General features: G+C 47.4%; 1 protein-coding gene and 1 non-coding gene across 3 annotated transcripts; one reads left to right on the top strand and one right to left on the bottom strand.

Moving 5' to 3' along the window:
- Nucleotides 1-52,541: 52,541 nt before the first annotated feature.
- Nucleotides 52,542-105,578, bottom strand: TBX5 (T-box transcription factor 5). 2 transcript variants are annotated; one of them, XM_005895581.2, is made up of 9 exons: nucleotides 105,367-105,578; nucleotides 101,228-101,412; nucleotides 99,452-99,546; nucleotides 97,208-97,327; nucleotides 96,206-96,353; nucleotides 92,087-92,239; nucleotides 83,529-83,620; nucleotides 65,215-65,441; nucleotides 52,542-54,092 (listed from the first exon to the last, which is right to left on the bottom strand). In XM_005895581.2, the coding sequence occupies exons 2-9, from the start codon at nucleotides 101,372-101,374 to the stop codon at nucleotides 53,515-53,517; spliced, it is 1,560 nt and encodes a 519-aa protein (XP_005895643.1). In that variant the 5' UTR covers nucleotides 101,375-101,412; nucleotides 105,367-105,578; the 3' UTR covers nucleotides 52,542-53,514. The 2 variants fall into 2 exon arrangements, with proteins under 2 accessions (XP_005895643.1, XP_005895642.1); XM_005895580.2 differs by lacking the exon at nucleotides 105,367-105,578 and adding an exon at nucleotides 103,095-103,662.
- A 21,390-nt stretch (nucleotides 105,579-126,968) lies between these two features.
- Nucleotides 126,969-127,041, top strand: TRNAG-GCC (transfer RNA glycine (anticodon GCC)). The gene has a single exon. It is a non-coding gene; the product is annotated as a tRNA-Gly (tRNA).
- The last annotated feature ends 17,138 nt before the right edge of the window (nucleotides 127,042-144,179 follow it).

Raw genomic sequence — 144,179 nt, forward strand, 5'->3', positions numbered from 1 at the left:
TGTCACAGGACCCCATGGCTGGTCCCTGTTTCAGGAGGGCAACCTGGGGTACAGACCACCCCCCGCCCCAGACCTGTGTGGTATTTCTTTCATGGAATCCTGCCACCAGAATGGTCCTGACGTGTTGATTCTGAGTAACTCAAATTATTTATATAGGCAGGGCCCTGCAAAACATATTTACCCAGGACTCCATATACTCTGGGTACAGCCCTACCTGAGGTTAGAATTTTTTATCACAAATTTTTAATTTTTTATTTATTTTTTTGATTTATTATTTGTGCCGCGGGGCTGGAAGGATCTTAGTTCCCCAACTAGGGACTGAACCAGCCACAGCAGTGAAACCCCCAGGTCCTAACCACTGGGCATCCAGGGAATTCCCTGTGTATTCCTTTCTATATAAAGATAAGTGTCTTTTATAATATTAAATGGGGAAGAGAAATGGGCATTTAAGGGATGGCTTAGGAAATCGTTTCAAAACAAGAACTAAACACATTCAAAGTGAAATAAAGGAGGTGGACTTTGGTAGTGAGAAGTGCAGGATCCTCTGATCTGGTCCAACTCCTTACAGATGGGGAAACTGAGGCCCAGAGGGTGAAGATGAGTTGCCCAGAGATGCCCAGCAGTATCTGGGCTAGATTCTATGCTGGCAGGATGCTTGGACTTGCTGACAAGCACAGTAATTGATTGATAATAAAACCAGTCACCCATGGCCTAAGACGGAGTTTACAACCCTGATGTTAATGGACCCAAGAGAGGCAAAGGGTGCTGGTAACCACTTTCCCCTCATCTCCCGGGGCTAATAGCTTTATGGAGGTCATAAACTACTGAGTATTTCAATGATGAGCGTGACCTCCCTTTGGCCAAATGACCCACCCTGCCTTGATTGACAAGCGGGCCTGGCATTCCTTAGAGATGTAAGGACCAGCCTTCCTCTGGGCTTGTGGTCTGAACCTCAAGACCTCAACCCTCTGGGAATTTCCCAGAGGGCTTTGGGAGTTGTCGGCCCTCGCTTGCCTGTCCTGACTCAAGACAAAAATAGTTCAGACCAGCAGCTTCCGTAGCAACTACAGAGCTCAGTTCAAACTGGATTCTTTGATAATTATCCCTTCATGAACATAGAACAGTCTGGAAACCAAAGGAAAGGCCATTAGTCTCTTCTAATTTGAGGCAATAATTCATTTTCTTAATCATGTTTTCAGCTTATTTTAATAAACATGAAGGCCAGCACCCAAGACAGTCCCCAATGAGCCTTGCTGCCTGAAATGAATGCCCTTCTGTAGGACCCTCCCCCATGAAATAGAGCTGATCTTAGTAACCAGTAAAATGCAGGCAGATCTTGTTTTCTTATACTTTGCAGATATTTCATTTTTTACAGAGTAGCCTGTGGCAACCCCAAGTCAAGCCAGTCCATCGGTGCCATTTTTTCTAACAGCGTCTGCTTATTTCCTGTCTCCATGTCACAGTTTGGTAATCCTTGCACTGTTCTAAATGCTTTCATCATTCACATATTTATTATAGTTATCTGTGATCACTGATCTTTGATGTTACTACTAAGACTCACTGAAGGTTCAGATGATAATAAGCAATTTTTAGTAATGGAGTACTTCTTTCTTTTTTTAAAATATTTGACCTTGCCACACGACATGAGGGATCTTAGTTCCCTGACCAGGGGTTGAGCCTGTGCCCCCTGCGTTGGAAGCATGGAGTCTTAACTACTGGACTGCCAGGGAAATTCCTAGAGTACTTTTTAATTAAGATGTGTGCTTTTTTTTTTTTTTAGATTGCATACTATTGCATACTGAATAGACTTCAGTATCATGTAAACATAACTTTTACATGCACTGGAAAACAAACAAAATTCCTGTGACCTGTTCATCATGGTGATCAGGAACCCAACCCACAATGTCTCTGAGGTCTGTCTGTATTGCTGAATTAACAACCGAAATAAAATTTGCTGAGAAATAAAAAGGTGTGACTTCTCAGGGGAGGTCATAGAAGATACTGCAACTTTCACCTCGCTCCCTCTTTTCGATTGATTCTCTGGGGGAAGCCAGCCACCATGTCATGAGGATGCTCAAGCAGCCACCTGGAAAATCCACATGGCAAGGAACTGAGGCCTCCTGCTGACAGCAAGCACGCCTTGGCAGCCGTGTGAATGAAATGGCCTGGAACTGGATCCTCCAGCTCCAGGCAAGTCTTCAGATGAGTCCACAGTCCCAAGTGACACCCTGACCCTGAGCCAGACCCCTCTGGCTAAGCACCTCCCAGATTTCTGACTCAATAGAGGCTGTATGAGATAATAAATGTTTATTGCTTTAAAGTGCTAAATTGGGGGGTAATTTGTTACATAGCAATTGATAACTAATACAATAAATATCCATTATGTGCCAGGCCCCTGAAATTGATACTAGCATGCAAAAATGAACAAAAGAAATATAGCCTCGACCCTCCCAGGACTTAGAGTTCAGAAGCAAATCTTATGAAGAGGGTGGAGTTAGTCTGGCGGGATGAAGACTGAATGGAAATTTGGATCTGATATCAGTTCAGTAAAAATATGATCTTTTCTAGGAAGGAAAATTGAACAAGTAACTTTCAGTTTATGTTTTTGTATTTTTTAACAAGTATATATTGCTTTTAACCCTGGGGAAAGAAATGGCAACCCACTTCAGTATTCTTGCCTGGAGAATCCCACCGACAGAGGAGCATGGCAGGTTACAGTCAGTGGGGTCGCAAAGAGTCGGACACAACTGAGTGACTTTCACTTCACTTCACGTTGCTTTTAAAGTTATTTCTATCAAGGCATTTTCTCATATATACTTCTCATGAGAATTTAATTGATAGACTTTTTTTTAAGAAAGGCCTCTTGGCGGCATAGATCAAAAAATCATTTAAAATCTGCATATCCTTGATGCCGGAATTCCCATTAAATTCATTTATTACAAAGAAATATGCACAAATGTATGAAAAGAAGGACATGAAAGGATGCTTGCTGCAGTGTTATTCAAGGTGCAAAAAATTACAAATAGCTTGAATGTCAACAATAGCAATTTGGTTAAACTACTACTTCATCACAGGCCATCCATATGTTAAAATCTTACATAACAATCAAAATCAATGAGGTAGCTCTCCATTTATTTTCAAGGAAATATATCCTGACTTAATGCTGAGTAAGAGAGACAGGTTACACAACAGTATATATTGTATAAGCCCATTTTAATAAAAAGCATATACACTTATGAATGAAATTATTGGAAAGCTAAACCACAACTCATTAATGATGTTATGTCTAGGTAGAGGGATTATCCACACATATATTTTCTTATTTCTTTTGGCTTGTCTGTGCCCTTTTATTTTTATTTTAAAAACACAGATTACTTCAGGAATATATAGGGTTCCAAATATGCTTTCATTAAAGCCCCCTGAATTCTCATTAATGCTGCTCACCTTTACTTCTTAGGCTGTTGGTCTTGCTCTGATTCTCTATGACAGACCAGCCCCCAGGTTCTGACCTGCTTCTCCTCTTTGCCTTGACCAAGTTCTGGGGATGGGATAGAGTCCTACATCCTCAAACCAAATAGAGAACACAGATTTCCCTCAGGGTGCCCTAAGCCACCCTGACCACTTCCCGCAGAGAAGACCCATCTCCCCAGAGCGCCCCTGACTTGTGGGTTAACTCTGCGCAAGTAGCTCCCATCTCTGGCTCCAAGGGCGGAGGGAGCCCAGGAGAATGATTTACTGCCCACGCAGGAAGCAGGCCAATGGCGTTCCCCACTCGGGATGGCCCTTGAGGGATTTGTGGCTCCAGCCTAGAAGCTATTCAAAGACCATAAACTGACTTAAGCGATCAGGAATTTTATCCAATTGAAACAAAAGCCGGAGGGAAGGACCCTCTACCTTCAAACTTGGCCCAGGTCCGTCTTGCTGTAGGCTGGCATCCTCTGGTACCCCAAGTAAGAGACGTCCATGTGGATCATTTCCATCTCTCAAGTTCACAATCTAGCTCAGAGGATCTTTTCCCTATTCCTGTGACTGGTATGACCCCAACCAACATTTCAGAGGTTTTTCCCACCTTCCATCTCACGTTCCTTTAAATGATTCCATTCATCCATTTGCCAACAAGATGTCTGCAGTAACACACTGCATCCTGAACTTCATTCTGAAGACAAGCAGGTGTTCATCTGTTCTTTCCAAAATATTGGGTGCTTTGTACAGGATGAAGGTGGGGCTCACCCTGGACCAAGCACTGGATATGGAACCATGAATAAGCCCACCTGGTTCTACAGTTGTGAGGTTCACCTTCCAGGCAGGGCAGAGATGCTTAACAAATGAATAAATAAGGAAGACGATTTCTTTGTATTTATCTTTTTTTAAAAAATCTGTTGGTCACATTGCACAACATGTGGGATCTTAGTTCCCCGACTAGGGATTGAACCTATGACCTCTGCATTGTCAGTGTGGAGTCTTAACCCCTGGAACACCAGGCAAGTCCCAGGAAGACAAATTCTGATGGGAGGAAATAGAATAAGTGAGAGGAAATAGACTCACAAGTTGGAGAATAACTGAGCCTTCGAACCACGTCAGGGAAGTCTTTTCTGAGGAGTAACATTTGAGTCAAGATCTAAATAAAACTAGAAAATCAGGGACCAGGAGAATCTTTCACAACTACCGTAGCTCAGTGGCCAACTTGGGGTGGTCCCGTTCAGCCCCACTCAGGAACAGGCTGTGGGAGCTTTCTGGTCCTCTTGATGACCACCCATCTCAGTGACGTTTAGAGCCCCAACCTTCACCTGCGGTACCCTCCACTGCCTGGGATAATGGAGGGAGAGGTTGTTCAGAGGAGAAAGTCATTCTGTGACCCAGCAAATCTCAGGGTCCCGTGGACAGATGCTCAGCATAAGGTATGCTGGCTGTGGTTGAGAGGAGGTCCGAGCCAGACTTTGCCAGGAAGAATAGCCCATGCAGTCCCCAGCACTCACTGAAGTAGAGATGGACAATTTCGTGCTGCTCAGATCCTACTTGGCCTATAGATGCAACTTCAGGAGGAGATTAATCCAGCCCCTTGGATCTGTTCAACTTCTTCATCCTGTGAACTCCCTTTAGCTCTTTCTCTTTTCAAATCTTCTCCATTTTCCCCCTCCCTCCCAGCCTGGACATCCTTTTTCTAACTCAGGGGGATGAAAGCATACTATTATTCACAGTAAATACCAAATATACAATCCAGGACCTGCGTCACAGGATGTAGGATTTTGAATTTCAAAAACCAAGATGAGGCTCAATTTTGGTTTTGTTTCTGTCTCAACTTTTCCCCGAGGCAATGGACATCCAGAACCATGCTCAAATTGTGGGTAGGGAGTGACCAGAAGGGGGAGTAGGCACAATCTGAAACATGAAGGTAGCAAAATACCAAAAAATATTCTACTTCATGGTTTTTTTAAGACTTTTTTTTTTTAATGTGGGCCATTTATGAAGTCTTTATTGAACTTGTTACAATGTTTCCATTTTATGTTTTGGTTTTGTGGGGCTGAGAGGTATATGGGATCTCAGCTCCCTGACCAGGGATCGAACCTGCACCCTCTGCGTTGGAAGGCCAAGTCTTGGCCACTGGACCACCATGGAGGTTTCTCACTTTGCTTTTTGTTTTAAAAATATTACTCTACCACAAGTAGAGAGCATCTTACAAGGCACAGAGCTCCGGACTAGAAACACCACAGTTACAAGGACCAGGCTCTGCCCTTTCATGAGTCCAGGGAAAAAGGATGAAGAAGGAAGCAGATCGAAGAAGCTGTCCGAGGTAGGATGGGAGATGGGTAGAAGAGGGTTCCAGCAGTGACTCGAATTTGACAGTCCCGGTCAGCACAGGGGGGCGCTCCAGAGCAGAGACAGCTGGGTAAAAATGGCCAGGCCTCAGGGCATCTGTCACAGGCATCTGCTGGGGCTGCAGAGGTGGCCTCAGCTGAGAGCCACGGAGGATCCTGAAGGTGCTGCAGTGGAAGGCTGTGGGCTACCAAGCTCTGTGCCTCGGAACAGGGAGCTCTCTGGAAAAGAAAATCTGAACCCAGCACACTGTGATCCCACACCCTAAAGAGGGCAATTAAGTGGTACTAAAGAGATCCAATAAAGCAGAAATAGACGTTTTTCTGGTTTATTGACTATGCCAAAGCCTTTGACTGTGTGGATCACAATAAACTGTGGGAAATTCTGAAAGAGATGGAAATACCAGACCACCTGACCTGCCTCTTGAGAAACCTATATGCAGGTCGGGAAGCAACAGTTAGAACTGGACATGGAACAACAGACTGGTTCCAAATAGGAAAAGGAGTACGTCGAGGCTGTATATTGTCACCCTGCTTATTTAACTTCTATGCAGAGTACGTCATGAGAAACGCTGGGCTGGAAGAATCACAAGCTGGAATCAAGATAGCCGGGAGAAATATCAATAACCTCAGATATGCAGATGACACCACCCTTATGGCAGAAAGTGAAAAGGAACTAAAAAGCCTCTTGATGAGAGTGAAAGAGGAGAGTGAAAAAACATTCAGAAAACTAAGATCATGGCATCTGGTCCCATCACTTCATGGGAAATAGATGGGGAAACAGTGGAAACAGCGTCAGACTTTATTTTTGGGGGCTCCAAAATCACTGCAGATGGTGACTGCAGCCAGGAAATTAAAAGACGCTTACTCCTTGGAAGGAAAGTTATGACCAACCTAGATAGCATATTCAAAAGCAGAGACATTACTTTACCAACAAAGGTCCATCTAGTCAAGGCTATGGTTATTCCAGTCGTCATGTATGGATGTGAGAGTTGGACTGTGAAGAAAACTGAGCGCCGAAGAATTGATGCTTTTGAACTGTGGTGTTGGAGAAGACTCTTGAGAGTCCCTTGGACTGCAAGGAGATCCAACCAGTCCATTCTAAAGGAGATCAGTCCTAGCTGTTCATTGGCAGGACTGACACTGAAGCTGAAACTCCAATACTTTGGCCACCTCATGCAAAGAGTTGACTCACTGGAAAAGACTCTGATGCTGGGAGGGATTGGGGGCAGGAGGAGAAGGGGACAACAGAGGATGAGATGGCTGGATGGCATCACCGACTCGATGGACATGACTTTGAGTAAGTTCCTGGAGTTGGTGATGGAGAGGGAGGCCTGGCGTGCTGCAAAGAGTTGGACATGACTGAGCGACTGAACTGAACTGAAAGAGATCCAAAGAGAATCAAATCATCTGACATTTGAGGCTGATAGCATCTCTGGCCAGGAAAATCTAAGCAGAGACCTGAAGGTACAACAAAAGTATAAGAATTATGTAGCTTAGCGGTTAAGAGCATAGCATTTGGCGCTCCACTGGCCTAGCTCAAATCCTGGATCTGCCACCTATGATCGGAGTGGGGTGGGTTGGTTATTTCAGCTTTCTCTTTAGCATAACTAGAATAATCATAGTACCAACCAGATAGCTCTACTGCAAGGATTTAAAAAGTTAATATTTCAGAAACCACTAAGAAAACACCTGGCCAGAAAACAGTATTAGGTAAGTGTTGGTAAATTTCCAGGTGGGAAGAAAAAAAAATGAGGAGAAACAGCACCTCAGGCAAAGGACACAGCTTGAATAACGATCCGAAAGACAAAAGCAGAACAGCACAGACTGTAACCCACATCCACGAGCTGTATTCAGCCAAGTATCCCGTTAACCAAAACTCAAGCAGTATTTATTTTTCAGGCATCCATTGACATTCTTTGGTCTTGCCAAACAGCCCACCAGAACATACCAGGTGCTGTGCTGTACTTAGTCGCTCAGTTGTATCTGAATCTTTCTGGCCTCATGAACTGTAGCCCACCAGGCTCCTCTGTCGATGGGGATTCTCCAGGCAAGAATACTGGAGTGGGTTTCCATGCCCTCCTCCAGGGGATCCTCCCAACCCAGGGATCGAACCCAGGTCTCCCACACTGCAAGCAGACTCTTTACCAGCTAAGCCACCTATCCCTTCTCCAGGCGATCTTCCCAACCCAGGAATGAAGCCAGGGTCTCCTGCCGACCAGGTGATTTTTCTCTAAAATTCATCCAGATCTTAACCGAGATGGACTCAAAGCTGAATCACAGCTAATGCTGCTCTGACCACATCCCTCTCTAGTTAAAGCTGCCATTTCTTTCCAAACAACAGACAGCAACACACATTCTTGCTGCCACCCACAAGAAAAGTGGGGGTGGCTTCTGCGACGCCCACCCCTTCCTCGTGCAGGACTCAGATTCTCTTCCTCTGTTTCTGATCCCTACGAAGTTGAGGCCTGTCCAAGCCGGTGGCTCGTTCATCAGCCCCATTCAGCCCTGCACTCTGAGGACCCCGCCCACTCCTGCCTGCCTCTTTCGCCAGCCCATATGGAATGAGTTGCTCCATTTTTACTCCTTATCAGAGATAGAAATACTTCCCTCCCATGTCTTGGTGGAGTTTTTCTGTGTTTGGGAGCTGGACAGATGCTTAACTCTTATAATTCCAAAGTGCTGCTGGGTGCTGGTTCCCAGGCCAAAGTCCTTGGGTTCACAATCTCTCAAATCTCAAGAGGGGAAGGGAGGGGAGCCCTGGAAGGGAGGGGCATGTCAGGAGGATGCTGGACTTGCAAATAATTCATGCTTCGAGGAATTCAGTTACCTCCTTCTGTAACTTTATTATTATTATTTTTTACTTTAGAGGGCCACTGTATACCCGGATTGAACCCTGGGCCCAGCAATAAGAGGACAGAGTCCTAACCACTGGACCACCACGCAGTTCCCTCCTTCTGTAACTTTAGAAAGAGGTCCCTGAAGTAATTCCTCCTTCGCCTCGTTAATCTCGAACCTGCCACCTCTAGGATGGCAATGATAACAACCAGCATGCTTTGGGTGCTTGCTATGGCCACGTGGAATCTTTCTAGAAACTCACTGAAATAGATCTGTTACTATTGTCCCCATTTTGCAGATGAAGCTCAGAGAGGTAAAGTAACTTGCCCGGGGCCACACAGCTAATAAGCGGCAAAGCTGACCCATCTGACCACAGGTAGAGTCTCCATCCATCATACTCCAGGCCTACAGAGGAACATAAATGCTGAGGCCCTCTGTGATCTGGGACCATCTCTTCACTCTACCCATCGTATTTTACAGATTCTCTAACTTAGGTGGGAATATGTGAGAGACCTCATGGAGAAACAGGCCAGGGGTTCTGTGGCACACCCATCAACTCTTACAAAAGGTGGATTTGAGGCTTGATTATCCATAAACGAAGAGCAAATACAGTTTTGCAGCTAAGACCCTGGAGAGTCATGTGGAGCTGAGTTTGAATCCTGATGCCGCCCTTTACCGATAAGCTGTGTGATCAAGAAGACATTCCCTCCCCTCTCTGAGCTTCAGTTGTCTCCGCTGCACAATGGAGTAACAATAAAATCTACCCAAAAGGGCCATTGTGGAGATGATTTGAGATAATAAAGATGAAGCACAAAGCCTGGTCCATGATCTAAGTCCTTAGGACAGCAAGGAGATCAAACCAGTCAATCATACAGGAAATCAACCCTGAATATTCATTAGAAGGACTGGTGCTGAAGCTGAAGCTCCAAAACTTTGGCCACCAGATGTGAAGAGCCGACTCGTTGGAAAAGACCCTGATGCTGGCAAAGATTGAAGGCAGGAGGAGAAGGGGACGGCAGAGGATGAGATGGTTGGATGGCATCACTGACTCGATGGACATGAGTTTAAGCAGATTCAAGGAGATAGCGAAGGACAGGAAAACCTGGTGTGCTGTAGTCCATGGGGTCAAAAAGAGTCGGACACAACTTATCAACTGAACAACTACAACAAAACATTAACTATCATTGTATTGATACAAATAATAAATGTTGTAGGTTGATTTAACCCTCAAGACATCCAACAAGTATTTGTGGTACAATCCCCACGTGCAGTGCAAGGGACTGTCAGTGATGCAAAGGAGAATCAGCTCTCAAAGGAACTTGATACGGGAAACAAAAGTTTGATTTGTGACAAGGTCAAGGGCAATTTCAGTTATGAAATAGTTCTGAAAGTGAAGTTTTCTCGTCACAGGTAGCCTACTGTACTCTACTTATGTGTTTAGGGATCTGTCTCCTATACAGCTTTATGAGCTGCCTGAGGATGGCTTTTGAGCACACCATGGCTCTGCAATATGCTGTCAGTTCTCTCTCTGAAATATACCCCTTATCCATCTATTTCTCGGGCTTTTCTATGACCTGAGCCACTCTCTCCTCACTTGCCTGGGTGACTACAATAGGCTCCTAGGTGGTCTCCCAGACACTCCCCTGTTCCCTCCTATGATCCAGTGTGTTAGTCACTCAGTCATGTCTGACTCTTTGCGACCCCATGGACTGTAGCCCTCCCAGGCTCCTCTGTCCATGGAATTCTCCAGGCAAGAATATTTGAGTAGGTTACCATGCCCTTCTCCAGGGCATCTTCCCAACCCAGGGATTGAACCTAGATCTCCTGCATTGCAGGCAGATTCTTTACCGTCTGAGCCACCAGGGGAGCCCAGAATCATGTTAAATGTACAAATCTCATTCTTTCACCCCTCTATTTCAATCCCAGTGGCTTCCCTTTGCATTAAGAAGATAATCTAACCTCCTTACTCTGGCCATAGGAACCCCACATAGTCAGGTCTCTGCCCACCTCTCTAACATCATCTCCTGACCTCTCAGCCCTGTTCCAATCTGCTGCTATTTTTTTGTTAAAGAGCCTCTTTGTTTATTTATGTTTGGTTGCACGGGGTCTCTGTTGTTATGAGCAGGCCTTCTCTACTTGCGGTGAGCCGGGGCTACTCTTTGTTGCAGTACACCAGCTTCTCATTGCAGTGGTGTCTCTTATGGCAGAGCAGGGGCAGGCACGCAGGCTTCAGTAGCTGCGGCACATGAGCTTAGTTGTTCCATGGCAAGGGAGATCTTTCCAAATGAGGGATCAGACCCATGTCTCCCGCATCGGCAGGTGGGCTCCAACCACTGGACCACCAGGAAGTCCCACCTTCTGCCTTGTATGCCATGACTCAAAGCTTAACAAGTTCATGGCTACCTCAGGGCCTTTGCACTTGCTGTTCCTCTGCCTGGGACATGCGTCTCCCCAGACTTTCTTATCTTTATGTCTTAGCTCAAGGGTCAGCTCCTCAGAGAGATCTTGTCTGATGATCATTTCCAGCCTGGCACCCCCATCTTCACTTTGTATCATATTACTCTATTGTGTCCTTACCTTGCCCTTTTATTGATGTGTTTGTTCTCTGCCCTGCCCCTAAACCCAAACATAAGTGAATGTTTTGGAACCTAAGTTCCATGAGGGCAGGGGCCTTTCTGTTCTGTTCACCACTGAATCCCCAGAGCCTAGTCCTGTCCCTGGCCCACAGTAGGACCATGAAGTATTTGTTGAATGAAATAATGGATGGAGGATTGGGAGCTCCTTGAAAACAGAGACTATCTACTCATCTCCTTCAGATCCAAAAAACCCAAAACAGAGCCTAGCGTCCAGTAGGAGCCAAGTTAGGGTACATCCCTCCCTTTAAGAACACAGAGTAAAGTTACACAGATTACTTCTGCTCATGCTCTATAAGCCAGGGCTTAAGTCACATAGCCACAAGTAACTGCAAAGGAATCTGGGAAATGTATTTTTATGCTGAGAAGCTGTGTGTCCAGCTAAAGATTCTATTACCATCACGAAATGTGTGCATGCTCAGTCACTCAGTCGTGTCTGACTCTTTGCAACTCTTTGGACTGTAGCCAGCCCGGCTCCTCTGCCCATGGGATTTTCCAGGTAAGAATACTGGAGTGGGTTGCCGCTTCCTCCTCCAGGGGATCTTCCTGACTCAGGGATTGAAACTGTGTCTCCTTCATTGATGGGAGAGTCTTACCGCTGAGCCATAGGGGAAGCCCCATCATGAAGTGGAGAAATCAAATAATCAAGACTCTCTGCCAGAAATAGCAATCATTTTAAAAAAAAGCAATTTTAATAATAATAACTTACATTCACTGAGTGTTCACTCTGGTCTTTGAATCTTTACAACCACCTTTTGAGATAGATTCCAGTATCCCCATTCTACAGAAGAGAAAACTGAGGCTCAGAGAAGTACATGTGACTTCCACACAGCTGCTAAGTGCTGAAACCAGGACTGGACTGATTTGCTAAAAAAGAAGAGCCCGGCTGTTTGTGACTGAAAGAGATGGAACATTATTACCCTCTAAGCCTTGGGGAGCCAGTGAAGACTTAAAACCAGGTAGGTAAACGCATAATAACAGGGCCTGATCTCATTTAAACTTCAGTACTACTTATATCCACATTTTGGCTACATCTGTTTTGTTCACTACTCAATCTCCAATGCCAAATGACATCTGGCATGAAGAGATGCTCTATAGACATTTGTTGATGGTTGAAAAATTGCATTTGCAATTAAATTACTTTACGAGTCATTATAGTTTAATGTCTGTCTCTCTCACTTGACTGCAAACTCCGTTTCGGAATTCCATTTAGCGCAGGGCATGAGTCATCGTCAAGTTGTATATTGTTTCTCCAGTTCTAGCTCACAGTCTGGAACATAGTAAGCACTGGCTAAATGCTTGTTGAATGAATGAGAGATCATCCTTGTCACAGAGAATGGAGAGGTTTGGAAGAACCTCTTTAAAATACTGTCCAGGGACCCATCCTTTTCTCAAATTGGAAACAAAATGAAAAACAAGGAAGACAGCTGCCAACAATTGATGAGGCCCCTGTCTCACAGGCTCCAACTTCATTCTGGAGAGAACTGTCTGGTGAGGCTACAAAGATGGTGAGGTCTCCTGGGTATCAAAGGATGCTGTGTGGCTTTTGAAACCAAACAATCTGTTTTGATGAGTTGGGTGCAAATGAATCAAAATCACGGGAACTAAAATCCCTTGGAACACAAAATGGCTTTGGAATGAGAAAGGACTGCAAAGTCTGGGTCCTGGAAACAAATGGATTTTTAAACTTTAAGGTTCGTTCCAGAACTGACCGCAGGCACTTTCTGGTAAGTAGTTGGGATTGGTTTTGTTTGTTTTTGTTTTTTGCAACATGGAGTAAGCCACAGGTTAGTGCTTTTGCATCTGGAAAAAACTCCTCCTTAGCTAACTTTTAGTAGCAATTAGATCACCATTGAAGCCTTGGGGATAAAACACCCTTCGAAGGAGCAAGTCAAACCAGGAAGCCAGGAAGACAAAAACCCTGTGCTTGGCCAAATAAAGCTTTAGAACGGGTTTTTATGACTCTCTCAGTCTGAGAAGTGCTTACTTCTTAATGCTGTGCTGTGGTCAGTTGCTCAGTTGTGTCTGACTCTTTGCGACGCCATGGACTGAAGCCTGCCAGGCTCCTCTGGCAGCAAGAGTACTGGAGTAGGTTGCCATGTTCAGTTCCGTTCAGTCGCTTAGTCGTGTCCGACTCTTTGCGACCCCATGAATCGCAGCACACCAGGCCTCCCTGTCCATCACCAACTCCCGGAGTTCACCCAAACTCACATCCATCGAGTCAGTGATGCCATCCAGCCATCTCATCCTCTGTCGTCCCCTTCTCCTCCTGCCCCCAATCCCTCCCAGCATCAGTCTTTTCCAATGAGTCAACTCTTCGCATGAGGTGGCCAAAGTACTGGAGTTTCAGCTTTAGCATCATTCCTTCCAAAGAAATCCTAGGCCTGATCTCCTTCAGAATGGACTGGTTGGATCTCCTTGCCATGAGAGTACTGAAAATCAGTACAGCGACCATTGTCATCAATGGTCAACCACTCACACCCTCACTCTGCAGTATTCCAGCTATAAGGAATCATTCTTTTTTGTTTATAAGAAATTACAGTCATTCTTTCGTGTAATAAAATATCCCCAGGGACCCCATGCTCTTACCTGTGCATCTGGTTCAGCCTTTCTTCTAAATAAATAGAAAAAGAACAGCTGTAGAATTTTCATCCTCTGCAGCTCCTCTAATATACTCTCTTCCCTCCACGCTTGCTTTCTTCCATTTCCTTGAATCCAGGAAGCTTGTTCTTGCCCTGAACCCTCAGCACCCACTGTTCTCTCTGCCACCAGTGCTCTTCCTTCCAGTTTTGCCCAAAGGCTGAGACTTCTTCAGATTCAACCCACATGTCCCTTTTCCCAGAGAAGACCCCACTCTGATGTATTCCCTCATCACATTCACCGATGTTTGTAATGAAATCGTTCTCCTTTTGGACTTGTGGACACAGCAGAGGAAGGAGAGGGTGGGACAAGTTGAGAGAGTGGCATTGACGTATATACACTACCATGTGTAAACAGACAGCTAGTGGGAAGCTGCTCTTCAGCACAGGAAGCTCAGCTCAGTGCTCCGTGATGACCTAGAGGGGTGGAACGGGGGGTGGGAGGGAGGCTAAAGAGGGAGGAGATATATGTATATTTATAGCTAATTCATGTTGTACAGCAGAAACTAACACAACATTGTAAAGCAATTATATTCCAATAAAAAAAGAAATAGTTCCCCTGTTTTGCTTATTTAACATTGCACTTCTCTGTCTATAAGCTCCTTGGGGAAGGGGCTTGTATGTGTTTATTCATCCTTATAGACCCCCCTCTACTCAGCCACTCATCTTCCATTTACAAGCCCAGACTCTGCCAGCCAGAGAGGCTGGAATCCCAAGCCTTCAGAGGAAGAGACCGAGACTGAGGCAGTGCTAATAGAGTCAAGAGCCATCCATCACTCTCCCACCTGTGACAACTGGATGGATTAATAATCCTGGTTGGCCAGAAAACAACTGGTAGACCCATCTGGCCCCAAGCTTTTCCCCTGCTTATGAATTCCTGCAGTGGCACGGACTGGGGTTTGTCCACCTCATCCTTCAAGCCTCGCTCAAACCCCACCTCCTTTATGACGCCTTTCCTTCTCTTCCCAGGATGAAGTGTTTGCTCCCACCTCAGATTTCCCAGAGTAAATCCTGTCCACTCCCAGCATTTGGCCATGACTCCTGCACAGGCATGGACTGACCCTTCCAATCTTGTCTGGAACTCTTACTTAAACTTCTTTCTGTTTAACTTTTCAATATCCGCGCTTTCTTTTACCTTCTCACATTCGCTCATCCTCTGCCTGAGAGGTGGATGATAAACTGTACAGAATAATATTTTTGTCTCGCTCCCCGCCACAGTCTGTTCTCCATATAGTGGTCAGCAACCTGACCTACAACATATCCCATCCCACCTCTCTTCTACAAAAAACCTTCGCTGGCTGTCCTCTCACTCAGAGTAAAATCCAGAGTCCTAACAGTGATTCTCAGCCTCTACAGCACCTGCTATCTCTAAGACCTGTACAGCTGATCTTTCTCCCTTGGCTCCCACCATTCACTCCACTCACTCTAAGACCACTGACCTCTGCCCTTCGTCCAGCAGGAAAATCATGCTCCTACCCCAAGGCCTTTGCACTTGCTGTATGCTTGGCCTAGAATGCTCTGCCTGGGATATCTGCGCGGCTCATCCACTTAAATCATTCAGGTCTTTGCTGAATCTACCTTCCCAGACGAACTGACCTGGGCTGCGCTCTTCACTCTGTTTCCTTACTCTGCTCTACTCTCTGTTCCCGATAACTACAGAGTTCTTATGGACGTATTTGTCTCCTTGCTGTGGAAGAGAAAGAGAACAAACACTGGGAAAAAATCAGTAGTTTAACCACAGATATTATTCAAAGAAAACTGAGGTGCTGCTATCTAAAGGAGATGGTGGGCATCCAGATCAACACAGTTCACTAAAAACACCTCTACTATTTTCAAGGTGGGCTTCCCTCATAGCTCAGTTGGTGAAGAATCTGCCTGCAATGCAGGAGACTGGGTTCAATCCCTGGGTTGGGAAGATCCCCCTGGAGGAGGAAATGGCAACCCACTCCAGTATTCTTGCCTGGAGAATCCCATGGACAGAGTACATGTTCAAGGTACACTGAGCTTGTAGTTTCATGTGGGTCACCTTTGGTATTAAATTAAGGAAGGAAGGAAACTGCCGCAGACAGAAGGTTTGTGTCCCCTACAAGATTATAGGGCTCCCCAGTGAATACAAGCTCCTCTCCCACTTGTTCAGGTTTTGGTGGGACTGTCAGTCGAGGTGCCGTGGGCTTTCTGGTCAACCAGTGGCCAGGTGACCCAAGCTAAGGCCATGAGAACCTCTCTTAATGAGGGCCAGGAAAACATTTAGAGCTGATTTATCTCAAAGGTTGTATCCTAAGGAGACTCTCCTAGTAGTTTCTGCTCCCTAGAGATCAGAAACCTTGTGCTTTCTATTTGTGTGGATCCTGGTGGCTCAGATAGTAAAGAATCTGCCTGCAGTGCAGGAGACCTGGGTTCAATCCCTGGGTTGCAAAGATCCTCTGGCAAAGGGAATGGTTACACACTCCAGTACTCTTGGCTGGAGAATTCCATGGACAGAAGAGCCTGGCAGTCTATAGTCAGTGGGATCACAAAGAGTAGGACACGACTGAGCAACTAACACTTACACTTGTTAGGTGAGCCAATGTGGGTTGTGAAAGAATTCACAGAAGTATTAACAAGGGAAGAAAAGAATTTTTATTCACTTTCCAAGGGAGTAAAGGGGCCAAACACATAGAGTGGGTCTTCCATTGAGTTAAAAAGGAGAAGGTGAAGGAAAAAGGGGGTGTGTTCATATCTACACTGGTTCCCAGAAGTAGCTGGGCTGGCTGCACGTCTCTGTAAGATGTGGTTTTTCTGAGAATCTGTAACTTCTTGTCTTCAGTAATTTTCCAGGCCTTGGGTGTCAGAAAGAGACTTGATAGTGACCCTTGACAGGCGCTACACTATTTTGAACAATGTTAGATGGATTTACACTCTTGTTTCATTTCACTTTCAAATCACAGGAATAACCTGTGTCCTTGTCATACACTGTTCAAGTTAGCCTGAGTCATTGAGTCCTTGCTGCTGCTAAGTCACTTCAGTCATGTCCGACTCTGTGCGACCCCACAGATGGCAGCCCACCAGGCTGCCCGGTCCCTGAGTTTCTCCAGGCAAGAACACTGGAGTGGGTTGCCACTGCCTTCTCCAATGCATGGAAGTGAAAAGTGAAAGTGAAGTCACTCAGTCGTGTCCGACTCTTCACGACCTCATGGACTGAAGCCTACCAGGCTCCTCCGCCCATGGGATTTTCCAGGCAAGAATACTGGAATGGGGTGCCTTCTCCTTGAGTGGTCTCTAAATACTCATTCATTTGACAGCATTCAAGTTCCTGTTGCCGAGTCTCAACGTTCATTGGTCAGTCACTAGTCTGTAAGACAAAGGGACCTCCTCAGGCAGTTCAGGAGAAAGGATTTAGTATAGGTCACTAGCGACAGAAATATTGGAAGAACTAAAAGGGCAAACAAAGCCTAGGAGACAACTCAGCTTAGCGAAAAAAAGTAGGGAGTCACTAACATCTGAGACGGGAGACGGGAGGGACCAAGGAAGGAAGGGGCGTTACCAGAACCTGGGAGCTAGGGCTGGCCATGCAGGGAGTTAGGACGTGGAGAGACATCGAGAAAGCTGGAACCACGTAGGAGACACAATCACTGCTGGAGTCACCATTAGGCACAGTGCTGCTGCGTCACTTCAGTCGTGTCCGACTCTGTGCGACCCCATGGACTGCAGCCTACCAGGCTCTTCCGTCCATGGGATTTTCCAGGCAAGAGTACTGGAGTGGGTTGCCATTGCCTTCTCCTTAGGCACAGTAAAGTCCCTCATATCAGAGAAAGCATGGAGTGTGGGAACATCTTAGCATCTCCCATGGGCCCATCCTCCAACCCGGCCACGTCCCCCACTGGAGGCTCATTCCCATTGGCTGAACCTAACCAGAAGCAAAGGACACTGGGAATTGTAGTTCGCAGCCACCAGCTGGCCATCTTTCCACCCTGTTGGATTCCAACAGGGCAGTTGAAGGGACACACTCAGATGGAGAAACAAGCACATTCTGCCACTGGACTGCCCAACCCTGCCCTCCACCAGAAAGTCGCCCTGTAGCCCTTTTCATTCTGAGCCATTGGCCTGGCCACCGCTCCCCCTTCCACTCCCTTAAAGTCCAGTGGGCCGGCTGATAATCAAAAGACCTGGCTTTGGCTGTGTACTCAACGACTGAAGGTGACTCAACTCTGAGCTCAGGGCAGTGCCAGCACAGCAGAAACTGAGCCCTTCCTTGTCTAGATTTTGATGAATTCTCCAACAGTTGCTTCTACCCTCAGAATGAAAAAATAATGTTTGTGCAGCCCGGCCCATTAGCGCGTGCTTCCCTGGTGACGGCGCCCCTCCGCCTCTCTGCCGCAGGGCCTCCCTTTCTGAGTTCCAGCCAGAGCTCTTGCTAACATGCTCTCTGAAAGTCATTTTTGGACCCAAAGTGAGGAAGTGGGGCCAAAGCTCACTTTGTGGAAAGATTTTATTTCCATCTGAGTCCACTTCAAGGAACAGCAAGGGATTAGTTTTGTTAGCTTTTTTACCTCCAAAAATCCTGCCAGGCCTTTTCCCAAGCAGATTTATGGAATTGCTGGGCAATCACGTTTCAAACTATGGAGACCAGCAGCCCTTTCTTCGGAGATGTCTCCAAATTGGCTGGCATCACTAAATATAGGCTAAATGAGAAACACTCAGCAGGCTTGGCTCCTGACAGTCTATTCTAAGGCAGTTTACCGAACTTGGTGCCATCCCACAGGGGGCCAGTGAATTCCCTAGAATCCCCTAGATGCCAGGTGAACTGAAGACAATGCGAAGAACTCATTCAACCTCAGGTAATAAGAAGAAGGTTCAACACTGGTAAGGAAACTGACATGGAGGAAAGCAGTGGTTCCCTGACTTCAATATGCACTCAGTCCCCTGGGGATCCTGTTAAAATGCAGATTTAGATGCGGCTGGTCTGGAGTGATGTCTGATACTCTGCATCTCTAACCAGCTCCCAAGTGATGCTGCTGCCGGTGGTTCAGGAACCTCACTTTGAATAGCAAAGGCCTAGACTCTGGTATCGGAGAAGGCAATGGCACCTCACTCCAGTATTCTTGCCTGGAAAATCCAATGGACAGAGGAGCCTGGTGGGCTGCAATCCATGGGGTCGCTAAGAGTTGGCCATGACTGAGCGACTTCACTTTGACTTTTCACTTTTATGTATTGGAGAAGGAAATGGCAACCCACTCCAATGTTCTTGCCTGGAGAATCCCAGGGACGGGGAGCCTGGTGGGCTGCCGTCTATGGGGTCACACAGAGTCGGACACGACTGAAGTGACTTGGCAGCAGTAGCAGCAGCAGACTCTGGTATGGGCTTCCCTGGTGGCTCAGACGGTAAAGAATCTGCCTGCAATGCGGGAGACCCAGGTTTGATCCTTGGATCAGGAAGTTCACTTGGAGAAGGCAATGGCAACCCACTCCAGTATTCTTGTCTGGGAAATCACATGGACAGAGGAGCCTGGTGGGGTACAGTCCATGGGGTTGCAAAGAGTTGGACACAACTAAAGTGACTTAGCATGCAGACTGTGGTATACAAAGTAGAGTGTCTAGAATAATTCTTTGGGACTTCAGGGAAATATCAGAACTTCTATTTATATTCATTTTTTAGCTCATCCTTCTTATTTCTAATTTTTGCATATACTTAGAATATTTATAATATGGTAACTAATATTACTGGAGTTTCAGCTTTAACATCATTCCTTCCAAAGAACACCCAGGGCTGATCTCCTTTAGAATGGACTGGTTGGATCTCCTTGCAGTCCAAGGGACTCTCAAGAGTCTTCTCCAATACCACAGTTCAAAAGCATCAATTCTTCGGTGCTCAGCTTTCTTCACAGTCCAACTCTCACATCCATACATGACCACTGGAAAAACCATAGGCTTGACTAGATGGACCTTTGTTGGCAAAGTAATGTCTCTGCTTTTGAATATGCTGTCTAGGTTGGTCATAACTTTCCTTCCAAGGAGTAAGCTGGGAGGGATTGGGGGCAGGAGGAAAAGGGGACGACAGAGAATGAGATGGCTGGATGGCATCACCAACTCGATGGACGTGAGTTTGAGTGGACTCTGGGAGTTGGTGATGGACAGGGAGGCCTGGCATGCTGCAATTCATGGGGTCACAAAGAGTCGGACACGACTGAGTGACTGAACTGAACTAATATTACATGAATCTATTGTATACAGATAAGTATGAATATAATCCATCCTCAATATTTTAGACTGGTAAGAATGCATAATTTTAAAAGTTTGAAGATGCCTGGTCAGGTCCACAAAGAGTATACTTCTTTGAACATTTGGAGGAAACCTTTATAATGTAAGAACACCTCCTCCAAGCTGACCATTAGTTTTTCCTCTAGTCCCAGACCACCTTTATATGAAAGGGAACTAATCAATGAGCACCTATTATATACCAGACATTGCGCTGAGTGTTTTGCTCCTTTACTCTGTGAGGTAAATCATGAACACCCACTTAACAGATGGAGAGACTGAGGTACAGATAGGGAAAGGAACTTACTTCAGTTTCCTCATCTGGTAGAGCATCTGACTTAAATGTTGGATTCAAGCAGAGAAAACATGAGCTAAGGAAATAATGCCGTGGTCCCCAGTTAGTCATTGCTAAGAAAGGCTGCTAGGATGTCTGAAATCATGGTGTCTTAGCTTTTACCTGTTTCTTGTCTCATTCCAACTAAACAGCTGGTATGCCCTGTCTTTTATACATGGATGGCAGCTTCTCAGAGGCAAATTCCCAGAATGCAAAATGCAGTCGTGCTGGGAATCTCCTGGTAGTCCAGTAGTTAGAGCTCTGTGCTTCCACTGCAGGGCACATGGGTTCAATCCTGTTCAGGGAACTAAGATCCCATATGCTATACGGTGTGGCAGCGGGGAGGGCAGAGGGTGGGGGGGAGCGGGGGGGAAGCAGCCACGCAGTGAGCTTTATGTACTTTCTCATCTGTGTCTCGAGGCTTGGGAGAAATTAAAGTTATATGCAATCTGTGCTCAACCTCCAGTTCTTCTTCTTGCCTATTTTCTTTTAGAAATAAACTCCCTCCTTCCCCTAAGAGCTAACTCTAGGACAGACACTGAGCTCAAGTTTTTATGTTATTGTTGTTGATTAGTCACTTAAGTTGTGTCTGATTCTTTGTGACTCCATGAACTGCAGCATGCCAGGCTTCCCTGTCCTTTACCATCATCCAAAGTTTGCTCAGACTCATGTCCATTGAGTCAATGATGCCATCCAACCATCTCATTCTCTATTGCCCCCGTCCCCTCTTACCCTCAATCTTTCCCAGCATCTCCACAGGTGACGAAACAAGTGTTCTGGCTTCCCCGGGCCCTGGTAAAGTTTTCTTTGGAACCCATCAGAGTGTGAAGTTTGGGGAAACCAGTGGAGCCAAGGTGCCTAAAGCTGGTGTGGTTCTTTTTAAGTCATAAGTCAAAAAGAGCCTTGAGCAGAAACGTTCTCACCTGCCAGAAAATTGAATTTGGTTGCCTTCCCCTGCCAAGGATACCCAGAAGCCATCTGGGACCTCTCCAGATGTGGAGAAGTGTGTGTGTGTGTGTGTGAGTGTGTGTGAATATAAGTGTGTGTGAGGGTGTATGTGACAGTGTGTGAACATGTTTGAGGGTATATGTGAGGTGTGTGTGAGTGCGTGTGAATAGAAGTGTGTGTGAGGGTGGTTGAGACAGTGTGTGAACATGTTTGAGGGTATATATGGTGTGTGTGTGTGTGTGTGTGAGGACATGTGGAGTGTGAGTGCTTATTCGGGTTTAAATATGAGCGTGTTGAAGGGTTACCGTTCACAGTTGGGGGCAGAAAAGATGCCAGAATGCTTGTGAGCACTTCAGAGATGCTGTTGGTCTCCAATGAGCACTAGAACATCTGAGAATATCCTAATGTATGCAGAGCTAGAAATGACAACTATGGTCATGGTTATATTTTTTAGATGACTTTTTTAAAAGTATTTATTTATTCGGTGTGCGAGGGCTTAGCTGTGGCATGTGAAATCTTTTAGTTATAGCATTCAAACTCTTAGTAGCGGCACGTGGGACCTAGTTCCCTGACCAGGGATCGAACCCAGGCCCCCTACATTGGGAGCTCAGAGTCTCAGCCGCTGAACCACCGGGGAGGTCCATGGTTATCTTTATACTCAAACCAGAGACAAGATAGCATCATCCTTAGTGTGAACACCAGCACTGGAGCTGGATGACCCTGGGTTCAGATCCCAGCTCTTTTACTTCCTGAGCTGCATGGTCTTGGGTAGGTCCCTTCACCTGGGCTTTGAATGGACATAAGACCTACTTCACTGGTTGTTGTGGAGATTACGTAAGGTCATATGCACAAAGTGCCCTATGGGGTGCCTGGCAGGTAGTAAATGCTCCTTGCATGAAGATTCTTAAAATAATAATAATAAACCTGGGCACAGGTAAGAGTAGAAAAGGTGCTAAATAGTAAGGGAAGGAAGAGTAAGGGCTCAGGATCCACTTGCCAGAGTTAACCATGTGGCCACGTCTTAAGTCAGTGGGACAGGAAGCATACCCCTGACACAGTAAACCATGGCAAGGGTGCTGTGCTTAGTCACTCAGTCATGTCCGGCTCTTTGTGACCCCATGGACTGTAGCCCACCAGGTTCCTCTGTCCGTGGGGATTCTTCAGGCAGGAGTACTGGAGTACGTTGCCATGCCCTTCTCCACGGGATCTTCCCAACCCCGGGATCGAACCCAGGTCTCCCACATTGCAGGCAGATTCTTTACTGTCTGAGCCACCAGGTAAGCCCTGGTGGGGGAAAGGGTGGGTGGCAAGGGTGGGGGAAAAAAGAAAGGCTACTAAACAAATAACCTATAACCATTGTCTGTAGGTACTACCTCCCTTAATTCTCATGATAGCTGCATGTGATTATATCATTTGATAGGTTTAAAAAAAAAAAGACAAAAAGTGAAGCTCAGAGGTTAGCAGTTTGACTAAACCTTGACTAAAGAAATTTCACTGGACTTCATTGTTCCTTAATTTCACGTTTCCTTTAGTCCTCCTGCCACGTTTGCACATATTTATTTTTCATGCAAAGAAATGTTTTATGATGCTTCCTCCCAGAAGCTCACCTATAAGCCCACAGCATTTATGTAAATACTTACATGATTAATATTACATGAGCCCTGTTCCTAATTTACTACAAAATCCAAGCTTGTCATCTTCAGAGCTGTGTCTCCTATAAGTAGAAAATTCCACTCAGCAATGAAACAAGTAAATATGAATTTATGTATGTAGTAGATACCGTGGGAAGTCCGCTCTCAGCCCACACCCTTTTTCTGCAAGCTGATGACTTCCTAGAGCAAGAATTTGCAACTCTCCACCCAATAGCTTCCCCTGCCTTAGCTCATAGGGTAGACCAGAAGTCCAGGAGTATCCCTCAGATAATGACAGGCTGGAGTTGGAAGCTGCATGTGCCAGGTTCTTGTCCATCTGGAGAAATTACTCCAAAGCAAGTTCTCTATCACTTCTCAGAGATCCCCAGCAGGACTGAGCCTCAGTTTTCCCCAGCAGTAATCTGTTCATTAATGCATTTATACTGACCGCTTTCCTTCAAATTTTTCTACACCCTTACTGGTGCTTTCTGGAATCACCGCCCCCCCCCCGCTAAAGCAAAACAAAACAAAATACAAATTACTGGCACTCAGATCTTTCTTTATCCGAAGGTCTACTTTGGGGCATCTCCACCTAAGTCAACAGATGAATGGTTGGATGGCATCAATGACTCAATAGACACGAGTTTGAACAAACCCAGGAGATAGTGAAGGACTGTGAAGCCTGGCATGCTGCAGTCCACCGGGTCGCAAAAAGTGGGACACAACTGAGCAACTGAACAACAACAACAAAAAAATGTATTTGGCATTCTCCATCTACTTGCTAACGGCTTGCATTTTTTCATTTGTTTATTGCAAAATATTATTACATTTCCCAGAAAGGGATTACTGAGGCCCTGTTGCAAGCTCTTGATACTGTCAAGAGAAAACTGCACCTTCCAGGACACTGTTCCAGGATACCAGGTTGATTTATTCAATATGGAAACAAGAGAGAGAGAGGAAGCCACGGGGAAGAGAGTCCAGAACTCTAGCCACAGGGAAAGCTCCTGAACAACTGCTGGGCTCATGCTTCCTTCCGTTTCTGGCTCAGCTGGGTTTGGGAACATCATCCTTCAGAGCTCTAAAAACTAGACTAAGCACAACCCAGGCGAGGGCCCGCTGTCAGGAAATTCCTGGTTCTGCGACTGGGAGGGCGCTCGTGCTTGTTTAGGTTGCTTATCTGCTGGCCCCGTGTTCACCTCTTCCATGGTTCCCCCGACGCCCTTGCCTTCCACGGCGTCACCACCGACTTCAAAGGCTTCTCCACCCTTGGAAGTGACTCTTGGGTGCGTGGGTGGCGGGAAGAGAGAGAGGAAGCGAGACTGCAGCCACTGGCGGCTTGGCAAGAGAGGAAGGCTATTGCAGAGGCCAGAACTGCTCCATCCTGCAAGGGGGCCAAGACGTCAGGGTAAGTTAAGCAAGCACCACCTACCTCCCACCCCTGCCACAAGGCCAGGCCTCCCTTTCCTCCGGGTAGGTCTTGACACTCTGAATTCATCATCCTGACCTGGCAATTTGATAGCTGGAGGGGAAAGTGGGCTTTGAAAACAGCCAACCAGGCTCGAATTAGAATCTAGGGCTCAACAGAGAATAACTTCTCTAGGACTCATCGGGATCATCCATAAAATGGGAAATGACCGTATGGGCTTCCCTGGTGATCCAGGGGGTAAGACTCCTCCTTAAAATGCAGGGGACGTTGATTTGATCCCTAGTCCAGGAAGATCCTACATGTGGCGGAGCAACTAAGCCCCGTGCACCACAGCTACTGAGCCTGCGCTCTGGAGCCCACGAGCCACAGCTACTGAGCCCACGCGCAGCAACTGCTGAAGCCCGCAGGCCCTAAGTCTGTGCTCCATAACAAGAGAAGCCGCCACAGTGAGAAGCCCACGCACTGCAACTAGAGTAGCCCCAGCTCCCTGCAGCTAGAGAAAATCCACGCACAGCAACAAAGACCCAGCACAGCCATAAATAAGGAAATAAATATGTTTTTTTAAAAAACCTTGGCAACGACTCTCTTTCTTGCCTGATGTTTTGAAGGGCCAAATGAGAAAATGAAAATCATCCAGGGCTGATGACAGCCTAGCACATAGTAGGTGCTTCCTAATTGCCGAACTGCATTGCTGCTCCTGTTATTACTACCTCCCCAAAAGGCCCTTGGCTGATTTCCCTTACTAAGCTTAATTCCATTTTTATGTTTTCCTCTCCTTTCCTTGCAAACCAGAATAAGTCATTCATCTTGCTCCCCTCCCAAATCCTTCCTTGCTCGAATATTCTCCTGGGGTTTTCTTAGAGCTACCACCTGGAATTATCCCAGTGGCCCTTATGTGAGGCAATAAGATCTCTCTTTATGAAAAAGACAGCCCCAGAAAAAAAACAGCGGAAGCATTCTAGATGGGCCTCAGTCAGCCCAGAACAATATCCCCTCTATTGAGACTGTGTCGTAAATATCTTACTTGCTTATCCTAGACTAGAAAGTCGTCTCCCAGGCCAAGAGATTGCTTTTTTCCCCCATTTATTTATGGGGAAGACTTTTAAAACCTCACTCTTTGGGTCTGTAAAGCCTGTTATTGACATGGAAGATGGGAAGGTTCAACTAAGTTACCTTATTACTCAGTGCCTCAGTTTCCTCATCTGAAAATCTGGCATGTTACTATTACTGTTACTATTTCTGAGCACTAATCATAAGACAATTAAGAACCATTAATAATTCTAGTAAGAGTAACAGTTCTCAGTTACGGAGGATTTTCTGTGTTCCAGGGAACTGTGCTAAGTATTTTGCTTCATTCATGTCCAACCATCCTCTGATTTGGAAGGTATTGTTAGCATCCCCATTTCTCAGATGAGGAAACAGGTTCAGACAGGTCACATAAACCTAATCAAAGTTATGTAGTAGTAAGAGCTGGAGTCCCTTGGACTGCAAGGAGATCCAACCAGTCAATCCTAAAGGAAATCAGTCCTGAATATTCACTGGAAGAACTGATGCTAAAGCTGAAGCTCCAATACTTTGGCCACCTGATGCCAACAGCCAACTCATTGGGAAAGACCCTGATGCTGGGAAAGATTGAAGGCAAAATAAGAAGGGGACAGCTGAGGATGAAATGGTTTAGATAGCATCACCAACTCAGTGGACATGAATCTGAGAAAACTCCTGGAGATAGTGAAGGACAGGGGAGCCTGGCGTTCTGCAGTTCATGTGTGCTGCAGTTCATGGGGTCGCAAAGAGTAGAACACAGCTTAGCGACTGAACAACAACAAAGAGCTAGAGCCAGGACTTTAACCTAAGTCAGTGAGACTCAAACCCTTAATCACCCCCAACAAGCCACCATGCAGCACTGTTGCCATAGTGACCAAGGATCCAATAAGAAAACCCATAGAACATCAACAGCACCATTGGGTGGGATGGGGTTTGTCTTTCCTTCTATTATTTTTATTATAAGATCAGCTTACCCTAGTAACTACCAGCGCCTGCAGCCCAAACAGGCGGTAACCAGGGGTCACTGTGTGTTATCATCAGCCTCACCCAAGAAATAATAATACAACATCTGCACCTTTCCATGACCTCCCAGTCCCTTGGAGCTATGAGCAAGCTCATTCCTCTATAAAAAGAGAGAAGCCAAATTCATTTTAAAGCAGCTGTCTTCATTATCTGGAGGCAAGGAAAAGCTTACAGTAGTCCCCTCGGCATCTGGCCCAGTTTTTCTGTTCCTCTGTGAACAACCCCAGAGTGGGTAACTGCTGAGCGAATTCTCTGAAGCCCAGTGGAAGGTAGACACAGGCCCACTCCAGCCTTGGTTTCATGTCCCCCAAGGTCCGCTGAGCAGCTATAGGCTGACCTCTGGAAGAACCTGCAGACAGAGGTTCAAATACACAGCTGGAAAGAGCTCCCTGGGGCCCAGATTAGACAGATCCAATGCTTTTGATTCCCACTGACTTAGGTTCAAATCCTGGTTCCAGCTTTTACTACTGCATAATCTTGATGAGGTTTTTTACAACCTGTCTGAAACTCAAGTTTCCTCATCAGAGAAATGGGGATGCTAACGGGGGTGCTCTGCAAGTCAGAGAGTTGGAGGTGAATGAAGCAAGTTGCCAAGTGCTCTTGGGCTAAGTCAATAAAATTTCTCCCCTTAGTGTGCTCAGCTTGAGACTAGAAGCCTGATTCCTTCATCTTTCTCTCCTACAAGGAGACTGGCCCTTCACACGGTTGCCTTCTTCTCAAGCGTCAAATATGAACCTGGTTGCCACCTCCTCTGAGAAGCCTTCCCTGATTACCTGACCTAAAGGAGACTCCCCCGGGTGTCTATTACATCACCCAGTTTATTTCCATTTCACCATGAGAAATTACCTTTTTTGTTTAGTTGTCTGATGGCTTATTGCCAGTGTCCAATAGAGTAAAAGCCACAAGAGGGCAGGTTCCTTTTCTGTCTCATTGACTTCCATGTTTCCAGAATCTAGAACAACACTTGGCTTGTAAACAAGATTTGTTGAATGAATGAATTCAACAAACAAAAAACTGCCTAAATGAGAGATGGGAGATGAGCACTTGTTGCCATTAAGCTGGTGAAGGCAAAGAAAAATTGACAGACCAGCTGTTCTGTGAGTTTCCAGAACCTTCCTTGCTTCCTTACATCCCATCCCTGGCCCTTTTCTCTAACTCTCTGGGATGGTCAGTCCTGCAGACGCTGAGCTTTCGGGAACAAGGGCCATTGTTTCCTTTGACTTTTTTTTAAATTTATATATATATATATATAGTAGATTTACAATGTTGTTAGTTTCAGGTATACAACAAAGTGATTCAGTTGGTTGATGGTGGTGGTGGTTTAGTCGCTAAGTTGTGTTCAACCCTTGAAACCCCATGGACTGTAGCCCTCCAGGCCCCTCTGTCCATTGGATTTCCCAGGCAAGAATATTGGAGTGGGTTGTCCTTTCTTTCTTCAGGGGATCTTCCCAACTCAGGGATCAAACTCATGTCTCCTGCCCTGACAAGTGGATTCTTCACTGCTGAGCCACCAGGGAGCCCTAGTGATTCAGTTAAGCATACATACATATTTTTTTTTCAGATTCTTTTCCTTTATAGTTATTACAAAATATTGAGTGTAGTTCCCTGTGCTATACAGTAGGTTCTTGTTGGTTATCTATTTTATATATGGTGATGGTGGTGTTTAGTCACTAAGTTGCGTCTGACCCTTTGAGACCCCATGGACTGTACCCCACCAGGCTTCTTTGTCCATGGGATTTCCCAGGCAAGAATACAGGAGTGGGTTGCCATCTCCTCGTCCAGGGATCTTCCTGATCTAGGATCAAATCTGCGTCTCCTGAATTGGCGGGCGGATTCTTTACTGCTGAGCCACCAGGGAAATCTGATTTTATATATAGTAGAGCATATATGATCATCCTTTTGGCTTCAGTCCTTAATGCCATCACAAGGCCGGGCACCTCATGGGGTGAGAGCAGGGCTGGCACAACAGACTTTCTGGGTTTAAATCCCATTTCCTCATGCCCTGGAGGCCCTGACTTTCTAGCCTGGAATAAGCAAGTAAGATATTTGACTATCTATTCATGCTCTCTAAAGCTCAGCTCTAGTCACAACCCTCTGGAATTTTTTCCTGGATCATTCCAGAAAGTGATTCACCGATCACTCTTTCCAGAGCCACCTCCAGTCCCCATTGTACTGACTCCATGAAGAGTCCTTATCAGATTATAGTTTCATCCATTTGTTTATTTAAACCTCTCCTCTACTGGTCTATAAAGATATATACAATGCAGCTTTCCAGAAGACTATCCTCTAGACAATAGGAATTAAATATGGATTTATCCAGGCTCACTTCTCCCACTGGCTGATAGGAGCTTGGCCAAGTCATGCAAAATCTGCTAAAGGAAGCTGTACATCTGTGGAGACGCAAGAGCCTATCTCTTTCAATGGTAACAATGTGTCTGTAAACACTTTCTTGTGTGTGCCCTTTGTTGTTCTTATTTAGTCACTAAGTTGTAACTAAGTCACCAGGCTCCTCTGTCCACGGAATTTCCCAGGCAAGAATCCTAGAGTGGGTTGTCATTTCCTTTCCAGGAGGATCTTCCCGACCCAGGGATCGAAATTGTATCTCCTGCAATGCAGGTGGATACTTTCCCACTGAGCCACCTTAGCCATATTTGGTGTAAATATTATCAGTAGTCATTATTTTATGCCTCATTTGTTGAGTTCATGCTGTGTACCAGCTCTGGAGATGAGCACCTTACCTAGATCATCATCATAATTCCATATGATATTAAGAGGTAGCTATTACTTATTTCATAGGTGAGTGAGCCTAGACTCTCTCAGAGAGGTCAAGTAACTTTCTCAAGTTTACATAGCTCAAGTGGAGCCAGGGCTCTACTTATGTCTAAGACCCTTGACCTTAAGCATTAAACTAGTATTATGCTATATTCTTGCAAGTGAGACAAGCAAAAAAAACCTTCTCCTCCCCAGATGGGTACTTGAGGTATAGACAATCACTAGGAAATTCACAAGAAGTCACTAATTTGCCCAAAAGGGCCTAAGGATCAGCTAAGCTCCTGGAAGAGAATATTCTTATTGATTCAGAAAAAGAGAACGAGGTTCAGAGGGCAGCAAGCCCACAGAACACGCAGTCTTCCAGAGATGCCTGGCTTCAGACATGTGTGTGAATTAAGCACTTGGCACCGTGTAGACACTGGATGGACGTGAGCTGAAGCGATGCATGCCAGCAAGTGCGGAGGGCTCCTGACAGATGTGATATTTCACTCGGGACCATTCATCCACATGATGAATGTCAGGCAGCCAGGCTGAGCCCCGGGTCCCACCAAAACCAGCAGCCCTGGGAAAAGCGCTCAGCATCCCACAGCCCGCTCTGCATGGCTTGGGAGCTGGCTCTCTCAACAGTGACTGGCCCTCCCCCTCCCTCCACTGCGAGCTCCACCGTGGAACGTTATCAAGTGTTTCCTGACCCAGCAGTAAGTACCTAACACCGCCTGTACTCACCCTGCCCACCCCCTGCCCGCGCACCTTGGCTACAATATCCCCTCGTCATAAATCACACAGCCATATTAACTGTCTCTCAATCAATCTCTTCCAGGTGTGGGTTCAGACAGTCTCTCAAGGCGAGTGTCTCTCCCCTTGAGGCTTAGGCGCTAAGATCCCCTTCGTCTGGGAATAGTTTAAAGCCAGATCGCTTTTCTTCCTTCCCAGGGTCTCTTGGTTCAGACCTGAGGCCCTCAGGATCCACAGACACCACAGAGAGCCTCAAGAAACCTGGGAGAAGGTCAAATCAACTCAGAAGGCATGAGACACTGATCCTTATCAATGCCCAAAGGCTTGGTAAATATGGGCCATTTGATTTTTTTTTTTTCCACCAGCAAATATTCTACATAGGGAGTCTAAAGTTTAGAGCTTGAAGGATAAAGGGATGGGCCTTCCAAACACAATTGTTAATATTAGCTAGTTTGAGAGAGTTCACGTTTCCCATGGTCTGCTTCCTTTTGGGACACACAGATGGGTGTGGCAGAGATAATGCTGTGTGTTCAGAAGATGCCATGTCAATCTTTTATTTCCCAGGATCCCCTGTTAGGTTGAAGACATGTGACTAAGTCCCAGCCAATGGGAGGGAGGTACCGCTGGCAGGTTCAGTCATGACACTTCCTGTGCTTTTATAATCTTCTGCTGTTTCTGTGATCACCCAGGAGAGACCATATATTTAAGATGGAAAGAGGACTTCCCTGGTGGTCCAGTGGTTAAGAATCCGCCTTCCAATGCAGAGGATGCCGGTTTGAGCCCAGATCTGGGAACTAAGATCCCACAAGTCTTGGGGCAGTGAAGCCCATGCATCACAACTAGAGAGAAGCCCTTGAATTGCAATGAGGAGCCTGTGGGTGGCAACTAAGACCCAACACAGCCAAACAAATAAGTAAATGCTAAAAAAAAAAAAAAAAAAGAAGAAGAAGAAAGGAGCCTGGATCCCTGAATCACCACTCAAAGAATGACCAAAGATGCCCGACCCATATTAGACTCTGATGAAAGTGAGAGTATTAAGCCACTGAGTTTGGAGGGTTTGTTATTGCAGCATTATTACTTAGCCTACCCTGACTAATGCAATTCGATTTAGAAAAGTCTATTAACTTTCAAAATATGAGTGCAACCCACTTACATATCACCTTCCCTAACTCATCTTTACTTGTAAATGCCACCGATGCTGTGATTAGCAGGAAACCTGGAGGGAAAGAACATGAACTACTGGGATTATACCCAGGGAATTGCAAGTCAGGCTCTCGGTTTGTTCCACAATTAGACTTTAATTCCATCAGGGAATAAATGATAAAACTACTCCAATATATGGACTTCCTAGACATGAGTTAGAATGTGATTTAATTACATACTAATGTGTGGATCTAGTCAAGGCTTAGTTTTCACCTCCTCATTTGTAAATAGGGTTGCTTGTAGCACATCTTGTTGGCTGTGTGCTGTTGTGGTTGCTGTGTCTATGCCCCCCTCTTCAAGACTCTCCACTGGAAAGATTGCAAGCTGATAGCCCTCAGCTGTCAGAAATTGCCTTGTCATGGGACTTCCCTGGCGGTCCAGTGGTTAAGACTTCATCTTCCAATGAGGAGGATGTGGGTTCGATTCCTGGTTGCGGGGGCTAAGATCCCTCGTTCCTTGCAGCCAAAAAAAATCAAAACATAAACAACAGAAGCAATATTGTAACAAATTCAATAAAGACTGCGAAAATGGTCCATATTTTTTAAAAAATTGCCTCATCAGCAGAAAGTTATCTCATCCAAGGTCATAACCCCTTCCTGGGACAGTCCACATCCAATGACAAGTCCGTGGAGAAACAGAAACACCTGACACCCTTTACCCAACTGAGGACAACTCTGAAGAGCCATCTCAGCTTCAGAGTTTGTGGTGGACAAATTATAAGATGGTTTTCTCATCATTTCTGCCCCCTGGATCCTCACTTTCTCATATAATCCTCTCTCCATGAGCATGGGTAGAACATAGAACTTGCTTCTAGCAATAGAACGTAGCAAAGGTGCCATAAATGTCACTTGTGCGATTATATCACATGAGATTGCAATGTCCATCTCACTAGCAGACTCACTGCCTTGCTGGCTTGAATGAAGCAAGTGGCCATGGTGGCAGGGCTGGGGGGTGGTGGGGCTCACACAGCCAAGAGCCAAAAGTGTCCTCCTGCCAACAGCCAACAAGAAACTGAAGCCCTCTGTCCTATGACCTGCAAGAAACCAAATTCTGCCAGCAGCCTCGAGACCTTAGAAATAGATCCTTCCCCAGTTGAGCCTTGAGATGAGACCCAACCCTGTTTGGCATCTTGATTGCAATCAGTTAAGAGACCTTGAATCAGAGGACAAGTGAAGTTGTGCGTGGACTCCTGGTCCACAGAAATGGTGAGATACTAAATGTGAGTTACATTAAGCTGCTAAGTTTGTATGAACAAAAGGTTCCCTGTGGGGTCGGCTAAAACCTTCATTAAGACAGCATCACAGCCCAACCCCTCTTTCTGCCCACCTTGCTTCCTCTCCTTCCTTTCCTCAACTGTCAATACCAAGAGCTCTCCCTCATAAAACTCTTGCACACTAATCCTCATCTCAGGTTCGCTTCTGAGAATCCCACTTGTGACATCTATTCAATACCCATGTGTTTCCTTTTCTACTTTATTGACAAATCTGGATTTTGTTGACCTGATATTCCTCCAAGGGATCCTACACTTCCAATGCATCCCACACTTCCAATGCATCCCCTGCATTAGAAGGGGAGGCAGACCTCAGCCCCTGGGCTACATCCTGGTTAGACTAAGCCTATTATGAAAACCCCATTCTTCTTGCTTTTAGGAAGAGCTTCTTGAGCCAATTTTGACCAATGAGGTTTGAGGTGTGGGCCAGGGCTTCTAGGAAATAGACTTGAGAAGGATAGACCCTCTTCTGCTTACCCTGGACATTGTTAAGTCATTGTAGAAACTGTAAATCTTGCAGTCAGCTGGCACCCACGCAAAGAGCTGATCAGAAGGCTTAGGAGGAACTCCTCTGGCAGACTAGTGGTTAAGACTCCAAATGCCAATGCAGGGTGTGTGGGTTCAATCTCTGGTTGGGGAACTAAGATCTCACATACCACAGAGTACAGCCAAAATTAAACAAACAAAAGCAAAAACTCAGGGCAGCAGAGCAAGACAATGGAAGAAGCTAGATCCTTGCTTGGATTGACATCACCGAGTTAATCAGCCCTGGTGCTGCCCTGACTTGAGACTGCGATGAAACAGTACAGGTTTTCTTTAGGCCTGCCTAATGCATTCTAACTAAATCAGTTTAGGTTGCCACTTCATAGGGTGGATTAGAGAGTTGAATTAAATTAATGGTGTGAGAGCCATGGGAATATACCTCGAAGAGTCCCAACTACAAGGAGAGTAATTGGCCAAGGGTTCCAGTTGCCGCGCTTTGAAACCCATCGCCAGGTGTGCACCAAAGTCACCTTGTCCTCGGGCTGCTTCTCCAAGGACTGAGCACAATGAGATTCTAAGGCAGGTGTGTTCCCAGGAGAAGTGGGATTCCTCTGAAGGGTGATCTTCATTCACAGACTCCTCGTTGACTTTATGGAACCTCACTGGATGCCTGGACGAATGTATATCTACCTAGGTGGATGGCTGACAACTTCCTTCCTTACTGCCTGATGTCTTTACACCCAGATCTAATGTCTCTCAAATCCTGGCCCATTGGCATAAGCTAACACGTGTGATTGTTTTAAAGACTTTTTATTTTCCCAATGTCAATGGCAACAAGAAACTTGAGACATTTCTGACTTCTTCCCTGATGTACCTGACGTCTCTGTACATGGGAAATGGAGTGAAAATGTACATTTCCTGAATGTTCTTATTATTCACTGAGACCTTCTCATGGAAGGAATGTGGACAAACAAGAGCACCAGGCTGGGATTTCTTAGGTTTCCATTTGGCCTTCAGCTCTGCTAGCGGTTTTCTCTGTGACCTGCACCACCCCCTCCCCATCTCTGAGCATTGTTTTCTGCTCTGTCCATGACGAGAATTGAATGAGATTATCTCTGAGGCTCTTATCTTTCCTATCAAGCTCTGTCATTCACGATATGTTTAGCTGCAAATAACAGACAAATAGAGCTTCCCAGGTGGCTCAGTGGGTAAAGAACCTGCCCGCAATGCAGGAGATGCAGGAGACACGGGTTTGATCCGTGGGCCAGGAAGATCCCTTGGAAGAAAGCATGGCAACCCACTCTGGTATTCTTGCCTGGAAAATCCCATGGATAGAGGAGACTGAAGGCAATGGCACCCCACTCCGGTACTCTTGCCTGGAAAATCCCATGGTCGGAGGAGCCTGGTGGGCTGCAGTCCATGGGGTTGCTAGGAGTCAGACATGACTGAGCGACTTCACTTTCACTTTTCACTTTCATGCATTGGAGAAGGAAATGGCAACCCACTCCAGTGTTCTTGCCTGGAGAATCCTAGGGATGGGGGAGCCTAGTGGGCTGCCGTCTATGGGGTCACACAGAGTCGGACACGACTAAAGTGACTTAGCATCAGCAGCAGCAGAGGAGCCTGACGGGCCACAGCCCACAGGGTCACAAGGAGTCAGAAACAACTAAAGCAACTGAGCGTGTATGCATGCAGCGGACAAATAAAGCATGATGTCATTAAAATGTATTGTGTATTATGACGTCACATAACAGGAAATCTGAAGGTAAAAGTTTCCATAGCTGTTGCAGCTGCTCAATAATTTTATCAAATTATTTCAGTTCTTTCTCTTCACCATATTTGATGTGCTGGCTTTCAGTCTCATCCCTTTGGTCTCATGGTCACATGATAGCTGCCAGAGCACCAAATATCACACATCATTCCAGTGTCCAGATCAGAGAAGAATGGGTCAACCACAAGGTGTTCCTTTTAAAGAGAAGGAAAATTTTTCCTAGAATCACCCCCAACAGGATCCCTCCTTGATTCTTTGGTCAGGACTGAATCACTGGCCACTTCTTACCACAAAGGAAGCTGGGGAAACTAGTACTTGAGCAAAAAAAAAAAAAAAAAAAAAGTGGGATTGCCATGGGCATTTTGCTGCCTTGATCAGGGTAAGGAAAAAAAGCAAGGAACTGACTGTCTGCTTGAGAGGCCTCAAAGGTGGGTATCCGGTCATCCATACCCCAATCTACTCAGAGAGACAAGGCAGCCAGGCATGAAACAATTTGAGGCCACATGTAGGCACATATCAGAAAACGGGCAAAAACAGAACACCTGAGTGGCTGAATGTGTGTGGGTATTCTGGCAGGGGTATGGGGGCGGTTGGCAGGGGGCGTCAGGGGTGGCAGTTGGAAGGGAAGGAGCAGGAGGAAAAAGGACGGGTGAAGGGTACCCTCCTTCTGTAACCACCTCTGCATTACTGTACTGAAATGCCCCACGCCCCTCCTCACTACAGCCAGAGCGAACTTGTCACAAATCTCCCTGGCTGGAAACCCTGGCATGTTTCTCCATGTTCTAAAGAGTAAAGACCAAATTTGTTACTGCCATTGCCAAGGCCCCCTGTGACCTGGCCCCTGCTAGTTCCCTAAAATTGTCCATCTCTCTTGCCTTCAGGCCCCCTTACTCCAGCCACACTGAATTTTTCTTCCTGTTCCACGAATTAAGTTCAGTCCCACCTCAGGACCTTTGCACACGCTGTTGTTCCCTCTGCCTAGAGAATCACTTCCCCTACTTTTGTTAGCTAACTCCTACTTCTGGAGAAGGAAATGGCAACGCATTCCAGTACTCTTGCCTGGAGAATTCCACGGACAGGGGAGTCTGGTTGTCTATAGTCCATGGGGTGGCAAGAGTTGGACTCGACTGAGCAACGACACATCAACAACTCCTCCTCAGCTTTCAGATGGAACAAATACTTCCTCAGCGCAGCTTTTGCTCCAGTCCCCACACTGTGACATAAATCAACCTCTTCCCCATGTGGTTAATCTGAGTCTGCCTAACTTTTCCACCTCCCAGCACACACACACTTGTCTTTTAGCTCCAAGAGGGCAGACATGGTGTCCACATTACTTAAAACATTATCCCAAAAGCATAATGGAGTGAGGAGCTAAACTACATGTGTTTAAATCTCAGCTATTCCACATATCAGCTGTGTGACCCTGAGCAAGTTCCTTAACCTCTCTGTGCCTCCAAATATTTCTTCATGTATACAAGGATAAGAATAAACTCTGCTTCATAAGATTGTCTTAAAGACTAAATGAGTTCATGTACATTAAAAGCTGAGCATGGCGCCTGGCATATTATGTGTTAAGTATTGTATTATATAAGTGTTGTTACTAGCATCACTGGAAACGTGGATCCCCAGTACCCACCTATGTACTAGCTGGTACATAGTGCACAAAAAATACTTGTTAAGGAGAGAAATGAATGTTTTTCCATCTCCCTAAGTGAAGTGAGCCTGCCAGTCTCCTTTGTCTAGGGAATTCTCCAAGCAAGAATACTGGAGTAGGTTGTCATGCCCTCCTGCAGGGGATCTTCCCAACCCAGGGATGGAACCCAGATCGCTTGCCTTGCAGGCGGATTCTTTACCATCTGAGCCACCAAGGAAGCCCTCGCCTCTCTAAGGGCAGAGATAATTATATGCCTTTTCATTTCTTTATCTTCATCACTTGGCACTGGACCGGGCACATAGTAAGTGTGCAAGTTGTCCCTGCTGCCTCAGGCTGCTGGTTCAAACCCTTCCCGTCTTCCTTCTCAAATTGAGGAGAGGATTTTCAGCTCCTTGTGGTGGGACAGCCTCCCCAGCCCCCTCTCATCTCACCACTTTACCCAGAGATGCAGAACAGCTTTGATCACTGACAGGAGCCTTCTAGGAAGAAAGAGAAAGAGAGAAATCTGGCAATTTAAGCTCTCTGGACGTGACACTTATTAATAAAATGAGTGGCTGTCAGCCTCTGCTCCAATCTGCTGTCCATTCTCAGGAGGCTCTGGGCAGCCACAAAGCTGAGAGTATAGCAAAAGGGAGCCAGGGAGAAGCCACTGCCTCCAGATACAAATGCATAAATAAGCTCAGGCCACAAAAATATCAGACCTCACTGGATTTCGATGATTTTAAGTGACCATAAACCCAAGTTTCTCCTCTGATTTCCTATTGTAATGAAGTTTTACTCCTACAATCATGAATACATTCTCCTTCTTTAAAAAAATTAACCTGGTAGGTCAGTTCACGTGGACCCTACCCTCATCTTAGTCCATTCGGCATGTCCCAGGAGCAATCCTGGAACTGCATTTCGTGATGTTTGTATCTTTCTAGAACCCATGTGATGCTTTACATACCCACACACTGGTGCTGGTGGTAGTTTAGTCACTAAGTCATGTCCAACTCTTGCAACCCCGTGGACTATAGCCTGGCTCCTCTGTCCATGGGATTTTTCCAGGCAAGAATACTGGAGCGGATTGCATTTCCTTCTCCAGGGGATCTTCCCAAGCCAGGCTCCTTTGTCCATGGGGTTCTCCAGGCACACTGGCTGCCTTATTTTGTATGTGGCGTAGTCCCTAAGTCACGTCTGATTCTTGACACCCCAAGGACTATAGCCTGGCTCCTCTGCCCATGGGATTTTCCAGGCAAGAATACTGGAGTGGATTGCATTTCCTTCTCCAGGGGACGTCCCAAGCCAGGAATCGAACTTGGGTCTCCTTCACTGCAGGTGAATTTTTTACTGACTGAGCCACTCCTTTATTTTGCCTGTGTATGTATTATTGATATGGAGACTTTTCCAGTGGGATAGGTTGATTTGTTGTGTTTTGTTTTCTGAATGGCACCACCTTGAACCTATGATTCTCCACTTGTTTTGTTTTTCTTTTCATTCAGTGATGTGTCTGGGAATCTTGCCATAGAGGTGCATACATGTCAACCTCATTCTTTTTCACTGTCACATAGCACTTCTAAACGTAGAGAGGGCCCAGTTTATTAAACACTAACTGCATGGTAAAATATCAAGGTGTTTGTGTGTGTTGGTGAGTAGGGAAGGGGGCGTCCTTTCTAATATGAATGCCCAGGCCCATCCCTGGGCAAATGGAATGAAAGTGCTGAAGACAGGATCTAGGTATCAGAATATTACAACTCCAGCAATTTTAACTTGCAGTCAAAGTCAAGATTGATTCATTTGTCTAGTCCCCTGTTCATGCATATTTAAGCTATTTCCAAGTCGTTGCTGATTTAAAACAAAAAGAAAAAAAGCCTGCTGGCACTTTGTACATTCCCCCTTATGCACTGGTGCTGGTATTTCTCTAGGGCAGGGTTCCTCCACATGGTTGACATTTGAGGGTGGGCAGTTCTTGGCTGGGGGGCAGGGGCGTCTGTCCTGGGCACTGTAGGATGTTGAGCTGCATCCCTAGCCCCGGCCCACTAGACGCCGAGGACACCCCCCAACACACATATCACTCCAGTCAAACATGTCTCCAGACATTGCTAAATATCCCTCGAGGAGCCAGATTGCCCCTGGCTGAGAACAACTTCTCTGGAGTGGGGGCCCCAAAGGAACATGGCTGGATTTTACAGGACATGTACACTTTTTTCTTAGAGTCCACATGGCTCGAAAATTCCTGCACTAATTCATCATTTCTCATTTCCCAGGAATATCCTGCTGGCCAACATCCTGTCCCCTCATCTCTGCGAGTCTGGACTTAGAATTTGGGCTTGAACCCTGAGCATCTTTCACTTCACACTGCCTTCTGCTGAAGCCCAGGGATCCTATCATGTCTGGAAGACAATTCCAGAGTCTAGAATATGAGCCCAGAAGTTTGGAGTCAAAGAGACTATAAAACAAGGGTGAGAAGGAACTGATGTCTTTGTATCTCTCCTTCCTTCCTTCCTTCCTTTCTCCTTCCCGCCCTTCTTTCCTGTCTTTCTCTTTCTCCGTCTCTTCCACCCTCCTCCTCTGTCTTTCTTTCTCCTCCTCTGTCTTTCTTTCTTCTGTTTCTTTCTCTCCATTCCTTCCTTCCTTCCTTTCTTTTTTCCTTTTCTCTTTTAAGGTCATTCTGCTGAGGGGAGGGGAGGACAGTCCGCTCATTCCTTCCCCCCAGCTCAAATTTCCAGCGCGTCCTTTCAGGCTTCTGAAGATCACGGTGGTTGTCCCAGTGGCTCTCTGAGTTTTCTAGGTGATGAAAAGAGTCGACAAGAGGGAGGAAGACATGGTAAGCGGTCCTAAGAAACAAAGAAGCTTCCCAGAGTCTGTGTGCATGTATGCTTGTGTGTGTGCGCACACGTGTGCGTGTGTGCATGTATGTGTGTGCACGCATGCGCGTGTGAGCAAAAATTAAATTCACAGGCTGGGAAGGAAGAGGAGGGGGAGATGCAACAGACCCAGCCGGTCGTGTCTCTTTAAGCAAGATAAGCGGCCGGCCCCATCCATCTCTTTGACACTATCAGCCTGTTGTCTAAAGTACTTACAGCTCGCTCCTTGAGAGGAGTCCTAACTGGGCGATGCTGGGGGAGGGGAGCAAGTGAGCGAGGCACCCTGGGGGCCCAACTTCCCCAAAGAGTACCACACAGTTTGCGAGGTGGGGGAGAGGTCACCCCACCCCACCCCCCACCCCAGGCCAGGCCTGTTTTTAGCTCAGCCCTGAGTGCTAGGGAGATGGTCCCGCCCTGGCTCTCTACCTGGGGCCCCGTTCCCAGGGGAACCACTTGAAACTGAAACTTGTCTTTCTTAAGTGGCTGGGGGAGAGTGTGAAACCCAGGAAAGAGAGAGTGAGCAAAAGAGAAAGGCCTTCTGCAGCTGTTCAAAGGGACCTCGGCCATCCCGCCCCAGGATGCTGTAACAACTCGCCATGGCTCTTACTACTCTAGGAGGTGGGGGCCTACCTACGATTCTCCCCATCTCAGAGATAAGGAAACCAGGCTCAGAGAGGTTAAGTAACTCATCGAGGGTCACACAGCTGCTCAGAGGTGTCGGGGGAATTTGAACCTGGATTTCTCTCCATTCCAAAGTTGACTTCTTACCTCTCTAACCAGGGTATTTCTTGCAACTCCTCTGTTATGAGAAATCATAACCATGAAGGATTTGTTCTCTATTCACTCAACAAATACTTTCATTGCCTCCGTGTCAGGTTGTGCTGTGTGCTGGCGATAAAGACTTGACCCTGGGGGCGGGGGGAGGAATCGGGAGGTTGGGATTGACATATATGCACTGCTGTGTATGAAATGGCTCTCCAAGTGGCTCAGTAGTAAAGAATCCACCTGCCAATGCAGGAGACTCAGTAGACTCGGGTTCAGTCTGTGGGTTAGGAAGATTCCCTGGACTGGGAGATGACAATCTGCTCCAGTATTCTTGCCTGGAAAATGCTATGGACAGAGGAACCATGAACCATGTATAAAATAGGTAACTAATGAGAAATGACTATATAACACAGGGCATTACATGTGTGCTCAGTCGTGTCCGACTCTTAGCGACCTCATGAACTGTAGCTGGCCAGGCTCCTCCGACCATGGGATTCTCCAGGCAAGAATACTGGAGGGGGTTGCCATTTCCTCCTTCAGGGAGGAAATCTTCCTGACCCAGGGATCGAACCCACATCTCTTATGTCTCCTGCATTGGCAGGCAGATTCTTTGCCACTACCACAGCCTGGGAAGCCCCATAATATAGGAAATTCTACCCAGTGCTCTGTGGCAACCTAAATGAGAAGGAAATCCAAAAATAAAAGGATATATGTATACATATAGCTGATTCACTTTGCTATACAACAGAATCTAACACGTTGTAAGGCAACTATACTCCAACTAAAAAAAAAAAAAAAGACTTGACCCCAACTTACTGATTTCTACAATATAGCCCTCAAAATTAAGCCACACCCACAGAGACCTTAGGAAACAGATTTTATCATTTCAGCCTCTCTGCCACTTAACTTTGTCAAATTGTGATTTGTAGGTTCTGTGGCTCATCCAGGGAACCTGAGAGAGACAGTCCTATGATATTCTCTTGTAGCTCATTTGGTAAATAATCTGCCTGCAGTGCAAGAGACCCGGGTTTGATCCCTGGGTCAGCAAGATCTCCTGGAGAAGGAAATGGGAACTCACTCCAGTATTTTTGCCCAAAGAATCCCATGGACAGAGGAGCCTGGTGGGCTACAGTCCATGGGGTCTCAAGAGTCGGACACAACTTGGCGACTAAACCAACCAACATAATATTTGCTATTGGGCTTCATTAATCTTAATGCATCCTCAAGAAAATCACCAAAACAAATTACACAGCATTACATCATCTTTACAAGAACCCAAGGGAAAACTCCCTCCTGGTTTTTAGCAAACACCTCGATTTGTCTTTTATGAACTCTGCGGGCTCCTATAACTAACTACAGTTCTCTCCCTGTTTTGGCATTTGGAAGCCCGTAGCCAAATCTATTTCTATTAACTGCATGGGATGTTCCAGTTCCAAAAGCTGAAAAGCAAAATATCTTAAAACTTAGTGATGTAAAACAACCCTTACCAATGCTCTTGGATGCTGTGGGTCAGTGATTGAGCCAGGGGACAGCATGGGGCAATCAGTCAAATGACCTGAAGGCTCTTTACTCACATGTCTGGGGCTGGATGCTGGCTGTGGACTGCAGGCTTCAGCTTTGCTCCATATGGGCTGCTCCTCAGGGATGTCTCCCACTGAGGTCGTTTGGGCTTCCTCACAGCATGGCAGCTGAGTTTCAAGAGTGAGTGTCCCAGTGCAGGGGCAAGTTAGGGGAAAACCGTATCGCCTTTTATAACCTAGCCTTGGGAGGTCTTCCGGCTCAAGAGGTCATCACTTGTTCCCCCTAGCTGGGGCCTGGCCTGTATTTAGCTCAGCCTGGGTACTGGGGAGCATTTTTCCACTACTGTCACCATATTCTATTTGCCAGAAGTAAGTCCAGCCCATAATCAAGGGGAGGATCAGATTCCATCTCTTGATGGGAGAGAAGCATCACGGCCCTGGAAGACAGTATGGGACAAAAAAATATCGCCATGGCCACCTTTGGAAAACACAGTTTGCCACACACATCCAAATGGAATTCACTGATGTGTGCAGATCACTCTTGGTTTTATTATTTTATCGATTGCTATTTTCTCCTTCAGGGGATCTTCCTGACCCAGTGATCGAACCCATACCTCTTATGTCTCCTGCATTGGCAGGCAGATTCTTTGCCACTACCACCACTTGGGAAGCCCCATAACATGGGAAATTCTACCCAATGCTCTGTGGTGACCTAAATGAGAAGGAAATCCAAACATAGAAGGAGCACATGTATACACAGTCAAAGATGCTTTTTTATATATAATTTTATTTATTTACTAATTTACTTCCGGCTGTGCTGGGTCTTTGTTGCTGCGTGGGCCTTCTCTAGGCGTGGGCCACGCTTTGTTGCAGTGTGTGGTATTCTCATTGCGGTGTCTTACTCTTGTTGCAGAGCACAGGCTCTCGGTGCGTGGGCTTCCGTAGTTGTAGCTCATGGGCTCAGGAGTTGTGGCTTCCAGGCTCTAGCGCACAGGCTCAGTAATTGTGGTGCATGGGCTTAGCTGCTCTATGGCATGTGGGATCTTCCTGGATCAGGGATTGAACCGGTGTCTCTTGCACTGGCAGGCAGATTCGTTAGCCAGCAGGGAAGCCCAGTCCAAGATTCTTGATGGAAACAGGCAGGAGACAGACAGTGTCTGTCATCAGTGCCAGTTTCTGAGTATTTGTTGCATGCTGAGAGCCATGCAAATAGGTCCTTCATTCTGCCTTCGCTGCTTTTATTCACAAACATCCTCTTATCAACATTTCACAAGCAGAGGGACTTCCCTGGTGGTCCAGTGGTTGGGAGTCTGCCTCGCAGTGCGCAGTGCGGGGAAACTGGTTTGATCCCTGAGTGGGAGGCTAGGATCCCACTAATCCGCGGGGTAACTGGGCCCCCCACACGGCCACGAAAGATCTAGAGTGCTGCAACTAAGACCCAGTGCGGCCAAATAAATATCTTAAAAAATATTTTACAAGTAGAGAAACCAGAGCACAGGAAATGGAAGATGTTTACCAGATTTGGCATTGTGGAGAAGTGCCAGAGGTGGGGTTCCCTTCTGGGCAGCTTGATCGGTGGTCTCATGTAGTCACCCCACCCCACATGCCTCCATTCTTTAGCTTTGAACCTCATTCCAAGCAAGATCCTGAGATAATACTGGGACATGAAGGTTCTGCAGGATTCATCTGTCTCCTCCCCGAAATGTCTCCTCTGACCACCAAGTCACCAAGTGTTCTTTTTTTAAAACATGGTCTTTTTTTTTTTAATTTGTTTGACTGCTCCAGGTCTTAGATGTGGCATTCAGGATCTAGTTCTCTGTGTGCGTGTGTGCTAAGTGGCTTCAGTCGTGTCCGTCTCTGTGCGACCCTCTGGTCTGTAGCACCCCCAGGCTCCTCTGTCCATGGAACTCTCCAGACAAGAATACTGGAGTGGGTTGCCATGCCCTCCTCCGGGGGATCTTCCCCACCCAGAGATCAAACCCAAGTCTTTTATGTCTCCTGCATTGGCAGGCGGGTTCTTTACCACTAGTGCCATCTGGGAAGCCCATCTAGTTCCCTGAGCAGGGGTCAAACCCAAGCCTCTGCATTGGGAGTGCGGAGTCTTAACCACTAGACCCCTGGGAAGTACCCCCCAAGGTGTTCTTAAGTGCAACTTTCTCTAAGAAGTAAAAAAGTTTCATTGACTTTCATGTATATATCAAGATTAACATTCTCTCCAAGTTAGATCAGCCAGCCTGTTGCGAACTGGGGGATTTGACAGGAAGTTTCTGAGCACCCACTTCTTGCCAGGCCCTGAGCTAACCCTCAGGAACACAGGCACAGGACGGACATGTAATGTCACACTGGACTGAGATCCACTGGAGGGCGGGGACTATGCTATTTTGGCTTTGCAGTGAGTATAAGTGTCCAACATTGCGGATGGAGGAAGTAGAAGTGTTTGTCTATTTCAGCTATGAAAACCTGGGCGAGTGACAGATCCTCTGAGTCTCTATTTGCTCACCTGTAAAATGGGGACCAAAATGATCCCTGCACACTTCCCAGGTCCATTTTGGGGATCTTTTGTAGATCTCCCTTTTAGCCTTGACTTCTAAAACACTCAACAGTAGGGACTTCCCTGGTGGTCCAGTGGTTTAAGACTCTTTGGCTCTTCCAGTGAAGGGGGTGCAGGTTCAATCCCTGGTCAGGGAACTAAGGTCTTGAACGCTGCATGCACGATACAGCCAAAATGTAAAGAAATTAAAAAACAAAAACAAAAAATACTCAATAGCAAGTGTGGAGCCTAGGCATAATAATCACATAAAATGCTTGAAAAAAAGTGAAAGCGTTAGTCACTCAGCTGTGTCCAACTCTTTGAGACCCCAGGCTTCTCAGTCCATGGGATTCTCCAGGCAAGAATACTGGAGTGGGTAGCCATTCCCTTCTCCAGGGGATCTTCCCAACCCAGGGATCGAACACGGGTATCCCACATTGCAGGCAGGTTCTTTACCATTTGAGCCACCAGAGTGCTTAGCATGTAATAAATCCTCAATAATCAGAGCTGTGAAGCACTCTGGAGCCTAAACTCCAAGCTTAACTGAAGTTGATAAGGAGAGGAAAAAAGAGACTGGGTGAAATGAGCCTCCTCTCTTTCCCACCTCTGGAAGTGACAGCCTCAATATAATGCAATGAAAGTTGGTGAGGTGGGGTGGGGGGCAGGCAAAGCTGGGGAGATGGCCTGATGTTTAAAAAACAAATGGAAACCTAAAACTCTTTATAAACTCTTAATCCACCAAACCAAAGTTTTGGGCCACATGTCGGAGTTAGTCTACATTGACTGAACAAAATGCTGTCCATGGCTTGGAGCTGGCAACTTCATTGGGGTGTATCTGGTTGAGGGTATCAGAGGAGAGGTTAAAGTGGAAGCCTGTTTGAAGGACACAAGCAATTAGCTCAACTGAGTAGCTGTTGCTTTACCTCTCTCTGCCCACTTAGCCTTGATCGCTTATTTTGATTTTTCCATGTAGGATGTGGCTGGTGAGTCAGGAAGAAAGGAGTGCTTTCGTTATTTGCCCTTTGCTAAGTTCTTGGAAATATCAAGAATACTTGGCCCTCAAGACAAACCCCAGCTCTGGGCCTAAAAGCTCAGTCCAGATATGTTATATATTTATTCAAGGCAGCAATTGGCCAGGAAACGACTATAAAACACACATTTTGAATAAAAGAGGGAGATTTATGGTGCATTTTCGAATCTGAGTCATATCTCCCTGCCTCCCCCAGGCCTGGAGCCCTTAATCACTAACATACCCCCAGCTTGTACATTCGGTGGGCACAGAATTGCTTCCTTCTGGTCCTGTCCCAGTTAAAGATGTGATGGGGATCGTGCTACTTCATCTGACAGTCAGTAAATGAATTGCCAATTCATTCTGAACGGAGATGGGGGCTGGTTTTTTCCTCGGGAAGCAAAAAAAAAAAAAAAAAAAAGTGAGGTCTTTTCATACATATCTTTGATCAGTCGGGACTTGACAAATTATTTTCCTAGGAATTTCTCTATCCTTAATGCCACAGGGGAAAAAAATGGATTTACTCAAAAAGAATAGCTTTTATGTTTCAGAAATTAGAGCAATGTAAAAGCTTTTCTTAGGTTCCTTTATGTATCTCTCTGCCTCTTTCTCTCTCTCCCCTTCTTTTTCTGCAAATGTTTTTTTTTTCCCCCCAGGAAAAGAAGGCAGATACCAGATAGATTTGGGAAACGCCACTGGCAATAGCTAAGCTTTTGGCTAGCTATTTCAATTGCATGAAAGTAACAGAAATGAGGCTAACTCCCTGAATACAACTGGTATTAAGAAAGCAAAGTCAAATCTTGTGCCCCAAGTTTCCCTTCTGTACCTGTTTTTTGTTGTGGGTTTTTTTTTTTTTTTTTCTCCTCTGGACTCCTGTTTTAGGGACAAACTTCAACCTTAAGAATACCTGAATTGTGTTTCAACTATCTCATGCTCATGGTTTAAACATTCACTTACCTGACGGCAGAAGGCTATTTCTATACCAAGGTTTTTATCCACTATGGTACAATCTTTAAAAAAAGTGTTGAAAACATCAGTGGTACAGGGCCGCCATGGACAGTTGGGCAGGCTGTGCACTGCACTACTTCAAGTGGGCCCCATTTGGCCAGACTATCAATGTGAATGACCTGCTATGAGGGCTGGGCTCTGCTCAGTCTCTATAAGTGGGGGTGGCAGCTTTCAAAAGGATTCACATTACCGAAGGGAAGCCTGGAGAGTCGTAATTATAATAAAGGGACAATCTGGGGGATGTAGGTGGAAGGAACTCAAAAAGGGTTTTATAAGGGACTAAACTGAATGTGCACTAGTGCTCTTGGTCTGTTTATTTCTCCACTCAAGATTCTCTCTTGGAGAGGGAAGAAAGAGGTGCAATAGGCCTTTCTGGGTCGCGTGCTCCCACCCTCTTGTCTAAGAAGAGGAAAGCTCTAAATTAACAGTGTTACTCTCCTAGTGCAGGTTTCCTCCAAGAAGACCCTAAAACAAGGATTTGGGTGCAGTGGTCTACTTGAATGGAGTGAGATTCGAGATAAGAAAGGGAAAGAAACCAGTTAGGGGTGTGGTAACAAGCAGGTCGAGCTTCCCAGGGGGTGCAGTGGTAAAGAATTCGCCTGCTAGAATTCTCCTGCAAGAGATGCAGGAGACCTGGACTTGATCCTCAGGTCAAGAAGATCACCTGCAGAAGGAAATGGCAACTCACTCCAGTATTCTTGCCTGGAAAATCCCATGGACAGAAGAGCCTGGTGGGCCACAGTCTATGGGGTCACAAATAGTCAGACACGGCTGAGCGACTAAACAACAGCAGGTCACCTTTGTGAGCAAGTGGGACTCAGTCCCCCTAGGGATCCCATAAGAGACTGTAAAACAAACCCAAAGTGGTCCCATCAAAGGGACAGAAAGCTGAGATATTTACAAGGTAGTACTCTGGTCCTTCATTACTTTTCCCTGGCCAAGCACATGCCTAAGGCTAGAGAAAGATGTCAAAAACAGAGAGACTCAGATACAGGAAGCTAGACCATCCACCCAATCTGCAAGTGACCCAGAGGATGGACCCAGGAGACAGAGCTGGGCACTGACCCAGCCATTTGCTGTGCCCACCAAGACTACACACAATGCGAATGATATAAACCCTCCCAAAGATTCAGGGTGCAATCTCCAAAAGAAGGAAGAACAGATGCAGGGAGGTCACAAAATACCAAATACCCATCACACAAGGAATCTAGAACAAATGCAGTTTGTCTGGGTGTTGGCCCCATCTCTGCCATTAAGTAGCCTCTTGGCCTTGGGCAAGTCACTGCCTCCACCCTGGAGACACTCAGACCTTCATTTCCTCTTCTCTAAAGATCAGCAGAGTATGAACATCTGACATTTCCAGGGACCTAAACCTCAGGATTAGAAATGGGGCTTCCTGGAAAAGAATCTGAAAGAATAAATATATATAAACTGAATCACGTTGGTATACACCTGAAACAGCACAACATTGTAAATCAAATTCAATTAAAAATACATAGATAAGGGACTTCTTTAGTGGTCTAGTTTGTGCGCTTGTGTGTATGTATGTATGTGTATATGTGTGTATATATGTGTATATGTGTTTTTGTCTTTTGTGTGCGTGCTTGTGTCTTTGTATATGTGTATATCTGTGTGTTCATGTGTGTGTGCACATGTGTGTACGTATGTATGTGTATATGTATGTATATGTGTGTATATGTGTTTTTGTCTTTTGTGTGCATGCTTGTGTCTTTGTATATGTGTATATCTGTGTGTTCATATGTGTGTGCACACGTGTGTACATATGTATGTGTATATGTATGTATATGTGTGTATATGTGTTTTTGTCTTTTGTGTGCATGCTTGTGTCCTTGTATATGTGTATAACTGTGTGTTCATGTGTGTGTGTGCACATGTGTGTATGTATGTATGTGTATATGTGTGTATATATGTGTATATGTGTTTTGTCTTTTGTGTGCGTGCTTGTGTCCTTGTATATGTGTATATCTGTGTGTTCATGTGTGTGTGTGTGCACATGTGTATGTATGTGTATATGTGTGTATATATGTGTATATGTGTTTTGTCTTTTGTGTGTGTGCTTGTGTCTTTGTATATGTGTATATCTGTGTGTTCATGTGTGTGTGTGCACATGTGTGTATGTATGTATGTGTATATGTATGTATATGTGTGTATATGTGTTTTTGTCTTTTGTGTGCGTGCTTGTGTCCTTGTATATGTGTATATCTGTGTGTTCATGTGTGTGTGTGCACATGTGTGCTTGTGTCTGTGTGTGTGCGTGCTTGTGTGTATTCATTAACAAGAGACCAGTTCTCTCAGGACAATAGTTTGACCCAATAAGAGCACCAAGCCTCCAAAATTCAACCCCAAAAAATGGAGCCAGAGAAATATCCAGATGCCTCCTCGTTTCTGCCAAGGAGAACATCCCACACTCAGCAGGCAGCCGTCTTGGACTGGTACCCAGCTCTGTCACTGCCCACTGTCACCCCTTACAGAATCTCCATCTCTTTATTCTCAAAGCAGATACTGGTAACTCACCTTCCTCACAAATTCCATTTGGTCAATGGCCAAAAAATAAATGTGATTTTGTTTCACTAATTCTATTCCTAATTATAAAGATAATTCATCTTCATCTCAAAAAATAGAAAATATCCAAATACACAGAGAAACTTTAAACACCCACAGTTCTCATCAGCACCAACAATTCTCATCACTGTTATTATTGCGTTCTACATCCTGGTTTTTCTCCTCTGAGCATGATGAATGCAGATGTAGTTAATAAAACTGAGGTGCTGGTGGGCATGCTACTTGTGACCCATTCTTTCAGTCACAATGGGTATTGAGCATCTCCTTCAAGTTGTCTTCATAAATGTGTTTCTTAATGGAAAAGCAGTATTGCACTGTCTGCTTGGACATTAATTTATTTACCCCAACTCCAGTTGTCTCCAGTTTTGTATGATTAAAGAAATCATAATGAGATGGCTGGATGGCATCACCGACTTGATGGATGTGAGTTTGGGTGAACTCCGGAGTTGGTGATGGACAAGGAGGCCTGGCGTGCTGCGATTCATGGGGTCGCAAAGAGTCGGACACGACTGAGTGGAACTGAACTGAACTGAATGAACATCCCAGAAAATAAATATTTGAGCACACCCCAGATTATGACCTTCGGACCAATTCCTTAAAACAGAGTTTTCCAGTTAAATGATTAGCACATTTTTAAGGCTTTTGACTATTTTGCTAAACTCTCCTCCCAAACGGTTTATCTATCTTCATTCCAGCCAGGAGTCTATGAAATTTCCTATTTTCTCATTAGCATCATCATCATTATTATTATTATTTGGCTATGGCAGGTGGTTTGTGGGATCTTAGTTCCCTGACCAGGGATTGAACACAGGCCCTCAGCAGTGAAAGCTCCATGTCCTAACCACTGGACCACCAGGAAATTTCCTGTATTGTTATAATTATTATTAAAATGTGCATTCGCTAAGTCAATGAATAAAAAGTTATATGTAACTTGCATTTCATGGATCAAAGTCTTTCTTTATTAAGCATGTACTGAGATAGGGACTTAACTGGACATGTCCAGAGATAATTATCTCAAACCTCACAAAAGTCCTTTGAAGCAGGTAAAAGAGGTCCTTTTCGTGACCAAGGAAGCCAAGGCTTGGACAGACTTAGGTTCCATGCTGAGCTCTGCCACACTGTTGTGAGTGCTCCCAAGCTCTCTGGGCTCATACTAATGGTCAGAGTCTCTGATGGCTCTGGTGCTCCTCTGCCTCATAACTTTAATTCCCACACTTGAGTGCTCAGTGTTGGACAAGGAAGCCAGAAGGATGCTGTACTGTTTCTCTCCCAAGTACAAAGAAGCCCACCAGCTCACAAATCCTGTCTGTCCTCTGCAGCTATGGTGAGAAACTGGAAAAGACCTTACACCATCAGTAGGTCTTCGACAGATAGGAGTATCTTTCACACAGGTTGGGACTCCAACACATGCTTGTTGAACAAATGAATAAAGGTAGACTCGGTGATTACTATCCATTCATGAACCTGTAGCTCATTCCTCCACCCCCATTTCTGCCTCAGGACCTTTGCACAAGCTGTTCCCACTGCCTGAAAGGTTTCCTTCCCAACTTTTCATGTGGCTAATTCCTGCTCATCATTCAGCGTTCAAAACCCAGGTTAGGACTCCATGTTTTATTTCTTTATGACATTACGCACACTGCTTTCATAGTTCTCCCTGCCTTTGCAATTACTCATTAAGAAGACAATTACCTAAGGGCTGTTTCTCTCAGTAAAGCCATAAACTCCAGGCTGACACAACCTCTATGACCTTGTTCATCACTGTGTCCTCCATGCTTACCCCTTGTCCAGTCCAGAGCAAGCATCCACGAAAGATATTACAGAAATATAGTCATTTGTGTTGTGTCTTTTTAAATTTTTAAATATTTTTTTTAATGTGGACCATTTTAAAAGTCTTTCTTTAATTTGTTACAGTATGCTTCTGTTTTATCCTTTGGTTTTTTGGCCATGAGGCATGTGGGATCTTAGCTCCTCAACCAAGGATCAAACCTACATCCCCTGCCTTGGAAGGCAAAGTCTTAACCCCTGGATCACCAGGGAAGTCCCCAGTGTTGTGTCTTTTGACATCTAAACAATGATAAGACTACATGAATCTTTGGATATGACATCCTTAAACCTACCAATTTAGTATAAAGGTCCTTTATTACCACTGTTTGGAACCCGAAGAGGTCAGTTAGCTTCTGTTATGAAGGACAGTGTCCCCTTTTTGATTTATGAAGCTTGGACATATTTTTAATGACTCTCCAAAGAAGCGACTGTTTGAGTGCTGGAGATAGGAGTGTTAACTCAGTATTCTTGTGATGCTCTTGAGAAAGACTAAGACTGCTTATCTTGTGTAGTTGGTTAATTAGTTGGGAAGGTAAGTTTTTCAAATCCCCTTTATTAACTCATGAGAGTAAATATCTAGAGTACAGTCAGAACTTCTCCAGTAAAACTTAACTCATTCATTCTCTGTGGGGACAGGAAGGCCATTGACCTAGTTTCTCCATCGTACTTGAGAGAAGCTGAATTGTCATCTCTTTATAATTAATTCACACTTCCTGGGAGTTCTCTGCTAGGAAAGGTCCAGGGGGACCCGATTAAATGAATAATTTGGAATCAACAAGCCAGTTGTTCTTGTTTTAAGGCAATGTGACACATTTGATGGTTCTAGATCATTTGAAAGGTATGGGCACCAAAATTATAAAAATAGAAAAAAAAATGGCAGCACTAAACTCGTTACAGGTTTGCTGCTCTGTTTTGCCCTCTAAGTGTCAGGACAAACTCATACATCCTAAATCTGTGGGCTTTGAGTAAATATCCACAGAAGGTTCAGAAAGTTACCTGAATTGGGGACCTCTGAAACAAGTCATTGCAATAAATTAACTCAAAGAAAGAAATCTTTCAGAAAACCAAGTATTATTAGGTATGGCCAATATCATTTTTTTTTACCAGTTAGGATTCCTGATTTTTCTTTTCCAGTGCCGACTCAAATTCAGTTAAAACAAATATCTCCATTCCAGAAGTCTAAGTCAGTGGATAAACACATTCAGCTCCATCATGCTTGAATACAGGATTCCAAACACCCCTGAGAACAGCTGGAGAAAGCAGATGGGGTGAAAAATTCACCTGCCAGACAACTTCTGTTTCCTCCACTGAATCTCCTCTCAATTCAGTCCATTGAAAGAACACAGGGGGAAAAAATGGGTGTTCAAGTCCCTTGTACTTTTTAAAGCACATGGTATTTATTAGGCATTAACTGGCACACAAATATACGAAACGAGTACTTAATTCTCATCCCACCCCGCCCTTAGCAACATAAAAAGACATAATCGCAGAAAGACACTGAATGACAAACAGACTCACACACTCTTACGTACTTGAACATACGCAGTCTCACATATTACCCTGTTCTCTTTATTAGGGTCAGTTTAAAAAAAAAAACACAATAACTTTTTTTAATCATGAAAGCAAAGCACATTTGAAAGGGAAGGAAAAATGCAAACTTGGTTTTGAGTATCAATAAAATTAAAAGCTTTTGGCCAGCTCCCATGCTGGATTCCGTTTCAGGTTATTACTTAATTAGAACTCCTATTTATAAATAAATAGTACCAGTAAAATATTACATCTGAAGAACCCTGCAATAACGTTTTACTTACACACTTTCTTTTAATACCATTTTCTGCTTTCAGTAACCACAGTTTAGGGTCTGCATTTGCTGCTGGTGTGATGTCTTTGGAGAACGCGCCTCAGTGAATAAGTCTGGCTTCTTCTTTAGGGATGGTGGTGGTGCTTTTGTATCCAGTTTGGGTCATCGGCGGCGGTGATGGAGGTTTGGAAGCTGGGGGCTGGCTTTGTTGGTTTTTTTTTTTGGTTATCAGGACGAATATTTATTTTGGCTTTTTCACAACGCTTGTCAGCACAGAGCTTGCGCCTTCCTTATCACAGTTCTGCCCGCATGTAAACCGGGGCTTTTTAAGTTTTTCAAAGCGAGATTTCCGGTTGGGAAGGTATAGGCCACGTTTCAGCGGGCGGGAAGGACGCGGAGACGGGAGGGCCGAGTGAGATAGGACGCCAGATGGAGTCGGGCGTTATCCTGACCCCACTGGTGGGCAGGAGGCAAACCTGGGCTCCGTGAGGATGGGGAAGGGAGGCCAAGATCAGAGAGAAGCTGGGGCGCAGGGAAGCTTGGCAGAAACATCCCTGGCAGAGGTAGGTAATTTCTTAGTCAAGAGGGAGGGTGGCCAATTTAGGTTTGGGGGGTTGGAGGAGTATTTGAGGGGAACCCCACAAGTACATATCTTGAAACATACTTGCCTCAGACCTCCCCCAAATAAGGGACTGGGTCCCATTAAGAAAATTGAAAGAAAAAAAAATATATTATTATTTATTATATAACAACGTCAACATTAACACCAAGACAGGGAAGGACTCCAACTACGCATGAGGATCAAACACTCCAGGAGGCAGGACTTTCTGGAGTCCAAAAGAAGAAATCAGGGAGGGCGTCCTGGAGGTGGTGTGATTGTGGCCGGTCGAGGAGGGTGGTGGTCGTGGAGGGGGGCGGGGGAGGGTGGGGACTCATCTCTTCTTGTCGTTTTTTAGTTTTGAGACAAAACAAAGTCACATTTTTTGAATTGTGGTTTCAAGCGACTGATTACATCAGTGTCGGGGTGGGGGGTGTGGGGGCAGGGGCAGTTCTCAAGTGCAGACGTGAATGCAGGGTGAAATGAGACATCTCTTCCGTGGGGTTCTCCCTGTGGCTGTCTCTCTCTCCCACTCTCTCCCCTCCCTCTGGAAATGGCAGCAGAGGAGCAGGCCTGGCCTTAGCTGTTGTCATTCCACTCTGGAACCATGCCGACTCCGTGCACGGCGGAGTGGTACTGATGCGGGGACAGGGTCCTTGGTACACCGTGAGAGTACAGAAACTCCGACGCCTGAAGGCTGCCTGGGGACTGGAGGCCAGTCTGAGGCCCGCACTGCCTGACCACAGGCTGGTGGGCCACGGAGGTCTGGTGCTGGAACATTCCCTCTCCGAGCTGCGGGGAGCCGTGGTTGGCCATGCTGGCCAGCCGGGGGACCAGGGGCCCCGAGGTGAAGTGGGCGGAGAAGTGCTGATAGGGTAGCCTGTCCATGGGCTGCACGGTGGTGACCGTGCAGCTGCTGTATGAGGACATACTGGGCCAGGCGTTGCAGCTAATGTCCTCCAGGCTGGGCACGGGCTCGCTGGGGGGCGCGGAGCTGGCGTACATGCAGGCCTGCCGCTGGGCTGACTCTGTCCGGTAGGAGGCACCCAGGCCCTGCTGCTGGGGGTAGCCAGAGCGGTAGAAGGGGTCCTCCTCGCTAGGTGATGTCTCCATGTAGGGCTTCTTATAGGGATGGTCTGTGCTGGAACATTCTTCATCTGTGGGAAGACAGGACGACAGACACCCATGAGGCCAGGGACCAGCCACCCCACAGCTCAAGGCTGAGACAGCCATTTGGCCCAAGGATGGAAGGATTAAGTCTGGAAGATGATTAGCTCCAACCTCCGTTCTGATCATTAAGGGGATGGCCTGTCACGGCTAAGACTTTGGGCTACGGAGCCCTAAGCAAACAGTTTGACCTTTCCGAGCCCAGTTTCTTTTTTAAAAAATAAATTTCAGTGTATTCCCTCAGTAGAACATTAATGCAATTGTTATAGAAGATGCTTTGTATAGTTTCTAGTAAGCTGGGGAGATTGAGCTCAGCTTCTTCACCTATAAAATGGAAAGAGTCATAACGGCACTAGAAAGGGAAGCTCTAATGAAATAGGAAAATATAGCTTAAGTACTTAGTCCAGAGCTTGGTACAAGGAAACGTTCAATAAATGACAATTATTATTATTCTCTTCCTCCCCAGCATGTAAATTTCAGGAAGGCAACATATGGTCTGGAACACCCACCACTATCTTCCCAGAACCTGGGGCTTATACCTAATAACAATAACAACAGCATCAACCATAACAATAAAAACACTACAGGGCTTACTGTCTGTCACCGTTCTGAGTACTCTTCATGAGGTCACCCATTTAATCTCAACAACCCCATGAGGTGTGTTTTCTTAGTATCCTCATCTTACAGACGAGAGAAAGGAGACACACAGAGGTTGAGAAACCTGCCTGATGCACCATGGTGACCTGCATAGGAAGTCCAAAAAGGAGGGGATACATGCATATGTGAGGCCGATTCGTTTTGCTGTACAGGAGAAACTAGCATGGCGTTGTAAAGTGACTGTAAGGAGAAGGGGATGACAGGAGATGAGATGGCTGGATGGCATCACCGATTCGATGGACATGAATCTGAGCCAACTCCGGGAGATAGCGAAGGACAGGGGAGCCTGGTGTGCTCAGTCCACGGAGTCGCAAAGAGTCAGACATGACTGAGTGACTGAACGACAACAATAATAAAAAAATCTTGCCCATGGTCCTCTATGGCTGATAAACAGCGGAGTTGGGATTAGCATCCTAGGAATCTGATGATAAAATCCCTGCTCTTCAATCCATGCTAGACATTAAGACATGCAGCAGATACTTCTGGAATGGATGGAACAGTGAGTGGACAGACGGATTCATGGATGGAAACTGGAATGAATCCCCAAACCCCTTCCTGACATCTCATGTGAACAAGGAAGGGCCTAGTTAGGATCGGTGGAGTTGGTAATGGACACGGTAATTGGTACAGTACAATTACTGTGTCACCGTTTCCTCGCCAAGCAAGTCACTTCCCTCCTGTGGGCACTAATTAATCCCTAAGAGAGAGCAATGGATAGAGAGTTCTGTCTCTGAAAGAGGGTCTCCCTTAACTACTTTGGGGTCACCGACCCCCTTGGGTTCTAACAAAAGTGTTGGGCTCTCTCCTAGGAAAAAAACACTGAAGGACAACATTTTGAGAACTGTAGGCATAGACAAAAGCAATGCATACAACTTCAAGGGGCTCAAAGACTCCCTAAGATGCAGACCTCAGTTAAAAAACCTAGACATGCATGAGCCTGACTCTGGCCCTTTTACTTAATATCGGTGGGATACTACCAAGGTATCTGCCATCTCTGGGACTCCTTTTTACCATCTTCGAATCAGAGTCAGCAATACTTACCTCACTGCGCAACTCAGGCATAATAGTATCGAGCATGGAAATCTCCTGTATCCATCACCCAGGGCAGCTCGTGTTGCCAGGGTAACACCACCTGTGTCCTGGCAGACCCCCTCCGTAATAACACACCTCCAGGTGTTTCCTTCAGGGGAAGCAGTCCTAGGGAGTTTCTACTGAGGCATAAACCTCACACGGATTCATTCCTTGGCTGGGATTTTACTCCCCAAGCTGGAGATTTTTCTTTCCTCACTTCCGATCTCTTTCTAATGAACAACACCAAGAAATATGCCGATAATAATTGAGAACTAGACTTAGAAAACAGAGTCTTTTCCCAGCTGTGCTGTCAAATGGTGATACGGTCTGGGTAAGCCACTCTATCTTTCATGCCTAAACTTTACAATAAAAGAACATACTTGCCTCTTAAAAAAAAAAAAAGTCTATATAAAAAAAAGGAAATATGCCATGTTTGGGGTGTGAAGAAAAGTGAAACCCTGGGACACTCCCACACCTGTGAGCACAATGATGGTTGATGGCAGGACATAGGACTAAATAAGGAAGGAAATAAGAGCTAGAATTTATTGAACACCTACTAAGTGACCTAACTCCAATCTCACCGTCATTCCTCGAGGTGGCTGTTCTCATTCTCGGCTCTAAGAGGCAGAAACCAAAGCTCAGAGAAGTGACCTGCTCAAGGCCATGCAGCTGGGAAGGAGTGGAAGCTGAAATCAAAGACATGACTAATTCACTTTGCCGACCGCACCTTGCCTCCAGCTCTCTAGATTTCTCCTATCCAATGCCACTCCTTCAGCCTCCCAACAAATACTGACTTAGCCCTCACCAAGCCCCTACCAGGCGCTGGTCAACTGCTGCGGTCCTGCTCAGAGCACATCCTTGGCTCCTCTCCATCCTTCCCCATCCAGGGGCAAGGGAACGAGGGCAGGACCTACAAGAGCAGGAGGCTGACACTGTGATGAGCAGGTAGTCCTTAGGGGTAAATCTTCAAGTCAGTCTTCTCCCCCCAGTAAGTCCCACGGCTTAGCACTGGACTATAAGCCAAGAGCCCATGCCAACTAGGGTAGCTTGGATGTGGGTTCCACCCAACACCTCCACTCTCATCATTCTCCAGGTGATACCCCCAGGTACCTCCGAAATCTCCCCCCAAACGTGTATCTTCACATCTAGGTTTTACCCATCTAATAGCAAGTGCTTATTTTCAGCTAAACTTTCTGGGACACATCTGGGACCCATAGGATACTCAAACACTGGTCCCCAAAAATTGAAAAATGCAATCATCTTTCCTCCAGGTGTTCTAGCTATATGATGCCAACCATCCAGATGTTTGAAGACATCCAGATGAGCAAGGGTCCATATTTTTCACTTTTCAACCCAGTATTTTGGGGGCATCTTAAGGACACTGCTACACACCATTTATTTATTTATTTTTGTCCTGGCCACCTCCTCCTTCAATTCCTTCCCTCCATTCTTCCTTCCCTCCACCCCTCAGATCCATAAATCTGAATGTTTCCATTGTTGCTGGAATAATAACCTTTGGGTTTTCCATTTAACCAGGGTGTTCCCCTTTTCAATAATAGAAAGTACAGCTGCAGGGTACCCTTGGCAAGAGAAAAAAAAAGGCAAACTAACCAGTCCCAAGTTTCTGATCCCCTTCCAGATTGGTTACAAGTAAAACAAGGAAGGATAATATGAAAAAGGCCAGAGCCACATTTTTGAAAATCGTAAAATTACACATTCCAAGGCTTAATACTCCAAAGATCTGATGCAGAGTCCTAAGAAAAACTTGATGCTGGGTTATTGACGGAAACAGGACTTAAGCATTCTCCAGTTTCTCTTGATCCTCATCATACTCTAACAAAATTCCAAAGCTAGGATCAAAACTTCACACTGGTCACGATAAATGCTTGGGATGTAATCTCTGTGTTTATTTTTGTGATGGCTTGGTTTCTATCTTTTTATTGGAAGCCTGATAACTGATCAACAGCAAATACATCTGTCCCAGGCGAGTCCTGCTTATCTTCCACAGTTGAGGGAATGGGCTGCAGTCAAAGGTCAAGTCCTTGATGAGATGAGTCCACAGCTTGCTTTCAGAAAGCTGTATATGGGTGGTCAATTACACTTCAAATGTCCAAAACCCAGCTGAGTCCCTTGGATAACAGTAAAGCTCTTCCTGATTCTTACCACCGATCACCACACCACATCGTGAAAAACCCTAGTGCCTGGCATGTTTCCGGATGTTGTTGATTCTGGATAAAATGGCTTTAATGATGAAGCCAGGATACAGATTTTAGGGCACTGAGTTATGTCTCTTGACTCACTGGATACATAACCTTGGGCAAACCCCTAGACCTTCAAATCTCAGATCTTGTTTGTATTATACACAGGGTGCTAATGTGCTAAGTCACTTCAGTCGTGTCCAACTCTTTGAGACCTCATGGACTGTAGCCCACCAGGCTCCTCTGTCTGTGGGATTCTCTAGGCAAGAATACTGAAGTGGGGTGCCATTCCCTTCTCCAGGGGATCTTCCCAACCCAGGGATCAAATCTGAGTCTCCTGAGGCTCCTGTATCAAAGGCAGATTCTTTACCACTGAGCAGTCAGGGAAACCCATTATACATGAAGATGATAGATAAATTTCATGTAGGAATTGAGATAATAATAGTGCAGTCTAGTTTCTATTTTCCTTGTATTTAAACTAAGTATTCCAATCTTATCTGTCCAAGTAATACAATTCTACTCTCTTTCCCCTCTTGGAAGACTGGATAGACGGCTCTGTGAAGGTCGTCCAATACTGGAAGGTATTTGGGTGAACTCCAGAGCTAGGAAACTCATAAAGCTAATTTCAAATCTCTGATCCCATTGAGCAAAGATTTTCACCATTGCCAAACAGGTCACTTCCCTTGCTGATGGAGTTCATTCAGATGAAAGATTGTGGGGGAGTCTTCACAGATAAAGACACTGGAGGCAGAGAGATGAAATGCCACTCCTTAGCCGAGTGACCTTTGCCAAGTCAGAAGTAGAACTCTAATTCAGGCCTTATGACTCTGAACAGTGCTCTTTCTGATAGATGGCCCCAGCCTTCCAGCCTTCAAGAAACCCACTGTGTTCAGAGACTATGAACAGGTGGTAACCTTGATTCTTTGGATGGATGAATGAATGGATGGATGGATGGATAGATGGATGGACAGATGGATGGACAGATAGATAGATGGAACGACAGATGGATGAATAGATGGATGGGTAGATGAATAGATGGATGGGTGGATAGATGGATGGATGGGTGGATGGATGGATGGACAGATGAATGGATAGATGGATGGACAGATAGATAGATGGAAGGACAGATGGATGAATGGATGGGTAGGTGGATGAACAGATGTATGGATGGACAGACAGATGGATAGATAGTTGGATGGATGGATGGATTGGTATGTATGTGTTTGTCCCCATGGTGTTAGCTCTTAACCTTAAAGTAAAAAGAACTTGGATGGTACTGTGGGAAGACTGGGAATCAAAGACTCCAGTTCAAATCTCAGTGAGTCACTATCCAAAGCCATGGGATGTACTGACTTGCTTGCTATCAGTCTCCCCCAGTGAGAATACAAGCTTCCTGGGAATAGAGACCTTTGCCATCTCTCTCCCCTTATCTTCAGCATACAGCACAGTGCCCGGTATAAAGTGTGCCATTAATATTTATTTGATGACTGCAGCCTGGATTGGCCACTCATCAGCCATATAACCTTGGGAATCTATCCCAAGCTCTTATTCCTCTATTTGCCTCCTATTTGCCACAGGGGTGGAAGGCATCTCCTGTGACTCAAAGACTACAGGGAGACTCCAGTGAAGGAAAGGGTGTGGGGTTGCTCTAAAAACCAAGGAGGCTGAGGAAATGCAAAGCCCTTAACGGTACCCAATTTCACTCCCCTTTCCTTCTCAGTATCCAGTGCAATAACTGGCTTTGCTAAAACCTTTATTTGGGTCGCCTCTGGTTTCCAGTGCTTGGGGAGGGCTGTCAGGGTGGGAAGGAGAGAGAAAGACAGACAAGTGGTCTCCCAGGCCCGGGTGAACTGGATGTGATTGAGTGGCGTTGATAAAACACTTTCCCAGCTTTTTTAGCTCCTCCCATCAGGAGAGATAGTTTGGAGACAGCTGGGTCCAAACACAAGGGGCCCCCCGGCTGGCCTGGTCCTTTGACATTTCACTGGGGCTGCCTCCTGGGCCGGTTGGAAAGGAGACAGACAATGAGGGGAAGTCAGATAGTGGGGCAGGCAGGGGCCGGGGTGGGAGAGAAGCCACCCATGGAGTTATCACTTAACGGGAGTCCCAAACTGGAAGGAAACCTCGGCTGATTCCTTATCGCTTTACAATGGAGGCTGATGATGAATTGCTTTTTGTCGTCTCCGAGGCAGGCAGGCAGGACAGATGGAGCTTGGCTGGAATGTTCTCTGTCCCTAGGAGCTGTCTTTTCTGGGTAGAGCGAGGCAAGAGGGGCAGAGGTTTCTGCAAAGGTAAAATGAGCCCTGCACCCCAAGTGCACAGACCTCAGAATGAATCAGGGGGCGGAGCTGCTTACTCGCTGGGTGACTCTGTGCCAGTTATTCCATCTCTCTGAGCCTCAGGGTCCACATCTGTCAAAGAGGGGGCAATCCTTCACCTTGTTATCTGCAACCAGTCGCAACGTCCTGACTCCTCTGACATCTCCAGCTCTTCTCCACACTCCTTGGTCTGAGCCATCACCATCTCACACACCTTGGAGCCTATGAACCATCCCTGGCATCAGTTCAATCACAGCAAAGGGACTGGCTCAAAACAAAACCAAAATCACATCCCTCATGGATTCAAGCCCCTGCAAAGGCCACCCGTCAGTGTTAAAGATAAAGATAAAGATAAAGATAAAGATAAAAATAAAATCCGAACCCTTCAAAGTGGCTCACAAGGGCTAGCATTGTGCTGGTCCTGCCTTCCTCAGCAGCCTTCTCTCCCATCACTCTTCCCTGTTCTGTCTTCAAACCATGCTGGCCTTATGTCCACTCCCCCAGTGAGAGGGGCCTCCCCATTTTCCAAGGGTCTGCTCTTCTCTATGCCTAGACACCTACTTGGCTCCCCAATCTCATATATGACACCCACTCTCCATAGACCTCAGCTGAAATTCTTCCCTGACACCCCACTCTAGTCCAATAATCCACTTGGCTGTTTTTTCTTTAATAACTTTTTAAAAACACTTATTTATTTGGCTGTGTCCGATCTTTGTTACAGCATGATGCCCAGATTCGGCTGCCCCGTGGCATACAGGATCTCAGTTTCCCAACCAGGGATTGAACTCACGTCCCCTGCATTGGAAGTGTGGATTCTCAACCACTGGGCCACCAGGGAAGTCCCCCACTTTGCTTTCTGTTAGCACTTTGTGTATCTCCATAGCATTGGATTTCCACTGCCATCAAACAAGTCAGTAACAAGTCATAGTAATGTCTGAACTGCTTGAAACGGTGTGCGTTTCCCAAAGTCAGGGCAGCTGTGAGCTCACCTTCAGTAGAGGACTTATAGGTACCAGGTTCTCAAGTGCATCACCGGGATTATCTCATTTCATCTCATGACAACCCTGCAGCGTAAGCGCTACTGTCCTCCCCTATTCTGCAGAAAAGCTGGCTGAGGCTCAGAAAGCTGAAGCAAGTTACCCACCATCATGCTGCTGGGAAGTATCAGCTGCTGGGGGAGACTGCAGTGGACCAGCCACCAACTCCAGCTTTCCTGGGGGCCACCTCAAGTCGATTCCAAGCTCACGCAAGGATCCCAGCAAAGCACCACGTGCAGGACAACCACTCCCATCACCCAAAGAGGTTCACAGCCTTGCATTCAAAGCCTTCCTCCTGTATCCTCCAGGAGTGCATTTCCAAGGATGCTGCTATCAATATCGAACCTAAAACAGCACCCTGATTCTTTGTAACTAGGTCTGGCATCAATTTAATTGAAAGAACTCTTTAATTCAAACCTGTGAGCTCTTCATCAGCAAATAGGACCCAATCTCAAGAGCAGATCTCTAGTGGGACGATGAAATTTGGAGACTGCAGCTCATAAGCAAAGGTAATGGAGACAGGTACGGTGATGGTTCACAGTCCAGGCAGAGTCTGCAGGCCAGGCGTGGGTTCAAACTCTGCCTTTAAGAACCATCAGTTCGGACTTCCCTGGTGGTCCAGAGGTTGAGAGTCTGCCTGCCAATGCAGGGGTCACAGGTTCGATCCCTGGTCTGGGAAGATTCCACATGCCGCAGGGCAACTGAGCCTGTGCTCTACAGCCTGGGAGCCACAACCACTGAGCCCACATGCTGCATATACGGAAACCCGCGCTCCCTAGAGCCTGTGCTCCCCAACAAGAGAAGCCACTGCAATGAGAAGCCCAAGCGCCGCAGCTAGAGAGCAGCCCACACGCAGCAACGAAGACCCAATGCAGCCAAAATAAATAAGTAAATAAAAATAAATAAAATATTTTTTAAAGTAGCTTTAAAAAAAAGAACATCAATGAAGTAAGTCAGAAAGAAAAACACTAATACAGTATATTAACGCATATATATGGAATTTAGAAAGATGGTAACCATCACCCTATATGCTAGACCACAAAAGAGACACAGATATAAAGAACAGACTTTTGGACTCTGTGGGAGAAAGCAAGGGTGGGATGATTTGAGAGAATAGCATTGAAACATGTATATTACCATATGTGAAATAGATCACCAGTCCAAGCTCGATGCATGAAACAGGGCGCTCAAAGCCAGTGCACTGGGACAACCCTGAGGGATGGGGTGGGGAGGGAGGTGGGTGGGGGTTCAGGATGGGGACACATGTACACCCATGGCTGATTCATGTCAATGTATGGCAAAAACCACTACAATATTGTAAAGTAATTAGCCTCCAATTAAAATAAATTAATTAATTAAAAGAAAAAAAAACAACTATCAGCTCACAATTTTCCCTCGGGTTCCCTATTTGTAAAATGGGTTTATATAACAGTGCCTACTTAATAATGTTCCTGAAAAGGTTGTAGCCTGGAACCTCGGCAGGGCTCCCTGAAATATAATATGAAACAGCATCTCTGCACCGGGATCTATGCTCTACAGGACATTCTTAACCCCTGATTGTGCCTGAAGAGGCATATTGCAGGCATCTGGGCTCCAGCCCATCCAGCAGCGGGCGTGCTGGGAGTCGGGCCAGGGGGTCTGAGGGGCTGATGCTGCTCAGGCCTTCCAGATCCAAGAGTCTGGATGGGCTTCAGGTAAGTCTGGAAAGCCTGGTCTCACCGGGTCAGCTCCCCAGCCCCATGTTTGGACCCATGACAGCTCTTCCCTCTTTCAAAACGTGACTTTGGTAAATGTCAAATAGCCAAACTGTGTTCCTTTTCTCAGGTCAAAAAAGAAGGTCCAGGCACCACTGGACTTTGAAAGGCGTCGTGTTGGCTGATGGGGCTTTGAGATCCAACAGGGAGCACTCTGATGATGGGACCATGGACCGTCTGGAGCAAAACAGAGCTGGTTTATTAAGTCAACCTAGCGCTGATTTCATAGCCTCCTCACACCAAGCCAAGGAGACAGGTCCAATTGTGGGCTGCAATCTACAGAGGTCTGTTGTGAGGATTAGAGGCACTGACTAAGTAACTTTCCCCTAATCATAAACATGTGAAAATGGCAAAGGTCAGATTTATCTCACTAGTCTGACTCTGAAAATCACAGGTGTAGGCAGGAGGTTGCACAGTCCCCTCCCCTTATGTCTGTCTTCCCAAACCTTCACCTAAATGAGCAGCCGTCTCTTTACTTCCTCCTGGGATTCACTTCGCTGCCACCCATGGGGTGCTCACCAAGCACCAACTGCTTTCAGGAGCTTAGCACCATTTACAAAGTGAGAAACTGATGCCCGGAGAGGCTAGGACACCTGCCTGAGCTCATCCAGGAAGTTGGTGGCAGAGTTGAGACTCGAATCTGTTTCCCTGGCCCCACTGCCCAGACACCTGCCTGAGCTCATCCAGGAAGTGGGTGGCAGAGTTGAGACTCGAATCTGTTTCCCTGGCCCCACTGCCCACATCCACACCTTCGATTCTGCCTTGGAAAATGTGCCACCCGAAATTTCCTGCCTTAACTTCCCCTCTGGACTCAGATAGCTTAGGAAGAAGTCATCCATTTCTCATTAGGCAAAGGAAATGATGAGATGTCTCAGACAACAGCCTAGGAGATTTAAAGAGGGGATGCACAGGAGGCAAAATCTATCATGATTTTCTTTTCTCCCTCTCTTTTTTTTTTGGTATTGATCTGGAAAAGAAAGAAGAGCTCAGAATTCACTTGGGAAAAACCTTGCCCAAGGACTAAATAGCACATCAAATTCCAAGGAGGTTCCCTGGAGTGTAAGTTATAGGCTTATAATACAACCAAGACTCTGAAAGCATACTCCCTGACTACCCTTGAAAACATAAACTTGGCTTTATCCTTTTGGGGTAATATTTCCTTTCAGCAGCTAAAAAGAATGAGGCTGTTCTAGGGTCATGAAAAGACATCTACAGTGTATGCTACTGTAGAGCACAGGGAGCTCTACACAATATTATGTAACAACCTAAATAGGAAAAGAATTTAAAAAAGAATCAAAACATGTATATGTATGACTGATTCACTCTACTGTACACCTTAAACCAACACAACATTGTTCATTAACCATGAAAGTGAAAATCGTTCAGTTGTGTCCGACTCTGCGATCCCATGGACTATACAGTCCATGGAATTCTCAGGCCAGAATATTGGAGTGTGTAGCCTTTCCCTCCTCCAGGGGATCTTCTCAAATGAGGAACTGAACCCAGGTCTCTCACACTGCAGGCAGATTCTTTACCAGCTGAGTCACCAGGGAAGCCTAAGAATACTGGAGTGGGTAGCCTATCCCTTCTCCAGCAGATCTTCTCGACCCAGGAATTGAAGCCTGGTCTCCCGCACTGCAGGTGGATTCTTTACCAGCTGAGCTACCAGGGAAGCCCTTTCATTAACTATATTCCTATATAAAATAAAAAGTTAAAAAAATACAATATATTCTAAAATTTTAAGAAATACAAGTTGCAAAATAGGTACAGTATGATATCAACAATTAAAAGTAAAAGCAAAACTCTGTATTTGTGTGTACGTGCAAGTGTAAATAAATAAATGCGTCTGAACATTTCAAATAAGCTTTCCTCAAGGAAGGGGCTAGAACCTGGCAGAGATGTGTCAAAGGAATCTTTTGCTGTACCAGAATGGTTTGACTCTTTTACATTCTCTCAGTCTCTCAGTGCACTGCTTACATTTTAAAAATAAATACACATGTAGTTAGGTGGATTTCCTTTCTTCAAGGGAAAGAAGAAGAAAAGAAAGTGGCCAGGTGGGCAGCACAGTCGCACTCACCTTTCCTCTTGGTGCAATGGTAAATTTGGCTGTGCTCCTGGGGCAGCGGGTACGGGTTGGGTGGGGGCAGGAGGTCCTGGGAGGGGCCAGACACGCCATTCTCACACTGGTACTGGGACCCCAAGTTGGATGAGGCAGACAGAGCTCGAGGCTCACTACTGAAAGGACTGTGGTTGGAGGCCACTTTCTGTCTCACTGTGCTCCTGGGAACCACAGGATATTCTTTACTGAAAGAGAGAAGATACAAAATGACATCGATCAGTGGCATGATAGAGATCTTTTCATTGTCTGAACCACAGGGTCAAAGAATCCACTGGGAAAATAACCACAGAATAAGAAACAAAGGGATCTTTGATGAATGGAGAGATACGGTTATGCTCAAGTGCATCCTATGTCATGGACATATACGTTTGGTCACCATCTTTTCATGTCTTACACATTAGGCAAGTTGGTTCACGAACAGCTCTATACATATGCCAAAAGGTAAATGAGCACCCCCAGTTCAGAATTCCTCCTAAAAATCAACAAAGACATGTCAGTTGAAATATTCACCCTATTCTAGATGTCTTTGCATTCCCTAATTCAAATGCTAAAGAGCTGAGAAGTCACTAAGACTTAACTTCTTGGTCTCCATCTTTAAAATGGGGCTGTGGTCTTTCCCTAACATTAATCAAGAATGGCAGCTGACCATCTAGGGTAGTCACAGAAAAATCCAGGTCACCCCAATCTGAAGAGTTTGCTGCCTGTGCCTTAGAATTTCCTTTTGAGTTGCTGTACTTATTGCCTCTGAAAATACTTCACCTCTCTGTCCCTTGGTTCCCCACCTGTAAAAAAGGGATAATAAACAAAATCTAGGTTCAAAGGATTGTTGAGAGAAGAAATGAGTTAATACATGTGAAAGCCTTACAGTGGCATTTGTCACAACAAATGACAGCCGTCAGCAGGACTGTCACAGTTTTGGAGACACAGTGTGGGGGAGGGGGGCAGGAAGAGGAAAAGAAAGAGGACAGAGAAGATAGAGAACAGAGCCTGGGATCTAAGGAGAGGCAGGTCCAGAGTCGGGTCTCATCTCCACCACTGGACCACAGCCTTTCTAAACCTCAGTGTACAATGCCATATGGACCACAGCCTTTCTAAACCTCAGCATACAATGCCATATGGACAGCCTCTACCAAGGCGCTCAAAATCTGGTCCCTCATACTCTCTTTTTCATTATTTTTATTTATTCATCTACCGGCTGTGCCGGGTCTTCGTTGCTGCATGGGCTTTCCCTAGCTGCAGCGAGCGGGGACTACTCTTTGGTTACGGTGCACGGGCTTCTCTGGCTGCAGAGGATGGGCTCCAGGTGCGTGGGCTTCAGTAGTTGTGGCACATGGGCTTAGCTGCTCCACGGCATGTCGGATTCTCCCAGACCAGGGATCAAACCCGTGTCTCCTGCATTGGCAGGTGGATTCTTCACCACTGGACCACCAGGGAAACTCCTGGTCCCTCACACTTTTATGATAGGTCCCCCCACATTCCCTTCCCTTTAGCTTTCAGGTATTCCTATTTTGTCTTCATAAGAGCTCAGGCAATTCAACAGAAACCTGCCCTGGAAAGGAGGAAAGTGGAGCTGAGTATCACCAAGAGCCCCAAAGGAAACCAGGTGAGTGAAGGAGGGACTGAGTGAGAATTTGCAGAGAAGCTCAAAGGTAAAAGGAATAACTGACAGAAATGTCCAGGGTGTTAAAGAAGAGAAGAGTCCAACCCATAACGTTCTCACATCCACTAAGAGAAGAGGGCTGCCAGTGTTTGGGATCAGAAAGGATATCTTGCTCAGGACAGTAACTAGTACAGCGTGGATAAGGTGATCAGCCCATCTTTTCTGGAAAGCAATATGATATCACTCTTTGTTTTTTTTGTTTTTTTTTTGGCCATACCACGCAACTTGCAGGATCTTAGTTCCCAGACCAGGGATTCAACCCAGGGCCATGGGAGTGAAATCACTGAGTTCTAACCATCTGATCACCAGGGAATTCCTGATGGCGTTCATTTTTGAAATTTTTAATAAGGTGGACCAAGCAATCCCATTACTATGGATTTTCCTAAGAAGGTAAGTATGAGGATTTTTCTCCACTGCATGGTCTATGAAAGTGCAAGTATTCACTTGTTTGGTCACGTCTGACTCTTTGTGACCCCATGGACTGCAGCCTGTCCAGGCTCCTCTGCCCACTGTATTCTCCGGGCAAGAAGACTGGAGTGGGTTGCCATTTCCTTCTCCAGAACAAAGGGAAGAAACTGGAAACAGTCTAAATGTCCTCATTAATGGCTGAGTCAACTCTGACAGAGCTAGATGGTGGAATATTCATGCAACCTTTGAAAATAATGAGAAGTCTGTTTATGAATAAATTCATAAATCTGTGCAAGATAAACGAAGTCAAAGAGGTAGGATATAACATGGTCCCTCCAGAAGCTGGGGTTATGGGAGAACTTTTAGATCAACTTATTACTTTTATGCAGGCTTTCCTCGTGGCTCAGTGGTAAAGAACCCACCTGCCAATGCAGGAGACTCGGGTTCCATCCCTGGGTCGGGAAGACTCCCTGGAGAAGGAAATGGCAACCCATCCCAGTATTCTTGCCTAGGAAATCCCTGGACAGAGAAGCCTGGCGGGTTACAGTCCATAGCGTTGTAAAAGAGTTGGACACGACTGAGCTACTAAACGTTACTTTTTGCACATCTGCATTGTTTGATTCTTTTTACAGTGAGCATTTATGAGGTTTCTGGAGAAAGAAATGGCAACCCACTCCAGTATTGTTGCCTGGAGAATCCCACGGACGAGGAGCCTGGCAGGCTACAGTCCATGGGGTCACAAGAGTCAGACATGACTTAGTGACTAAACCACCACCACCATTTATGAAGTTTAGATGAATATTTCCGTGTTGAAAATAATAATTATTACTAATTGTTAATAGAATACTATATAAACTATTAATATAATTTTAATCACAGCAGAGCAGGAGGACTAGTCTAGGAGGGATACACGCAAGATAAAAGAAGTGCTTGCAGTCTCCTGGACGACAACGTGTGACCCTCCAGGTTCTCCATTCATCCTCCCACGTCCCCCACCCTCCACACCACCTCGGGCAACAAAAGGCAATGGAAACAGAGGTGAAATTCACAGGGGAAGATCTTCCTTGGTTGGAAAGCAAAATGAAAATGAAGTAGAAGATATTCAAAGCTTCCCCCACATTTCTCCCAAGAGAGGTCCCTGGGAGTGAGGAGGACAGAAAAGGATTTGAATCTGATCTTGTCATCTGTGGATCCAGAAAAGCTGCTACTTCTGGGGAAATGTCCCTTCTAATTTTTTTTTAACATTTAAAAAAAGTGCTTCCTTGTCCTTTTTTTTTTTTTTTTTTTTTTGCCCCGCAGCATGTGGGATCTTAGTTCCCCAACCAGGGATCGAAGTTGTGCCCCCTGCAATGGGAGCACAGGATCTTAACCACTGGACCACCAGGAAAGTCCTGAAATGTCCATTTTTCACGCAATACCTTCCGTTGGGTCCTCCACCCCACTGAGCCTGTAGCACTCCTGGTCCAATATCCTTGCCAACTCAGTGAGATAGGATAAAGCAGGTCACCTAGCTAAGCGTCACCTGCAAAATGGGGAAATAAAGAGATGATCTGAAGAAACCACAGCAGCCAGCCCTGAGTCCCCCAGACACCTTCCCTTCCCTGATAACCCACTCACTGAACTCTGATTTTTATTTGAGTATCTAAGAATCAGGGTATAGTGGGAAGAAAAAAGATATTAGATTCAGGCAAAAGTGCATTCTGTATCAGACCTACCATCTTAACAGCTGTGTGATCTTAGACAAGACAGTCCATCTCTCTGAGCATCAGTTATCTCTCAAGATCGTTGAAATTATCCAATAACATACTCTAGAAAATGTCTGGCACATAGTAGAAGCTGTCATGACCGCCGTTACAAGATGACTCGCGCTTCCAGCTCATAAAATTTCTCGGGAGGGAGCCGTGCCATAAGCCTGTCTCCTGAACATGGAGGTCTCAACTTTGGGGAAAAACTCATGGGTGTAAACTTGGATTTTCAAGATGATGTCTTTATTTTCAGTAATCCTGAATTGGAATTCAGTATCTCTTTCTGTAACGGGTGTCGGCATCAAGCCACAGTTGAGTTAGCAGCCCTAGCGACTGTCATCAACAGAAACAAAATAACTTCCCATCTTGCTGCAGCTGTACAGGTCTCCAGATACCACTTACGCTCATGATGACTTCAAAATTACAGTTATTTTCAATCTGCTACTAGGTCCCCATTACTTAAGACATTTATGAAGTGCATATGTTACTATGTCGCCATTTAGAAAAGAGTTTGATCACTCTGTGTTAATATAATGGGCTTCCTTGGCAATCAATGCATCTTATTTTACACATTTAATCAGATTCTTCTGAGATGGGATCCCTGAGCTTCCCCAGACTGCCAGAGGAGCCCAGGGCCCCACCCAGGATAAGAATCCCTCTGTAGAAGATATACGAATCAGGAAATCCTGAACTTAGCTATGATGTTTGCTGTGAACCAACCATTCTTCACCTTACTCCATTTTTAAATGAATTATTTGCCTAAATGAGCTTTGCCTTACGCCGAGTAATAACAGCCATGACATTAAAGGGTTTGTGGTGCAAGGTCCTCTAATGCAATTAAAATAAAAACACTTACCTATTTGAAATGTTTAAAAGTACACCTGAAATTATACCACGTACAAAGAGCACAACGCTTAGCACATTTTGAAGGACGCTGCATTCACCCCCTTCATCCTCTCTGTGACCCTCTGAAGTGGGGACTGCTCTTATCCCCATTTTACAGATTAGAAAACCGAGGCCCAGGGAGATGAAATAACTTGCCCAGGGTCCCAGAGCTAGAAAGAGACACCACCAGAATTCTAACCCAACTGTCTCCAAGTTACTTCTAGATAATTTCCTACTGACCTCTTTCCATTTTTAAAACATAATATGCTTTTAGGGGTGCAGGGGTTTGGAGCCTAAGACTCCTCTCTCATTTCACCCACCTCTCAGGGGTGTGACAATCTCCCACTCTGGGCCCCTGCCTTTGTTTGTCATCACAAACCACGTCAGAGTGACCAGACGGGACAACAGAGTGTCTGCCAAGTTTCCGTGAGGATACAGACACACTCATGACACCCTGGGGTTTCCTAGCCCAGCCTTCCTGTGGACTGTGTCATTTCAGAACCAAAGCTGGAGCCATACTGAGCAGCTCCACTGCTCAGACTCTCCCCCTGGGGCCAGGAGGCTGAAAGGAATGAAGTTAGCTTTATAGTTCTCGCTTGGCAGCTGAAGCTACGTAATGGAAAAAAAAAAGAAGAAGAAGAAAAATCATTATAATAATAAAACAAAAAAGTTGCAAATCTTGCTAGCAATTCAATTTAAATCTTGCTTAGTTCGAGTAGTAGGCTGTCAGAGATCCAATAGGGAAGGAGAAGTCTCTTTTTAGTTTGATATTCTTAATGGGGATGGTTTTTTTTTTTTAATTAAAGAAAATAACTCTTAAAAAATGTTGGCTGAGGGAATTTACAAGAGAATGTATCAATGGACTCCGTGGAATTCTCCCTTCCGGCACTGCCAGATTGCAAAATTACCCTCTGGAAAAGCCAAATCCTGTTTTTGATTACTAATACTCACAGAAGTGGGAAAGGCATATTATCTCAATAACCACTTGTCCCTCTCAGTATGTTTCTCTCTCAGGAGCTTGAAACATCAGCCCCACCATCAACCACGCATGTCTCCCCTGGTGTCTGCAATACAACATCCCCAAATCCACCTGGCAGGTGTCAAAATTGAGGCATAGAAGAGTGGAGTGACTTCTCAGTCAGGATAGAGTAACAGAGGCAAAGAGAAGAAAAGGGTCCCAATAAACACCATTTGGGATCATTTCTCTTTTTCTGACCATGCCACGTGGCTTGTGGGATCTTAGTTCCCCAACCAGGGATTGAACCCGGGTCCTCAACAGTGAAAGCACAGAGTCCTAACCACTGGACCACCAGGAAATTCCCAGGATCATTTTTCCTGGGCTCATCAATGCACGAATCAAAGGAACTCGTGAGTAGCAACACAGCAAAAGCCTCTAAAGTCCCCATGAGGAGAAGATGACCTATTTTCCTCTACATCATTCAAGTGTACAGGCAGCATCATTCAAGAATACAGGCAGCAGAGAATTAAAAGGACAGTTGAAAAGCCCTCATGGGTCTGGGAAGAGAATAGCAACTGGGGGCTATTGTTTTCACCAACATCATCATTATCAGCATGACCATTCTCACCATCACCACTACCTTCCTCATCCTCATCTTCCTCCCTATCATTTACATTGTTTTTTTGTGCATCCTACTGTTCCAGCCATGGCTGTTGTTTTTTAATCACTCAGTCACGTCTGACTCTCTTGCAACCCTATGGACTGTAATCCACCAGGCTCCTCTGTCCATGGGGATTCTCCAGGCAAGAATACTGGAGTGGCTTGCCATTCCCTTCTCCAGGGGCTCTTCCCAACCCAGGGATCAAACACAGGTCTCCTGCATTGCAGGCGGATTCTTTACCACTGAGTCATGGGGGCAGCTCTCCAGCCACTGCAGTGGTTGACTTATATGCTTTCCCTCATTTGATCCTGGCAAGAATCCCATTTCATCCGTATGATGACATTTACTTTAGAGACAAAGAAAAGAAATGAGACTCAGAGAGGTCCCAGAACACCTAGCTAAGAAGAGGTAAAGCTGAGCTGCACCCGGGGTCAGTGCTATTCCAAAACTTTTCCCAACTTACACTTGATAATAGGCAATCGTTGCCTTCCCATCACTGCTAGGGCAACACGACACTTCTGTCACACAGAGCATCTTTGAGGGTACTAGAGTTAGGTATTGGTTTTATCAGGTAACATCAACCTCTACCGATCCAACTGTCCATCATTCCTGCTTTACCAAAAGTCAAATCCCACTGCACTGGCTGACACAGACACGATCTGCCCAGCCTGGACACAGGGACCCGACAACCCCAGTTTACCCTGGGTACTAGGGCCACCAACCAGCTTCTCCCAGCTCCACCACTCTCTCACATTCTGTTCCACGTGAGCGGATGCAATGAATGACGCCATTGTCGCCGGCTCTGGGTTGTAAAACGTTACAAGGGAATATTGAAATCCACAGCCAAACGGCATCGCAGCCGGCCGCCAGCTAACGAAAGGCCCCGAGAATGTTTTCCACTGCAGCCGACTGAATTGGCCTTTTCACGGGAGCAGGTGGCAGGGGTGCTGGGGTGCTGAGGAGGGGGTGAGTTTCTGTTGTTGTTTTCCCCTGGCGATGCTTACTCAGTTTCTGGCAGCCTTTCTCCAACCACTAAAGCAGTGCACAAGGGCAAGGCTGGAGACTGTAAAATCTGTTCTTGCAAGCAAATTCCTCCTCTCACAAGCACTTTAATCTGCGATCAGAATGAAAAGAGGACACCCCCCACATCCCACAAGAGCCTTCCCGATTTATTAACTTTCTGATACGCTTGGGGAAATGATTCCGATCTAACGTGTATGGACCCTCAAGGGATGGGGGCAGTTCACCCCAAGCGGGATTTTAGCTCAGCAAATAATAATCACTCCCATCATTCTCATCTACAAAGTGCTTCGCAACCATTTTATGACTCAGGTCTCACCCCACCAGGGAGGTGGAGAAAAGCACTGTGAATTCTAGCTGCTCCATCTCACTGGGCAGACTAGGGGGACACGAAGAAGTGACATGAATTCCCACCATTGATTCTAACAGGGCTGTCTGATGTGAGCAGCACCAAGAATCTCAAAGGTTGGGACTTCCCTGGCGGTCCAGTGATTAAGACTCTGAGCTTCCATTTCAAGGGGCATGGGTTCAATCCCCGGTCAGGGAACTAAGATCCCGCATGCCATACGGCGTGACCAAGAAAAAAGAAAGAAACTCAAAGACAACACCCTCGCTGGCCAAGAGCACCCAGCATCATGACGACTTTGGTGGGCGACCTTGGGGTTCCCATAGTAAATCTCTGCATAACTTCATATTAGGGTGCTCATTTTGAGTTGTGACTCTGAAGTCAGGTTGTACAGATGTGCCTGCCTTTGATGGTACACAGCCGCCAATTTGGCCACTGCGGGGCTGGCTAAGTTCTTCCCTTCTCTGAGCCTCAGTCTCTTGTCTATAAAATGGGAATAGTCAGAATCATCCCCTTTTTGGGTGGTCAAACGATACAATGCTTGGAAAGGCTTAGCATATATTGGAGACACATTGCTCCATAAACCCCAGCTTATACACCACGTGATTATATTTTGAAGCAAACATTCTTACCTTGCAAAGGCTTCACCTGATTTATGAATTCCACTCCCCATGCCATCCCAAATACCAGAGCATTAGAGCTTGTCAGTTTTTCTAAGGATAAGTCCATACTTGCATCTGCTACTCAAAAGGGGTCCCAGGATCTCTAGTTCTCCCCAGGAGAAAAAAGCCTTATGCAAAGGGTAAATAGTATATGGTTTCCTTTATATAAAATTCTATAACAGACAAACCTGACAGTTTTTTAAAAAATCACAATATTAATTGTTTCTGGTGGGGAGGTAGAAGAGGAATAACCGGGAAGGGGCATGAGGGAACTCTCTGGGTGAAGGAATGTTTTATATTATGATAAGGACTTGGGTTTCACAGGTATATGCATTTGTCAAGAAGTGAATGGTGTACTTAAGATCTGTACATTTCACGGTATGTAGACTTTACCTGAAACAGAATCATGAACAAAAATTGAATCCGTGTTAATGGCATGTCTACTGAAGTATACAAGGATGAAAGGTACTCACAAATGCAACTGAGTGTGAAATACATCCAAAAAAATGGGGAAGGGGAGGGATGCTCAAGAGGGAGGTGATATATGTATAATTATGGCCAGTTTGCATTGCTGTATGGCAGAAACCAACACAAACAACGTAAAGCAGTTTTATTCCAATTAAAAAGTAAATTTATGGAGAAGGAAACGGAAACCCACTCTAGTATTCATGCCTGGAAAATCCCACGGACGGAGGAGCCTGGTGGGCTACAATCCATGGGGTCGCAAAGAGTCGGACATGACTGAGCGACTTGTGTGTTTTTGAAGCTCAAAGGGATATGGGCCACTGAAAAGGATATAAACCAGGGCAGAATTTCTTAAAGAAGTAACAGATTAGTTAGTTACAACATCAAGATAAATGGAATTGAAAGAGAGATGCTACCAAGAGAGTTGGGCAGTACTGCTTAAATAACGCTCAAGAGTTTCTGTTCTTAAATTGTTGCCTCTTGAGAGAAGATGAGCAGCGCTGGGCCCACTCAGCTCTGCCTTTTTTGTTCCCCACTTTGGTTGTGTTGTTACTTTCGGAATTGCACTTTTTTCACCTTGCCATAGTAGCTGCCAAAGTGTGTTTTTATAAACATGGGGTTCTAGAGCCTGGCTTCCTGCAGCAGAGGAAAGAAAGAAATGCGTGTTGTACAAAATAAGTGTGTTCATATGTTTAATAAAATAGTTCTATTATTGAGAAAAAAAAATAAGATAGAAATTTAAAAAAATAAGATGGTAGATGGATGGATGGATGGACTGGTGAAAAGGTAGATTGGTGGATGGATAAATGTATGTATGCATTGATGGATGAAAAGATAAATAGATGGATTGGTGGATGGAGAGATACATCAGTGGACAGATGTGTGATAGAGCAAATATATAGCAAAATATTAATTACAGAACCAAATCAGTGGGTATATGGGTGGTCTCCATGCAATTCTTCCATGTTTTCTATATGTCTTACATTTTTCATAATACAACATTGGACACACTCTCGGGATTTCCAATGTTCAGCCAAAGTTGGCCACCAAGTAGAGAAACGGGTTCCTTTTTATAAAATAGCCCAGCCCATGAGCTCCGTTTCCAGAAGGTAAGGTCACACATTATTTTCTGCACGTCTTTGCTCATTTTGTAGGGCCAAGAAATTATCCAGGTCTGACCAGGGGACCCCTCCATCAAATAACTTGATAAAGGACAGTTTTGTACCTTCTCCCGAGAGCCACTGATTCAGAACCTCTAAGGGTGAGACCCAGAAACCTGCTTTTTTCACCAGCCTCCCCACCCCCAGCTAATTGTGATGTCTGCCAAAAGTTTGAGAAACAACGCTTACGGGCGATTTACCCTCAGACACTGTCCCTGAAGAGCAGGTTCACTGGGGGAGCAGAGAGCTGGGTGTGGGGCTGCAGATGAATGATGGACAACCAGGACCAAGGTGAGACCTCTCGGAACAAACCTCCACTTACAACTTAGGCTGGCTTGGCCTCCCAAACATAAAGAGCCTTCTTGTTTTACATAAATTCACACTTTCCTGGGAGAAGCCACAGGCATAGCCAAAAGTACAGCAAGGAGTGAGGAGTTAATGTCACCTCCAGAACGTTCGCTGTCCTGGAGATCAGATCTCATTAACTGGACATCCCCATGGGTTTCCCTGGTGGCTCAGACAGTAAAGAACCTGCCTGCCAATGCAGGAGACATCAGAGACCCAAGTTCGATCCCTGAGTTGGAAAGATCCCCTGGAGGAGGGCATGGCAACCCATTCCAGTATTCCTGCCTAGAGAATCCCCATGGACAGAGGAGCCTGGCAGGCTATAGTCCATGGGGTCGCAAAGAGTCAGACACGACTGAGTGACTAAGCACATCAGCTTTAACCACAAGCATGAGAATACAAGAGCGCTGAGCCTTCTTTTTGAAAAATAACCATTTGAAGTTAGGAGCTGAATAGTCATTTAAAATTAGGAAGGCAGGGATGGGGGCGGGGGGTGGTTGCTGGAAAAGAAGGGATGGCTCCAGTGCAAGGATTTTAACCTTTTTTAAAAAGGTTTAAAAAATTTTTTTTAATATTTGTTTATTTATTTGGCTGTGCCAGGTCTTAGTTGCAGTACTCGGGATCTAGTTTCCCAACCAGGGATCAAACTCCGGCCCCCTGCACTGGGATCACAGGATCTTAGCCCCTGGGCCACCAGGGAAAGTCCTGGATTTTAAGCTTTTAAGGATCCCAGACCCTATAAATTCCTCAAAATTGCTTGACATTTTGTCTTCTATTTATATATTGTGAGTTTTTCAGAGTTCTTGCTTTAATTGGATTTTCCAAAGGGGTCTTAGATAAGGTGGATGAGGAGGAGGTGACCTACCCTGCAGAGTCAGGGGACAATGGTCTGTTTCTTAAGTGGGTGGACAGAGATGCCCCCAGCCGGGAGCTGACAAAACCTATTTGCTCTACCTGGGACAACCTGGACTCCTGGCTCTCCTATCTGCTCTCAGGTTGCTGTTCTTTTCCAGTCGCTCAGTCGTGTCCAACTCTTTGTGACCCCATGGACTGCAGCACACCAGGCTTCCCTGTCCTTCACTATCTCCCAGAGTTTGCTCAAACTCATGTCCATTGAGTCGATGATGCTATCCAAGCATCTCATCCTCTGTCGCCCCCTTCTCCTCCTGCCCTCAATCTTTCCCAGCATAAGGGTCTTTTCCAATGAGTCGGCTCTTCACATCAGGTGGCCAAAATATTGGAACTTTGGTATCAGTCTTTACAGGCTAACCAGAGACTCCAGGGACCCCGGCTCTGGAGATTACTTCCTGCCAAGGCATTGGCAGTCCACGAGAAGACTGAGGAAGAGACAACCTCAATTCTCCCATGAAGAGCTCTGAAGCTGCCACCGCTGGGCGCTGCCAGTCTCCCCATCATGCTCCACAAATGCTTGTATGCCAGAAAGGCCAGGCATGAGTCACAGCCACACTGTGTGAATTAAAGCAAGCAGTGCCCAAGGAAGCACTTTGCTGCTGCCTGTTCCTATTCTGAGGTTTGTCTTTACAGAAAGACCAGGTGTAGCCTGCCGGGGCAGACAGGTGATTCCTTCTATCGTGAAGATGCTCACTGCCAGGTATCTGCACCTTTACTGGGTGTCAACCTGGCCTCAGACTTCAAGAGGGAATGGATCCCATCTCCTCCTGACATGATCCAGGGTCACTCCAGCCCAGAGATAGTGTCAGGCGTTCCTAGGCAAGCTGGGGCAGTGTTAAATCACCCAGGCACACTCTCTGGCTTCCTTCTGTCTAGAGGGAGGATCCCTGGCTCTCCTGGAATCTGAGCCCATTAGTGAGTCTTGTTCAACGAACAGCAAGTAGCAGAAGAGATGCAACAGGCTCCCAAGGTGTAGTAAGCAAAGGCCCTCTCAAGATTGTCCAAGGACAGTTCGCCACCATGGAGGGAGTCCATGCTGGATGGGCCACATGCACACGCTCCAGGGGACCACCCAGATGGGCTCCCAGCCAAAAGCCAGCGTTAACTGCAGTCTTGGGGGTGTGCCATCTTGAACACCCAGCCTTGTCTGGCCGTCAGATACCTGCAGCCGTCCCCACCAAAACCTGACAGCAATCACACCTGTCCAGAGGCATCCTTCCCAACCCCCAAACCCTGAGCTAAACCCAAGTGCCTCCCTGGGGATTTCTGGCTTCTCTTTGGGCACAGTGACAACGAGCGATGCCTGGCTTTTCCGCCCTAAGCAGCATTTAGGGAGCATTCCTGAGCGGGAGTAGGTTGTTAAGTGGACAAAATCTGGAGCACTGTGATGGTCTCTGAGCTCCTCATGGGAGGACCGAGGCTGCTTGTACGTCCTCCCCTTTGCGTGGGCGCAGAGGTGTTGGAAGCGAAGTGCTGGAGCTCTGGCTGTCCTGGATTCAGAGTCTCATGCAGCGATAATGAGCCAGCTCAGAGCCCAGGGTTTCGCAGCTAGTAGATGGGAAATTTAGGAATGGAATCATTCATTGCATAGCAATAGTAATTAGGACACCCATATTACCTCACCTCATCCATGCAACAGCCCCGGAGGTAGGTGCTATAATTATCTTCCTTTTACAGATGAGGAGATAGAGCTAGGGGAGCCCCAGGGCTCATCAGTGTGCTAGCCAGGACCCCAGCTCGAGAGCCTGCTTTAGCATCAGTGAACCCTGCCCCTCGGTGCATGGATTCACCTTTGCATCCTCAGGACCTGGCACAGAGTAAGCCCTGAAAGAATGGGTGTCCGCTGAAGAAGAAAGCAACAGATCCAAAACTGAATAAATAAATGAGTCTCTGGGAGGGGGGTTCAGGATGGGAGACATATGTACACGCATGGCTGATTCACGTCAATGTATGGCAAAAACCACTACAATATTGTAATTAGCCTCCAATTAAAATAAATTAATTTAAAAAAATAAAAACAAATGAGTCTCCAGGCTGCAGTTTTCTTTTTTGCAAAAGCAGGAAGGTTAAACCAGACGCTGCCTCCCAGGGTCCCTTCTACCACTAGAATCCCACGCTTCTAGGGACACTGTTCCCTGTCACAGTGCCACGGCAGCTGACTTTCAGAGATCTTTAGAGTCTGATGCCTCCTCCAGAGCCCCAGACGGGTAGATCCCTGCGCACTCCTCTGATCCAACCCAGAAAGCCCTTCCTCTCAACAGATTCAAATCCCATTCACCAGGACTTCCCTGGTGGTCCACTGGTTAAGAATCCACCTTCCAATGCAGGAGACGTGGGTTCGATTCCTGGGAGGGGAACTAAGATCCCCACATGTCTCGGAGCAACTAAGCCTGAGCACCTCAACCAGAGGGAAGCCTGCATGCCGCAATGAAGATCCTATGTGCAGCAACTAAGACCTGGCATAGCTGAAAATAAAATAGAGTTTAAAAATTAAAAAACAAGAGCTAGCAAAAAGAAAAAATCCCATTCATCCCACAAAACCTGACTCCCATCCTCTCGATAAAAGCACCTCCCTGCACTCAGTGGCCCCTGTCCTTGGCCCCACCGGGACCTTTGACTCCCAGGAAGTTCTCATTCAGCTTTGACAGTGAAGTGCCCACGCTTTCTCACTAGGGTGAGCATTTAGGTGCATCTCCCGAATTTCTGTGATTTGCATATCACCTTGACAACGTTGGCCAAATCTTCATATCACCTCTTCTGCTATTTAGTTCATGGGAAGATCCCCTGGAGAAGGAAATGGCAATCCACACCAGTATTCTTGCCTGGAAAATTCCATGGGCAGAGGAGCCTGGCAGGCTACAGTCCATGGGGTCACAAAGAATATTTTCTCTAAACAACCAGCCTTAGCTTGCCTTCCCTTCTCCCTCCCTCCTTCTTTCTTTTCCTTCTTCCCTTCCTTCCTTCAAACTTAGTCTTGAGGACTTCCCAGGCGGTCCAGGGGTTAAGATTCTGTGTTTTGTGGGCATGAGTTCAACCCCTGGTCACAAAACCAAGATCCCAAATGCAGTGCAGCACAGCCAAAGAAATAAGTCAATAAAAGAGAACTTAGTCTTATTCTAAACAATATTGTCTATGAAATCAGCCTGATGTGCCTGGTATCTGTGGGCACGCTCTAAAGTCATCTCATTTGTCACCAGGGGAGGGGGCCCTGCAAATTGGGAAATATTGGTTTTTTAGGATAAGATGTTTTTAAGCCACAGATTAACCTTTCCAAATAACCTTGGCACATATTTTAATCAGTCGGCTAGAGACAGGATTTGCAAAATGATTTTATTTTCTTCTTTCTGCTTTCCCTTCACTCTCCCATTTTCAGAATAAGTAGTTATCGCTTCTGTAACTAGAAACCATACATAAACGTTGGAAAATAACTAAGATACTCTCCGCATGTTCCAAACACAGATTGCTGGGTGAAGAGAGGGGAGGAGGGTACGTGCCCAGACACTTGCCAAGCTAATCCAAAAGTTATTTACGTGGGATCACGGCAGAGTTAAGGTTCAGCCCTCCATCACCCCACCCCTCTCCCTCCCTCCGTTCCGATTGTTGGAATTAGAGGAAATTTCATTCCTCCCGCTTTGCTGCCTGAGCCAGCTGTCACCGGGTGTGTGGGGGACAGGAAACAGGATTACAAGATCAACAGTGAGCCCGCCGTTCCAGCCAGGCTGTTATCAGAGCCGTCTCCGGAGAGCCATCTTCCCCACTTGTCACTACCAACTGTGACCTGGGAGTTGGGACCACAGCCCAGACTCAATTCTGAACAAGGGCAAAACTAGGAGTAATGAGGAGTTCTCCCTGACTCGGATCATATTTTAGAGCATGGACTAGGAACCAAGCACCCTTCAGGCACTCTCTCACATAGATCTTACAAGAACTCCCGAAAGGGGAAGCTATCTTTATTTATGCCCATTTTACAGATGAGGATACTGAGGCCCCCTGCAGTAACATCACTTGCCCGAGGTCACGGGCTGATACACGCAGAGCAAGGACTGAACCCAGGTTTGTCTGACTCCAAACCTTACTGGAGCCTCTCTGCTTTGCTCCTTCTCCCCGCCAGGGGACAGGTCCAGAGAACTGGGTGGATGACCCTGTCCACTCTCCCAGCCTGGAGAGTGGTCAGTCCAACTCTCTTTGTTTCACAATGCAACTCCTCACACAGCCACAAAGACACACGTGTCTGTGAGGCTGAGAGTTTCAATCCAACATGTCAATCCCTGACCTCTTACTGAGGACCAATTACCTTTCCTTCCTTCCAACTCCAGGTGCCTAGGTGGGAAGAAGCCCACAGCCAATGTGCAATAACCCTAAGGAGTAGTTAGGGCAGAGTTCAGACCTAAGCAGAGTCCTGTGCCTAAATAGCTCACCAGGCACGTGGTTCAGAGCTGTAGGAAGAGACTCCAGGATTGCTGACATGCGAACTCTCAAACACCTGTCCATCCCCCACTGTCTCTGCTTCCATGCCCATCATCTGTCCAACCAGCTTCCAAAGTGTGGCGCCCAGCCTGACACAGAAAACCAGTGAGGGCTCCTAGGAATAGACACACCCGGACCAGGCAGTCTGTGGCCAGAAGCAGCTCCCTGGAGGAAGGCACAGCTACAAGGAGAAATAGTTACAAGGAGGCTTTAGTGATGGGCAGGAGATGGAAGGGGAGGGGGGAAAGATGGAGCTTAGTTAACCAACCGTGGTGTTCACGGGGCCAAAAACAATAGATAGAAGACAGATTTGGAGCCACTCCTTCAGCCTGATTGAAAGGGAGAGGGGACACCGGAAGGAACAGAGCTAGGGGGCGTGGCCAGGCCCGATGGGAAGGGCGTGGCCAGGCCAGATGGGAAGGGCGTGGTCAAACACACCAAGGCGTCTGGACCTGACACAGAGGGCAATAGGAGTGTTTGAGGCTGTGAAGAAATGTGTCTTATTTGTGCTGTACAAAGATGTCTTTGGGCTTCCCTGGGTAGCTCAGCTGGTAAAGAATCCCCTGCAATGCAGGAGACCCCGGTTCCATTCCTGGGTCAGGAAGATCCCTTGGAGAAGGAAATGGCAACCCACTCCAGTGTTCTTGACTGGAAAATTCCATGGACAGAGGAGCCTGGTGGGCTAGAGTCCATGGGGTCACAAAGAGTTGGACACGACTGAGCAACCAAGCACAGGGACAAGATGTCTTTGGCAGCTGCCTGGAACATGTCTGGGAGGGGAACAGAGCTGGTGTCAGGCCTAAAGAGGTTAGAGGCTGTGGCAGGTGAGGCTGCTGGTGGAAAGGCAGCCTAGATGGAGAAAGGAGGTGAACTGTGAGACATGATAAGAAGGTAGCACCTCTGAGACCAGATGACCGGGTAAAATTGAGGGGGCTACTTGCAATACCTTAAACCCATAATCCCACCTGCCCTGGACCTGATGGAAAGGGGGGAAGAAGTAGGGGATGGAAAAAGCCCTTCAGTCCCCAGCTGCACAGCCTGGACCCCTACCTGCAGGATGACCAAGATGAGACTGTCCATCAGTGGCTAAGCTGCCATGATGACAAGATGACCATCAGGACAGGATGGGGTTTAGACACCATATAAACAACACGTGGGTCCCTGAGCCAACAGCTGAAAATAGTTTGACCTCTTTCACCTTCAAGCGATGTTTGTTATCAACTTTTCCACCGACCACAGGCTAAATTCAACTCCAACTTCCAAGTGAAGACACGTAAAGCTAAAAATGTTTCTAAATAATAATTTAAGGACTTCGTTATTTTCACCACATAAAGCATCTTACAAGTCCACCATCATGAAGGAAATCAGTTATTAATACAGGAATTCATATGAGTCTGGTGTACCTGTTCGACCTGAAGATAATGACATACTTATTTTTTAAAAGCATGCAAAATTAGATCTGCTAAGCCCACTATCTGAAAAAGATTTCTACAGCATGTTATTTCCAAACCCAACGTTTAAACCACAAAGCTCTGGGACCTTTCTCTCCCTCTTCTTCTTGGGTCTCTTGTCCTCCTTTGAATGAGTACATGTGTCCATCTGCCCAACTCTCCCTTTTCGGGTTTTCCAGAAAGGATAAGGCTAAGCTTCCTAAATGACCTCATTTTATTTTGAAATGCTAAACCCACCAAAATGGAAAGAAAAAAACAACATTTCTTGGTCAAAAGGAACAAAATGCATCTTGAATTCTCTTGCCATATGGTAAGTTATTTTGGAACTCTACCAAGAGAATATTCGACAAAATTGGCAATGCTTGTACAATCGTTTCAAATCAGACCGAATTCCCACTATGTCCATTTGCCAGAGCCCCTCCTATTCATCATATCAGCGACCAAGACCACAGGATATGTAAAAAGACCAAACAATTTTTATCACCAGCTTCTAATCCACCATCCCCGCCCCACGCCTGGGAGGCCGCGTGGTGTCAAGTCTGTATATCACCCCACGGAAATCAAGCCATTAACTCCCCTTTCATTTACCAAGAGCTGTTGCCAAAAGAAAATCATTCATCGGCGGTGACTTATGGGAAGAAAGAGAGAGAGGACTTCACTAGAGAGGAAGACAGCAGAGAAAGAGGAGAAAATTGTAGCTTTTGCTCCGTGGGCAGATGCAAATGGTCAAGTCCCCTCATACACAGTCTTCCCCAAATCTACACGCTCCAGAGCGTCTGATAGAGGAGACCACATGGAGGGTTTGGTTTACGCCATAAAAATCCCGCCTACAACACAGAAGCTGCAGGAGACACAGGTTCAACCCCTGGGTCAGGAAGATCCCTTGGAGGAGGGCACAGCAACCCACGCCAGTATTCTTGCCTGGAGAGTCCCATGGACAGAGAAGCCTGGTGGGCGACAGTGAAAGGCTTATCAGAAAGTGGGATTCCAGAGGCTCATTCTCGTTTCTCTCGATTGCAACAAGGCCCCATTTCTCTGTGCCTGGTCTTCCGGGGCTGCTGGCTCACCTGGGCTATTGAAGGGCAAGGGATGCAGAGAGCGGGGAGCCAAGGATCACACTTTCTTACCTTTGCATTCTCGACATTCTGTGTAGCTCCATGTCATCGCTGCCCCGGAATCCTTTGGCGAAGGGATTATTCTCAATCTTTAACTGGGTGATCTGTACGAAGCAGAGAGAGAGAGTTCCGTGTTCACTTGGTTGCTATAAAACCGCCTGGTGACCCAGCTAATGATAAGTGTCATGGAAACACAGTCTCTGGCAACCCAAAGAAGCAAATTAAGCCCGTCATGTCAACAGGACCCATCACTGCATTCAAAATGAGGCTCTGAAAAATGTCCTAGATCAGACTGTCTATAAAAGGGGGGACAAAAACCTGGTTTCAGTTTGCCCACTAATTGGAGTCATACTCTGCATCATTCCAGCCGGATTGGCATTTTTGTCTCAATCATAGCATTTTGTGTTTCAAACACAATGCAGACCTCAACACTTGGTCCTCCACCCCCTTGGAAAATTGTACCATGTTGACACGATGTCAGTTTCCTGCAGCGTGGCAATCTCCATTGGGAAGGACTTGATTATTGCTCTCAAAATCCTATTATACCTCATTTCACATTCATTTCATAGTTTTCACAGAGTTTGCTAGTTCCAGTGAAAAGGAGGGTGTCTAATTAAATAAAGACCAACATATAGAATTATAATATATACAAGAGCTACCTAACAGCTCCAAACCTCTTTAATTATATAAGGAAGAAAGAATCCTCTTCTGGGAAATTTTTGTTGCCATGTCTAAAACTCAGTGATAGAACGGGGTCTTTTGGTTCAAGGTCCATCACACATATTCTTGAAATCATCAACATATTCTGTTAGCATGAATGTATAGTAGCAGATCTAGGTAAAAGAGTACATCCCTATGAAGTTTGCCAGAAGTATGTCCCAAAAACTGTGTGTGAATTGAATTTTTATATATCAGATCACTTTACAGACACCAAGGCAGTGTTCATCAGAGGTCATTCAAAAATCACTTCATCATTATTATACCTATATAGTCTTGGTCTACTAATCTGCTTAATATTTTTATTAAACCAAACCACTTTTTTTACTTCTTAGTATTTTGTTTGTTGTTGTTTAGTCACTAAGTCGTGTCCGACTCTTTTGCAACCCCAAGGACTGTAGCCCACCAGGCTCCTCTGCCCATGGGATTTTCTCAGACAAGAATACTAGAGTGGGTTGTCATTTCTTTCTCCAGGGATCAAACCCACATCTCTTGCATTGACAGATGGATTCTTTACCACTGAGCCACCAGGGAAGCCCAGTATTCTGTTTATTTTCAATTTAACTACTGAATTATAATTACTGATTAAAATTTAAGGTAGTCATAATTATGTTCTGTTTTTACTATTTTTTATTTATTCTTTCATAGTTTTGGTCTTACTTGGATTGATTATTTATATTTGTATTATTTCATTGTTCTTCCTCTACTGGCTTCTTAATGATCCTCTTCTTTTAAAACTTTTTATTTTGTATTTGAATATCGCCAATTAACAGTGTTGTGGTCATTTCAGGTGACCAGAGAAGGCACTCAGCCATAAAATATACATGTGTCCATTCTCCCCCAGGCTCCCCTTCCATCCAGGCTGCCATGTAACATTGAGCAGAGCTCCCTGTGCTATACAGTAGGTCCCTGTTGGTTATCCATTTAAATAGACCACTGTGGACGTGTCCAAAATCAAACACTTTTTATGTAAATCTATTTTATAAATATACTATATCACTTTTCTATATGTCAAAGTGGAAACACTTGCAAGTCAATACAAAGATAACAAGTGTATCAAATTCTCTCTACTGGTACCCCTAGAAAGTTCCACACTGAAGGCCAGCCTTCCCTTTGTTGCAAAGGAAAATCCGACACTTTTACGGAAGTATTTAACATAAACCAGTACCGAGGTAAGTCTCCCTTTCTGTAGTAGATGAATAGAAAGATAGTTAGAACAAGAACAGATTTTTTTCCTATGGTTCCATCATCTACAGATCCGCACAGAGCCATCTTTTCTACCCCCCAGTAGCATCTTTACAGACTTCGAGAAACCAAGAAGTTGCTTTGAGAAACTAGGCATAATTAATGAATGTACAGATTTGTCCATTTGGGGGCAAGAACATTCTGTTTTCTGCTAGACATGGTCTTACAGCATTTCCTTCTAACCCCAGGACTCTGTCATGAATATAAAATTACTATATATGAGTCTGTGTGCTCACAATAAAAATATATATAAACTTAACATTTTTTAAATGTTATGTGATTCCAACTATGACATTTTGGAAAAGGCAAAACTAGGGAAACAGCAAAAAGAGTAGCAGTTGCCAGGGGTTAGGAGGAAGGGGAAAATGAACAAGAGACGCATAGAGGATTTTTAGGGCAATGAAATGATTTCTGTGGGATACATCACGGTGAAGACGTGTCATTACACATTTGTCTAAACCCACAGAATCTAGAGAATTCCCTGGTGGCCCAGGGGTTAGGACTTGGAGCTTCCACTGCAGGGGACACAGGTGTGATCCCTGGTCAGGGAAGTAAGGTCCCATGAGTTGCATGGCACAACCGAAAAAAAAAAAAACCCACAATCTATAACACCAAGAGTGAGCTCGAAGGCAAACTACAGACCCTGGGTGATGATGCGTCCATGCAGGTTCATCAGTGGTATCATGTGTCCCACTCTGAGGTTGGGGGTGGGGGGTGCTGTTAGTAGGGGAGGTTGTACATGGTTGGGGGAAGCGGACAGAGGTTATACAAGGCTCTGCTTCCCACTCAGCTTTACTATGAACCTGAAACTGTTCCAAAAAAATAAAATCAACTTTAAAACTTTTAAACTACGCGTGGGGATGTCTATGTATACACGTTCCCTTCTCCTTCCTTTTTTTTTTAACATGGTAACCCATTCCTACAACTTTCTGACTTCAAATCAACTCTTCAGAGTATATAGAAACATCTGTAAAACCTCTCTGGAAAACAGAAGAGACTGGCACAACACTGTAAATCAACTTTATCTCAATAAAAAAATTTTTTTTTTAAATACAAAGTCTTTTTGGATAACAATCTTGAACATGTGCACTCCTCAACTCAGCCCCATCACCTAGCGGGGCTTTCTTTCTCACACCAGTTTTATGACAGCAAAATGCAACCATAAAAACATAAAGCATTTTTAATGGTGAGGGGTAGGAGGGAGAGATTCTCAAAATGTTGAGTAAAAATTAGATCATTTTTAAAAAGGGTGGAGGGAACCCTTATCCCGATTTTTATGCCCCTCACCCACCCATCGGAGACAGAAGCCAGCTCCTGAAAATACTGAGAACAATAAGACAATCGGGGTGGGGCAACTGGGCTGAATTAATGCCTATTCCATGACATCGCTATTCCACACAAAAAAATTACTCAGAGCAAAAAAAAGAAAAGGGTGGGTTTTGGTATTTTATCAGCAAAATCTTTTACTCAAAAAAAACTTCTGCTCGAAGTAAGCTTAGGTGCAGGTGAAAATGCCTATCTTATTTCATACTAGTCCTCTCATTTACCATAACCCTGTCTATGAAATCCCTTGCACCTCAAACAGAATTCAAACAGAAAAAGAATTCTTGTTCTTATACCATACCTCCCAAAAATATGCTGTCAGAGATGCGCACAATTGGTGAGACATACACGGAGATGTGTGGATCTTACCTATCTACCTTGCTCTGTAGATTTGAGGATAGATGGCTATGGTTGCAAGAATTACCCCTGAGAAATCTTAACATGTAAGCTTAGGGGCCGGTGAAAATGTCTATCTTATTTCATACTAGTCCCCTCATTTACCATAACTCTGTCTATGAAATTCCCTTCCTAACGTGGAGCTAGTCACTCACAGGCACAAATACACCTGGATGTCTGAGTTCTACCCAAAGGCTCCACTGAAACTGATTTCCATGCGTCATACAAACGTACTCCCTCCAAAATCAGCATAAAACCGGATATCCGGGGGAGGGGCCTGATGGGGAGAAAAACAAATATAAATGCCAGGTCCAACCACTGAGACAGAGGTTGTAAAAATTAATGAGAATAATTGTTGTGAATTCTCGCTTTTGGGGAAAAAAAAATAAAAAAAAAACCCTCGCGAGGGCCAAAAATCTTAATTATGTCTCTCTATTAGGGGTTCATTTCCTGGTCCTGACCAGAGAGCTCATACCTCATAAATACAGGCTCCATACACAATGATTTAAACAGGAGGAAAATGCCTTTTAATGGCAAAGTAAGTTAATATTGAAGGGAGAGACACGCTTGCATACAAAGCCATTGTTGCCTAAGCGGGGAAATGAAATGCCCATGTGACCTTTTTTTTAACACCTAAATATTTCTAGGGATTGCCCTGGGAGCTGCTGACAACTGCGGCACAAACCTTACAAAAACCTGTTTCACAGAGTGAGCGTCGCTGGGGAAGATTCGAGTGTTTAAATATCTTTTTCAAGCTGTCAACCATCTGGGGAAATAACCCCCAAATCCAGCTTGGGATCACAGCTGGGCTCAGGAAATATGCTGTGTCATTAGGAACCCCATGGTATACAGGTGTGTGATGGCAGTGTAACAAATGAAGCCTGCCACATACCTGCCTCCACCTGGTACCTGCATGCAAAGAGCAGTCTGGAGGCACTAAGCCCTTTGGGACAAAACTTGGTGGCTCGCATTTTTCCAACTGACTCAATGGACATGCATTTGAGCAAACTCCAGGGGCTAGTGAAGGACAGAGGAGCCTGGCATGCTGCAGTCCATGGGGTTGCAAAGAGTCGGACAGGACTTTGCCATTGAACAACCACATTATTCCAAACTGTCCTGGCAATTCAATCACATAGACTGCTTTTCTTTCCAAAGCATAATGCCAGGCAAACTGTCCTTGGACTGACAGAACAATCAGGAAATGAACCAATTAGACCACAAAGTAGTTGTAGTTGTGTTTCAACCACAGTAATAAGAGCTTATTTAAAAATCTCAGCTTTTCAGATTCTAAAATAGGATAGGCAAAGAGATTTCCAGAACCTGTGTTTTGGATGGAGTTGCCCTGTTACTGTTAACTGATCAGTTATGAAGTCGATCATGACTCATCACTAACAACCTGTGCTGACTCTTTACCCGGGCTCTGCATGATTACACGTTTCATGGATTAGCTTATTTTAATCCCCACCATGATAATAACCAAAAAAAAAAAAAAAAAAATCTCTTCTTATTCCCATTTTACAGATGGGGAAAACTGAGTTAAATAATTTGCCCAAGTCAGATAGATTTGAACCCAAGCATCTACCGCCAGATTGTGACACTAACACACGAGGATGAGGAACAGCCCAGGTGGCTTTTACCCACAAAGCCAAGAGTCTCAACACCCTATCCAGGTGGGACAATAAAGTGACAAAACAGAGCCCACAAATCACAGTCAACCCAACTGCCCCACTTATTTAAGTCACACATCATATATCCACGTGGGGCATGTCTGCAGGGGCCTGAATGCAACTGGAAAAATACACTGCTTTAGACTTCCTCCTGACAAAGAAAATAGGTGTTATTGGTACTTGATAACTCAAAAGTGGGGAAAACCTCATGCAGGAGAGAGTGCTTGAAAGTCATCTCCTTGAGCGCTTGAAATCCTTCTTATGGATGCCAGGCTGGCTCAAAAAAACAAAAACAAACAAACAAAAAACCCTGTATGTACAGCTCAGCCTGGCTTCTTGGCTCAACCAATGAAGAAAATCAGTAATTCCTGTGTGATCCTCAAATACACCTATATTCATCACTCAGCTGATCACGGTCCTTATTTCATGACATTAAGTCAAAGTGTGATGCTGTACACCTGAAACTCATACAGTACATGTGTCAATTATATCCCAATAAAACTGGAAGAAAAAACCAGCGGAAAAAAAAAAAAAAAACCAACACACATATATTCAAATGCATCTTTGGGAACTCACGTTTTGGGACCCATGAGCATTTAGATACACAATCTCCTAGATTGTGTTCAAAACTTACATGTACACACCCCATTGGACAGGCACTCCACACACATAGATGAGCAAATATGTGCATTGAAGAAGACCTTTAAATAAATAAAATCTAAAGGGTGTTGAGTGTGTTCACAAGTAACTACAGTGACAGTTTCATGGACATACACATATGCCAAATAGCTAATTGAATACTTCAAATAGTGTGGTTTATCATATGACAGTTACGCATCAACAAAGCTATAAACAGAGAAAGATTGTGTGGTCCCCCAAATCTACCCATTCCTGAGGAATCCCTAAGATCTTTGCTATTAATATATAAAGCTTGGGGATTTCTCCCAAAGGACCTGAACACTCATGTGTTTCTTTACCAGGCCGCTTTCATATGTCTATCACTTCCTGTCCCCTCTCTCTGGATGAACCTGGGTTTTCCTGGCAGGAAAAAAAAAGATTCAACATATTTTTGGGCCCTGTGTCAAGACTAGGAAGCTCTAAGCACGCACACACACACACACATACACACATATATACACACACACATACACATATGGGGAACTGAGCCTTCTGGTTGCTATTTTTTTTCATTTTTTTCCCCTGTAGCCATCACCACAAAGTTAAACATAGGTTTACAGCAGCCATAGAGGAAACAGGTTTCTAGCAGCCAGACTCAAATTAGCCTGAAACAGCATAGCAACTTTCAGGGCACTTGACCCTACCGTTTTTTTTCTCTTATTGGTTAAAGTGGGTAGAAATTTTTTTAAAATAATAACATAAAAAGTTCTTCTTTTGCTTTAAAAAGTAATCACATTTAGCGGATAGGAGGGAGTGCGTTTTCTGCTGAAAGGAAGCTTGCCAAGGCCTGGGATCCCAAACAGGCCGTGTGGCCTGCAAGGGACCATCCATCACAGCTTGGCTTGGTCACTGACAATCTGAATTTGGAGATTACCCACAGCATTTCGTAACTGCCCTGGCTTCCTTGGGGGTGGGGATTAGCCAACACACAGCCTGCATGAAATGACCTTCAAGGGGTGACTGGAGGCTTTAGGGTGCTAAGCCCATCTCTCACTGTAACCTGGCCTCTCCAGCCTGGCTCCACAGCCTCTGCAGCCTCCCCCCACCCCACTTTTCTCTTGCAGATGGGGGAGGGGTGGGCGCTGTAGAGGGGGAGGGCACCCTAGCTCCCTGTCCACCTCCGTAAGTCATCCACATGACCCGCCCTCACTGATCTCATGTGGACCCCCTCACCACTTTCCCCTCCCACAGCCCCTAACCCCAAATCACTTCACAATATTCCTAAGAGTCTACCACCCTGGAGCGGGGCAGCGATGCCTCCCCAGCCCCTATATTTTGCCTTTCCCACTTCCAGATCTTTCCATATCGAGGTTTAGGAATCATTCAGTCCTGCCCTCCCCACGCCAATAATATCCAGGCCAATAAGATGAATCCATGGGCACTGGTGGCTCAGACGGTAAAGCGTCTGCCTGCAGTGCGGGAGACCCGAGTTTGATCCCTGGGTCGGGAAGATCCCCTGGAGAAGGAAATGGCAACCCACTCCAGTATTCTTGCCTGGAAAATCCCATGGACTGAGGAGCTTGGTTGGCTACTGTCCATGGGGTCGCAAAGAGTCGGACACGACCGAGTGACTTCACTATCACTATCTCTATGGGCACTTGGGTTTCTAAAGAACAGACATGAACCACGACAAGTCAAGATGAGCCCTTTCTCCCAAGCAAGATCTCTACCCCCTGACCTGCAGTTAGGGAGGCATCTTATTCTAGCATCACTGTCAAGCTTTGAAGGACCAAACTGGGGCCTGAATTTCAAACAGTGTGGGGTTCTGCCGGTGACACAAGCCATCTGCAACATCCCACCTCTACACAACACTGCAGCCACCAGAAACAATGAGCTGGCCTTGTGCACATCTCCCCACACCAGGCTGTGTCCTGGCAGGATCTTATTTAAGTCCCCAGAACGTCAATCCAGGCAGCTGGTGACACAAGTTTCTCAGTTTTTGCTTTTCTTTTAGCAATGCTAGTCTTGCTTGAGTATGTACTTTGGGGTCAGTCATTACCGAAACAAGTAAGAAAGCATCTGGGAAGGTCCAAGCTCAAGGTTTCCAGCAACTCAGCCACCTCCCCCGATGGGAGCTGAAATGCATCCAAAAGGCAAGAGTAGAGGAGGAAAGGACACCGACACCCCCCCCCCACAGAAAAGGTGGCCCCAGGCAGGGTGGCACCAGGTTCCCCACCCAAGGGCACCGAGCCCGTCAGTGAGGGGACCTTTCTTTTCACTGATCTTTCCACCACTGCAGGCGGATGACTTCTTGTTGCATTTGAGGATAAGTGTTGATACCAGGTGGTCAGCTATGGTTTGACAATTTCCATTTAGTGTGTGGGAGTATGGTTTTCATGCCAAGCCTGTGAATACAGTACAAACAGCTGCGATCCTTAGGCTGCAGCTCTGTTCCTGCCTCAGCCCCCTGGACAGAAGTTGGTGCCCACTGTAGGGTGGAATAAAGGTGTCCAGAAGGCTTAAGGTTTTAGCAGAAGCCCCCTGCGGATTCATGCAAACAAGCAGGTGACCCCAGGCCTGCTGGTTCCTGGGTCCTGGGCTTACCTTGTGGTTCTGGTAGGAAGTCACCGCAATAAACGCCGTCTCAGGAAAGACATGAGTACAGAACGCGGTGTTTTTTGAGCCAAATCCATTATTTTCATCTGCTTTCACGATGTGTAATCTTGGCTGGTATTTGTGCATGGAATTTAGAATAATCTAAAAATAATAAAGAAAATGAGATGGTAAGAAAAATCAAACCCCCTTTGTTTCCATAAAACCCCACTCTCCACCCCAAAGTTACATTCCTTATATAGACTCTCAAAAAAAGGTCTGATTTTTTTTCACTCCTGTTTTTGAAAAGAAGCCAGTGATTTCATTAAAAAGAAACATTTCAAAAATGACAATTTCCATCTGAAAAAGCCACAGTAATATTCCAGGAATCTACCGAAAGCACACGGGGTAGTAAATCAGAATTCTTAATAAAGTTTGCTTAATAAATTAACTCTCTACATAGGGCACTTCCCGCCCCCTCCATGCGAGTGAAGCAAGTTTGGGGAATTGGTGCCCCCAAGGAAGTCTGGGCAGTAATTTTTGAATGAAAGGAGTGCAGAAACAAATAAACATACATACAAATAACCACCCCTTCTCTGCCCCCCCTCCCCAAAAAAAAGTTCAAAGAGATGCAGAAGAAGAGACCAAGCATTTGCAGAACTGGAGGAAAAATCACCGGCTTGGTCCTTTGTTTGGATAATGTGCAAAGGGGAGTCAATGAAGACGAGAGGAAAGTGGTGGGGGAGGGTGTGAGATGGGGGGAGAAACAGCCCCGCCTAACACCAAACAGGGGCCTGGGTGGCCTCAAGAGTCCCTTCCTCCAATTTTACATTTCAGGATCCACCACTGGAATTATCTCCAGACTTGGCCCTAAACAGAACTGGGGCATCCTACTTGGTGGGCAATATTTTTCTCCTTCCTTTCTACCTTCTCCATGTTTGGGGAGGGGGTCTCAGGGACCAGTGGGGTCTCCCTGTTGCCGCTGTACTATGATTACAACCACCACAGTAAAGACCAAGAGGGGTCTGCAGGCACCACTCTCTCTCTCTGGAGCAGGACCAACCAGAGAAGACGAGCATCCTCACGAATAAAACCGAATGTGTTATCTGGTTGACGCCTTGCAGTTTGCAGCCGCCGGGAGGCTGGTAACGCTAATGTTTGTCAAAACGTTCTAGAGCTATACCCACCGAATGTGCTAACCGCCGCGTTTCCTGAGCTGAAAAATCTGGCCTGGTTTTTCCCCAGGATCGCGACACTGAGCGGCAGAGGGAGTCTCAGTGTCTTTGATTATTTGCATGGATGACCCTGGGGCAGGGTGCTTGGGCCAACCCTTGAGATCGGCCTGGAGGAGCGGGAGGGGAGCGCGGCCCGACCCAGCCGGGGGAGGGGCGCAAAAAGCTCTGGACCCCGCGGCTTCCCGACCCCCGGGCCGCGAGGCTCTAATCTCCGGCCGCCGCGGCCCGGCTGCCTCCCCGGCCGATAGCGACGCCGGGCCGGGCGGCGTGGCGACAGAGAGACGCAGCGGGGCCCCGCGGGCCGCCGCAGCCCCCGGCCGGCGCGGCCATCGTCCCGGCTTAGCCAAATTGCTTTGACGGCCGGGGACAGTGTGGAGACATCAGCGCGAGGGCGATCTAATGGCCCTTAATTTCATTAGGGCGGCTTTGGATTCCGAGTCCGGAGTTTAGGGTGGGAATGCGTGGCCGCTGGGGAGTCCCGAGCCGCTCCTCCTCGGGCGCAGAAAGACCTGCAACTCACATGGGCGCCGGGCGCGGGGCTGTGCGCGCGCCTTCCCTAGGGGTCTACCCCAGCGCGACCCCAAAGGCACACCCAAGTCCCCAGAGGGAAAGCTAAGGAGCCCAGACCAAGGATTCACGGAGGCCCCCCACCAACGGCTCCTAGCCTCCAGAAGGATGCGGTCCCGGGAAGATGCAGGCAGGTCCTTTACAAAATGGTCCTCTCTCTGTTGTTTAACGTAAAGCCTAGCTTCAGCATGCTTTCCCAAACCTAACAGCCCACGCGCCAACTCCCACGCAAGCTGGAGAGTACACCTGGCTTGGATGCACCACTAGCTGGACCCTGCCGGCAAAATACCCGGTTTAAACGCAAAGGAGGTCCCAGTATTTTGCCCAGAAAATACCCACTCTGCCCCTTTGCAATCTCTTCCTACAGCGTAGAAAGGGAATGAATCTTCTTCCTTCTCTCTGCTCTGCCAGAGTGGCCAGTCCGGTCTCACACCAACCCCGTGTACAGCGGAACTGAAAGCATCAGTGAAGAACCTGTGGTCCCCTTCCACCACTGGACCCTGTGGGCTCAGGGTATTAGCCCTAAGGCCTCAGGAACCTGATTTTTCATTTGAACCTTCACAAACCTTCCTCCCTCCTGACCAAATGCATCTGCACCCAGGCCCCTCAGGTCCCCAAACTGGGGATCATGTGTTTGTTGATCTTCTCTCTAAACAGAGTGGCAGGACCTGGATCGCTTCTGGAATTAGACCTAGCCTCACATCCTCCTTCCCCAATACAAGCTGTGTGACCTTAGGCAGGTCATCTCCCCTCCCGCGAGCTCCCAGTTATAAATGCTTTATTTCCATCCTCTTCTCTAAGCTGCTCTGAGGGTCAAATGCCCTGAGATGGGACCACCTCAGGGTGGTTCCACCCCCGACTCGTTTGGTGGAATCAGCAAACTAAAGTTTCTGAACTCTGAATTCAAAGATTGTGTTCTGTCCTGGTAATCATGTCCAATGAAGAGATTTAGGGATGTTTCCCCCAAAATCCATGTTCTGTTGGTTTTTCTTTGGGGAACAGAGAATGATATCCTATAGAGAATCTGCTGCTGCTACTGCTAAGTCACTTCAGTCGTGTCCGACTCTGTGTGACCCCATAGACGGCAGCCCACCAGGCTCCCCGGTCCCTGGGATTCTCCAGGCAAGAACACTAGATCTCTAGGAGCTACATATTCTCTTGGAAGGCAGGAGACTACACCCGCAATATCTTGCAGTTTCAGGGGGTTCCCCCGGCCCCTGTCTCTTAGGGTCAATCCAGATTCCAGGTGTAAGAGCCTGATCTGGGCTTGCCCACTCTGGGCATGGTGGGAGGAGAGGGAAAAGCTGGAAACTGGAACAAACAGATAAACCCAAGAGTGTCAAGCTCAAAGGGGCTTGGGTACCAGAGTTCGCCTCTGGGGGGGTTGGTCTCCCCATCTATAAAACAGGAAGCAGAGGGCCTAGGGTCTCCCTTTCATCTAGATCATCCCAATGATAAGAGGATTTGGAAGGAGGTAGGTAAGGCATCGGCTTCCCTGGTGGCTCAGTGGTAAAGAATCCACCAGCCAATTCAGGAGATGTTGGTTCCATCCCTGGGCTGGGAATATCTCCTGGAGAAGGAAATGGCAATCCATTCCAGTATTCTTGCCTGGGAAATCCCATGGCTAGAGGAGCCTGTCGGGCTACAGTCTGTGGGTTCGCAAAGGGCTGAATACAACTTAGCGTCTGAACAACAACAACAAAAGGTAAGGTATAAGGCTCCCACTGTGGTCCAGCCTTTGTGATCTGTGCCGAGTACCCACCGAGCTAGAGGGCCCATGTTTTCTGCAGGACTGCAACCAGTCCCTAATCACAGATGGGGCTGAACGAACAGGAATTCCAGGCCCGGAATGAACAGCTTTAGTCACCCACAACCCCTGTCCCTCAGCAAAAGCAGGTTGGCTGGATGCTGGCATCAGAGATGCAGGGTGAGCCCCAAGCCAGGAGAACCAAGGGACTCAATCACCAGCCAGCCGGGAAAGACACACTCCAGAGTGTGGATTAATGGACAACAGGAAGGATTGCCAGGGGCAGATGCCTGAGCAGGAGAGAGGGGGAGAAAGCCAGGAAGAATTAGAAGGTGTGAGAAATAAGAGAAAAGGAAAGAGAGATGAAAAAGAGGCAAGGAAAGGGAAAAGAAAGAAGGCCAGGCCAAAAAGGTAGAGGGAGAAAGAGGCCAAGGCGTTGAGATGGAGCAAAGAAAGAAGCATGGGTGGGCACAAGGAGCCAGGAAGAGAGAGAAAGTTCTGGAAAAGAGGGAGAGGAGGGGGAAGGTAAGAAAGAGAGGTGTGGACCTGCTGATACAAGAAAGGACCGCGGGAGGTACTCACATGCCCAAATGGGTCCAGGTGGTTGTTGGTGAGCTTGAGTTTCTGGAAGGAGACGAGCTGCCGCATCCAATGCGCCCCCGTGGCCGGCGAGTCCGGGTGCACGTAGAGGCGGCCCGGCATGGCGGGTTCCGCTTTGCCCGTCACAGACCTAGACCAAGGAGAGGCGCCACCCGCCTAGACTTAGCGCACCGCGGTGCCGGCTGCTTCGCGAGCCGGGCGACGGCTGCTGAATACGAGACAGATCTGGAAACGGCCTGACCCTCAGGTCTTGCTCGGGAACCTACAATGCCAGATGCCCAGAAAGCCTAGAGCCGGTGTCCAAGTGAGCGTTCCCCCCGCCCCACACTCGACCAACTGACTGGCTCCTTCGCCTTCCACCTAATTCCTTCCCCAGCACCAAGGGCTCCATCTCGCAGCATCTCTCTGCCCACGAACAACTGGCGCATTCTGGAAAGCTTGGATGTGCACAAAAGTCTCGGGGAAAAAAAAAAATCCTTGCGGGCTTTCCAAAGGGGCTTCGTCTTCAAGCCTCTGCACTCTTGGCAGCTGGGAGAGCAAAGTACCCAAAGAATGAACCTCTCCTCTCCTGCCTGTTTAACTCAAATACCCCGAATGGATTTTGCAATTTCATAAAACAGGCATGTTCAAAGCAGGTAACTCATAAAAAAAAAAAAAATAACTGTTAATGGTTTATGCCCCCTAGAAATAGCTCCAACGCTTGGGAACAATACCCTGTGTAAAGATCCACAAACCCTCCAGTCCAGCAACAGACAGCGGCACTTTACTTCCTCTGAGCCTCAGTTTTCCCATCTATAAAATGGGAGCTACTGGCTGCTCTATCTTTTTTTCAGGGTGAGGTCAGGAGGATGCAGAGCCGTGGGCAGCAAAAACCTCTAGCACACAGTAGGAGCTCAAAACAACGTTTATTGGTTCGGTGGGGAGAGGGAAGTTGGGTTTGCACGGTCCACCCCACCCTTCCCACCCTGCTACTGTGTTGCCTACCATTTATTATCTGCGAACTTGTATCTGTGGTCGTCCGCGGGAACGATGTCCATGAGAAGAATGTACTTCGTTTTGGGATTCAGGCCGGTCACCTTCACTTTGTAACTGGGAAACATCCGCCTAGAAGGGGCGGAGGCGGAGAGACAGAGACAGGGAATTAATCCAAATATTCTGAAGATCGCATCCACAAATTTTTATGCAAAGAATCGACGTATCTTTTAAGAAACGGAGGAGATACAGTGGCCCCTGCTCCGCACTTGCCAAGATCCAGCCCAGGTTTCCCTCCAAGTTATGGGGAGGAGAAAGGTCCGGAGCTGAGCAAGCAAGCTGGGACTACACCTATCTACCGGAGGAAATAGAAACCAGGAGGAGAGAGCTTCTAGAGACTAGTTTCAAACAGGGCCAAAAAGGGACCCCGCATTTCGATTCTTGCTAAATGCTCCTTTCAGAGCCAGACACCTATTTTCTTATTCGGGGGCAGGGAAATGCTTATTAGGTTTAAGGGCGGAAAAAAGTGGCCTGCTTCGCCCAGCCAGGTGCTTTGGCCCTTCTGCGCAGAGCTGCCCGTCACGTGAGCACCCAGGTGGGTGCGCCCTGGGACTGCCGGCGCGTGGGTGCCCACACAAGGTGCATCCTGGCCCCAGTCCTCTGCCTCCAGGGTATGGCTCAGCGCGTGACCTCTGACACGAATCTCGACCAGGAATTCATTCATAAATGTTTCACCGCTTCTCCAAGGCGCTGGAACTCTAACATGGAGAGTCTAAACGTTTTGCCCCTCCGCGAAGAAATTTGGTTTTGGAAGAAGCTGATCCCTGCGCGAGATCGGGTGCTTGGAAGGAGGTTCCGCAGCCCCGAATGCGCCGTGGCCGCTCCCTCTCCGCGTCCAGGCGCACTCCCGGGTCTCCATCCCGCCTCCGATGGAGGCCGCCCCGAAAGCCTTCCCAAGGCCGATCGGGATTCAAGAACCAGTGGCTGGAACCTGGCTCGCCAAGGGATGGCGGGAATCGGTGAGGGAGCCCTCTCCCTCGGGCCTTAGAGCCTCGCCTCACAGTGTTTATCTGCCCGAGGGAGCGAGCCTGGAGGCGGAGGCGCAGAAGGCTTCGCAGGCCTTTTATAGTTAAATCCCGTCGGCTCAGGCTGGGGAGGGGGAAAGGAGGCCCCGGCCGCTCTTTCCTTCCTCGGCGGCGGAATGGGAAGAGGACTTGAGTTCTTTGGTATAAACAGAACGCGCCTCCTAGTTCACTGGGGCCGAGCAGGGGAGCAGACATTGTTTAATTTCAAATAATAATAAATGTCACTGTTGTCAGTTTATTGCGGGGGGCTTGGGCTGGAGAAGCGGTGGGCGTCTGGAGAGGCGGCTCCATCCGCCCCCTTCACACACTCGGTGGCTCGGGCCTACCGGCTCCTCGGCTTCACACGCAGGCCGGGGCTTTCTGCCCCTTAAGGACGAGGAGGGCCAGTCCAGCATTGCTAGGGCCGCGGCGGGGTGCTCCCAGCGCCGGGACGCACGCCCGCGCGCACCCAGACGCTGGGACACCGAGCAGCACGACCCTCCTACCCCCTCCCCCAGAAGTCTCGCATTTCTAGCTAAAACTCTGCGAGCTTTTAAGAGGAACTCTGGGGGTGAGTGTCTTGACGAAACTGCCGTGTTTATCGGTGTCTGTATATAGAGCCCGGCCGAGCCCCGGTTCAGTTTCAAAGGCTTCGCCTCTTTCTATAAACAATGAAAGAGGTAGCGAACACACTCAACGATTCCGAGGTTTGGCGATCGGGTGCGACCCTGGAACCGCTCCAAGGTCAGGGAGAATGGGAAGGAGGGTCTGGGCGAGGAATCAAGTCTGAGATCCCATGAAACCCAAAGCCCCCCTCTCATCTTTGTGTGTCTCGGCACCTTTCTGTTTTCCCGTGGGCTCTCCCATCTCATCTCTTCTTTCTCTCATTACTGATCCATCCAGAGAGCATGGCCTCCCAAGCTCTGGGTCTTCTTATATAGGAGGTGGAAGAAATGCCCAGTTTCAAGAATCAAATCTTTTAGGTACTTTATTTCTCTTACACTGATGGCGATCTCTGGGGGAATTCGCTATGCCTCTTTAACCACAATAGAGTCAAACAAAATATATTCATATTCCATCTCTGTCTCTCTCCTCTCTTTGTTTCTATTCCCTCCTTTTTCTGATCTCCCACATCTTTCTTCATCTCTACCACAAGCTCCCTCCACCTCCTCCACAGAGGAGACCATCTCACCTGCCAGCCTTGGTTATGATCATTTCTGTGCCCACTTCGTGGAATTTCAGCCACAGTTCTCTTTCATGAAGAAACACCTTGATCCCTTCCATGCCCTATAGGAGGAGAGAAAAGTCACACAGAGAAGACCTGGAGACAATGAGCCTTCCCTCCCCACACACCCTGAAAACACAGAGTTTTCTCCTCCTTCCCCTTCAAGCCAGTGGGCTTATAGGCTGAACCACTGCCCCCAGTCCCCAGCACTGTCTGGGCTCTGGAGCAGCCCCTGCCCAGGAATTTGTGTGTGTGTGCTCTGTCCAGGAAGGTCTTAACCCCATGGTGCAGATCTGTCTCATTCTAATGCCACCAACATAAGGCTAGAGGAAAAAAAAAAACCCCAACCATCAGGGCATTCCAGAATGTGCATGGGGAGGATGGGGCTGAGGGGAAAAAAAAAAGAACCAATTACACTTTAGCCAAGAGGCAGCTAAAAGAAAAAGGAAAAGGAAAAAAAAAGCCTCAATCTCGAAAAACTCACTCAGGATATTCCAATGTAGGCACCCAGATGTCCACACAAAAACACAGATGTGAGAATACTGTATATGTGTGTGTTTAATCTCCCTATGGTGGTGCATATGTAGACATAGGTGAAATTTAAATTTTTTAATGTTTATATATTATAATAGGTTGCCACAGTCCCAAACAAAACTTAATTATCAAATCTCAAATATCTCTATGAATATGCCTCCTAGGCCCTCCTCCCATCCAGCTTCATTCACTTCAAACTGTTTTGATTCTGGGCACAGCGATTTAACATCCCTGGTATCAACTACAAGTTTTACAAAACTGATGCATATATATATATACATACATATGTCTTCATTTTGCAATAACTTGGAAACGTCTAATAGGTAGATTTGTTTTTTCCTGGAAGAAAACCTCTTAAGTTTCTGAAAATGCGTGCCCTCTGCGACGCTACAAATATAGGGGCATATTCCTGAGATGGGAAGGGCAGAGGAGAGAGGCGATGGAAAAGCCAAGAACGCCATCGAAATCCCAAAGAAGGGTTTCAGCTACGTGCAAGTATCTCTCCAGGTCAAGACAACCACTTCCAGCCCTCTGACACCCTATTTAAAAATCATCAAGGTCTACAGAGGACGCCTTGAGCGCCCAGGGCGCCCGGGTGAAGGGCGCAGAGAGAGAGGCGAGGCTTCACGCTCGGCTGGGGCCCAGCTTTCAGCCAGGCGAGCCCGCGGCTCCCCGCGCCCTCCCCTCCCAGCCCTGCGCGCTCCCCGCCTGCCGGCCCGGGCCTCGCCAGTTCTCCAGGCCCCGGACGCCAGACAAACGATGCGGCGCGCGGGGCTGGGGCGGCGACGCGGAGGAGGCAGGCGGAGGCGAAGGCTAAGGCAGATCTGAAGAGGGGTCAAGCCATCGCTCATGCCGGCCTGAAGCGGCCGCTGACCCGGCCCTTAATGAGGCGTTCAGACCGAGTTTACACCTCGTGCAGCAGGAAAGGAAGGATCTGGACCCTTGTTCGCTGGCTCCAAAGAGCCGGATCTTTATGACTCTCCTAACCACTTCCACTGATTCAAAAATCCTATGGCCATAAAAATAGTCGTCACAATACAGCGGATAGAAATACACTGGCATTTGGGGAGGCATGGCAGAGAAGGGTGGAATTGAATGGGGATAAAAAGAAAAAGGGTAATTATGGGCATTGCCCCCGCTTCCTCCTCCGCCTCAACCCCTGAAAAGAGGGGCTTTGGCTTCTGCAAAGGGCCCCGAGGCCCTTCTTACCTGCTGGGTGAAAGCCGCCTGCGGGGACGACGGGGACTTGCTGGGGGCCCCTAGCGCGCTCTCTGGTTTGGAGTCACAGGGTAGATCCTTGGCGTCTGGTTCCAGGGGTGTGTGAGCCAGGCCAAAGCCCTCGTCTGCGTCGGCCATGGTGATCCCTGGGCCCTGCGACCGCTCGGGGTCCTGCTCTGAGGACGGGAAGGCCAGCGACAGACAGATGAGAGGGGGGCGCAGAGAGAGAAAAAGAGAAGGTTGGAAGCACAGTTCTGGTGACAGGAGGGGGCAGTTACTAGGCTGCCACTCGCGGTTTCCAGCTCGCAGCACCTCCTTCCCCCGCTGAAGGAGGCTGCAGAAGGTCCCGTTATTCTTAGCATTACTATTACTTTATGACCACGCACATCCTCTTGCGAAAGCCCCGCGTCACAGCGGGAGGAGGCGAGGCCCGCATCTCCGCTGCGCAGGCTCCCCCGCGATAAGCGAGCTGCCCGTCAAATTTGTCTGGACTTCTGGAAGAGCCAATAAAGATAAGGCCTGGGTATTTTTGGAAGCCATTGGGTACTAACCCAAAACAAAACAAAACACAAACCTACTGCCCTGAGAATTTTTTCTCTTCGTCAAATTACAGGAGGCCAGCAGAGCCCTGTTGATGAAAACTGGCAACAGGAGTATTCCCTGCAGTAGCCAAAATGCCTGAAATAACCCGCCTCTTGCAAAAGATCAAAAACAGGAGAGGAAAGATCCACAGAAGAGGCCAGGTCCTGAAAATTCACGTTCATCAGTTCCGGGCCTTAAACTTAGAAGTCCTTTAACATTAAGAGTCCTCCCTTTCCCCCCAGTCGTAAGCAACGTGAAAAATAAAAAAGGAGTCAAACAGAAAGGTCGAGAAAGCGGTCGCGCTGCGGTTCGTAAGGAGGCGCGCCCGGGTGCCCGAAGCCAGCACGGGGCCGCCGGCCTCCGGAGCACGTTTTTCTCGGCTCTCCAGCCCCAGCCGGGCGTTTTGTCGAGCGGCCTGACTGAGGGGAGCTTCTCCGAGCTTCAGCCGGGCCTGGTTCGCTGGAACTGCAGGCCTAAGCTTGGGGCTGGCGACGCCAAAGCGGTTCCCGGATAAGTCCTGAGCTTCCGGCGTTGAACCCGCCACTGAGATCCGACGCGAGGCGCCTAATGGCCCAGGTTTTACAGGCATGTGAGGTCGGAACACGCAAAATAGCAGCTGCAGAAGGGTTCAAGCCCTGAGGAGCCTGCCCCATACTCTGATCGTCTTCCAATCTCTTCTACGTTCCCAAGTAGGGATTTCCTCCCTCAAAACCCGGGAACGCTGGGAAGGAGGCGCAAGAAATGCCGCCCCCAATTTTAGCAGCCGCTCCAGCGAAAGGCTGGATCCCACTCCCCCGATCTGCCGTGGCCGGAGACCCAGAAATGGTACGGAGGCGATCGGCTACTAAGCACGATTTCCAAGCCGCCTCCTTCACCACGCCCTTGAGGTTCGGGGGAGGCGGTGATGGGAGCCCCGAAGCCGGCTCACAACAAAAGAAAGCGGTGCTGGCGTCCCCACGTGCGCTCCCCTGCACCCGCCGGCCGCGGGGACAATCCCAACCCGAGCCCTGGCCGAGGTTCCGGAGAGCTGGGGGGCTGGCGGGCCCGAACGAGATGCGGTTTGACAGAAGCAGGCCGCGCGTCCTGCAAACCTCCACGCCTCTCCCCCAGCCTCGGCTCCACGCGCCGGGCAGCTCCGGGCCGCGGAAAATCGCTGGCGAGCCAGGCCCTGCAGAATCCCCGGGCCAGGCTCGAGAGCCGCCTTGCGCGCCTCCCCGAGCCGCCTCGGCAAGCGGGCTCCCTCCCCAGCCTCCCGGGCCATCGGCGGAACGGTTACCTCGCTCGGTGAAGCCGGTGCATTCACCACATTCCTTCTGACTCCTAGCAGGGAAGCCGGCGGCGAGGCGGGGGCGCGGGCATGGTGGCTCCGGGGTCTACGGGGGAGACTGCTTCCCCGGACCGGCGGCAACCGCTGCCTACAAAGGGAGCACCCACCGCGGGAGCCTCGCCGCAGCGACTGCCCACAATCCAACACACACCTCCTGCGCCGTGCGCTCACTCTCCCTACAGGCTTCCAAGTTGTCAGGCGCCAGCAGGGCTCTCAAGAACGCCAAAACAGCAGCCTCCCGGAGCACCCCCAATCTCGGTGCCCGGTTCTCCCTTGCACCCCCAGGGAGGGAAAGCTGGGAGACAAGAGGGAGCCTGGGAATGGCTGAAGTCCTTGCTGAGCGCGGCTTTCAGGGTTAAAGTTCCGGAATCCGAGGTAAGAGTCTATCTCTCTCTCTCCCCCTCTCCCCCTCTCAGAAATACAAGCCGACTCAGCTGAGCTCAGTGACGTTGGGCTGCCTTGATGCTTGCAGAGTACTGAAATTGCCTATCCAACTCGCTCCCACTGCACGCTGCCTGCCTCTGTCTGTCTCTTCCTCCCTCCCTCTCTTCCTCCCCCCTCCCTCTCCCATCCCACTCCCTCCCCCAACCACCTTTTCCATTAGATTTCCCGAACACTCAAATCACAACACGAGTCTCAAACCCAGACCTCGAGAGCAGCCCCCTCCTTCCCACCCCCTTCCCAACCTCCATCCATCTCGGCTTCTCTGAGCGCGGCTCGGTGGCTGCAAAAAATCCTGCACAAATCATCGCAAACCCGCTCGCCTTCTGCCGGGGTAAATAATCTCGGTGTCGCGGGCGGTGCGGAGAACAGGAGTCTGAACGCGCCAGGCGTGCACACACCCGCCGAGAGCCTCCTCTGCAGCCTGGCCCGCGTTCTCTCTCTGCCGCTGACCTCAAGACAGGAGAGCTGCCTGACCTCGCCTGGCCCAGCCTGCCGCCGCTAGCCGCCCTGACATCTCCCCCCTCCCCACTCATCACCCCGACTCTAGGCGACTCAGGGGTGAAGGCAGGGTGAAGGTGCGTTGGGATGGGGGCCGAGATCAAAGATGCCCAGAAATTACCCTGGGCTCCCACCCGCCCCCAGAGCCACCAGACCTCCCTGGCTGGAGGTGTACATAGGCAAGTGCCCAGTTTTATTAAAATAATCAAACAGTCACTGGGGGCTGGCTGGGGTTTCATCTCCACTCGGCTCCTCTCTCTGCCCTCCCCTTGTCTGAAATGTATTATTTGGAGGGTCGAGTTGAAGAGGTCAATAGAAGCGTAAACACAGTCAGTAGGTCTTAGCCTGAGCAGACCCAGCTTGGAAAATCAAGAATTAGTGCTTGGAACACATGTCAGGGTTCCTGTTTTTATTTCTCCTTCGTATCTCCATCACCCTGATTTTTACTCAGGCTTGGTCTAGAGATTCAGGCCTGCAGGCCAAGGTCTGGGGAGAAGGGTGGAGGCAAGAGAACCACCCTGGAGATCGGAGGCCACCTCAGAAGACCACAGAAGTGTGATCTTCTGTGGCTCCTGGGAACTACAATCCCAGGGCAGGCCTGACGCATCGCTGCAGAATTCCAGAGTGGAGGACTGTCCAACCCTAAAATCAGGGCAACCAGCAAGCAAACCAAGCCCAGCAGTCTCTAGAGTTCTCACTCCACCTTCCAGGTTTGCTTTCAAACAGCCTTTCCCCGAGACAGTTTATTTATTTGTGAAAACACCCTCACCCTTCCAAAACGTCAGCTCAGAGTACTTTGGGCTTGCTCAGGGGGCGACCCTCGGCCAAAGATGGAAAACAAACATGGTTTTAGGAGGAACCGGCATCTAAGCATCTCTGACAGAAACGAAGGGGAAATCCAGAAAGAGCTCTCCAATCCCTTTAAATTCTTAGAGATTTGAGGATAAAAGAAATTCCCATAAATAATCTGCAGGCCCCTCCCGAGAGGGACAATCTGTACTCTCCCGAGTAATTGCCTGGCCAGACTTGCTTAGTTTGTGAAGTGCAGATCCTGAGGGCCACCGAGCGAAATTGGGATTTTGAGATCTCAAGAGAGAATCTGTTCGTGCCCGGTGACACTGGGAGCAAAATGAGTGCATTCTTATCTAGATAGCGAAAAATCGGGAGGCTGGGAGAGGAGGCATGCGGCGGGGTCAAGCTGGGGTGGTAAACCCAGGGGAAGGTAGGCAGGCCAGTGCTAAGGCAATCCTATACCCCCCACCCCCAGAGCAAAACTCACCTCCAAAAATCCTGCCTCTTCTTTCCAGCGCAGAAGCGGGGAGTGACGCCTCGCTGGGAAGGGTGTGTTCAGGTGGAGAGTTTGGAAAGGACCCCCCCCCCAAGAGAGACCCCTTTTAGGCCAAGCCTTCTTCCAGGGTCTGTCAAGGGTAGTAAGGTACCTCCCAGCTCGAAGTTGGTTTGTGGTCCTCGACAAATTAAATATTACTGTTTATTACCAGGCATACCCCAATAAAATAAAGAGGCGACCAGGCGATACGGACTATCTCACCAGCCGCTGCACCTATAGGACGTGGAGACGTCACGAGTCACGCAACCGGCCCGCGCGCTGTCACGCTCGATTGGGGGGCAGTGGCGGGATGTTGATTTCTCGAATCCCCGACTTCCCCTACAACTCCCTCCAGGGGTCTGCGCAACCACAAGTCCCAGACGCCTGGGCCAGGGGAAAAATAAAGAAATAAACAAATCCAACTCTCTCTGGGGACATGGGGGTGGCGGACAGCATCCCCAAATAGAACCTAGATCGATTTTCTTAGGGAGGGAGGAGGGGAGCTTTGGGCGAAGGGAGGTGAGAATCCCACCTCAGCCCAAAGGTTAGAAAGAAATCGGGTTGGGGGGAAGGGGGGCAGGAATCGAGGTCTCCTGAAGGAGGTTAAGAGAATTTTTTTTTTTTCCTAATTTTCTCAGGAGGAGCTCTCAGCATTGGCGTTTGAGGCGCCTCTATAACTGGTTAAGTTTGGGACGCGATAACTTAGTGCCCTCTTGCAGACGTGCATAGAAGCAATTACTGGGTTATCGCAGAGAGGAAAAGAGACAGAGACGTTAGGACGAAGAGTCGTCCCCAGTGTTTCTGGCTGAGAAAAAGCCGCATTCTGCAAATCCTCCTTTAGCTGGGTCTGGGGATGAAGCTAGTCCCAGCGTGGCCCGGCGGGGGTGGGGTGCGATTGGGTGGTGGAGGAGGGGGGTGGAGAAGGGTGATTTCTGTAGAGAAAAATTGCAGTGCCGGATCCTGTAGAAGGACGAGGCGCTCTATTTTGTTTTGTAATAACGATCATCATTATTATTGGTCTCATCAGTGGGCATAACTTCTAAGCAGCCCCGTGGTGGATGCGCATAAGCCTTTGCGCGCAGCTGGAAATGCACTGGGTTCAGGGGTGAAACGTACCCCATAGACGTCCCCGGCAGCGCCGAGAGGAGAGGTAGGCCTACCCGACTCCGAGCGATCGAGCGTCCGACCTTCCGGAAAGGGTAAGTTCCCCGCCGAGGGGCTCCCAGGGAGCCCGAACTTTGGAATCTGGGCTCTCCCCCGGGCTTCGGAGTTCGAGACTGGGTTTCCGCGCGCCGCCAGCCCCCAGGGCTTTCCGAAGCATGGCCTGGCTCCAGGCCCCGTCCAACTGGGGCTGGAGCGGCGCAAAATGTGCAGGAAGGCAGTCGACCGAGCAGCCTCAGAAGCTAAGGTCAGGCCCGTGGGGAAAGCGACCAGTGGTTTCCAGCGCCGGACGCGGGCGCCCCGGCCAGTTTGGCCGCAGGCTCTGCTGCTTCCAGCAAACAGAACCCGCGTGCCTTTTCTCCGTCAGGCCTCAAGAACTTTACCGAGCATCGCTTTCATTTCCCAAATTATTAATAATTATTTTTTACCCAATGCAAGGCCCTTTGGGTGCAGCCTTTGCGCCTGTGGATGCTCAAGAGCGCAACCCGAAATCCTTCACCCAAAACCTGGAAACGGGTTCCCATTTGACCTCTGGGCCGAGGTGAGCCGGAAACCGAGGCCTGGGCCCCAAAGGGGAAAGCGAAACTGCGAGCGGAGCCAGCTCTTTTCCTTTTAGTTCCTTCCTCTCGCATTCCCAGCGCGGGCCCCGCAATCACCCGGACCGACTCACGAAAGATTCCGCAGGCTCACCTTCCAAACCCGCTGTCCCAGAGGGGCCGGAGGCCGCACCACGGATAGAATAAACCGAAGACCTCAACTAGAGTTGAGAAATTCCATTCTTTCCCCAATCACTGGACAGTTAACTGGAAAGAGAGACTTGATGATACAACCTTCCTCCCTTCTTTCGGAGGACTGAGGCTTTTCCCGAACCGCCCCCAGCTCGGTTTTCTCCCGAAATGTGTTTTCCTCATTTTGCAAAATTCCTGCCCAGATTTTAATATTGCCATGCCTAGGAGAACAGAGCTACCCAGTTTAAAAGTCGAAAACAAGAAAACCAGGGCGTCCGCTGTGAATCTTTTTCCTTCACTCTTGCCTTCTACTTTTAAGAAAGCCGCATCCCAAACCACCATATTTCTTTCCTCCCCGTAGAGAACTCGCTTAAGAATTCAGTTTCCGTTTCTCCCCCGACGTGTCCCCGCCTGACTCGGATCTCTGTGGAAGGCAGAAAGTAGGTAGAAGTGCGGATAGGGCTGGGAAAATTAGTAAGAATTGTAACAACAATGGAAATGATGGCAAAAGTTAACTTTGACCAACTCGTTTTGCAAAAAAAAAAAAAAAGGTCAGACTGAGGGTGGGAAAATCTCTCCTTTCTCAGGGGGTCACTTCGCCTGCTGCCTACTTAAATCTGGCTTTATTATGTTTTTTCCAGGACTTTAGTGTCGTCCTCCCCAATGTCTTCGCTTCTTGGTTTCCTGCTTTTTGACCGGAAGTATTCGGGAACACTAGCGGTTTTTATTTCAGAATATCCAGTATTCTCCAATATTTCCACCAAGAATTAGCACTGATACTTACTTTATCAATTAGGCGTGTTGATGTTGTCCCCACTCCCTCAAATTTGGGGGATGAGACTCCTCCCTACGACCACCACCACCCACTTCAGGTTAATGAAATAAGAAATGGCTGTGGGAACATCGTTCTAGAGACTCAGCGGAGCTATCAGTGCTGGAGATTCCCAAGCTCCCAGGGATCAGAGAAAGCAGTATTACACTTAGGATGCAAAGGGGCCCCTGATCTTGCCCCTTCTGATTTGGCAAGTCCACAGTGGAAGAGAAGGGTCAGAGTCTTGAGCTGAGAAAACCTAGAACAACCCCCCTCCCCAGCCCCATTCTGTAGGCTGCTCTGAGCCTGAAAACTTCAACTGTATCTGCAGCCCAGAATGTGCAGAAAGGCCTCTGCATTTAGCCACCAGGTCTGTAGTCAGAATGTCCCCACAGCCCCCAGAAGTGGTGGTGGGGGTAACAGACTACATTCCAGGGCTCTGGCTCTGTAAAGATAGAGATTTAGGGTAATACCTCCAGGTCTGGGATGCAGGCAGTGGGGTAGGGGGGCTGTCTGGATACCCCCCTCCCTCAACTGGAGGGTGCAATGGAAACTTGGGAGCTCTCTGCTCTCCGGGGCTCTGGAAAGACAAATTTTCTTTGGCAAAAGGAACGGTGTCGCGCTGTCGACAAGGCAGACTATTTTTCTTGTTTCCTCACAAGGAGGGAGGGGGCAGAAAAGAAAGCAAGAAAGAAAGGGAAATTAAATCCACACGTGTTAAGCTTGCTCAAAGGGCCAAATTCAAAACCAGAGACAAAACTCTGGAGTCCTCCAGTGCTGGCAGCCCGAAGGGCCTCTTTCCAGCCAGCCCCGGCCTCCTGGAGCCCAGCGTCCCCACCAGAGAGAATTCGATCCTATGTTTCATAAAGCATTTTATTTAAGGGGAAAGGGACATGGTTTCTCTCTGTCTACCTGCGTAGAGGCAGAACACGTAGCAGAAAAAAGAGAGATGGCCTGTTGTGAGAATAATTAACTCCTTTAAGAAAGTCCAGCTTGCCATCTCCCAGTCAACCCAGTGATTCAGGTCACCGTCACCCTATGGCCAAAGTGAGGCAGGCCAGTGATATGGGAGATCCCTAAATTCTTATCAAGCCTTGGGCTTACCTGTTTTAAGAGAAACTTAAAGGCTGTTTTATGCACTGGGAATAGCCAAGTTCATTTGCGGAGCTTAAGCCTCCTCTTCTCTTTGGGGAGAAACTTCCGGAAAATGAGCTGTGCAGGGGTAGAAGGGGGTGGAGGATGGAGGAGGCCACCCCGCCTGGAGCTGCGAGTGAAAACTCTAGTAATGACCTTGAGGAGGTGAAGGGAGGCGGCGGGGCGGGGTGGGGGGTGGGGTGCGGATGACGAGGGCGGCCAAACCCGAAACTGGAAGGATCCGTCACCGAAAGGATTGCTTGGTCGAGACCTCTAATTTTTCTTCCCTTTCAGCTCGGGCCGCTGCGGGTCTCCTCTGGCCTCCTGGTGCTGGGTTTCTGGCTTCTGGGGGCAGCCCCGACAGAAGGGTCCGGAAGTAGGGACCCTGAACACCTCACTCCCCCATCACAGACACAATCACATCCGGAAAACACTGGGGTGAAACCGACAGAGGCTGGCCGTGGGGTGCGACTGACAGGTTCTTAGTGGAAAAGTTCCCGGCAATTGTTTCCGCAAGGGCCCTGGGTTTCCTGGTCACCATGGCAACCCCGGAGTCCCCCCTCGTACGCTCTCGACCACCGGGCGCCCGGAGGACAATCGCCGCGCACTTTGGCCGCGCGCTCTGAGGCCTGCAAGGCGCTTCCGCCCTTTGGCCTGGGCTTTCCGGAGGCTCTTCTGTGGATTCAACACGGCAGGGATTGAAAAACTCCTCTTCTTTTTTAAACGAGGGAGAAAATCTAGGATTTCGTAGAATCTCTGCAGGGTCGGTTCGGGGGGGTGTCCAGCAAAAGCTCCCACTTTTGAACAGAGAGAGATGACTTCCGAGACGCGCGCCCACGCAGCGAGTTGGATATATCCATCCAAGCCCGCATCCAGAACATCTCAGCGGGGGAGGGGGGATGGGCTTTGAGGAATCGGGGGTCTCTTAACATTCACTGGTCACCCCCATCAGCACCCGAGGTTCCCCACGTTCTTTCCAGGTAACCCTTTCTCCTGCCTGGAATAAGATCTCCTAAGAAGGAGGAGAGACGTGGGGAAATTAATGTTTGCAAGATCTTAAGAAAAAAAAAAAAAAAACACTACCTTTTTAAAAGAGAAAAATATTCTATTGTGCTATAAAGAGCATGTGCTATAAAGAGGATGTGCTATGAAGAGCATTAATAATATTTGGAAGTTTCAGTCAGTGCTTTCTCAAAACTGCTAGCAAAGGAAATGCTCCTCCTTCTTGGTGGAGTGGCGGATGGACAATAACAGGGCGGCTTTTCTGTTCTCCTTTCCGAGGCAGCAAGCTCTCAGAAAGAACTGAGGTGCTGACCAGCTTGGACAGCGGGCTTGGCGGGATGGAGGGAGCCAGAAAAGGGTTGGCCTCTGGAGGAGATCAGTTCTGCTCCGGGTCCATCTCGCCCTCCCTTGTTTCACTCTCTGCTGTGGACCTCATTCATCTCCTAGCTGTTCAGGAAAGCCAAAACTTCTCTCCATTTCCAGAGGGGCAGAGATTGTCCCCAAAAGGTCTTGGCTGGCCTTGCAGGGTCCATACCCACTTTTCCCCCATCTGAGTCTGGAATACAGCCTGCAAGGGTTCCCTTAGCACACCTGAAACCCCATCTTCTTTCCTCCCCAGAATTTTCCATTCGTATTTTCAGAAGAGTCCTGCTTGCGTCCACACAGTCACCAGGAGAGAGGCTCAAATAGCCATTCAAGTCATTAGTACCAGAGGTGCCATCAGAGCTAACGTTCATGGCAGGCCAGGGGCTCTTGTAACATGGTCTCACTAGTTCAGCTCCTTCTAAATAGCTCCATGAGACGGTGGCTCCTGACCAGTGGCACTCCTGTGGGGACCTGAACCCAAGCACTCAGACTCTAGAAGCCAGGAGCTCCTCTTTTGCGACAAGCCAGGGAAAGGGAGGGAACAGGAAAAGGTCTCTCTGATTGTGGGAGGTGGGGTGCAAAGAGCACTTTGTAAGCATCTAAAGGCAGAGTAAGGCAGTTGCTCCCTGACGTGTGGGAGAAAGGCTTAGATCTCCTTTTGTGTCACTGTCTCCTCTCCCCCACTCTCAGGGAGGAGGCAGAGGGACTCAGAAGAGAGTGGGCACACAGCCCCAGGTCCCCAAGCATTTCGCAGGATGAGGGGAGCTGGGGGAGGAAGATGGGAGTCCACTGCCGCAGCCTCTGCAAACCTCAGCGTCCTGTTCCCTGGCCCATATTCCTCACAGTTTCAAGCCAGGACACTCTGTCTCCTGGAAGGAGAGAAACAGGGTGGCTAAGATGGAGGGGGAGAGGAGACGTGCCTGGCTCCGTTTTTGGAAACACATAATGAAGCTCCGAGAGGGTAGGGAGAGTCACACAGCCTGTGCTGGAAATTCGCCCCCTCCCTGCTCATCCCTAGGCTTCCCACGTTTAGGTACAGCCCGAGAAGGGACCTCAGCCGCTTCTCCAGGGAACAGCGAGGTGGTGCTTGGAAGTACAGGCTCAGCCGGCTGAAGGTAGAGCCAGCCTGGGGTCTCCCAAACGCTCCACGGAGGGAGTGTGCCAGTGGTGGGTCTCAGGGAAGTCCTGGACCTCTTAGGGGCCCCGGACTTGGGATCCAGAGGAGCCTGTGCCTGGCATCGGTCCTACAGCCTCCCCAGTCGTGCCTGCCTCACCTTCCCACTTCTAGACCCTTCTTCCTGCCGCCTGTTTGCCCAAGAGCATACCTCTCCCAAGCTGGCTCTGGGCGCAGCGCTGGCTGCCACGAATCCAAGTTAGGAAGGGAAGGACTTCTCCAGAAATGGGGCAACTCTGAGATCCAATGAGAGCCAAGCCCCACGACAGCACCCCAAGGGAGGCACAAGTGGTCTTCAGTTTCCAGATTCCTCTCTGGAGCTGCCAGCCGCCATGCCTGGCCGCCATGGCCGATGCCTCCCACCTCCATGCAAAATGCTCATTCTGTTGGGTTGCCCTGTCTCCAGGGTCCCCGATAACTCCCATGCACCCCCACTTCCAGGACCGTGGTGGACCAGACACCAGCTGGGTTGTTTGCATTTTCTCCCAGACCTCTCCCATGCCAGTTCTTCTCCAACAACAGCTGCCCCAAGGAGGAGAGTTACCAGCTCCTGGTGCCTCTGAGGGAGTGCCCAGGACCCAGGAGTGGGTGCCTGACCCCACAACACCTGAATCTGTGCACAGGCAAGGGCTGGTCCTAGCTCGTCCCCCAACTTCCTCCCCAGTTTCCATCTTGTAACAAAGCTAGAGTTGCTACTCCCCACCTGGAGAGGTGGGCTGTCTGTCTCCTTGCGTGTGGCTGAAGAAGACAGTATCTTTAAATCTCTCTAAATGGCAGTGTGTCTCGTGAGGAGGAACTACGTGTGCCTCTCTGCTGTTGTTTTAGTCTGTGTGTGTGTGTCGTTGTGTGGCCTTCCTGGAGAGAGCACTGAAACACACACACACACACACACATATATTTTTGTGCACCTCCTTATGTGAAAACACTTTCGCCTATCCAGCATTGGGGTCCTGAGTGTGTGTGGCGCAGGCTGGTGTGAGTCTGTGTGTCCTTGTGAAATGCCCTGTGTGTGTGTGTGTGTGTGTGTGTATAGCCTGCAGGGCAGTCACCACCCAAACATCATCGTGGGGCAACTGGTGTCCTGGGCTCATAACCGAGTGTTCAGCTACCCTCCTTTTTTTATGGGCCACTTTTATGATTATTATTTTTACCAACAGCTCCAAGCGGAGGTCTGTGCGCCTGGGCCTCCTGGAAGGCAGTCACAACTCGGCCGTTCAGCCGGGAGGCCAAAGGGTTCGTGTACAGGCAGCCCAGGCCACTGGAGTCTATATTTGGAAACAAATTCCACAAGCAATTCCTGGGAACTGGGCGGAAGTGGAGGGGAGTGGAGGGGACAGTGTGGTAAATGAAGTCCCCTCCCAACCCCTCTCCCGACCCTGGGGCTCCAGGGAAGCCCCCCACCACTCCTGGCAGGTTGGAAATGTCAGGTGTAATAATGTGCTGGATGCACACCTGGGCAGGAGGCGGGGTGGTCACTTCCTCTGCAGGCAGAGTTCAGGAGGTGGGGAGTTGATACACAGGCACGCCCCACCCACTGGCCCATAGCGCACAGACACACACCCTGCCCGTGCCTCCACCGTGGGCGCATGCGCCCTGCACACACCACCAGGGACTGCCCCAGTCCCAGAAGGAAGAGGAGGGGACTCTAAATCCTAACCATGTTTCCTTCTCAGAAGTTGGTTCTAAGAAATCAGGTGTTGCTGTCTGGCTGCTCACCCCCAGGTGCCCCCCCAAGTGGCCTTTACCTTGTCCCCCAAGGCCGTGGAGAAGGGGACGACAGAGGATGAGATGGTTGGATGGCATCACCGACTCAGTGGACCTGAGTCTGAGCAAACTCCTGGAGATGGTGAAGGACAGGGAAGCCTGGTGTGCTGTAGTCCATGGGGTCACAAATAGACACGACTGAGCGGCTGAACAATGACCAAGGCCGTGGTCCCAGTGGGCTTGCTCCAGGGTGGATCCTGGTCCACCCAGGGTCACAGCCACTCGCAGCCGATCCGCCTGGAGTCCAGGTGGGGGCACAGCACTTACCTGGGCTAGTGAGCTCCCACTTCCGCCAGCCATGCCTGGAAAGCAGCAAGGTTTCTGGCCACTTCTGCCCCACGGTGCAGGAGGGAGCTGACTTGCCTGTGCCCGGGGTCCTGGCCCCTGGCTGATGCCACTGCCATGGCCCTCTGACCCTGAGGGGTCAAGCAACAAAATGCCCCAGATCCAGCCACTTGGGAGCCACTTGGAGCACACACAGCCACACACGACCACCTACTGCATGTATAGGAGCAGCAGCTGTGTCACACAAACACACACACACACTCACGTCAGGCAGAGTCACCCCCTACACATCTTGGTGCAGCATTTTGCTTTTTTTTTTTTCCTGCACACAACAGTAACCTTACCCACCATTATGCATTCACACACACACACACATACAGACACACTGATTCTGCCACACAAATACACAGACACACTCCTATCCTCAGTCTCACACCAGCTCCCCCAGGCACATACATATCTGTTCAGTCACACACACACTCTCATGCTCATTGTCATACAAAGACACACATTCACACAGAATCAGACACACACAGACACACAATCATGGTTGTGCACACAGCAGGTTCACACTTGCACATATGTGCACCTTAATTCAGTCACAAGCGGTCACGCTGGCCCACAGTCATGGACAGAAAGTCACACAATTATAATCCTTCACCCTGAGTCACACACCAGTCCGTGTGTGTATATGCACGCACATGCACACACACATACACACACGCCTTCACACCATCATCCTCACATCCGCTCACCCACGATTTGTACTCTGTCACTGTGTCCACGCCCACCCTGGACGCCAAGTCTCCTCTCCTGTAGCCTGCCCATGGTGCCATCAGGGCAGGCTGCCCCTGAGCAGCCTGGCAGAAGACACTAGGTGGGCACGATCAGGGCTTATTACCGAGGTAGCACCTTCTCTAGAGGGAAGCCCTTGATTCAGCATCCCTCCCCAGGCAGGGAATCACCAGATCGGGAAGAAGAAGGATGCTGGGGAGGGGGTTGTGGTTTGCAGCAGGCAGGGAGAAGCCTCCTCCAGTTCCACCCTCAGCGCTGCAGCCCTCTCCTCCCACGCTGCCTGTCAACCCCCCTCCAAACACCTGGAGCTCTGACATAGACCCATCTAGAGGGCAGGACCCAAGGGAGCCCTCAGTGTCAACTAGTCCATCTCTTTGATTTTACATGTGGGGAAACTGAGGTCTAGAGGCACAAAGATCAGGAAGGAAACTGACAAATTCCCTAAGGATTTTTGAAGCGGAGCTAGGACTGGGACCCCCATCTTCTGCTCCTTGTGGAAACCACACTGCAAGATTACTGGACACCCCCCCCCACCACCAGCCACCATGACTGCCATCACCACCCTTCTACCTACTGGTCTGACCCAGCCCCCAAGGATGCCTGAGCAACCTGCCTGTAGGTAAAAATGAGGCATCAGCTCATGTCCCATTCCTGCTGCTGACTCTCAGAAAGAAAGAAATAATAACAAAGGCAGCTCGAAGAGTTTGTGATAAAATCCCAACTCCTGGACTTTCCTCGTGGTCCAGTGATTAAGATTCTGTGCTTGTACTGTAGGGGACATGTGTTTCATCCCTGGTCAGGGAACAAAGACCCTGCAAGCCATGCCACATGGCTTTAAAAAATAAATTCAATGGTTCTTTGGGAATTCCCTGGCAGTCCAGTGGTTAGGACTCCATGCTCTCACTGCCAAGGCCCCAGGTTCGATCCCTGCTCTGGGGCCTAAGATCCCACAAGCCTGTCGATGCAACCCAAAAAAAAAAAAAAATCATTTCTGTATTTTTAAGGCAAGTCCCTTCTCTGCTCCTCCTGCCCCATCTCCTGCCCACTTTCTGACACCACATTCTGTCCACTTCCTTGTCAGTTCTTCATTTGCACCAACCTCCGTTCCCACCCCAGGACCTTTGCATATGCCATTGCCTCTGCTCCCAGCTCTCCTCATGAAGTCTCCTCCTATCATCTTCGCTACATGCTTGTTAATCATCTGCCACTGCCACAGGCTCTAAACTACGGAGGACAGAGATCATGACTGCCTTATTCAACACAGCATCCATCCTTTTTACATAGTCTGTGCTAGATGAATATCGATTGAAGATATCATAACAGATGCATTCAGACCCAAGACATAGACAAAGCATATATAAGGAACTGATAAAATGCAGAAGACGCCCAGGACTATAGGACTCTCCCCGCTCCCTGAAATAAGAATAGAAGCCTGAAGGGTGATAAGTTGGGAGGGAAGAAAACCTCCCCGCAGCATGTTTTTGGCTTTCAGGACCGCTTCCTCTCTGCCTGCTGCACATGCCCCCACCCCAGACTGTCCCTGCCTTGTCCTCTAGCCTTTCTTCAGTGCCCCCTTCTGTCTGTTCCCAGGAGCCTGGACAAGGAGCCAGCAGATAAGTGAAAGTGGTATTTTTATAGGCTGATAAAAACATGCTTATCTAGAAAGCTCTGTCCCATCTCCCCAAGTGTCCCTAATTGGCCATTTGCCCAATGCCCTCTCCACTGGGGCTGCAGGCACTCTCCTCTCTTGCCTCCGCTCCATCCCCCTCTGCCCTTCCCCCTCTCCTGAGGGAGGGGAGGGGGAAACCTTGGCCAGAAGGATTTTGGGAGGGAGGGAGGTGTGAGGACATAGGGGGGCGTTGCTGAGGGAGGGGGTCGCACTTCTCCAAGTGGGTTTGCTGTGCCACTATTTAATGGTGCCAACTATATTAAATTCTATATTCTTGCAGCCTCTTAAATCCGTTTACGGCCCATGCTAGACCCTGAGCTGTAATAATAATAAAAATAAAAGAAAGGATTTATGCGCCCTGGGTGTGGACCCGTCACTGGCAGAAAAAAAAAAAGCTGTTTCTAGCTGATCTTGTTGGCCCATTGCCCACTGCCTGACCTCCTGTTTCGCCCTGGGTAGAGGCTCCCAGGAGCCAGAGGAGGAGAACTGGGCTCCCAGTGAGATGGGGAGATTCAGGGAGCCGAGAAAAAAATCAGCTGACAAGGCACATTTGCTGGGCTGTTTTTCAACCCAAATTTTCTAGGCTAGTCTCTCCACTTCTCTCATTTAGGTTCATGGAGAAGGACACTTGTATTATATTTTCATTTTTTGTATTCAATTATATTCAGAGCAAATCTAGACCAAAACTGTGACCAGGAAGTGAGGAGAGTGCAGATACCTGGGGTAGAAAAGGCCTGGAGAGGAAGCTGAGTGTGTGGGTTCCTCAGCTCCCAGGCTCCACCGCAGGCTCAAACGCTGACCCTGTCACTTCCTGGTGGTGGACCAACCAAATAAGTCTCTTCACTGCTCTCAGCCTCAGTTTCTTGATCTGTACAATGGGACTCATTAGAATACCAGCCTCAGATAGCCCCTCTGAGAGAAGAAGATATGATTTAGTGTCTGTCAAGCATCTGGCTTCGAGTAGGGCTTGGTGAATGCACTGTTCTGAAGAAGGCCAGTCCTTTCTGGAAGAGAAGAGGCAGGCTTCAGTGAAGGTGCAGCCTGGGATGGGAAGAGGAGAAGGGAGAAAAGGATGCGGACCAGACTCAAGAGCCATATGTGTAGCTGGTCCGCTGGGAAGCATTAGTACCAACTTACAATGTCTGGAGGGAGGAGGTGGGCCTCCAATGATTAAGGTTTTGGGGGCATGGGAGGCAGGGAAAGGACAGAAGAACGAGGCAAGAACTATTCATGACCCGGTCTGAAGGGCCCAGAGACCATTGGCCCCAGTTCCTGCTTGAGAAGAAGGGAGTGACTCTCCTTTGCAATTTCATTATTATCGGACAGGGGTCCTCCCTGGACTGCTGGTGCTTAAGAACTTAAGTTGTAACCATTGACTTCCAGGTCTGATTTCCATAAGATAACATCCATTCAGGGGCAGGAAATGTATAATTGTCGCCCAGCTCCCAGGCCATCAAGAAATGCTCATAGAGTGAATGGCTGAAAGACTAAATGGAGGGACTTCCCAGGTGGTTCAGTGGCTAAGATGCTGCGTTCCCAATGCAGGGGGCTTGGGTTCAATCCCTGGTCAGGGAACTACATCCCATATGCTGCAACTAAGACCCAGTGCAGCCAAAATAATCTAGCAATTAATTAATTTTAATCAATTAACTAAACTTTAAATTTTTAATTCAATTTTAAGATTTAATTAATTTAATTAATTAGTTAATTAAAATTTTGTAAGCAAAAATAAACATCCTTGTCGTAAGCCACTGGTGTTACTAGGTCTTTGTTCCATAGCCTTATCATGGTAGTAGGTAGCTGATACAAGGTCTTGTGCTAAATCCACCCGACTATTCCCCCATTCCAGTTTTTAAGAAAAGGCGTTTTACTGCAACGAAGACCTGGGAGTGTCAAATAAATAAAATAAATTTTTTTTAATATTTTCTTTTTTAGAAAGAAATGGCATTCATTTAAAATTTCCAATTACAAATTTTCAGGCTTGGGCTTTAATTTCAAGGGTTGGTTATTTAAAGCATGAGAAATAGATTGGTGCTTCTGGCTTCAAACCATGGAAACTAGAGCAGACAAGGAGTGAGGGAGTACTTCTGTTAAGTCAGGTCTACACTGAAGCAATTTCCTGGTTCATGTGGAACACATAGATCTGGGCTTAATGAGGCAGGGTGAGTGAGATTCTTCTGAGAAACACTAAGGCAGGTTATTCCACAACCCAAATTATCAGGCCAGAGTAGACAGCATTCACCCACGCCTCTGTATACAGCATCCTGATACCACGAAACAACCCCTGCTTCAATTACCCAAGACACCGCTAATTAGCATATTCCATCCCCCAGCTACAGTGATTGGTTCAACAATGAGCATGTGTCCAAATCCTATCCAATCAGAGACTACTGTGGGACTTCGGCCAGAAATACTGAGAAAAGAAGGTCTCTGGCTATATAGCACAGGGAACTATATTCAATGTCTTGCAATAACCTATAATGGAAAGGAATCTGGAAGATAATTTATATATTAGTCGCTCAGTCCTGTCCAACTCTTTGAGACCCCATGGACTGTAGCCCGCCAGGCTCCTCTGTCCCTGGGATTCTCCCGGCAAGAATATTAGAGTGGGCCCATATGTGTGTGTGTGTGTGTGTGTGTGTGTGTGTGTATAACTGAAACAATTTTATGGACACCTGAAACATTGCAAATCAAGTACACTTCAATTAAAAAAAAAAAGTCTCTGTTTACTGGACTTAGAATTTTAAGGATGGAATGCCTAGCACTGCTGATAACCATCTTGCTTCCCCAGGGGAAACCTCCCCAAAATGACAAGCTCCTGACATTGCTAAGACTCAGTGTTCTCACATGTAAAAAGAGATAATAGTCGTGTCCCCTCTTAGAATTATTAGAAGAGTTTGAATGAGATAATACATGAAAAGCTACCAGGTAAGTGATCTGTAGAGTGATCTGTAAATGTTAGCTATTGTGGTGAATTTGCTGTAACCATTGGCCTAAATCTGTATCTGATATTTAGCTTGTAACTAAAAATAAACAGATCTATATGCTTTCCATCTGTACATGGATGCCGATAAACATATTGTATGGCATCTACTTCCAGATGAGCTAGTACAATTCCAAGCTGGTCTTTCCAAGCAGAGGGAATTCTAACTTTTAATCAGGCACGTCCTTTGACTTGCTCTAGTGAAGGAGAGGTTTGAAATGAGCCACCCTGAACTCTCCTTGGTCACCAGAGGCACAGATGTGGCCACTGCAGAAAGGACTGTCTGCAGAGGGTCAGTTGAGTTTGGGTGAGGTTTATTCACAGGGTCATCCTCAGTGTCTCCCTCTCCTCCAGGGCTGTGTTTATTTCCTAGGGTGGCTATAACAAAGCACCCTAGACTGAGTGGCTTACACAACAGAAATGTATTATGTCAGAGTCCTACAGCCAGTCTAGGAGATGACACTTGTCAAGCAAGAAACATCACCCTAAATTTCTGCCTTGGATCACTCAAGTCTCTAGGGAAAGGAAGGGCATGTCTCTTTGGAAAGAGGAAGCTTCTGGATGAGACATCAGCTCGTGCTGTGTTCCCAAGGAAGTGTCTGCCCCGTGGCAGTGAATGAAGCTAAGATGGCAAAATGTCTCCAGCAGCTCAACACCCAAAAGCAAAGGTGGTGTTGGTTCAAACACCTGGAGAGATCTGGGGATCATTTTTAGGACAATGCAGCTGCAGGCTGTCACGGTTCAGGCTTCCCACTGCCCACTCACCCCCGCCCTCATAGCTCATCCAGTAGCCATGCCTTGATTTACATAAAGAGACATGGAGGGAATGTGTTGACTCATCTGCCAGATCTCAGTAATGGACCTGGAGCAACTTGCATTTCAATAAAGGAAGGTGTTTGCACAGCCCGTATGGATCACGAGGACAACATCCTCTTTTCACAAGAATGTTAGTCTCCATTTATTTATATCAAAAGCCTTATTTCCCCTTCCACACCCCTAAAAAGGAAAAGCAAACCACTGGGGGCTGTAATATACCAAGAGACCCCCAGGAAGTTTTTAAGCTAGGGGATGATCTTGCTCAGAGTTGACTTACAGGTTCTCTCCCACTGGATCTTGAAGACGGCTCAAAGAATGGTCCAGGAACTTCCCTGGTCGTCCAGTGGCTAAGACTCCATACTCTCAATACAGGGGACCCAGGTTCGATCCCTGGTTGGAAAACTAGATTCCACATGCCACAACTAAGAGTTCCCCCATGCTGCAACTAAGAAATAAATTTTCCATGCTGCCAAATAAAAAGATTAATTTAATAGAAAGGCTTTAAAAAAAAAATGGTCCAGGGCTTTCCTGGTGGCTCAGTGGCAAAAAATCCACCTGCCAAAACAGGAGACCCGGGTTCAAGTCCCTGGTCCGGGAAGATCCCACATGCAGCAGAGCAGCTAAGCCCGTGCACAACTACTGAGCCTGTGCTCTAGAGCCCGGGAGCCGCAAGAACTGAGCCCACGTGCCACACTACTGAAGACGGGGGCCCTGGAGCCTGTGCTCTGCAGCAAGGGAAGCCACTGCGATAAGAAACCCGCCCCCACTCACCACAACCAGAGAAAAGCCCGCACAGCAACGAAGACCCAGCACAACCCAAATAAATAAAGAAAGTTATATTTTTAAAAAATGGTTGAAAAGTCAAGGTGGCTGACTTAAGGGTTGGGAAATCTGAACTAAGCCCTTTCATCTCTCTGGCCACATTCTGGCTGGAAGTCATTACCATCTGTTTGGATCTGGGTGAGCAGAGGGTCGGGCAAGTGGTCGCTCATACCAGCTGCAGTCCAGTTCTCATATCTCAGCAGCCCTGGGCACTTGCTTTCATTCTCGTGCCAACCATGGATTCTGTGACACAGCTGAATGCCCTGTGAAAGGCGTTAGTGGACTTGGGTGACCATGAGTGAGTTACTAAACTTCTCTAAGCCTCATTTTCCTCTTCTGTGAAATGGACCTACTCATAGCTCCCTTCTAGGATTGCTGAGAGGATTAAGTAAGATATTCATGTTTATCACTTAGCACACCACCAACAGAGGGCCAGCAGATGTGTGGAGAATCATCCCTCTTCCTCTCTGTGGTCCATGTGTAGAACTGAGAAAGCTTGTTTCCTTTAACCCACAACAAAGCATTCAGGCCTTTTAATGGAAAGCAAAAAAAAAAAAAAAAAGCCAGTCCTCAGTAGATTATTTCTCAAGTGATGAGACTGTGAACACCCACCTTGTAGGGAGATTTCGAGGATTATAAGTAAGGCTTGAGGAGTGCCTGGCACACCACATAGAGAATAGCACAAAGGCAGGAAATTGAGTGTAATTTCAAGCCTAAGTAGTGAATCAGATCAAGGCACCCACGAGACTACATTTGCTAAGCTTTAGTCACTGCTGTTCCCTTTACACCCCACTTCAGCTCAAATGTTGGCACTTAGTTAATGCCCCAGAGGGCTAAAGCTGAGACCATCTTTTCCATCCATTTCTCTGGACCAGCTGGAAGAGATTTGAGCTATACCTGAAATTCATGTAGTACTTTAACCCCATCTTATTCCAATCTCCAGGGCTATCAAGCAGGGGCTTGTGATTTCAAAAGACATTAGCAGAGTGTCTATTGTGTGCCCAGAACTATTCTTCATGCTGAAGTTGAAACAGTGACCAAAATCAGTAAACATCTCTGCCCTCAAGAATCTCAAATTCTAATGTTACGCTGCTCAACCGCAAATGAAAAGAGGGCTTGGACAACTCTGTATCAATTGCATTCTCCCTGGTTTTCTCTCCAGTGTTAATCTGCAAAGGATCATGTGGGTCTTTACTTGCAAATAAAGGGTGGAATCTATTAATAACCATTATTATCAGGACCATGTTAGTCACTCAATCATGTCCGACTCTTTGCAACCCTAGGGACTGTAACCCACCAGGCTCCTCTGTCCATTGAATTCTCCAGGCAAGAATACTGGAGTGGGTTGCCCTTCCCTTCTCTAGGGGATCTTCCCAACCCAGGGGTTGAACTCAGGTCTCCTGCATTTCAGGCAGATTCTTTACCATCTGGGCCACCGGATGGAATCTGTCCACACGGAGAGGTAAATAGAGATACCGATACACAAACACAAAGCTCGAGATGCAGAAAAGGATTTGAGTATGGCCATTGTAGCAGGCATTTTACTAAATGTGCCACTTACTTTAACTATAACTTAATCTTCACAACCACCTATGAAATGGATACTGTTATGGGTTCCTGTTTATGGATAAGAACATATATATGGAACATATGTATACAGAGAGAAGGAGAAGGTGAGCACTGGTTAGTTATAAACCCAGAGCATCCAGTAACTACTATCTTGGAATACCTGATCTAGTAATGAGTCCAACAGAGAGAAACAGAGGCAAAAGACGAAGAGACATCGTTGAGGTCCTTGATACACATGTGCCTGAAGCTGACACACCCCTAGACTTTCCAGTGCAATGAGCCAATAAAATCCTCTCCTTCTACTTTTTTTCTCACTTAAGCCACTTTGAGTTATGCTTCAGTCATCTGAGTGAACTCAGTTGAGAACTGCATGGGTCCTGACAATTACTGCCATGTTCTGTGACCACTAGGTTGCAGGCACTTGGCTTGGCAACAGGAATATGAAAATAAATATGATCCGGTTCCTACTCTCAATGGTCCCACCCACAGTCTAATAAGAAGATGAACATAAAACAGTTACTATACAAGGCCTTCTGATTTTTCCTCAACCTCTCCTCCTTGCTTGAAATAGCCTCTCTTTTTTTCTACCTACCTATCCAAATTCTCATCTCATTCTGGCTTAGAGGGGCCAGCCCAAGTTCACACTCCTTCATGAGTCTTCATTGACCACTGATTCCAGAAGGATCAAACCATCAAACATCCCTGGTATTTGACACTGTATCCTGCCAACTTCGTTCACAGCTCATGTGGGTAAAATATAGACACTGACTGGTAATCATAATTAAGAAGTGTTTTGGAATTCACTAAATCATATAAGTAGTCTAGGTGGTGATTGGAAGGACATGTGGTAATGAGGGAAGGGGGTTAATGGCATTTGCCAAGAGAGAGTAGCTGATAAAAGATTTTCAGATGAACATGAATTTCTCAGGCCTGAGAAACCATTAGAAACATCTGACAACATTAACAGCATCTTGAACCATGAATCTGAGCCAGAAACTATTTAGAACAGTTCAGCCTGATTAAAAATGACTGCATTTCACCAAATCCTAAAATCTTTACCTAAAAATTATGATGAGTTACACTCACTGGGGATTAGTCACCCTTCTCGTGTGATAACCACATTTGTAGATGACAACATTTCTGTGAATTTGCCAAGAAGGCCGTGCTTCAACCCACTTTCCACTACTATTTTTTGTGGTTTGTGTGTCATCATCTTGGATCTAAATAAAGCCTAAATCCATGCCTGTACATGGCTAATCACCAGGACTGTAAAATGGAGACTGCCATGACCAGACAGTCTATATCCTTTATATTAGTCTGCTCAGCTTGCCATAGCAAAGTACCACAGACTGGTGTGGGTGTGGGGTGCTTAAACAGCAGAAACTGAAATGGAAATCACAGTTCTGGAGGCTGGAAGTTCAAGATCTGGGTTTCTTCTGAGTCCTTTCTTTGGCTTTTAGATGGCCACGTTTTCCCTGGATCTTCTCATGGTCTTTCCTCTGTCTGTGTTTTTGTGTGTGCCCTAATCTCTGCTGTTATGGGGACACCAGTCAGAATGGACTAGGGCTCACCTCTATGACCTCATTTTGCCTTAATTACCTCTTTAAAAGACTTGTCTCCAGATACAGTTACATGCGGAGAGGCCAGAGGTTAGAAATTCAACATACGCGTTTTTAAAGGACACAATTCAGCCTATAACATACTTGTACTTACCTGTTGAGGACAGTTCGATGTGCCAGGCACTTGTTCAGCAAACACTTAACATGCCTCATCTTATTTAACTCTCACAATAACCCCATAGAGATGACATGATTATCCCCATTTTACTGATGGGGAAAACTGAGGCTCAAAATGTAACTTGGACAAACTCACACTGCTGCTAAATGTTAAAGCCGGGATTTCATTTAGGTCTGACTGACACCAAATCCTTTGTTTTCAACCATCACCCTCTGGCCATTCCTGTGGTGATTTTAAGTATAACCAGATAAACTTTGGGAAAACAGGTTAATATTTCTACAGTCATTTTCATGGGCATTATTTTTTAGAAAGACTAACCCACTAAACTCACGTTGCTTAGAATGAGCCCAGAGTGGATATTCAGGTCTAGAAAAGTGAATGAAAAAGAAAATAGGGACTTCCCTGGTGGTCCAGTGTTTAGGACTCTGAACTCCCAGTGTAGGGGGCCCAGGTTCAATCCCTAGTCAGGGAATTAGATCCCCCATGCCGTAACTAAGAGTTTGCATGCAACAACTAAGATCCAGGGCAGCCAAATACATAAGCAAAGAAATACCTATTTTTTAAAAAATAGAATTGAGAGAGCTTAGATACAGCAAAAATCATGAAGTGAGTTTGATAAGCACTAAATCTAAGGAAGGAATGATTTTCATAACATATAAATGCACACAAACTCAGGACCAAGTCCCCACACCATACCTTGTCAGCTTGACACCCATATACACCTCCTTAAACCGCACTTAATCTCCAGATAATGACATCAACAAAGCAGGACTTCTGCCTGACATGATACAACTACCCTACGCACTGCAGGTAGCAGGCTCCCTCTCATCCCACCCGAGGATGCGTGCGTGTGTGCGTGCGTGCTAAGTCACTTCGGTCATATTCAACTCTGCGCAACCCGATGGACCGTAGCCCGCCAGGCTCCTCTGTCCATGACATTTTCCAGGTAAGAACACCAGAGTGTATTGCCATTTCCTTATCCTACTTCAGGATACAAACCCCTTTTTCTTTCTTTGAGGAATGCCCAGTCTCCATTCTTCCCCTAGCTAATTTACACAAATAAACAACATCTATTTCTTCATTGACTTGCTTCCAATCTCTCTCTTTCTTTCTTCCTCTCTCTCTCTCTTTCTCTCTCCAACCTGGTTCTTCCCATACCATCTTTGGAAAACCAAGCCAGCCAATATACCCTTTGGTGGTGGTGGTTTAGTTGCTAAGTTGTGTCCAACTCTTGACACCCCGTGGACTGTAGCCCACCGCGTTCCTCCGTCCAGGGGATTTCCCAGGCCAGAATATTGGAGTGCGTTGCCATCTCCTTCTCCAGGGGATCCTCCCCGACCCAAGGATCAAACCTGCGTCTCCTGCATGGCAGGCAGATTCTTTACCACCTGAGCCATCAGCGAAGACCAGTGTTCCATTAGGACTTGGCTGAAAGAGTACTTTTGGACCCTGGCTCAGTTTCTTTCTGATTTTCTCCCTTCCCCAGAGGAGATGTTGCATTGTTTCCTGGCAACCAGCAGCAATCAGCGTCTTTCATCAGTTCTTTCACTATGGATTCTGGGGCTTTATTAGCAAATGAAAATGGCCCGAGTCCAGCTGACATCAGTGGGGCTCGGCTAGGAGTGGGGGCTGGAGCATTTCCGGTAGGCTCCAGCCTCAGACAAACCAGTTTGAAGAGAAGCCAGTTGGCTACCAGTGAGCTATTTTTGACATAAAAAGAAGCTGAATTTAGCCGATAACTGATTGAAGAAATTTCAAGCACAACTGGTGGGGGTTATAACATCTTGGCAGCGGTGGTAGAGAGACAAAGGGAAGACAATGAATTTGATCAGGCAAGATGTTTTGCAAACAACTAATTAAATACCATCAAGCAACCAATTGTTTGCAAAACAATGGTTGGATAGAGTTCTATCTCTGTATTTTCCTCTCCCTCTCATCTTTTTACTACCTAAAATAGTTTATGTAGAAAAACAAAGTCTTTGCATTTTTCACGAACTTGAAGTTGGCACAGTAATTAGAAAAATTCCCTAGCACACCATTAGAATGTGTTCCCTTATCTCCTACAGAAAACCAATTTCAAAAGTTAAGTTATACTTTTTCCTGAAATACTTTGGATAGGTAGGCAACAAAAAAAAAAAAAAAAAAACCATTGCTAGATGTCCAGCCAAATCTAAAGGTACAGAAAACAATATCTTGAAAATCTTTTATTTTCAATAATTCATAAAGAAATCACCTTCACCCACCCACCTTTGTTTCTTCATAGCAACCTTATGTGGCAAGGGTAAAAACTATAATTATTTTTTCCTTGAGATCTGGAGAACTAGATACCCAGAAAGGTCGAGTAATCTGCCTAGGGTCACACAGCAGTCACCAAGGGGCTCAGAGTGTCCCAATTCTATATTTCAAGGTTCTGCTTCATTTTGCCCCCTCTGGGTTGTCTGCTGTGGTTTGATATAAAAGTTTAACAGGTTCTTATTGCTGATTAAGAATTGTCCGATTTGGGCCTAAAAGTCATTTAACTTTGGAAAGTGTATCCTTGATTAGACTTCTTATTATTATCATGGCTACTAGTTATAGAGTGTTTACCACATATAGGTCTTTTAATCCCCACCTCAACTTGTACAAGCTAGCTCTTATGTCCCCGTTTTATTATACAAAGGAAGAAAGTGAAGCTTGGTAAAGCAAAGGCTGCCCAAGATCACGTACACAAACATGACCTTGAAAATATTTAGTGGGATTTCCTGGTGGTCCAGTGGTCAAGACTCTCCATTGCCAATGCAGAGGGCTCAGGTTCGATCCCTGGTCAGGGAATTAAGATCCTACATGCCACGTGGTGTGGCCAAAAAGAAATGTTTTTTATGTACACTGAACTCAGCAGTGTACATACTTTAAGTCCCCCAAATTGTTTTGGGTATCTAATCGATAGAAACTCTTGTGCACAGAATAATAACTAGTATATAAGAAGCAGCAGGTAAGATGTTCACTGTATCATTGTTTATAGTGGTGAAAAAAGGAAACAATCTACATATCCATCAACAGAGAAAGTGCCCTGGGCTAGTAACTTAACCCTGTATGCCTTAGTTTTCTTGTCTGGATAATGAGAATAACAGTAGCAACTATCTTGGCAGTCCAATGGTTAAGACTTTGCACTCAATGGTCACAGGTTCGATCCCTGGTCAGGGAACTAAGATTCCACTTGCTTAATGACACGGCCAAAATCAAACAGACAATAGAAGCTATCTCATAGGTATAAGGATAAAGTGAATTCATTATACAGAACGCTTAGAACAGTGCTTGGTACATGGAGAGTGGTATGCATGTGTTAGCCTCAATTTATTAGTCTAGAATGAATTGCTATGTAGCAACCAAAGTGAATTAAATATAATTGTATAATATTCTCAATTATGTCACATATCTATTTAGCAATATAAATTAAACTCAGAAATTAACATTGAGTGAAAGAAGCAACTCAGAGAACTGTATGCAGAATATGAGGCTCATGCAAATTCAAAAAGTACCAACCACATTTCTGTACTGCTTTTGAAGAAGGGCATATTTTATAGAAATATAAAAATGTGGACTGCTAGGCTTCACCAAAATTACGATAGTGGTTACCTCTAAGGAAAGGAAGAAATATGGAGATGAGATCAGAAAAGGGAAAAGCACTTCAACTTTATAATGTTTTACTTCTGTTAGTAAAAATAAAAAAGATTTGAAACAGATATGACCACATGTTAATATGTGAAGTTCTTTTTCTGGGCGTTAAGTGCACAGGAATTAGATCTATTAATCTATGCACTACGTATTTAAAGACTTTTTTCCAAGTGCAAAGAAAAAGCACACAGAGTTTTTGTTTATGTTGCTATGAGAAGCTCGCACTCAGTGTATCTGTGATCTCGCTGTCCTCCTATGTTTTTGGCTTCTTTCCTGGAAGGCTGGAGGGATGGATTTGACTTACTAATAACCAAGAAAGAAAAAAGCATCATTTACCATCCAACTGTATGATGATCTTTGCAAAGAACTATGAAATTGTTTACAAAACACATCTCCAGGGAGGAACCCAGCATTCACTGTTTATCTCCATAAGGTACAGAGACTTCCAGCCACATCCTAAACCACAGACCCTGGCCTGAGAAAGCCCTCCGCTGCCAACCTGCCAGTTCTCCCGAAAGAATACAGAGGAAATACCATCTTCCTATGGCCACACAGAAAACCCTGGTGCAGAGGCAGCAGTCAACTTAAGTAAACAGTGTTAGAACCCACTTATGAAAGGGAAGGAATTTTTATCCAGATTTTATTTACAAAGTCAGTCGTTGATATGACTTGTATAAGTATTGTTGTTGCTACTTAGTCACTAAGTCGAGTCTGGCTTTTTTGCAACCCCAGGCTCATTTAGCCCTTCAGACTCATTGGTCCATGGGATTAGAGTGTGTGCTACAGCCTTAAATTTATTTAAAGTTAAATTCGTAAATGTCACTCTACTTTTTAATATAACCACAAACATTATCAAGTTTAATACAAATTTCACTGCTTAGTGAGGCCGACCCACATTCAAAGTAACCAGATTCTGGGTTCAGGCATTACCTTCAACTTTTGATAACACACACACACACACACACATCTGAGGAACAGAAATATCGGTTATATTTTGTAAACACAACCCTCATCTCTCTATTTGTAAGAAGCCAGAATTAGAGATCTTTAGCATCATTCCCTTTTTCAAACATTGCAAATTGTAAGATAGTTGTTCTGATGGTAGAAACTTAATTCCTCACTTATTTTTCCAGCAATGGTCTGGATGAATAATTTATTACTCACTCTAATATTTAAAGCTAATATTCATTGCATGTTTTCTTTACAGCAGGCAAAATCCTAGATGCTTAGTATGTTTTGTCACATTTACTTCTCAGAGGAAACCTTTAAGGCAGGTAACCACCCCATTTTACAGATGAGAAAACCAAGGCAGAGAAGTTGAGGAACTTGCCCAAAGTCACAAAACAAAAGAGTCTCGGCCCAGGATGTGAATCCAGGCACCTGGGCTCTCACACAGTAGACTATGGCTATACATTGAGTCCAAAAGTTTTAATTAAGAAGAAATTAATTATGCATAGATTATGTCCAGAAAATATACAAGAAAGGAGCCACAGTTGGGATTGCCCGGGAAGAAGGAAATCGAAAATCTGTAGAAGCAACTGAGATGGAGACAGAGTTTCACCATGTCACTTCTGAAACAGGCTTTGAATTGAATTTTTATAATACGCACACATATACAGAACTGACACCTTAGCATTTTGGATGTGCAGTGGGCACCTTGGGTATCCTCCGTGCTCAAGTGCTATTTGCTGATTTGGCCGTGAGTTAGTCCCAGCGGCCAATAAATAGGATTCCTGGTATCTTCCTGGGGCGTTGCCCTGGTAGCAGAGGAATGCATTTGAAGTTGGAAGACATCACAGGCAGAAGCCCAGTTCCCAGATAAGAGGAAGTTGGTAACTGCCCCAGCTCCTATGTTAAAGGACTCCCCACAGGAACCCTAGCTCTGCATCCGGATCTTAACCGAGCAATTTTCCAAAACCATATTCTCACACCCCATTACCTTTCAGGGCTTAGAGCTGGCTCCAAGAGTGAAGACCAGCTAGGATGTATGGGAATGGCTGTAGGAGCTGGAGCAAGACAGGAGGTGGGACCAAATCCTTTTGAAGCCCGGAGTCCAGGGACAGGTTTCCTGTGAAGAAGGGCTGAGGGATGTGCCTGACCTACTTCTGTCCCCGCATTCAAGTCCGCCTCTCAGTGCCATCTGCTACCACGTGGTCTGGCCAATGATCTTTGGATTTACACTGGAACCTAGTTGACCTGCCTTGGTCTGGACCTATTTGTTCTCTTTCAAGTATTTTATTTGCACTCATCCACTTTTGAGTGGTAGAGCATGGGGTGAGAATCCGGGACAGGACAGGAAGTAGAGGAGTTAGAAAAAGAAAAAAAAGTTGACCAAGAGGAGGATGCTGAAGTGGAGATCAGTTAAATTAAAGTTATTTGGTTTAGGAAACAGGCTCTCTGGGATAGAAAGCATCTTACAAAGTATATGGCCTTGAGCAGGAGATGTGCCTCTAAGAGCCTCAGTTTACCCACCTGTAAAATGGGTTTGAGTGTGCCTCTATGGGAAAACTGATATGAGGATGAAATGAGATGTTTGGAAGTGGGTTGGCCCAGCCTCTGCGCGTGGTGAGTGCTCATCAGGTGGTGACTAGGATTCTGGAAGAGAAAGGAGGACAGAAGAGAGTGATACGGGGGCTGCTGGGAAAATGACCACATGGACAACAACCACTTTCTTTGATTTTTTCAATTCATTTAAAAATTATTTTGGGGGACTTCCCTGGCAGTCCAGTGGTTAAGACTTCGCCATCCAATGCAGGGGGTAGGGGTACAATCCCTGGTCATGGGGCACAGCCAAAAACTAAAAATAAATAAGAAGAACAATAAAATAAACAATTATTTTGGCACAAACATGCAAAAGGCAAAATGATCGAAAGAGTAGGAAATAGTATAGAGTGAAAGTAAATTTTCCTCCCTTAATACCAGCTAGCCTCTGGGAGTAACTGTGATGACAGGGTTCTATATGCCCTTCTGTAGAGCCTGTGCTGTGCTGTACTTAGTGGTTCAGTCTTGTCCAATTCTTTGCAATCCCGTGGACTGTAGCCCACCAGGCTCCTCTGTCCAAGGGGATTCTCCAGGCAAGAATACTGGAGTGGGTTGCCATGCCCTCCTTCAGGTCTGTAGAGCCTACACACACACAACTGCACACACTACACACATGCAATTGTATTTGTTCTGGCACATTGGAGCATCCTTTACAAACCCTTCTGTCCTTTGGTTTTAATCATTTTTTACTTTCCTCTCAGAGATCTTTTCTTATCTGTACATACAGAAAGCCCTCCATCTTTTTTTCTAACAGCATAATATTTTAATATTCCTTTTACCACCCTTAGTTTAACCAGATCCCTATTGATATCTATCAAGTCATTTACCCACTTCTGCTATTACAGCAGCGCTGTATTGACTATCCCTAGAGGTACATCATTTTGCATGTGTGTGATTACGCCAGTAAGATCAAGACCTCGGGGAAGAAAATGGCTAGGTTAAAGGGTTGTGCTCTCTTATTTTTAATGGGTCTACCAAACTGCCCCTGTATTGGTTGTAACCATGTACCCACTCCCCACCAATGTTTCCCACACCCTCATTAGCGCTGCAAGTTAATTACATGTTTCATTTTTACCAGTCTTCTTATAGGTTTCTAGCTTCATGAATACTAGGCAATCGATGACTTAAAAAAAAAAAAGAACTCATCAGCTAGCTAGCTGCTCGGGTCATTCCAGAAAGTCAGACTTGCAGAGCATGTGCTCAGGAAAATGAACAAGGATGCTGCTACCAGCATTTCTTTCCTTGAAGCCAACCTCCTTGATTGACATGCAGGCGCACCCATGTTTCCCCATTCTTAGAAGCACAAGTTCCCGGGGAACCTCTCCCTGCATGAGGCTGCGATTACCCTGGTATTGCCACTGGCCCAGAGATGTCAACATTTTCTCCCTGTCTGGTCTGAATTGCAGGTTGAGTTTAAGGCCTGGGAGGAAATGACCTCTTATTAATAAGGAAGCTTTGGAAAGGTGGGTGGGGTGGAGGCTACTTATGGGGGCACAATGGTCAGATGTTAATATTCTCATCACTTAGGGGAAGGGGCCAGAGTGTAGAATTCTTACACTCTTTGTCAAACCAAAGGAGTCAAACGGTTGGAAGATGAATGTTGGTGACTTTGAACAGCATATTAGGGAACATGAAGGTTTTCATTCAGGCATATTTATGGGGTTTATATTTACCTAATATAACAATGGATGAACAGCTGTTGAGAAGAGGGAGACCTGGGCTCAGAGGGGAGGAAAAAACAATCTCACATCGAGGAAGGGAGTTAGGTGGTCTCAGAAAGATTTTAACATTGGGTGGTTTGTTGTCTTCTTGAAATTCTTGCTAACTCTTGGCAAGGTTTTCTCCTGGGTTCTCAGATCACACAAAGATGGGAATCCAATGGGCAGCCCAGATCTTGGTGTGTACATTTGCCTGATAACACACAGGGTGGACTGCTGATAGCTGGATATATACTTATTTCTTTTTACCCTGTCCAAGTGGACAGTCCCGTTGCCTATGGAACGTCTGAGTTCTTATTAATCCTCCAGCTCGCTTCTCCTCTACAGTACACTGGGTCCTGGAAAGGTTGGTGCTAACCAAACGCCAGGGCTTCTGGGGGCTGTTATTTAAGTGTCTGCTTCCCTGCTTCTGCTTTTCTCCAGGCCAATGGGACCTGCTTTAGTTGGATTTCTTGTAATCAAGAAAGTGTAAGTTCAACTGCTGCACATTCCAAAGTCCCCAAGAAGTGGAGAACCTAAGTACAAAGGAAAAAGGAGGGAAGGGGGAAAAGTAATTTTTTAAAAAGAGGAGAGGGTGAGGAACAAAAGGAAATGCAAAATAGTTTAAATAATGAAAAAGACTTTACAAAGAAGGGGGAGTGTGAAAATACCTCCAAGGTGAGGACTAAAAGAAGGGAAAGAAAAAAAGAAAGATGACAGGAGGGAGACAGGGAGGGACTGGGAGGAGAAAAGAGGGGAAAGAAAGGGGAGGAGGGGAGATAAGACCTGGAGGAGAAAAGAAAGAAGAGATCCAGAAAAAGCTAAGTGATGAGAAGTGAAGTCAAAACAGCCCTGTAACTGAAATGTTGCCGAAATTCTCTCCAACACGGTCCACTTTTGTAGTCGAAGAGACATCTAAAGGAGAGTTTGCCCATCGCTAGGCATAAAAAAGTATCTTGGATTAAACCTAATTTCAGCAAGCCGAGCTAAAAGGTATCTCCTGCCAGTGTGGGGTTCCCGGGTGGGTCAGGGAGGCAGGGCCCCAGTTCCCGCGGTTCTGGCTGCGAGGCCTGACGGCCTCGGGCGCCGGAGATCCGCCTGGTCTCTTCCTCTCCGGCTGGTGAGGCCACCCGGTTTGGGACACCGTCTTTTCCAGCGCCCTGGCGGCAGGGCTGCCGCGCCTGGGGATGGAGTCCGCGAACGCCCAGGGCGCATTGGCGCGCGTCGGGCCGGGCTCGGAATCAGCTTGGAACCCACAAACCCGCCTTTCTCCAGCGACCGAGCTTAGGCCTCTTTACAACACAAACCTATAATTTACACATTTTGATGCCGCCTGTAATTTCACCCTCCGAGCTTCGATGTCATAAAACTCGTGGGGCCAGGCAAAGGGACCCCCCACCCCAACCCCCGCAAGGCACCCGCTCTCCCAGAAGTTCCCTGCGCTGCTACAAATAATCGCGTGGAAAGCGGCCAAGAATAACTAGAAAATAAACGCAGCTCCTCGAGCCTCTGAGAGCAGGCCTTAGTAGGTCCCTCCCCGTCGTCCCACCTGGCTCTCGGACCCGGGGGAGGCAGGGAGACTGTTCCGAGGGATCGGGGCTCAGCCCTACCCGTCACCCTAGAACCATTCCTGGACCTCGGTTCAAAACTGGTGACCCGCTGCCTGGCCTTTGTCCCCGCCGTCTTTCCTAGCGAGGAAACTGTCTGACTTCTGACCTCTGTCCGAGGGGAAAAAAAAAAAAGAACCACAACAACAAAGAACCAACGCAGACCCCAGAGAGTTTTTTCCTCTAAACCTTGGGCTTTTCCTCGAGAAGATGAGAGACCTGGACCTCGCTCGCCTCTTAACAGCTTGAGGTCTGCGCGTGTGCGCGCGCCAAGGGCGGCGCAGAAGCGAGATGGCTGCGGGTGTGCCCTAGTTTGTGTGTGTGTAATGAAGTGTATACGTGCTAACACGCGTGCAAATAATTGTGTGTGCCCCAAGACGATTCTGTCCACAGAGATAATAGAAATATCCGTGCCAGAAAGTGCAGAAAACATAGGCGAATGATTAAGGATGTGACAATAATTCCATGCCCACGCGCCGACGGTCTCGGATCTGGGGTGCATAAGTACCTCTATAGGGGTATGATTCTTTGGGCAAATTGTTCAGTGTGCCAGCGATTTGGTGTTCTCGCCGTGCTTCTACCGCCGCAAACATGTGGGTGCCTTTAAAGGGCCAAAGAAAAGGTTCCCCAAAATCATTTCTCGATGTTGGTCAGAGAGAACATCCGCGGGACTGGCCACGTCAGGAGAAGCCGCGCGTAAAAAAAAAAAAAGCCTTGCTTCCAACCTTGTCATCTCCAAGCAGGCTCTGCCGGCTCCCGGCGCGGATGGGAAAGCAGAAAGTGGAAAGAACGGGTTGGTGTATTTTCAGGTCCTCTCTTGGCCGCCCCCAAGCTTCACCGAGGTCGGCGCGATCCCGGCAGCGGCGGGGGTTTGCATAGCACTGCCTCGCGCTCAGACACAGATTCCCTCCGACGCACGATCTCCTTGGTGCCCGAGGGCTACTGGGTGCCACCCAGAACGACCGGACGCAGCCAACGATTCCCGGCGTCCGGGAGCCTCCTGAAACCTTGCCCAGGCGGGATGCAGCCGGCTCAGAGCAGCGCCACACGGTGAAAGCGAAAGTTCCTGCGTTTTGCCAAGCTTCGTGAGCGCGCGCTGCGAAACCCCAGCTGGCAACCGCTGGAGAAAAGGTGGGAGAGCAAGCCCAAGTGTCCCCTACGGGCACTGCAATGGCGAAGCACGTCCTGGCTAAGGCAGTCCGTCCCTCCCAGCGCGCACACGTGTGCCCAGGATTATAATACAATATAACACATCGTAATATCGCATATTATACCGCGTTTACCTTCCATTAGGATGTGTATATTGTGTTAGGCTTGCTTATGTGTTTGTTACGACGTGCTGTGATATTGTATCTCTCAATCTCACTGCCATGTGCCAGGCACCTACTTGTTTGATCTGCACAACCACCCCCAGGCAGGACTCACTTCTACTGCGCAGGCGAGGCACAGAGAGTATAAGGCAGTTGCTCAGAGTTACCCAGCTAGAAAAGGGCAGGGCTTGGATTGGAACCTACCGCTTAGCACTTGACAGGGGGAAGCAGACATCCACCCATACAGCTGAAGTAGGAAGATATCCCCCACCACACACTGTTGTTTCTGGAATAGCCCATCAATATATATTTATTTTAGTATGTTGGCACCATCTGGCCAGGATGTGCACTGCCAGCATACCCTCTGAAACCTCCAGCTGAAACTCAGCCATCAGACCTGATTGTGGTCTGGCTATTCCCTCCTCCTGCCCCCTTCCTTGGCTGGTTCCTCCTAACAGCCGTGTGAAGGAGGCGTTGTTATCGTTGTTATCCTGGTCACAGATGAGAAGGAGTTCAGAGAGGTTAAATAGCTTGCCCACAGTCACTTAGCCAGTAAGGAGAGTGATACAGTTCAGGTATTCAGACTGTAGAAGCCTGGATTTTGATAACTGCATTCCCAACCCCACACAGAGGTATTTCAGTTTAATTGGAGTTTGTAGGTAGATGGGGAACAACTGGTGGGAAACAGATTCTAGTTTAGGGTTTGGGAGCTGGGAATATCCTTGGGATGCAATAAAATCTCAGCATCTTCTAAGGGGACGGCGATCTATGAACCCCGACTATAAAGTCTCTAGAACCCCAGTAGTGATCCAGGGCCACATCTGTGACTTGGTTAACCTTCACAGGCTTCCTGCAGACAGTGAAGCAGTGGATAACCCCTTACCACATACTAACCTTCCCTCCTCTTTGTGTGCTGCTGGCTGGGGCAAGGGGGACAACCATGGACATGGTTTAATCCCCTCTTTCCAGCTGCAAAAGTCAAAGGACCACTGTGCCCTCAAAAATGTCCCCCCACAACTGGAGGACAGTAACCAAACCCCGATCCTCAAGGAGCCCCAGAGGAGGGGACTTCTAAAAGTCTTGACTTTCAGACTTCCCTGTTTCCAAGCAGAGATCTACAGCTTTGAGATGAATGAAGACCTAGTGCCCCCAGACTGTTCCATCCCCTGCACCCCAGTGTGATGGCGGGTTTTCCTTTCCAACTATCCAAATTGTTGGGGAGCCCCTGTGCTTTGCTAGTGTAGACCCGGCCTCTATCCTTGGGCTCCGTCAGGGGTACAGAGCTGCCAAAGAACCCCTCTAGCCTAAGGGAGGCCCTCCAGGAAACGGAAGAATCAGAAATTGGCGCCTGGGCTGCTGCAAAGCCACATCCGCTCTGGGTGAGTTCTGACCATTTTCTCCCGAAGCTGAAAAACTGACCAAATTGTCCCATACCCTGAGCCGGCACTCCCACTGCCCACTCGCCTCCTCTGGGTTTGAGGAGCTCTAGGCTGCTAAGTGCAGGGAGAAAGTTGTTGAAAACAAACACACACTTACGGGGGAAGGGGTTTGTTTGTCTTTTGCCTTTCAAGATAAAAGGTGTCTCTACATCTTCCTTGAAAGAACCGGCGAAAAGAACTCAGAAAATTATTTTGAGATTTTAGCCTTAGTTTGCCCTCTCCCATATACACTTAATTATCTCAGTTGTTAGGGAAGTTTTAGAGAACTAATTTCTGGACAGCCAGAAGGAGCACTTTAATTTTCTATGTCTGTATGTACAAGGGGTGGGGGGGTTGTGTATGGTGTATGGGGAAGGGGTGGTACATCCATTTCGAAAACCTGGCTCTGAGGCCCTTTCCTAGGTCGAGAGAGCACCCTGAAACCCCACAAGCTCTGAGAAGAGGTCAGGATGAACCCTCCTCATCAGCCTCCACATCGCATCCATTTTTCTCTCCCTCCATCCCACCCTCGGGGAGCCCTGGAAATTTGGCAAAGGAAGACATTCTCGAAGCATCTGGAAAATTCAGGAGACTGTGTAATCTTCAGAGTCATAGCCAGAGGAAGGGACTGCTCACTCTTGCTAATACAGTCTGGACAGTTGTCCCCATAAGAACAGTTTTGGATCCCCTGGCAAAATCAGTAAATTCTGGAAGACTCAGGGTAACATTTGGATACTTGGCAATTTCGCCAGGATAGTTTAAGAGACATAGGGTAGGGGAATTTGTAGATTTCTAGCCACAGTAAAAAAAAAAAAAAAAAAAAGAAAAATTTTTTTTGGTTGTGTTTCGTTTTGTTTTAATTCAAAGAGCGCGGTTTTGAGCTGGAAAGTCTGCCTCTGGAAAGTCTGCTTCGGCCACACTCGAGAGGCACTGAGAACATGGTCCTAGCGAACACTTTTTCTCAGAGGCCAAGGTGCACCCCACCCCCCATCCCTGGGGAGGGGGCGCGTAAATCCCTGTCTATACGGGGGCCGAAAGGGGGAAGGTTACTCCGAAAAGAAGGTCGCTGGGCGCAAGCGGAGAACATTTGCCCGCGCACCAAGAAAAGATGACATAAGTGGCGGAGACGAGAGCTGCCCGGCCTAAATAAAGGGTCCTCCTGAAGCGTGGGCCGGAGGGATTGCCTCACACTTCGGAATCGGGCCCAGACACGTTTAGAACTGTTTTGCTGGACGCCTGCCCTGCTAGGGCGACAGCGGCAGCCGGCGGCCCGGGCGAAGCTGCGCTCCGGGTCACAGGCTGGCGCTCAGCGGCGGCCACAGAGGCGTCCTCCGTGGAGGGGAATGTCCCCAGCCTTTGCGGGGTTTTCTTTTTATCTTTTTTTTTCTTGGCGACTTCCACGTTTGCGTGCCTCGTGGGGGCGGGATTCTGTCCGCAGAGCGCCCCAGCCGTGGCCAGAAAGGCGTTAAGGAAATGCGCGGGCTAGACTTTGGCACCAAATTAGACACTGTTCCTCTCAACGGTCTCTACTAGTGATCAGTGGGCTGGAGGATAGGACGGATAGCTCTCCTGGTCACAGCTGGGTCCCCGGGGTTCAGAACGGAGATCGAAACTAATGGGCTATTTATTGAATCAATGAATGAATCCAGAAATCAGACTTTTAATCTTTAGTGTATCCTAATTCCCTCCCTCCGGGAGACTACGTCCCTTCCGTAGAATAACAGGGCAGTCTTGTGGCCCCTGCCAGGCTCTCACAACTCAGTCCTAACAAGTGAAAACCACAAAAACATCTGCCACTCATTGATCACCTACGCTTTTCATCGAGCTTTATATTCATTTATTGGGGGTAGGTGCTGGTTATGTTCCCATTTTACAGACGAACAAACTGGAGCTCACACAGGCTAATTAACTCGGGCTGCCTAGTCCCTGCAGGTCTTTGATGACGGTGTGAGTCTTTTACTCTGGATGTCGGCATCGCTCCAGGGTACGACGCGTGCTTGGGTCCTGGGCCACCCATTTCTTCAGCTTGCTACAGTTTTACACAAGTCCTTCCAACCACTTGGAGGGTCCACTTCTCCCCTAGCTGAATGTCTGAAGCTGAATAGTGCAGCCAGACTATGCCTAGAAACTTGAAGGAGCCGTAACTAGCTCTAAATGTCCAGATCAGGCCTGGGACCCGTAACTGCTTGGACATTCGTGTTCCTTCTCCGTTACGAGAAGGGAAAGGTTCGCTTGCGATTCTGACCAAGGCCGCGCTTAAATATGCTCCTCAAAATTTCTAGCGCATCTAAGAATCTAGAATGTCTGCAGGTAACGGCCGAAAGGGTCCTGAGAAAGGTCACCCCAGGGACGGATATGACCGATCTGAGCTCCTGTGCCTCTGCGCCGTGCGCCCCACCAGCGTCTTTACGCACAGGCACAATTGCGCCCCGCGCATATGCGCAAACCAGGGTCTTGCCGGCTGGTCTCCAATCCCGCCAGACTTCGGCCACTGCACACTAGTCAACGTAATGAATGGAGAGAGAAAAGAAGGGGCGGGGAGGGAGGGGACATTGGGAAGGGGGTGAAATATCTTGGAAATAATACACCGAGAGAAGGAAATATGGACAACAGTTTATCAGCACCCCCGCCCCCATTGCCCGCATGTTTAAAACCCATAAGTAATTTTAGATTGTGTCTTCAGTTAATATATCTCTCTCCCTTTCCCGCGGGCTGACAGGGAAGCGCCGGGGCTGCAAGATGTCTGCAGAAAAAGGGTCTTTAAGAGTTTCCACATTGTTTAGCTACACAAACGTGTTTGTGGTTCCAGAGGCCCTCCCCCTCCCCCACCCGCCTCCGAATCTCATTTCACTTTATGACTCCAATTGTTTGAGGATGCCCGCGCCACATAAATCCTACTTCGAGATTAATCTCTGCTCGCTTGCGCTGGGCGCAGTGATTTTTTTTTTTTTTTTTTTTTTTTTGAGTTCTTTAGAAGAGGGCGCCGGGCGGAGATTTATTAACAAGGAAAAATAGTTTATTTTTATAGTCGACCTCGGAAAGGTGGGGGGTGGGAGTGGGCCCGAGGCAGGGGAGTCGTTCAGATGGATAAACAATGAGGCTAAAGGGGCCTGGGTGTTAAAGACCACTTCAGCTGGCCGTGGGCTGGCGACTTGAACTCTTTTTTCCTGGCGACCCGCAACTTGGATGTGGGTACGGAGCCAGGAGTGCGCGGAATCGCTCCAGTAGTTGCGCCGTGTGCCCATGGATTGTGTCTGTGTCTACACGTGTGTGGATGAGTATCCCATACATTCCCCGGGACAAGCCTCTTCAGAGAGAACGTGCTCCGAGGGGGTCCCCCAAATCCGCCTTTCTCCAAGGCTGTGATCAGTTAAAACGAAGGTTCTTAACATCATTACATGGGTGACAGTCAGAGATCTGCGGAACACTGGATACTATTGGCAAACTTATGGGTTTGCCAATAAAAAACATTGGTGTCTTTTTCTGGAGAAAACTCAGTTTCCATTAGTTTCTTGGTGGATCCAAAAGGTAAAAAATCCTCTAATTAAGGAAAGAGCTAAGCTGGGTCTTTCACTTTCCTGTTCTGATGGCAGCTGCTCACTCCACCCGAGTTTTTTCCTTCAAACCAGGTTAGCTTGCCCCATTAAAGGGTATCAATGACCAGAAGCCACCTCCTTAATCGCATGTTGGAGGCGATTTGGTCATGTAGTGTACTCATGACACTCAGGATTCTTAAAGCTTTAGATTAAGATCCAAGGAGCCTGAGCTTTACTTCCAGCATCTAACTGGCTGTCTGACCCTGAGCCACCAGCAAAGCTTCTCTGAGCCTCAGTTTCCCTTTAAACTTTTGGAAAACATTTTTTTTTTTTTTTTTTTAGATTGTGCGTGTGCGCCCGGGCGCGTGCTAACCTGTGTCTTCTCTTTAACAGTAAACTGATTTTGAAGGTATATATAGGAGAACACAAAATCTATAATGTTCCACCTTGCATCCAGAATAAGACTTGGAGCTCTTGATGGGCAAGGGTGGTTCTTAACCTTTGGGGGTCTGTGAATCCCACTGAGAAGCAGATAAAAGGATGGACTTCCTCCGCACCAGGAAAGAGAGAGGAGGGCGGGGAAGCTTTCAAATAGGCGATTCTGCATACAATTTTTCGGGGTCCCTGGGCAGGTGAAAGTCCCTGGCTTAAAGCGAAGAGACGGAGCGTAAACACTGACCAGTGCCCTAGGGAGGGACCCCAGGACGCCACGGGGCTTGGGGGCCACGTGAGCTGACTCTCCGGAGCCTCAGAGCAGAGAGGGCCAGCAAAGCAGGGTGAGAGGGTGAGAGGAGTTCGCCCGCCCCTCCTTTGATTCGCGGACCGGGCGCAGCCGGAGACCGCCCGGCACCGCGGCGTCTGTCTGTCTGCGCGTCTGCCCGCGGGTCTCCGGCTGTCCCGAGTGAACTCGACACGCTCCGGGAGCGCGCGCCTGGCCCCATGCGAGGGCGAGCCTTGGAGACCATGCGCTGGGGACCAGGCTTTGCCCGCGATCTCCCAGGGACCCAGTCCCGAGTGACTTGTTTACGATGCTGGACTTAGAGGCTTGGGGATGCACTTGGTTGAAGTCTGGCACCCTTGGCGGCGGATCTCTGCCTCCCGCCGCCATTCCTCCCAAACTTCTTTCCCCGGGTCTGGGGACACCTGCTCAGAGCAGAAGCAGGCCAGGGTTCTACCTGTTTATTCCCGCCCGGAACTTCCTTCCGGGGGAGCATTCATCCCAGAGCCGACTGACTCCCAACACAATGCCCAAATTTCCGAATAATAACTGAACCCCCAAATATGTTTTTCTTTTCTATTTTATAAGGATCTTACAAATCATCTTACTATTAATAAACTCCAATAACTCACTTAGTGGCGGTTAGAATGTCTCCTTTCAAGATGAAGGGGCCGAACCCAGAGAGGTTAAGCAGTCAGCCCAAGAGCGCACAGTAAAAAGTGGAGAACCTGGATTGAAACTCAGGGCTTCATACCCCAAATCCCCGTCATTTTTTATGCACCATGATTAGCCTCTACTTTAGGGCCTGTCACCCCAAAATCACAGGTACCCCAAAATGCATGCTGGCGCACAACTGAACACGGCATCGGCGCCCGAACCCAGGAGTCTTTGACCAGCTGTGGGAAAGCACATCGGAGGTCGGGTACCCCAAGCAGGCGGCCTCTTACTGACAACTTGGGGTGCACAGCGTGCGTCCCAGCACTGTCGCTCCTCTCCCTGCGTTCATGACACCCCCACACTGAAGCCCAGGTGCTCCGAGGTTGCACCGGCCCCTGGCATCCCCGCTTGTGCTCTCAGCCTCCACATCTCCTCCCCAGCTCTCCCGTGTCCATAAAGCGCCAGCATTTCACTGGCCCATAGCGAACACTGCCCGGAAGCCGAGGCGCATCCGTCCCTCCCCACCCACCTGGTCCTTACCTGGCTGCCGGTGGATAGACGAAGGCCTGCGCGCGGAGGCTAAAAGCTGGTGCCCGCGCACCGCGCCACAGATCGCTCCATGAAGCATCCCCTGGCCTCCAGCCGCGTTTCCGGTTTCCAGCACAGGGCGCCCCCGGAGTGGGCCCGATAAGCTATCGGCGGGCCGGGCCCAGGAGGGGCGCTCAGCGGCGAGCCCCGGGCACCTCAGGCCAGCTCCCGGCTCCCGGCCCGGCTGCCTGCCAGCTGCCGCTCCGGACAGCAGCGAGATGCCTGCCGAGGTGTTTCTGGTTACAATCACCTCACACACAGGCCTGCATTCCGCCCCCCGCCCCCCCTCGCCCCCCTCATCCTTACCATTATGTCTGAAGTCACACCTTCTCCTGGGGACTGGGGAGCTTTGCCGGGGTGGGGGCGATGAGTGTCTGAGTACTGGGCCAAGGTTGTTAATCTATAGAGCCCCAGCAGGTCCGTAAAAAGGAGTATTTTTGGTGGTCAGAAAATCAGCATTGGATAGATATATCACCTCCTTCTATCCACCGGGAGTTAATTTCCAACCAATTTATCCAGGACTGCTGTGTGTTCCTGATTTTCTGCAAGGGCTGAGTCTTACTGTGTTGTGGACTGATTTCTTTTCTTTGGGGGAAAACGGGCAGTTTGGGTGCTAGGAGAGGACTCTAAGGAGGAAGCTAATCTTGGGTCTTATGTAGTCTTAATGATGAGGGCGGCGATGGTGGTGTTATAGTAGCTACAGTTATTGAGCACTTTTGTGTTTTAACCCTTCAAAAAAAAAAAAAATGCCTACGAGGTGCGAACTCTTAATCTACCCATTTTGCAGATGGACCATTGGAGGTTTCAATGAGTGAGGTCCTAGAGTCACTCAACTGTAGGAAGGTCAGCCCCACATGGCCCTTGCTGTGGCTCATGCAGGCGCACAGAATGCTCGCGATAAAAGTCTGTTGGGAAGTCTGACCCCTGATGGAGGGAGAGGTTGCTTTCACTAACTTGTCTTGGGGACCAGTTTGCCACCTGAAGGGCAAGCAGTCAGATCTCAAAAGGCACCATGTCATTTCCTCCCCACCCTATGAAATGATTCGTGCCCCGGAGAAGAGTTCCAAACAGAATGGCCCTTGACTCACCCTGGGAGTGGGATACAGAGGAGTCCAGCCTGACTCGCTATGAATATAGAATGGAGGCTGGTGCTTTCCCCAGCGCCGTTAAGAATCAAAAGCAAACTACTCGGGTTTCTCTGCTTAGCCCAGTGTCCCAAGGGTGAAAACGTGGTCCCCAGCCACCCCAGTCCAGGCTGAGAGTCTTGTGTCTATTGGGTCAGGCCTGCGGGCTGGGGCCTCAGCCGTGCCTCTGGGGTCACTCCAGGCCCTGTTCAAACTCCTCTCATCTGGAGAACAGGGCTGCCTAGCATCCATCGAGCAATTAACCTCACCCACCCACTCCCTACCAGTTGCTTTAAAATAAATGTGACAAACGTGAGCCTAATGATCTGGGGGGAAGATCTATATGCTTCAGGATCGTAACACATGGCTCCCTCCCTCCCCAGTCGGTAGAGCAGGCAGCTCTACTTCAAAGAACAGCCAGTGGGTGCCATTACAGGGGTTTCCTGGCCTTCAGGAAACAAACAAACAATCAACCAGGGTCTTTGTGGGCAGAGTAACAGCCACAGACATGAACACTAAGGATGATGGTGATGATGATGGTGAGGGTGATGATGGTGATGGGGACCATTTATTGACCACACGTGCCAAGTTGATGCTAAGAGGTTTGCACGCTCTTAACTGTTCTTTATAACAACGGGGCAAGGCAAACAGCCCCATTGCCCCGTTTTACAGCTGACATCTAGTGAAGTCACATACCCCATCCTCACAGCTAGTAGAGCAGGATTCAAACCAGGGCCACGAGGCTTTAAATAATAATAATGACAACCACCACCACCACAATAATAACATATTTTTTAAATGAATGCACATAAATGCAATAAAAAAATATCTAACAGGAGAAGAGTCTGATATGGAATGACCCCTCACTAGTCCTCCTCTGGTTTCTCTCCCCACCCCTGCCAGGGTCCAGGTTCGTGTTTTACATACCTTTTTATATTCTGCCACCTTTTGAATCGCAAATGGAGCTCTCAATGGAAACCGCTCTTAACTTTGCATTTTGATGAAGCATTTGAAAGGTATGGGTTTTTCATCACTAATCATAGGACGCCCCCCCTCCCCAAAGGAGATTTGGCACTTGAACAATAATAACAACAACAAA

The sequence above is a fragment of the Bos mutus genome, chromosome 17 (genome assembly GCF_027580195.1).
Source record: "Bos mutus isolate GX-2022 chromosome 17, NWIPB_WYAK_1.1, whole genome shotgun sequence".
NCBI classification, from domain to species: Eukaryota; Metazoa; Chordata; class Mammalia; order Artiodactyla; family Bovidae; genus Bos; species Bos mutus.

Coding starts and splice junctions, on each gene's coding strand:
- TBX5 (XM_005895581.2), bottom strand. CDS start 101,374: ATGGCCGACGCAGACGAGGGCTTTGGCCTGGCTCACACACCCCTGGAA. Junction 65,442..83,528: donor AGAATGTCGAGAATGCAAAG/GTAAGAAAGTGT, acceptor TCTCTCTTTCAG/TAAAGAATATCCTGTGGTTC. Junction 54,093..65,214: donor CCATTGCACCAAGAGGAAAG/GTGAGTGCGACT, acceptor GTCTTCCCACAG/ATGAAGAATGTTCCAGCACA.